Below are 107305 nucleotides of genomic sequence, written 5' to 3' on the forward strand. Positions count from 1 at the left end.
AGTTGATTGCGGGAGGCAATTTGCCACGATCTGGGTGGAAGAGAATGTGGACAGGATCATGCTCGCCCGAAAATGATCGTAGAATTGCGCGGGCCATGCCGGGCGCCTGAGCAAAGCCTCCCGTGTTACTCGACGGAAATACGCATGCTGGAATAGTGTGCTAGATAAATATACATTTATATGAAGAAAGAGAGAAAAGACAAAAATGCCTTCATTGGAAGCACTGAGGCTTAGACTCATGGTACCTACGTATGGGAAGCTGGTTTTGAAGCTGCATCTTTCTCGTAGCTTTTGGGCCCTGCGACCTCAAGCTCAAAGCTCCAGCCGGTATTTAGGTTAGTTAGGTGCATTGAAAACATCCTTGATCATTACATCACGGCAGGCGTTTCCGATTTTTCGTCACGAATGCCGATTTGCATCATTCAATTGAGAACGCACCACCACGGTAAAGGTTCTCTTTAATTTGAACAAGCGATACTGAGTCCAGTGTCCGTGGATAGAAGTGACTGAAAGGTAAGGTACCGTGCGTGCCTTCCATGCCCGATGAGGAGGGTCCACAGCTCCCAGGCTCTAGGGCAGCCGATGCGCTAACCCAAAACAGCCAGGAGCCGTCGACACGCCCCGTCATAATCCGCGTCGCTTGTCACGCAGGTCCCTCAACGTCGGCAGGTGCTTGCTGCCTCTTCTTGCACCCGCAGGAAATACATCAGACTTTTGGAGCAAGGCAAACAGAGGAATCGCATCGACGGGTAGCCGATACGAATCGCCGGGAAATTTCCTCATCGCACATCTGGCTTTCGCCATCCATTCCGACGAATTACACGACTCTTGACGATTGCGACTGTGTGTTTATCGGCGCGTTGGAGAATGGTGATCTGGAAAAGCTTGAGCTCTCCATATTTCGACAAGTCGCGACAGCTGCTGCCCTCGTGATACCCAAGTTGTCTTCCAACTTGCCCGAGATTCGATATCCAACAACACTTTTACGTTTCATCGACTTTCACATTATTTCTCCATCTGCCTAAAATCATTCAGACTTCAAGCGTCTTCGCCATCGCTTGCTGCAATCATGGCGGCTCCCTCCCCGCAGGTGTCTGTGAGCGACCAGATTCGCCAACTAAACGACGCCAGGAAGCTCGTTCTCGGTGACGTTAAGTACTACCCGACGGTCGTCAAAAGCATCCTACCAATCGTCGGCCCCACAGCGGGCGTCGAACTGCGCAGATGGGGCGCCGATTTCCTCGCTGAAGCCTTCGCGACGCCAGCCCTCCCCGGAAGCGAGAAGGAGACGATGCAGCTGTTTGTGCTGGACACTCTACAGACGATGGTCGAGACCCCCAACGAGGACGCCCACGTCCTGCGAAGCGCTATTCAGACGGCAGCCAGCATCTATCCCTTTGCGCTGCGATGGATGTGAGTGCGCATCTACTTCTTCGGCATGCTCTGGCTGCGTTGCGTGCATCGGAGGCTAATTGAATCGGTAGCATCAATAACTCGTACGACACATTTACATGGGAACGGATGGTCGCGATAAAGCAGAGGATCCTTCGAATTTGGGACGATGCCGAATCCACGGTGCGGATATGCTGTATCAAGTTTGCCCAGCGAGTTGTTCTAGCACAGTCGGCGGCGAACCCCAACGAACCGAGAGTACGATGAACCCAAGAGTATGCATTAGTGTTGTTACTGACTTAGGGTCTAGCGTGGTGATTCCCTTGACATATCACTCGACAAGATCCCGCCAAACCACCAGACGTTGGATGCTAGGACGCTCGACGCCGAAGGGGCTGGTTTACTGGACAGGATACTGAGCATACTGCAGGAGAACAGCAGGTAAGGATTGCAAGCGAGAGCGGGAAAGGTCCGACGATAGCTAACCGCAGCACCATGATGATAGTGATGTGTTGCTCGTGGATGCCACTTTGAACTGCCTGTCCATTTTGATCCGCAGTCGCCCGGGCACTGCCAATAGGATCCTCAATGCCGTTCTCAACTTCAACCCGTTGAAGCTTGCAAACTCGCCAATGACCCCTAGAACTCGTGTAATGGTTAAGTCCATGGAGAAGACTACTCGAATGCTCTTGATACATCTAGCCAAACGGTATATCCTTAGTCCCATGTGCACCATTCTGCTGGTTTCATCGCTAACCATTGTAACGAAGCGATCCTCATAATCCCATGGCGCAACGGATTCAACAGCACGTGGAGAGAATGATGCGCATGAGACACGAGATCTTTGATGAATCTGGCCGGAAACGTGCCCTCGAGGCACAGCAGCAACAAGAGGGTATAGAAGCCAAGCGCCAGCGGATGGCACCTCAAATTGCGACAACGCCGCAGATACAAATCACGCCACTACCGCCAGGCCCTCACAGTCTAGGCGACGTCTTTACTCTTACTGGAAGCGAGGGACTGAAAGCGTTTGACGTGGGCACTTTGCCTACAGCTTTGGCTGCCAAGATCAGCATCACCACGCTCCTTCGGACAGACGCCCAACTGCTCGCGAAAGCTGTCGAGGTAGGTCTGAGTCGATATATGCAGGGCGTGACCTTTACTAACTCTTTGCAGGGTATCCGAGGACGACTCAATGTGCTCGCTGCCCAACCCCCACCACAAATCGATCCCGAAACCGCTCCTCTTGGCGTAGAAGAGGACGACGATGAATACGAGCCAGATTTCTACGCCGCCGAGGACAACGAACAGATCCTCAACAAGCTTGACAGCGACCCTGTAACCAAACCAGATGACGGTGATCTCGGTCTGAGGACGTTTAGACTACCACCTCCACCAGCACTTACGCCTGAGTTGGCACTCAGTGCGGGTCAAGGCTCTGTGATGTCGCTTTTCCAGTTCGTCAAGACGTTAGAGGACCCTGCGAAAAAGTCAAAGTCTGGCATCAACCGATTGGCTGCCAGCACCAACGACCGAGAATCTTGGATCGCCATTATTACGCGCTTAGCCAGCCGTTCGTCGGCCGGCTTGGAGGGCGGTGTAAAAGACGAGGCCACTGGCCGTCTAGCTCTCGGTGACAGTATCCGGGAGTCCCTGTATACCTACGTCCTCGAGGACTTCCGCCGCCGTATCGATGTTGCCATCACATGGCTACATGAAGAATGGTACAACGATCAGCTGCAGAAGAAGCAGGATGGAGGCCATCCCCTGCACTACGAGAAATGGGCCCTGAAGTTGATCGACGGCTTCTCTCAGTACCTCAATGCGCAAGACAAGGTCATTACTCGGTTTTTGGGCGAGATTCCCGAGCTCAGCCCTGCCATCTTATCACGCGTCAAGTTGATGTGTCGGGATCCGTTGGTTGTGCCCCTGGCGTTGACAAGTCTGTTGTACCTGGTCATGATGCGGCCGCCGGCCAAAGACTTGGCTCTGGATACAGTGCAAGATATATGGACAGAGTGTATGTGCTATCCTTCGCTACGCGTGTCATTAACGATGCTAATTTTGTGTACAGACGAGGACGCACGGCCTCTGGCGGCAAAATACTTGGTTAAGTTCCGGCCGACCTGGTTAGAATCGGCGAAGGCAGCTGCAGAGGCTGGAACAGCACCAGCGACGAACAACACGACGGCTATCACAACATAGGATGACCATGACCAAGGCCGATCTCAAGCGACTGCATAGACCGTTCAAAGACGGCATTGAAAGCGGAATGGTTTTGCGGAGGATGGATGATTTGATAGCCGCGGAAACCCAAACGAATACCCAAGGAAAAACTGGAGCGAATCGGGCAGCAATTGGTCTCCGGGGCCCACTGACTTGAAGAGATGGAGAGAAAGCAGAGAAGGCATAAAAAGACAACAGGAGAATGCCACGGAAGCAAATCGGCGTGAGCATAGCATGGCATGGCATGGGTCTGGCGTTCGATCGGGGACTCGAAACCATGGTAAGTGTACGGATAAACTGTATACATGTAAAATCAAGGGCCATCAGAGGCCCGGAAAGCAAAGTCTGTTAAACCAGTTGATGTGTTCTTGAGGTGGTGACAGCCGGATACCTTCCTCTTGACCTTGTCATTCATACACGAGAAATTAGTGCAGGCTGCCTGGCCTAGCCTTCCCGTCCCCCTCCTGGCAAATAACCACGAGTATACCTAGCACCACACAAGCAAGAAAACGTATACGAGAGAGAAAAAAACATACAACACCAGGTATTCGCTGATCGTCACCGACTCAACTACTAATCTGGCCCTCATCAGCTTGTCTATGGGAGAGCGGACGGGATCCCGAATTCTCTGATGGGTGTGGTCGTATGTGTCTATGTTGGAGAGGTGAATCCATTATATACCTTGGGTTGAGGCGTGTCCCGAAGCCATACGCATACGACACCCCCGCGGGTCGCATGTATGACGGGCGGGGGAATGCGGCAGGCGACGGGCTGGAGCTGACGAAGCTCTCGGACACAGAGTGACGGATTCTTCTCCGGGGAAGGATGGAAGGAAGGAGGGGGCATGGACGGCCTCGGTCCCTCAGGTCTGACGTTAGCGTCGGTCGGTCTAGGGGTTTCCGGGGGAAGTTTTGGTATGGCAGTACGGGGGTTGGAGATGTTTTGCCCGGTGGTTGTCCGGTTTGGGCGGGCTTGGCGCAGTGTGTCATTTTATGGGATGTTGAAGGGTACGTAGACCGAAGAAACAGATACTGTTGAGCTATTCTGGGAGGAGGGAAGAGAGACGGGAGGGGAGTGGAATTTCGTTAGTATCACGAGCTTCGAGGTACGGTTAGCGACTTCGATGGGTCCAACCTAGGTAGGATCTTGGTAGGTCCTCGAGCAATGTCTACTGTTTCGGATAACGATGTCAATGTTGAGGTGCATAGATTGTAGATGTATGTGTGTGTATGTGTGTGCGTGTGTGTGTGTGGTCGTTCTCGCATGCAAGCTGCCGCGAGAAAGCCAATTGCCCCGAGGTGTGTACTAATTATAAAGACGGCGGGTTGCGGATGGAGGCCGAACACCTGACGAAGCCCTCTTGCTGAGTTGAGACGGTATCTGTCGTCTTCCTTGTGTTCTTCCCGCTGCAGGCTCAAGTAGTCTTTCGGGATGAGTATGGCGGGGGGCGCAGTTTCAAGATGGGATGAGGGTTATGGGAGGAGGATAAAGTTGATAAGCCTTGCGTTCAAGTAATGGGTTCCTTGAACGGTGCCCGGGAAAAGGGGGCCCGGAAACGATCGGTCCAGGGGGTAGGGGAGAAATCGTGTATTTGGGCTCAGCCGCTGGTTACTGGGATAGGGGTGTCTTTTTTTTTTTCCTTTGACGAGGTGAAAGTGACAGTGAGATGCGGCTCAGATCTGCGCTGGGATTAAAGAGCTTTCAAGCTGGGGACGGGATGAGACGGATGCTGGTGGCGAAGGGGGTTTAAGGATGGGGTTACTGGCAGCTGGGTGTGTATCTTTACGATCTCAAATGTTGGTCTTTGAGATTGTTCTTGGTATTAGGGGACCGAAGGAAGAGAGAGAGTGTCTGCTAGGTAGAGTTTATTCAAGGAGGCTGGCGCATTACATACACAATGCGATTATCCAGGCTCATATTCTAAGTGTGTGGTGTTTCGTGTGGCCATGCAAGGCGGCTTCTAGAGAAAGGGGGGCTATTCCTAGAATGAGATTTGAAGGGAAATTCAATGTTATGCGCATTTGTATCATGGAGATGTCGTTTTTCGCTTTAAGATGCGCCGTTGCCCCTTACCTGATGACTTCAGGGGGCTACCAGTCTACGTACATAAGTAGGTAGACACATGATCCGTAATGGAAGCTGTAGGCACATAAAAAGAGAGCAATACATAATAGGAGGGCCGTGCATGAGCCATCCCCATGCAACCTTTTCCTGCAGAGGCTGAGTGACGCAGCAGCCGGGTTGCTGGGGAACAGGGTGCTCTCCTGCTTTTTAGTGGGGGTTTCAACTGGTTAGTCAGGGCAGATGAGTGGTCACGTCAAGGTTGTCATATCGGTCTGCCGGTGGCCCCCGTTTGCTGTGATTTGTTCGGTGCCCGCTGTGTTGTGCGTTGTGCCTCGATGCGGTGTGTTCTACTGTTGGTGGTGTGCTTTGCCTTATGGTTGCAAGTTCCGTTGTCAGTGTTGATGTTTTGTTCACGTGCCTGGCTAAGTAAGGCAAGGAAGTTATTTGGTATTGTCTTGTATCAAAGACGGACGAAGAAAAGCAATGCAGAGCAGTGAACAAGACACAGCGGGTCCCCTTGGCCGAATTGATCATTACTGCGTACTCCGTCCACAATTGCATGCCCGTACTGAAGGCACCCGACCCTAGGAATTACCAAATGCCCGCTCTGATCTGCCTTATGCTTGTCTCGGCCGCCGTTCCTGCTTAGTTTTCATCTGGGCTTTTCCCTTCTCGCCCGACCCTCCTTTCCCACCTCCTGTCAGAGGAAGATTGTCCACACTATCTGACTGACGTAGGACTAGGTAATACAATACCTGACCTACCTACCTGACCTTACGGATAACTCTGAATCCAATCCAGCCTTTTGTCATTCAAGGCCGAGATTCCCGTCCCATCTTTCTTCCCGTATTTTCTGCCTGTCTCTCTCTCTCTCTCTCTCTTCCTTGCATTGCCCTCGCCGCATGGGCTTCGCGTGCTTCTTCCCAGCTGTAATTGACCACCACCACACCCACCACGCTTGACCCGGACATCCGCCCATTCCAGGCAGTGCGTGTGTCTGTCTCTCGTTTACGGATATCGAGTTCAGTCTCTTCTTCCCCCAAGAAACCCACCGAACCCGCGCATCCAATCCCACGTCAGCCGCCGGTCCGACATCAGACGGGCCGCCGTTTTCGACCGCAGCTAAAATCAACCAACGCCCAATCCAAAAAAGACGAACGCGCGCGCCCCCAACTTTCTGCTGCAACCACCCACCACGCCAACACTAAACAATCTGCAAACTACCAGACCGTCGACCAGCCTACCTGGGCCACCACCGTCAACAACCCCAAGACGACGACGACGACGACTGAAATAACATGAGCCAGAGACATGCCTAGTCGACTGCAAAAACTCAATAAACACGACAAGCAACGGCTCCCATCCAACCTTCCTCAGGTACCCGTACCCGACTTTGATATTCCTCCACAAGACTTTGTTCTCGGTAAGGGTCCCCGTCCTTGTGCACTCTTTGCTTGAAACCTCGCCCCCATCCACAGCCCGCCCACTCCACGCCATCTTCTGTCTCTAGCCTCTCCCGACAACCTAAACCTTTCAGGAGTCTGGCACTGGCGCTATACCACTCCGCTGCCGTTCCTGGAACTTACGGAAGGAAAGGTGACCGTCGTGCTGACCTCGAACCTCCTCAAGACCTCCACACCTCTACCTCAACAACTTCCGCCAAAACGTCTTCTTCCCCGACGACAACGACGACGGCCCCATCGCTAAATGGTCTCTCGAGCAGTCGACGCACACTCGCTCCCCCTATCACCACCTCCTACTTCTCTCGTAACGTACGCAACAGTAGCTTGAACACGCGCATCGACGGAACCCACCAGTCGACGCCGAGCCCTTTCCCTTCTCCCCGAGGCGCCCCTAAGATGGTCCAGACCATCCGAACAGTACCCAGCTTCGAAGCCGCGAGCGACACGAGCTCCGACGCACCCTCACACACTTCCGCATTCTCCAGTTCCGTAAACAGCAACGCCAGCGCAGTCAGCATGGCATCGAATCACCAAGAAAGGACGCCAGGCGTCAAGTTAAAGCACGACTGGCCTCACGCCAGCAACGACAACACCATCAAAATAGACTCAGCGAGGAGGGAAGAGACGCCGCCTGCCGACGATGAAAACGCCGCTCCCGTACCCGAAGGACAAGGCCCAGGCTGGGACTCGACCATTGGCAAGGCGGGTCTGGGAAAGACGGGACGGGTCATCAACAAGCTCGTCAGCGACAACGAAGCCCTAAAGCGTGACATCCAGATTGAACGGCTACGAGCCGAGGAGGCCAAGCAGGCCGCCAAGCTGGTAGAGGACAAGATGGAGCGCATCATCAGCGACTACGAGAGCCGCCTTCTCGAAGCGAGCGTCACCAAGACGCTCCTCAGCCGCAAGGAGCGCCAGGTCGAAACCCTCCACGCCAATGTGGAACTAGAAAAGAAGCGCACGGCGGACGCCAAAGAAAAAGAGCTCCTGTGGCGCGACGAGATGGAAAAGATGCGCGCCAGCACGACGAAGCAGGTCGAGGACGCAAACACCCATGCCGCGCTCATGGAGGGACGGTATAACGCCATCAGCTCGCACTGGAAGGACCAGGGCGACGAGGTGCAGCGCGCGCACCTAAAGCTGCGGTCCGAGATTGCGGGCGTCGTCGAGGAGCGGCGGCGCGACGACGAAAAGATTGCGGCGCTGCGGGACCTGTGCGACCAGCAGGACGGCAACATCAAGGAGCTGAGGCGGCAAAAGGAGGAGATCCAGAAAAAGTTTGACGAGTACAAGGCGCAGCAGGAATTCTTGCTCAAGGATATCAAGGCTGGCGTCGCCGGGCGGGATGCCGAGCAGGAGAGGTTGCTCGAGGAGACGAGGTCGACGTTGGCGAAGCTAAAGTGGGCGCTCAATGTGAAAGAAAACGTCAAGGATCTGCTGCAATGATTTGCGACCGTTGCGTTCAGTTCGAATGGAAGAGGGGGTCTCCTGAAGCCATTCCCTCTTGCCAACGGCTTCTCATCACTACGATCCGACCTCGCCGACCCAATCATGCAGGAAAAGCCTATTACACCCGGCAACCCACTACTATAGCCATACCCTTTACTGTCAAATCCGCGACAGGCCTTGTCGCCGGCCCGTTTCGTTGCACTCGGAGATCTCGTCCACACACCACGCGTCAACGCGAGACGACGCAAAATAACAATTTGCCACGACAAACCACACGGTCAAGAAGAAAGCCGTGCATGGTAAAACATACAAGGACATATCAAGAAAGGGTGACGCTCTGAGCCTCGAGCCTCGAATTTGGATTTTCTTCTGGCCTTCTCCTCTCTTCCGACTATTCACTTCTCCAAGACCGATCTCGGTCGAAATTTTACGTACCCAAATCGGGGTTCAATGGTAGAGCCATGGTCCAAAAGTACCTGGCAGAATCAAGAAAGGGGGTTTTCTGGATACAGAAGTTGGTTTTCTCACTTCGTTTTTTTCTCAAGCATAACCTATGGAAAAGGGGACATGATCCAATACTCAGGTGAGGGGCATTTGAAAGTTAAAACCGGGCAATCAGTCCTCACGCCTCGACTTTTTTTTTTTTTCGTTCCAGAGAGCAATGGCAAATCAAAAAGACCAAGATGCGAAAGTAGGGAATCTGGGAGTTTTCGGCGTTGAAGCTACGGCATAGGGGTATTTGGGTCGCATTCGTGGGGGTTATTGGGGAAGATGCTGAAGATGCTTCACACTCCCCACCTCCCTCCGGTTGACGTCTATAAAACGCTCTTTCCCCCTTTTTGGGGCGAGCCAGCCATGGGTCTTGATCAGATCTCGGGTCAGAAAGAGAAAAAGAGAATAGACTTTTTTTTTGTTTAATTTCCCGATTTTCCCAGTGATGTCCGACGAACCTGCTTTATGTCAGAGAAGGAGGAGCCTACCTCTTTTCAAGTGTCACGGCTAAAAGCCATGTTACTTGTACCTACCACCCCCCGACCGATTGCACGTTTTACGGGGAGAATGGGTCGATGATGACGGATCATGATGATTATAGTGTCTGCACCTCCCTTCATCAGCGTGCCGACACGCTTCATAAAGTCTTGCAAACGTTATGTAGGTCTAAGATAGTCCTCACTGGTTTTCCTCTGTACGTGGGAACAACATTGTTTGAGAGGTCGGCTTGCAAAGTTCTTGGCCATGTCTTCAAATGGAAGTGACTGCATCGGCTTCAAAAGCAGTTTGTTGGATGGTAGTATGACGTGGAAGTATTACGTACGGCTGTTTTGACTGTATGGTTTGGCTATTTTAACTATATACCACAAACACCAGCTATTAGTCGCTCACGTAGTTAAGCACTTCCAGGGTCGTATTACACCCAATTATGTTTGCCTGGCTAATTAATTAAAACTATGAAGATCTTTACTCGTGGTCGACGACCACAATAATCATCAATTATACACATTATGGCGGCGCAAGTCAAAAACAGCATAATATCATTGTACGAGCGCCTGCCGGCCGTTTGCAGTAGCACATAGCTAAGATATACGATTCAAAGTCTTTCCTAGAGATGATTGGAATTTGTTGGCTGGGGAATAGCCCGTTCTGCGGTGCTCAACATGATTGATCAAGGAGAGTTCATAGCCTCGGAAGTCAGACCCGATGCTGAAGCCCTGCCATAACCTCTTGCATATGGTGTTCAACTGCTCGCTAATTCTCCTAAGTGGACGAGTCGTCTCATTGGAAGTCAAGTTCTCTCGACCTCGGAGACATGGTCAAGTTGCCGAGTGCATTTCGGCGTCGTTGTAAGTCCTGCCGAGAGTCCCACTTCCAACCAAGACGTAAACACCGCGAGAACGACGTTGACGCCGGGTTCCTTACCCGAAGCAGCTCGATGACTTCAAACAGAATCATAGTATAATAGTAATTGATATCTTGCTATCTTGCAGTTCTGAAAGCCACGACCACTTTGATGAGCATGTCAATTGAATAGCACCGCGGCTCAAACCTCGCGCATCTTGATATCATTTACAAGCCAGACTCAAGCCCACACTAGAACCAAAATCAATACCCATTACCATCCTATTACAAAGAACTGCCTTCATCTCAGCCGCTGTCATAGTCATGGCCAGCCTCTCAACCTGTCCTCCCCTGACCAGGGACTCGGTCATTCAGGCCCGCCATCTAATCAGGTCACACGTCCATCTGACTCCCGTTTTGACGAACAAGACACTGAGCCGAATGGCGTCGACACCAAGAGACCCTGCCGCGATCGGCAGCGGCCGTACACCAGCGAGACCCATCCTCAGGCTCTGGTTCAAATGCGAAAACATGCAACGCACCGGCGCCTTCAAAGCCCGCGGGGCCTTCCACGCCATAAAGAGACTCCAACAGGAGCCCGGATGGCTCGAGAGCGGCGGCAAGGAGAAGGGCGTCGTAGGGTACAGCGCAGGTAAAAGTCGCAACGCCTTGATTCCCTCCTCTAATCTCCCGCTTTACTGATCGAATTGGTCCGTCTTTCAGGTAACCACGCCCAAGCCCTCGCCTTGGCGGCCGCAGAAGACGGCATCGCGTCTCGCATCGTGATGCCCACCACGACGCGCCCGAACAAGATCGCAGCGACGAAAGGCTACGGCGCCATCGTCGTCTTCTCGGGGCCGGGATTCGCTGGCCGCGAGGCCGTCGCGGCCGAGATCGTCGCCGAGACGGGCGCCAGGCTCGTGCCGCCTCACGACCACCCGGACGTCATCCTCGGTCAGGCGACGGCGGGACTCGAGTTCCAGGAGCAAGTTTTGGAGCAGCAGCAGCAGCAGCAACAGAACTCCATCGGAGAGGGAGGAGGAGGAGGACGACGACGACGAAAAGGTCTCGACGCCATCATCGCGCCCTGCAGCGGCGGCGGCCTCCTCTCCGGCACAGCCCTCAGCTGCGAGGGCACCGGCACAAAAGTCTTTGGCGCGGAGCCCGAGTTCGAGGGCGCCGACGACGGGCGGAGGGGGTTCCGCTCGGGCGCGAGGATCGTCGCCCACGCCAAGACCCCCGACACGGTGGCGGACGGCCTCGCGGGCGCCGTCAGCGCCGCGCCGTGGGGCCTGATCTACGATCGGGGCTTGGTGGGCGGCATGTACGCCGTCACCGAGGAGGAGATCCTCGCGGCGACGCGGCTGCTCCTGGAGAGGCTCAAGGTGTGGGTCGAGCCGAGCGCGGCGGTGCCGTTGGCTGTCGCGTTGTATAATGAGGAGTTTCGGGGCATGGCGGAGCGGGAGGGGGGTGAGGAGGGGTGGGACCTGGGGCTTGTTGTTAGTGGTGGGAATGTTGATGTTGATGGGATGGTGAGGCTCTTCTCGTAGGCGCGAGACACTTGGAAGAGGGGAGGTGAAAAGATGATGAAGGTAGTTAGCAGCTTGTGAAAAGTCACATGTGACGTTCATTGATATACAAATATGGATAGTACTTGAAGTGCCATCTTCATCTTGTCTGTCCTCTTACCCAGGCAAGAGCATCAGCGGACTTGTCAGGGCCACCGACGAGAGCTTGGCCACATCTGAACTATAGAGATAGACCGCCGCGGGTACACTGTGGAGAAGACGGGAATCATGGGAAAAGATGGCCATCATGACGCTGGTCTGTTGGCAGTAAGTTACCAGGGCCAGCTTGCTCTTGCTTCAGTATTGTAAATATATTCCAAGTCAAGAACTCTCTTCATCATATGTAGTAGCGTGTGTTCAAGGGGGCGAGTAGTTCAGATGACGAAGCTTTCTTTGGGGTGATAGTTGTGACTAGAAACCACATAATGAAATTTTTGATAATCTAGAACCCCGGCTACCAGATGATGTTTTCATTGCTCTCTTATTTCCACGGCCCGGAGTAAAGATTGTGCCGCGGAACTCACCGTCAATGGCTAGCGATATTCGGGAATCTAAAACCTCCAAAATCCAAGAGGCATGAGCTATTCAATTCCAATGATTATCATGATCAGGGCTGTCAAGTATACATATGCATCCCCAGCATTTGCGTTGGTGAAGACAAGCTTCATCCAACATCACGATCTCAAAGTTTCGGCTTTACCCTTCATAATCCAGCTTTCGGCTACGGTGACCAAGCAAGCAAGCTCGAATCCTTAACGGGATAATCGGCCGGTTGGCCCAATGGCAAGGCGTCTGACTACGATTCAATCAGTTATCAGGAGATTCTGGGTTCGACCCCCAGGCTGGTCAATATTCTTTTTGCGCTTGCTTGCAGATTTTTTTTCCTTGACTCGATTTTTTTGGGCGCCGGTGCGTTGGTGGGAAAACGCATGTCGGGAGTGGGCTGGCCGGGCCTCTGACCAACCAGAATCATCTATTCCGACGAATTTGGAAGAAAATCTAAAACGGTGTGTTGGATTTTTTTGGAGAAAGGTATCCGGTATCCATCCGTACGGATGGATAGCTTGGACCGGGGGAGGGGGGGGGAGCCTCGGGACAGGCGGGTCTTCCACCGTTTTCCCACCGACGTCGAAAGGGTATCAACCCATGTGTCTACATGGGACGGCCTGGGCGCGAGAGAGCTTCGCGCGTTTATAGCGTGTCGCGATCAAAGTTTCTCTATAATACGTGTATTCGCGACGGGTACAGAGTACCTCGTAGATGTTCGCTACTTTTCAACGGCGATGCCGTGATGTTGCCTGATCACGCCCCCCTTTTCCTATTTGAGGAACCTTTCTAGAAGGGGGGCGGACGGACCTTCTATGCTATCAAGGAGAAACATTGCGGGGGATAATGTGGTAACTTGTATGAACCCAGGGCGCAGGGGAAGGGGGTGGGAAAAGGGGAGTGAACGTGCGAAAAAAGGCTGAAAGTCAGGAACGGGTACGGATATCAATCAGTAGGATCGTGACTTTGTGAGTCCCGTTGTGACAGGGAAGGTGGGCGCGGGTATTCCGTTGTCATCTATCCATTCTTCTCTTGAATTCTCGCGAGAAAAGAAACTGACTCGGGTTGGGGGGTGGGGGACCAGAACAGGAACCGGGGGCCGGGGGCCGGCGGGTGGGTGTGTTTGCTCTCCTTGCGGGGCCTTGCGGCCGGAGGAAGCAGCGAGATCATCATCCTTCACAGACCTGACCTCCAGGAACGGGAGACCGGGGCAAGGGGGAGGGCGGAGGGGGGAAGTTCAGTCCGCGGGGCGGACCATGTGTTGCGAGAATGGCTAAATAGATTGCTCACGTTCGCCTTGACCGATGGCGATCCAGGAACCACAGAGTACTCCGTACACTATAGAAGAATCAAGGAGACAAGAAGAAGCTTTGGCCAGCTCCCTTGTCCGTCGTTGCCCATCAGAGAAAGTTTTCTCCATGGGACCCCCCGTGTAAAGTCATGCCGATTAAAAGCAGGGCCCATGGGGGTGATGGACTTGACGGATCATCGTGGACAGAGGTCATCCACAAGAAGCATGTCGGGAGACGAACAAGGTCATGGCTACGAGATACAGCCTCTACATAAGAACGGGGAAAGAAAAAAAAAAAGAACGGGGACTTTTCTTTCTCTCTCTTTCTCTTTTGGCCGGGTGCCGGGATCCAACATATATCTCAGGAGTCACAGCTGCCCGTCTGATCCATAGCCGGCCGGTCTTCACGGACACGAAAATGCTCCGGGCCCCGAAAGAAGGTCGGTGCTTCCCCCCCCCCCCCCCCCCCCGGGGGGGCCTCGTTCTGTTCTTTTTTCTTTCTTCCCCCGGCCCCCCCCTCCCCCTGCTCCCCGTCCCGCGCGCCTTTCCAGCGACAGAAAAACTCCCGGCGCCCCAAAAAAGGGGGGGGCTCCCCCCCCCCCCCCCCCCCCGGGGGGGCTTCCTGTTCTGTTCTTGTTCTGTTCTGCCCGGGCTCCCACGCCGAACGTTTCCGTCGGTCCTTCGTCCCGATATCCCGTGCTGCCCGTACGGAGTAAGGTGAGTAAGGTAAGGTGATAAGACAGCCTTGCCAAGGTCAAATGGACATCGGCGATTAGATAGCGAGCTCACACACGGCTACGAGCACTTTCGACCACGCTTGAGATGACACAAGGTGATAGACGTCAGTTGAAAGCAAAGCAAGTCAAAAGGTCTAGAGCAGATCATAACTGAAGTAGAGATATTACATTTTTTTTATACATGAAGATATGCCATGTATGCCCAAGATAAGCCCATGCTCAGCAAGAAAGGGCCTTCTTTTCTAGAGTTCGTATGATACAAATGCCCTTGTTCGGCTTTCAAGTTATTCATCGTTGCGTAAGGAGATGTGTCCCATCTTTTCTCCAAACACTTTTCTTTCCCCTTTTCCGCCCCGACATCTTTTTTCCCCCTCCAGGCAGCTTAGGACGCTCTCTCTTCAGTCATCCCTGACGCTTTTTCCCGCTAGGAAAAAAGCCACAAAAAAGTAGAAAAAATACAACACATCAGAAGATCTCGTACATAGGCCATTGGAAGGCCTTCAGCCACCGGAACATGAAATCATCGACGCCTTCTTGAGCTCACGAGAAGGGTCCTCGTCGATATCTTTTGTTCATCTTGCCAGCCGATACACCCAACACCCTAAAAAGGTAATTTAGGCATTCCAGTTGTTCTGCTGCACGCCAGCCTCGGGCTTCGTCTCCTTCTGCGCCTCCTCAGCCTGGGCGTGCTCGCTCTCGACGCGCTCCTCAACCTCCTTCGACGAGTCCCTGTCGCTGCGGCGACGAGGGGTGGAACCGGGGGCGTACCCGGTAGCCAGCTTGCGACCGTGAATCTCAGTCTGGCTGAGGACCTCCAAGGCCGCCGTCGCCGCCTCGACGGAGTGGAAGTCGGCGTGGGCGAAACCGCGCGGCCAGCCCGTCGCGCGGTCCACGGCGACGCGGACGTCCTTGACGCCCTCGAGGTTGGCAAAGAGGTCGTTCATGTCTTTATCTGAGGCCTCGAAGGAGATGTTGCCGACGTAGACGGTCGCTGTGGGAGGGCCGTCGTAGACGCTCTTTCTGGTCGCTCTGTTGTCGTTGTTTCTCCCGCGACTTTCCCTGGCGGGTCTGCTTGCGTTTGCGTCGCGGGCCTTGGCAACGATGCGGCGGCCGTGCCAAAAGGTTCCGTCGACGTTCTCGGCAGCCTCCTTCACGGACTCGGGGGTCTTGAAGTAGACAAAGCAGTAGCTAAAAGGGAAAAGATCCATAGGTTAGCCCCTGATCGACTTGAAATGGACAGTATACACATGTGCGTCTCCTCATCCTTGTAGAACGGAAGCTAGACCCATGAAGGGGGAAGGAAGATATGAAGCCGGAAGCTGCGTCAGAGGATCCAAGGTATTTTGAGACATACCTCTTCTTAGGAGGCATCGAAACGCCGACAACCTCGCCGTACTTGGAGAAAGCCTCGCTCAGCTCCTCGGGCTTAACATCGAAAGAGTAGTTTTGGACAAAGAGGACGTTGTCGCTGGGTTCCTGTCTCCGGCCCCTCTGCTCGGTACGGCGGATGGCTCCCTCGGCTTGGTCATCTTCACGGAACGCAATGGAACGGGAGAATGCTCTCGGCGCCGCGGCGGAGAAGGATCTGGCAGCGGCAGCGGCGTTCAGGGCACGCAGAGCAAAGGAGACGGTCTGGGACTTGGGCGCAGCGGCGACGGTGACCGAGCTGGTGAAGGCGGCGCGAGTGGCCGTGCGACGGATGGACTGCCTGACGTAAGGGAAAAGATTGCAATTAGCCTTCTTTAATCATGGAATCGCTGCCAAGTGCAACATGGCCGGAACAATCTGTAGCAGAGTACTTACATATTGGAGTAATGTGATGGGAGAATGGTAGACGGATTGATAGATTAAGAGAGAGAGACGGAAAGGGTGAAGGGCGAGATGATGTGGTGTGCAGATTGAGATTTCCATGGGCGAACGAGAAATTTTGGGATTACCGTGTCGAGGGTCGCGGTGATAAGATACGCTAGCCTCATTTAGACCTAGCGTATTTCGGCCGAGTACCCACTTGGAGTCCAGCCATGGAACCTTGGCCAAGCGGCGCATCATGCCTCCTTCTTAACGCATGTCAACCTTAACTTTTCGTCTTCGCCATTCATTCATATAATGAGTCGGTCCAAGATTATGATATTGCAACAGAACTGATATTCGCAGTTATCCCCCACCCCGCCTGGGAAGAGATTGTGATTGGTAGCTTCCATGGCCACTCGCTTCCAGGGAGAGAGACCTAAGCTCGTCTCTGGGAAAACAAATTCAAACGCTGGTTTCCCTTCGGTATCCCCCACCTGACCAAATAGGAGAGGGATGATCCATAATCTCCATCAGTCATTGAACCTGCCACCGAGTTTCCCTATATAATTTTTTTTTCTTGCCGGAGTACAGCAATGGACCACACAGCATGCACCCTAGATGCCCGCATCGCCGTCCCATTGACCAACGCGTAGGTATATACACCTGGCCCTCCGTACCGTTCCCGCCTCGGCCTTCTTGAGCCTTGCCCACCCACCCCCCAAAACAGATGAAACATAGGACGCCGTCTTGCTTTTTTTATCTACTGACCAAGGACGAGGGTATATTGTCGTCCCCCGGTATCAGTGCTGAACTGGAGGAGCTGATCTCAACGGAACCTGTGAGCCAGTGGCACACTCAGGTATCGATACATTCGACACAAAAAGAAACAAACAAACAGCCCGCCAAATGGCATTGTGGAGCATAACGCATTCCAACAGAGGCACAGAACTGTAATAGAACACGCAGACCTCCATGTGAGGCCGCGAACATGTGTTTGGGTATAGGTAGGTTGATCCTGCAGGCTCTTTGCCTACGGGGTTGCTGCATGAGCGGCTTATTGGCCCACGAGTGTGTGCCGCGGCGAGTGCCTGGGGCACGCTGCGTCGCATGATATGGTCATGTACATGATGACGGTTGATTCTTCCTTGCCTCTTCAGACTTTAATACGGGCTCAGTACCTCTCGGGACGATAGCCGTTAACTCTGGGAGCCTCGTACTGGACGCCCGTCATGGAGTCGGGGTTGGGCATGTTGCCGTTTAGCCCTCGGATTGGCGGCAACTCACGGCGAGCCGCGTAAGGATCCGCCTGATACCCTACCGCTGGGGGGGGAGGGACTTGAGATTGAGGCGGCGCCTGGCCTGTGGGGGATTGCTGTAGCCTCGTGTTGTGCAACTCATTCTGGAGACGCTGAATGTCTACACGCAAGTTGTGGTTGTCTTGTCGGAGACCGTCGTTTTCCTGAGCCAACGTTGTGTTTTGCGACTGCACCATGCGCATGACGTCTGCCATTCGTTGATGCTCGGAAATGGCTATTTCAGATCAGTCTCTGCTCCAAAAACGATACGGTTGCATGTGACGAACCTTTGGTAAGAATTTCCCACTTGGAGGCTTTTGAACCTCGTTCCTGTGGCATCAAGTCACGCAGTTGATCGAACAATTCCTTCATCTCAGTCCTTCTCTTGCGTTCCGCCAACTTGTGACTCTTACGCAGCTCGGGCGTGCGGCTGTAGGGTTGTGAGCCCGTCCGCGAGGCTGCGTCGTCGTCGCGCAAATCCCCAATTTGCTTGTGCTGCAACGAGTGGTGGTGAACCGGAGGGAAGTCGGAAGAGGTGCTTGATAGACGGTTGTTGAAGTCGGCAGGCTCGTCCAAACGTCTTTGGCCAGGCGGTAGTCTCGATTCCGTGGTGAACTGGCTGCTAGCTATGGACTCGGCGATACTGCTACGTCTCGAGTCCAAGTATTGCTCGTGGTGGCTGATTCGTTGTATCTCTTCCTCTGGGAAAGCCCACGCCTGACCCTTGGTGGGCTCCGCAGCTCGGGCGATGTTGCTCGTCGCGGGGCCTGTGATGGCCGGTGCGGTCCGGATGATCTTTGGGTGCTCGGGATTCCTGTCGCTGCTGGGCTGGTATCCATTGGAGATACGGTGTACGGAGAGATTGTCCAAACCGGGGCGAGGGTTGCGCTGCTGGTTGAGAGTATTCTGAATTGAAGTAGTCGACTGGTTGTGACTAGCGTAGGGCGAGTTCCCGCCCAATCTCATGTCGTGAAAACCCTGATTTATCCGGCTGTCCACACTCTCTCTTCGAGATCCAGGCCCCATGATGTCGTGAACCACTCCAGAATCCAGGGATGTCGGGCGCTCGAATCGACGCGGGTCAGCACTGCCGGGGGTTGTTGGCGATACCATGGCGGCGACGCTCATGTTGCTCTGCCCAGGCGACACCAGCTGAGGGATCATGTTAGCCGTGACAGGCGAAGGTGTCTTGTCTGCCAGCGAAGATTGGTAGCCCGACCCCGTGGGGCTGAGGGCGTGGTGCACAACGCCTGATGCCGCAGAGTTATCTATGGGAGGAAAAAGCGTTAGTTGCGCCCCCTCCAACGCGAGCGTTTCTATCTTTTTATGTCCAACGTACGCTTGCTTGAGGCATCTGTACTCGAATAATAAGCCGAGTCGCGGTTTTCGTCTGGGTTCAGTACCCCTGCTAATCCCGCAGGAAGCTTCTGTGAAGCTGGTCGCTGTCCGTCCATGTTGTATTTCGATGACTATCTCTGGTATGATGGCAAATGAAGCGAGACCAATAGTCGTCGTGATATACTTGGATCGAGTTCGGTGGTCGAAATGGAGGTCAAGTTAAAGAGTGGCCAGAGCGAGGCGAAGCGAAGCGAGGCACAGGAAGGGTGATAAAGTAGGCAGAGCCCAGTGTATAGCGAAAACGTGGCGAACAATTAGATTGTCCGGGGTCGAGTTGCGCTGGACATGCGAAAGCAGCAGCCTCTCTGTAGGCGTCTGAGAGCGCAGGCTGCTCGATTGGTGGGATTGTTTGGATAACGAACGGAAGGTGTTGATGAGAGGGGGAAGAAAGGCGCGGTGAGGGTGGGATGGAGAGGATTGAATAAAGACGAGGCCGAGGAGCAAGGAGGAGAGGTCTAGTAAACTCGAAGGTCGGCCGGCGTACAGTAGGTAGAGAGAGAGAGAGAGAGGTAGAGGCGAGTGGAGGAGAAAGACGTATCGAAGCAGGCAGTTTCAAGATTGGGAAGACGGTAGCTGGGGGTGGAGGGGATAAGATGGAATTGAGCAGGCGGGAGCGCTAGGTAGGCAGGGTGGGTGGGTGACTTGTTGGCCTGAGCAGACGAGCAGAAGGAGACTCAACCCGGAAGAAAGAAAGCTGGGATCCAGACTGCGAGAGGAAAAAAAAAAGAGAGAAGCAGCGACAGGCGGCGGCCTTGGAACCGGGGTAGGAGGGGAGGAGAAGAACAGAGGATGCACAGGATAGGACAGGACAGGATAGGACAGGATAGGACAAGCCCGGGACAGGGCAAGACAAGACAGGGTTTCTGGGTACAGGGGAGGGGGAGTGAAGCTAAATCAAAGTCTCTCGCTCCTCTTTCTGTCTTGTCTGTCTGCCTCTGTTTCTGTGTGTGCAGACACTGTCTCCCGTTTCCTTCTCTCTTCTCTCCCCTCAAGCTCTCTCCCTCGCTCTCTCTTCACCCCAGTGTTTTTTCTTCTTAGTCTTTCGCATCCATAGCGACTTGGATGAAGTGTCGCTGCTGCTGCTGCTGCTGGAAAGAGAGCGAACGGCACTGCTTGAATTTCGTTACTACCATCTACCCAGTACCTAGATAAGTACGCACAAAGCGAGGTATATTGTACAGTACAGAGTACCGCTCAGGTAGCTGGCTACCTCTCTGTCTCTGTGTCTATATCCGTAAGTATTTCTGCCCAGCAGCGGCAAAAACCACACATGAGCACCCCTCTTCTCTCCGCCAAGGAGGAAAAAATAGACAGCGGAATAAATGACAGAGAAAAAGGTGGGTAGGTACTGAATCATTTGCGGCTTGCCCTGGCGCCCATACGGCTCTGACATTGTTATCATGAAAGCCGCCGTCTCCAACCTCTCGTTGAGTCTCAAAAGTAGAATCGTTGCTGCTACATACCTTATGGTAGGTACGGATAGGTACTTATTCCTGCATCTTTGCCTTCGCTTTCCGCAGCTGTGGCCTGCCCGCTCGAAAATAAGGTATGCCAACGTATTGTAGCGCTACTCTGGGCGGGCAGAGCCACCTGGAATAAGGTGCAAGTAACCCGATCGAGTGCAGGTATCCATGCCTTCTGCGGCGTGCCAGTCGATTTCGCTGGCTGCTACCCAGATAGCTCACGCCTCCGAGGTAGACCCAGAGCATCGCATAGGGGGGGGGGGGGGGTCTGGCGTTCGCGATGAGGCAGACGAGAAAAGTACTTTGCCCTCAGGTATTCAAGACTCACTTTTCTCTGGACGTGCCTTGGGGTGTCACCCCGTCCACCTCTTTGCCATAACCATGCCGCACGGCGCCACGGTGGACGACGTGGCGGCACAGCCGAACCCTGCTCGGGGGTTTTTGGGCACGCATGGGCGCTGTTCACGTTTCTTATTTCCCGGACTCGGCGGTAGCGAGTACTTGGGATGTTTGTCCAGCCCCAAGGCAGCCATCCCTGTCCTGATACCAGCATGGCAAGCCATATGGCCTTGCTAATGTACCCATACACACGCCGTCCGCCGCACGCCCTCGTGGATGTGCCATACCACGCTGGGAAGCTCGAGGGAGAGGACGTCTCCGATGGAAGTGGGGTCGCGGCCCTCACATGCATCGAGCATCTGTTTGTCGTGTGGCATCCTGGGGAAGGTTTTTGCTAATAGCTCTATGTGGTGTGCGTGTGCGTATGCATCCGCGTACATTTGTCGTCCAAGTGTAAGTAGCTGGACAAAAGCCTCCCGTCTGTTCAACTGCTCGACGGTTTAGTGGACTCTGGGGCATCATACAGGGCTCCGGGTCCGTACCTTACTCTGCCCCTTCCAATTTGTGCCCTGCAATTTCACAGTCTTGTGTTGCTGTTCGCCGTTATGAAGATCTTTGGCAGTGGCATTCTTCTCCCTTCTAGCACGCTCAAAGCGGACCATAGAGCTGCGCATCATGAGGATTAATGCTGCATTGAGTACAGCAGGATGACAGCGCCAGCCGCAATGGCCATATCGCAATGTGCGTATGCGTACTTGAGCGTGTGACGCTATCGGTAAACGGTTGAAATGACGACTGTGCTCTGAAGAAACAACAGTGCCAGGGTCGCACCATGCCATGCCGTCGATGCCATGGCTAGCCAGATCACGCCGGTATGTTGGTCAGATCAGGCCGCCCCAAAGACGGGTCTCGGGCAGCGCAAAATAGGTATTTGCAGAAAAGGAGAGCCCAACAGCAAAAGGGATCGAAAATGACGGCGGATCTGATGACGGGCCCGCTGTTTTCATGTTTCGTCTCACAATGATCGAGACCAAATGCCACCCAGTTCGGGGCTTGCGAACTGGCGGGGGCCAGAAGAAACTTGAGAGGCTTGGCGGGCCTGGTCTGCGTGACTGCAAGAAAAGGCCCATCAAGATGAAAAAAAAAAAAAAAAAGTGAACAAGGCCGGACCGATCGTATTGGCATTCCAACAGTGCGCAACAAACGCCATCACCGTCATCTAGGCCTCGCTCTTGCGCTTCGGACTCGGAATCCGGTCCGGTCCCTGTACCAGACTTCAATGTCGGGGTTGTTCGCAGCCATGCCATGATCGCCAGTACCAGGACAGGTATCTGTAGGCCGTCGTACTTTTGTCGAAGAACCTTGGCAACCCGGTTGAGGAACTTGGGATGCCATTCTAGGCACAGCGGTCAAGGGGCCGGCCGAGAATTCCAGCGGTATCAACAATGACCGAGGCCTGATGCTGCCCTATATGTGACGACTTTAACTCAACATGGTGTCAATTTTCGGTCGAGTGGTTCTTTGCAGCAATGTGCAATAATTGACGAGCTGCTGCGGTCCATGTATTTGCTTGTCCTTGGTGCCTGAGCCCGCTTGTGAAATGCAGGTATGTTGTATACATGGGCATAATAGGCTGCTAATGACAGTAGTGCGTTGCGCTGCGTCATGGTATTGGTGCGATGGTCATTCCGTGCAGGCATGCGTGTGTAGCAATTGATATCCTGAATGCCGACTTCATCGTGAATTGCGGATACACGCAGCACCGACGCCGATGGGGTTTTAAAATCTTAGGCCCAGGGTCCCCTCATCAACAAACCCGTATCCTGACTGAAGGGATTTGGGTTAAGTAGTCGTAGGAGAACAGGGCCACCAGCCAACAGGGCTTGCCCCCGGTCCCGGGGACGAGACGGAAGAGGACGGCGTTTCTTGTCATCCCGGTTGGACGGCGGCCAGAGTGACAGAGCCAGCATCGAATCTAAAGATGGTCCAGTGGTCAGACCAGGGTGTCAGTCCTCGAAACTCAAGCCTCAAGTTGGTAGCCGTACTCCGTTGTGTACTGTAAATGAAGAGAGAACAGCAGTGGACGGACTGCCCTTTGGTGGGAGGCACTGTAGGGCAGGTGGTGGTGAAGGTGGGCACCATTAGCAGGGCCTGACATAGCATGGCTACCGCGTGCGGAGCTGGTAGCGGCCATAGCATATCAAGATGGGCCTCGAGGTGGTTGCTTGCCATGCTTGCCTCGTGCGTACCGGGCTGGGAACAAGCTGGGAGCGGCACCGTTTGCGACGGGCGATGCGGGATGTGCACGTCCATTCGTGGATGACGGATCCATCCCGCCATGTCAATATTCCAGGCGACTGGGTTTGAGCCGATCGGTCCCATGTGCATTCCATGCGGTACAGCGCCTGTGAGGATGCCGTACCACCACCGACAAAGGTTCCCGACCTAGGACTAGTCGGCCAAGCGCGGTGGATAGACGTAAGCAGAGCGCACCTCCGTCGGCCGTCCAAGCATGAAAACGATGGGCCGGGGGAGAAATCGTTCTTGGTCAGATCCAGCCGAGATCAGGTCCGTGAAGAAGCGGCACGAGAGGGAGGCAAGGAGGGACCCGGATCTTTGGAGCCAGAACCCTGAAATCCGTGTCTCGGGGTTGTCTGCTTCGTTTTTTTGGTTTTGCCGAACCATGGTAAAGCAACATGTGGTGATGCAAGGTAGACGGTGATGGTGTCGGATACTGGGCACCAACGTGGCAATCACCATCCGTAGCCAGCTTGGCAGGTCATATGGGATTGCATCGTCTATCCTTTGCTCGGGGACTGTAGTGTAGGAAGTCAGGAACAGAGGCTGCTCCACCAAAGACCGTCGCGAGCAATGTTGATATGGTCTGTACGGGTACACATTTTGTGCTTGGATGCTAGTTATTTCGGATTCTAACACGACGGGTGAGCAACCTTGGTGTTGTTTTTCTTTTCCCCAATCTCCTTTGGTGATGTGTGTGTGGTGTGTGTGTGTGTGTGTGAGCGTGTGAGAAAATAGGGTATTGGCTCTAACGTAGGGGGATGCAGCACCGTTTGTCCAAGATCAGGCAAGAATGCTCCCGTCGTTAGTCCATGGAGCCTTCCCGGGCAATTTCGCATACCTTCCACTTCCTTCCAGGTCTGCTTCGCACTTTCCGTCAGGACTCCAACATTCGTGTCTAAACCTCTGAGGGCACAGTGTCTGCAGATCAAGAGCAAGGTAGGTAAACACTAGGTATCTGAGGGAAAAGTGACCAGCAGTAGCCAAGGAGTGAAGTTGAGCGAGAGCTCTATAGCAAGTGGAGGTATCACGGTATGTCGAAGTCCACCCAAAGGGTCTTTAGTGTTGGCGTCTTCGTCTGTCGTGGCATGCAAGACAATAAGATACCCCACGTTTGATTCGGTGGTTCCAAAACGCTCGACAGGTCTTGCGAATATTGGCCAAGTGTCTCTGTCTTTTTTCGAGGGCTCTCGCATGTACAGTGTATATGGATACACACAATAGGTCTGGGTACCGTTTTCTTAGTCCTTTTCCCTTCCCGCAGCCAGTGACAGATGAGGGCTAGACCGTCGAGTAGACTTGGAAGTTGAGACACTAGGCTACTACCGTCGCTGAGTATTCTTTCTGTGAGCTGTACAGGTCAACAGGCCGTGTCCCGGAACTGGTCATGTCCGCGCCTCGGTGGCTGGGTCTAGAGGCGGCTGCGTTGGGATAGTGCAAGAGGCGTGGTCCTGTGTGTGTTGAGAGATGGCGCCTGGCTCCAGGTACCGACCGTACTGACTAGGGAGCCTCGTGCCGAGTGGGGGAAACTGGTTTAGTTTTTCTTTCCGTCTCTTTCTTGTTGCTTGCTTTCTTTTCTCTCCTTCGCCAAGGCACAATATGGTCCGCTTGATAAAACTGGCCGACTAAGGTACGTACGTTAGCCCAACTGGAGAAACGGCGGTCGTCTTCACGTCAGTGTAGACTCGAGCTTGGCGACTTATTTCACAGCGCCAAGTGCGACGCAGTCCGTCTTGTTTGCGCCTGATGATTAATATCCGAGATACCTCAAGTAAGGGAAGCTTTTGAGGCTTGGAAACACCGCATGCAGCAATGTACGCCGTACTGTGCAGTAAACAGTGTGTGAAAGCCTGGCTGATTGGAGCAGCTTGTCGAGAACGCCCATCACAAGGGCAAAAAGTACGTACCGACGATACGAAGCGCAAGGCGAACGACGGTGGGGAGAATGGTGGGTTCGGCAGGCACGGAGGGAGAGTGTGTGGGTGTGGGGAGGAAGGGCGGGCACAGAGGCTTCAGCTTGCTGCTTCAAGCTTGTGAGCTTCCACGACACTGAGCAGTTTCTGGACAAAGCGTCTCGGACATCTCCCTTAGTCAGCCTCGCAACTCCAGAGCACGCACCTCCTCTGGCTCCTGCAAGGTGCGTGGGCTTAGGGATAGCCGTCACGCATTGTCCCGTCTCGGGTGTCAAGGTAAAAGTGACAAGTGGCTGATCTGATCTGCTGCACAGCCTCCTCCCCTCCCCAAATCTTATGTAATGAGCTATGCTAGCCAACCGGCAGCAAACTTGTCTATTCCGTTCTCCATCGTGCCACCGCTCCTCTGGATCCCATGTGCGATATCCCGATGACCACGTGCATTTTGTGCTGAATAGGTACGAGTACGTTTCTGGCACGGTACCCGTACAGAACAGATACTCTGCACATGCAACGCTAATCATGCCTTGGTCATATTCGTCCGCGAGCCAGAGTGCCTACCGCAGTGATCATCGGGCCGTATTTGTCTACTTGAGGTCTACGGATATTGTAAGTGTTTTGACCACTCACTTCTGAGCTATCCGTACTTGACGTCGAATTTCCTGCCGTCATCTCCCCACACAAAGGTCGTTGACAGCATGAGGAAGTACCCGTACCTGCCCTCGCAGGCTCGCTCCTTCCAGCAAATGTCAAGGTTCATCCATCCTCACGAAGCCGCCCAACCTTACCGTGCGGACACATCCAACCTCATGCTCCGCTACAACACCATCTTTGCACTTTATCTGACGGCCAGGCACCCTTTTCGCCATCCCCAGTCCCTGTCAGTTTCCGTCGTGGCATCGGCGCCACTTTTCACAGCTCATTATCCTGGCCTCTGCGAATACACACCGAGAACCTATCTGTACCAAGTACTCCGTGTTCTGCATACCACCGTGTATACGGGCACTCGAGCTTGAAGCAACGCAGCCCGGATGAGAGTTCCCCCTCTTCATTGTCGCAATCCCTCCCGCCCGGAGGCTTGTCGTCGATCGTTACTTCTTCGCCTTCTTTGCAGCCGCACCACACACACACGACACGATAATCAACACTCTTCCATTTGACACTATTTGACGTCTTGTTCTTAAATCGGACGTGGCCCTGTCGCGCCCTCACCCCAAGGGCCCAAAGCCACCAATCCGACAGCAATCGGTCAACACCTATTCATCACCGCACGGCATTTGTTTGCCTACCCGCTTGGCCTACAAGGGTCTACCAATAGGATCAGCCATGTTGTTGAGCCTTCAGTCAGCCAAATCGTCGGGCCCGCTAAGAACCCTCCTCTTTTCTGCGCTGCCCTTCGAGGCTCCGATACCTTGACTCAGACAATCGCCGCGAGGAAAGAAATGAAATGATCGACAGTATTCGCCAAAATAAAGAAAGAGCTCGGGGCTTGCCTGCTTGTTGACGAACCCCTATCTCGGTATTCCCGTTTGGATTACATGGTCCAAGATCTTGGAGTTCCACCAAGAGCACTTACCTGGACAAGTCTCGTTGGCAGCACATTTGTCTACCAAAGATGCTCGGTCTGGAAGGGAACTGCCCTGTGCTGGCTAGAGGGAACCTTGTCCACAGCTCCTTGCTCAACCAGCCTTGCCAGAATTTTGGGATCAATCACGAACCACGATCGAGTGCAGCACTGTAGCGGCCTGCCATGCTCAGGTGGCCCGAGTTTTACGATACTTTGCGTCGGAACCCCCACATTGGAACTAGCAAGAGCCTTGTGGGATACTTTCGGCAAAAGAATCGTTCAATACCCATGGCACCACGGCTAATGGACAGCGCTTGTCACAGCTGCGCCGATCTCACATTGCCCTTCATTGTGAAACTCACGCCGGATCAACCTTTAAAGAATTGCAGACTGACGGCGGCTCTCCTGCCTGTGTGGCAAGCCACGAGCATAACTGACAGCATGGTAATACAGTCAAGTAAACGATGCTAACAGTTCAATCCCGCTCAGCGACGCGCGATGGGAAGAACAACTCAACCGAGCGAGACACCTCCCAATCGAAAGGCCATGGTAATTACGGTGCGATACAGTATCCGCAATGGCCTTGCAACGGGACATCTTTCCGGACATAGGGATAATCACCATTCAACTACCCTTTCCCAGACGGCGGCCGTCCCTTACGAAATCCCATGTCTTGACTGACTCAAATGCATCACCCATTTGCGGCCCCAAATATGCTTGAGATTACATTTACATTGACTTCTAGGCAATACCGATCACTGGGTTTACTTCAGGGGCAAGCAAATAACGCATGGAACATATGAGGAATTGCGACACTCCGCTCAAGTTGATTCTTTGATCATCTCTGCAGCCGTTCGACCTTTTACTACAGGGATCGCGTCTGCTCAGCATTATCAAAGTTGAAGGCTCAGCCACACAGCAAGACTCGAGACCGAATTCTTAGATGCCTAGCTCCCTTGCGGTGCACCCTATCCATTTTTCATTCCCACACAGAACAGAACGCATCGACATTCGAGTCAAGTCCCTAGAAGAACATCCACTAACCTAGGAGGAGCACTCCATAAGAAAGAGATGCGAAAGACCACCACACAGTCTTCGTAGACCAGCAAGCGTCAAGACTTTACATCGCACAGCTCATGTTCAGAGCGTCAGGCTCTCAGCAATGTTAGATAATCTCCGCCAAGAACCTCGCAGCTTCGGTCTGTTGTTGTACGGGTACTGGAATTGCCCGCTCTGTTTATTCCGAATACCTACGGAGTACTACTCAAACGCCTCACAGAACCTTGCTCGCGCTTCAAAAGACCCCAATCTGCATTGCAGGCCGGCCCTTGCAACCCGCTCTCTCCGGGATGCGGCAGCTTGCACATCATCATTAAACGCAAAAGAGTGGGTTTCTGTTAGTCGTCCCACGTGGAGGTTCGATGAAGGGAATCCGGCGGCGCCATGTCTACTTGTAGGCGTGCATATCTCTCAACCTAGAAGGGAAAAGAATGAGACAAGCAAGACAAGTTAGCCGCTGGAGACATGACAGTTGAAGCTGGCCCAATGGAGTTCGTCTGCCAATGCAGTCATGGGTGTGTACGTACCTACATTGCTCCGTACGAGGCGCTTCGCGTTCGCTCATCTATCGACACACCATCAGTTCATACGGCACAGCGGCCTTGCGAGCTCTGGTATCTGGACTCCTTACTCAGACACTGTGTGAACCACACGTTCCCTTGAGGACGAGGGTGCGGGGCTGGGCCTCAGGGTTGGTGGGCAAAGGCTCTATGCGTTGCCTTTCCGCCCGTGTGACGGCCCATCGGTTCCTCAGATTTGTGTGCCACGTTTCTCCCACCTGCCAGTGTAGGATCTCCGCTGGCGTTCGCTTTGAGTGAGCCCATTGGGTGGTTTATCAACTCCCGGGGTACAGCCCACCGGCAAGACCATCATACGTCCACACGAATGCAACCCACCGGACCAAGCTCGCAAGCATCCAGTCTCGGTACAATATCGATTGTCAGCATGCTTGCCTCTTCAACAGCAAAGCAAGAATCTACTCTTAGGTGGCAGACGAGGCCACATCTATAATCCCAGAGTCAGAGAGTGCTGTTGTTGCGAAGGGCTCCAAGAAGTCTCCACGGGGGCAGTTCCCAAATGTTTCTGATGCTCCAGAGACTTTGACCGACTCTTGTCAGATAGCTATCCAAAAGCCACTTACTCCGTGCAAAGCGAGCCTCGTCTAGGGACCCGACGGTTTCTAATTGACTCGCAAACAATAGAGACGAACCAGTATATACGCATCGGTCTGCCCGTGGCGTGTTTGCTGCAATAGCGAGATGCATCGTACTGTTATAACAAAGGGTCGTCACTGGTACGATTACATCTCTTGCTGATACCACTGATTTTCGCCGCTTCCCCAGAGAAACGAGGACGACAATCCCCCGCACCCCGAAAGCAATCCATTCGCCGCCTCCACACACCGTTTGAGTATGGGTATATTGGTATGCAACTACACAGTGGCTTCTTGCACTCAACTTTGAGACGGTAGAGGGCTCTGCGCCTTCTGCTAGACCGCAAAACAGTTTACAGTCCAGTACACCGCGTAGCGACTCAGTGAATGCTCACAGTAAATGCCGACTGGCGTCAGGGTCGCCCCTGGGAGGGATCGGACGGGCAATGCGAGGCCTTGTTCAAGCAATCTATCTGCACTGTATTTCGCCGACACAGAGCCGTCCATGGACCCCTGTGCCTCGCAAGACAGGATCACTGTGTCGGTCAAGGTCCGTTTTCGTCCAGATGGGATCGTTGCAGCGGAGACATCTACCGATTGAGAAGATCGTCATACCTTACCAAAAGCACCATGCTTCGACTTTCGCTACAATCCAGAGAGATTTTGGTTCGGAATAGGAAACTTTGCTCTTGAGGTTTCATGAGTCCAGTCAGGCAGTCTGAGGGTTCTCGAGTCCTCTTACATGTCGTCCAGTATTCGCACTGCTGATTGAGCATTGGGAAACCAAAAGACACCACGTCTTCTTCTGTGCCATATTGAGACAGCCACTCTTGGGCATGTAGCTTGTCTCGCGCTGCCATTTGCAGAACGAAAAATCCGAGCAAGAAAGAGACAATAACAATAATAAACAACAATGACGCAGCTGGCATTCAAGGAGATTCAGTCGAATAATGATACCATCTCCGTCAGAAGCAGCATACCAGTGAGCTCAAATACTCTCGGATACTAATGAAAGCCTCTGTGAGCAAGCAAATAAGATAGGCGACTTCACTTCCTAGCCGAGGCCTGATACGATTATTGAAATCGAGTGCATCTCAGTCACGTTTTGACAGGGTATTAGCGACCCAATACGGCATCAATCGCATGACGAGATCGGCATCTGTGCTACCACAAATAGAGGACATTCACACGCCTGAGATCTGACGCCGCCGCGCACTGGCGCTGCTTGTGTCATCCTCGTCACAATCAATTCAGCTGTGACTACTCATTCCTGCGAATGTCGAGGGTTCAGCTGCCCTGATGGTTTCCTGGATTCAGTCGAGTCGTCCTTCCCTTGAATGTATGATTCGAGCTCGCCGATCAACGGCGAGTCATTGCATAGACACTCTGAGCTACCTATGCCATCAACTCGCAACCTCGCACGAGACCCACGGTGAGGGGCTTCAGATTCGATAGTAACGATCTTCAGTTGTCTCGAATAGGCCAGCTGCAATACATTGCTCGAGGAGCACCTCGCTAGTGCCGGCGACCCTCGTCCGGTACGTATACAGAGAGCATCGAAAGTCCAACGTATGCCATGCACCTAGCCACTTTGAGGGCAATGATGGCTCTGCGTTGCACTGCAGCCTCACAACGCCAACAGTCCTCAAGCTCCTCTTGGGTGTTGATCGAGTTCCGGCTATTGGACGTCATGATATCTCCGGTATCCCTTGCTTCTTCCCCCTCGCATCGTCGTCAATTATTGCTACAATAACCTTTCATCGCACAGCAGCTTGACGAATACGTCTTTGTTGGCTCATCAACTTCGACTCCTTTCAGCAGGCTACTCTAACATCACTGACATTCTCAGCTCACGTTCGCTGGCTTGGGTTCTGCACAGACTTGACTAAACGGGTCGCCATTGAATGTCTGGCAAACCTGATACCGGCCTACATCGTCTTGGGGGAACAACTATCCTAACCAACAACAGTTGACACTTGGTGAATCAGACGCAGTGCTCACCTGTTCGTCTGCAGAGCCATCAGGTTGACTAGACTCAAATTCCAAAGGCTGAACCTGGCGTTTCCAGTCGTCGACCAGAGTCTGAGCGACTCCCAACGCCTTTTCGGTCACGGCCTATGCAGCGTCACCTCGGCTAGCCTTTGCCCCAGAACAGGGGCCCGAGTGCAAAGACGGAGGAGGTCTCGTTGTGGGTGAGGACCGGCCAGTGATCTGGTAAGGCCGAAGCCGACACAGGAATTCTGTTCTTGCGAGTTGCCTGCAAATTGTACTCGGCCTCTGGGTCAGATCGGTATATCTACGCCTATGTCGCATCCAAATTTAACGGTTGGCCACCAGGCTCGTGGCTACGACAGGAGAACCATTCCACATATGATTCGATTTCCGGTCACTTACATTCCTCGAGGTCACTTCATCTGACCCACGGCCGTAGCTACACATGGTACCATATCGCCAACAAGGACGTTTCCTAGCCGAACGCTGCAAGGCTAAGCCAACAAACGTGTGTGAAACTGCGAAATTCGGGCTTTTGTCCGCCACATGCACGGAATAGCTGTTGTGACCAGGCACCGTCGTACTGAGAAAGTTCAGATGACGAGTTCTTGTACCGATACGTGATACATTTCTCTCCATCTAAGCTTCAAGCTTTCACCCCATACAACGTACTGTCCCTAAGCGATTCTCGGACGGCACCCGCACGGTGGCTCGGTCTGCTCAGAGTTGGTTTGAGTGATGGCCAGGACTCTATTCTTCCCTCGAATATCCTCGGAGGCCCCATCCTACAGGCAAATCGAGCCCCAGTCCCGCAGCAAACCATCGATTGAGAGGGCGAGAAAAGCACCAGTTGATTGCTCGTGAAGGCGCCGTACACGCCGTCAACGGCTTTTAGCTCTTGCGGCTATCGGACGATGTCTCACGCACAGTCACAAACAGCAACGATGGACAAACGGTCAAAACATGGCGTGATGCTTAACTTTTACTTCCACGCGAACCAGGCATGCGGACCTCTTTGGATTTCATTTGGGAACATAATCCTATCCTATTATTGGGGTCGATCCCGAGAAGTATTCGTTGAAGATAGCAACCACCAGAGGGGGACCGTTGAACTGCTCAGCTTGAGGGAGGTGGTCGCAACTTTGTGGTTGTCTAGGCCTGATGATCTACACCAGGAAGGTTTACCCTTGCTGGCACAGAGCAGCGAATGATCCTGGCGCTCATTTGATGGGGGGATCTTTGACGGTCGCCGCCACTACGGATACGCAAGTACTGTGTAGGTGCTGCGTCGGCGGCTGGATGACGAAACAGGGGCAGCCAGGACAGCGAAACAAGTCTATTCTGGCCTTCGATTCATGCTATCTGAAGGAGCTTCTTCTTGCCGATTCGTCGTGGGTTCGGCGACCAGGAATACAGCTGTCTCGAAGAGCTGCATGCCGCCCTCGTAAGCAACGAATCATATTCTGGGCAGAAAGAAGCAGGTGATGGGGGCCAAGAGCTTCATCCCCGCAAAGCATCTTCCGAGGCAAGCAGTCTACGAGATGTAGATCCCTACGAGCTGGGAAGAAGTACGGGCAGATACGAGTTCGACTTTAGTTCATCGATCGTCGACCCATGTATCGGTATCCGTGTCTTTCACACTGATAATTTCGCCAAGGCCTTTTCCCAGGCACCCAAGCCTTCGTTGAGCCTTGTCTCTTACAATCAGGTGCGGCACGGTGCGGGTACGAGATCTACTAGTCGTAGGTCGAGGAAGTTATCACTTAGACTCGAGGGGTACACCCAAGCGAGGTCTTTTCTTTTTGCTTTACAGCTTGCTTGACACGAGACGGTCTCTACGCTTTGACCGAGAGATCTTGTTTTTTTCCGACCTGTCAACGACACCGTCTGGGTCAGCTTGGCCCTAGTAGGCAAGGATGGGACAAGGCAGAATGATCTATCATTCACTCTACGGAGTACGTGTCTGCCCGAGGAGACGATGGACGATGCAACAGGGTTGTCTCTCGACTGTTTGGTTTTTGGGGAAGGCGTGTGAGTGCATCTCAATGTGCACTGGACCGCCACAGCTCACATATTGGCAGAGGTGTCTGAGACATTGCAAGCTGTGCGACGAAAACCTGTTTGCGGCGGTTTGCTCTCTTCCTCGTGGCGTGGTGTGCGTCCGCCGGCCACCCGCATCAAAGCAGTCTAGATTTCGCGTCCCAGTTGGCGCCCTTCCCCGGCCCTCCTCTGGCCGGTAACGAGGGAGGGTTTCTCGTGGAGGGGTCGTTCCCACCCACACCATCGGTATCCAGACAAATGTTTCCCGAGAGGTTCACTTGATGGGTGATCATGCGTACCGGCATGGGTTTCGGGGCGTGGATCGGCTACTGGGGCCAATCTCGAGGGGCCAGCCGCGGCCCTGGGAGAGAGAGAGAGAGAGAGAGATTTCGCCTGCCGCGGTGCCACGACAATGGGGGTTCACCTGAGTCCCAGATGGCACAAGGACCTCCCGACGGATCCTTTCATTTGCTCTGTAGCGGCGTTTGTGCGACCATGCACGATCCAGAGGCACGCGAGGGCGGGAGATTGGCGATCAGTAAACCAGCAGTCCCCAAGATAAAAAAAAATTAAATAAAAAAAAAGGAAGAAGAAAGCGGTTTGCCATGCTCCCCCCTTGAAGCAAACAGCCTGTGCAACCAGCGCGATGGGGGGGGGGGGGGGGGGAAGCCACCCCCCGGGCAAGGAGGGGCCCCCCCCCCCCCCCCCCCCCCCCCCCCCCCCCCCCCCCCCCCCCCCCCCCCCCCCCCCCCCCCCCCGCCCCCCGCCCCGCACCCCGGCGGGGGCCACGGGGGGGGGGGGGGGGGGGGGGGGGGAAGCTAGCCACCGAGGATCAGAGAGTAGCCTTCCCGCCCCCCCCCCCCCTCCGAGGGTCCGTTCTCGACTTTTCCCCGCCTTGCCGCCCATGTCCGGGCACTCGGTCCGGGTCCGCGAGGGCAAGCCTCAGCCGATAATCATCATTTTAAACTACCTGGTCCTGCTGTCACGGACTACTCTCACGATGGGGTGGCATGTTGTGGGAAACCCATTTGAAGATTTCTCTCCCTCAGGATCCACGGTTGGAACTATTTTTAAGCGGCACGGGAAAACAGAGAGGGCTGAGAAGGATGGCGTCCCCGAGCGATGAGTGCTTGCGATAAACCCGCTTTGTTTTTGGAAACAACTCATGCGGGATCAAGTTGGACGTCGTGGCTTAGGGTGGGCTTGCCCGACTCAGAGGCAAGGGAGCTCGCAGACGATCTGTTGACTCTTCCCCTTTTCCCATCTATCGTCATCATCACTCTCACTTCTCGGCCTGTGTGTGTTGCACAACGCTACGCAGCTCCCTTTCGGGTCGTTTTGTGTCCCAGCCACCCGGGGAGAAGAAAAGTGTAGGTATATCGAGCACTCTCTCTGTCTCTATCTCTCGCTTTTGCACACCGTTTTGTTGGCTTACCCACCCCATCAAACACAGCGCCACGGGTGTCCGTCACCCCTTTCCAATCTTCAATGTACGGCTACCTACCTGCTCAAGCTAAGGTAGGAGTAAGTATGGGCGGGGTTGCACCTATGGGCGGCAGCTAGAGTAGTGTAGCAACTATGCATCTTTTTCTTGCCATCTTGATCAATCCTTCGAGCCTGGGCCCCCCTCCGCATCCTCCGTTGTTTGATGGATTACCTAGGTACTTACCTACTCTGGGCGTACGAAACCTCCTCAATCGTACGTACGGTAGGCCCCGTTGCGCCGCATGCGGGAACCGGACTCCTCCTCCTTCGCGCTGTCTGTTTGAGGAAACCATTTACGGATACTTTGATCCTAGAGCGGTCGGTGGCGGGAGCGGTCGGCCAAGCGCGGAGGGAAAGGTTTAGGAAAGGCACGGATAAGCGTGGGATTTAAAAGCGAGATGGTGGCTTGAGGCTTATTTTCTTTCTTAGATCTGACAGGATCTGGTTGCGCTCGCGCGGAGCAGCTCTCTCTCTCTCTCTCGCACGCGCGCGCGCGGACTAACTCGATCTTGGGGTTTTAGTCTTCTCCTTGAAATGTAAGGTCGTCAGAGGGGGAAGGAGGGGTGGTGTATAGGGTGATGGGGTAGTCTAGGGCGCGGGTGACGGAGAATAGAGGTGGACCGGCGCACAACGCCTCAAACGACGGGGGTGGAGGAAACAGGTTCCTTGGTGAAGATTGCCTCTGGTGATTACAACGAAGTCGAAAAGAGAGAGCGGTGCTAATAACGGATTGTTTTCCGAACGGGTTGGAGAGAGTTACGCCTCCTAAGTTTGATTCTCGCGATCGGCATCGGCGCTGGCGAGGTGTGTAACAATCGAGGACTGGCTGAAGCTCGAGGCTGAAGCTGAGGTTGTCCGGTGGTGATGGAGGGGAGGTCGGGACCCGGCGGTTTGGCTCACGGGTGAGGGGGAGGAATCAACTTTGACGGCGAGCCCGTGGCGAGGGGGTGTTGTTCTCTTTCCCCTTCAACGGTGCGGTCAATTGAGTGAGTGAGTGGGAGCTAAACGTGGTCTAGAGGTCTCGATGCAGTGAGCTGCTCCTGGTTCTAGGGTGTTGATCATGGTGATCTTTTGGAGAAAGGCCTCCGCGAAGTGTGTTAATGCGAGGAGAGGAGGCGGCGGTCGGTCAGTCGGTCTGGAGCTCCATTGTGTAGCGGTGTCCGGGAAGGAAGGGGGCTGGATCTCGTGTACGACCTGAAAACAGCTTTTGGTGGTTCGGATCGTGAGAGGAGGCGAGGACTCTCGGGCCGCGAGGCGTCATCTGGGTTCCTATTGTTGGGACCATGATCTGCATATCACTTCTACTTTTTGTTGTAGTATGTGTGCGTGTTTCCCGCGCGGGCAAAGATCTCGTGGCTAAAGGAGTGAAAAGGTGGGAGAGGGACGGATGGCGGCCAGGCGTGGCCCGCGTGGGATAATGTCTCTGTTGCAAGCAGACGGGATGACGAGGATCTTTCTTGGACGATAACGGAATACCATCGCAGCTTGACCGCGGCTGAAAAGGCTCTAGTATTGCCTGGAACGGGTAATCCCCCTCTTCGACAAGAACGAGGAGCAGGGATGTGCACTCCGGAAGGAGTTATGCGAATCGCTTGATGCCGGTGACTCACTGAAAGGGCGAAGGTCTCGCCCTGTTCTATTTTTTAATCCACGTTCGATGGTTGTGATGGCTTTTTCTCGCTCCCTCATGTGACTTTATCAGACCACGCACTTTCGAGCGGACGCCATGAGGTTATCTAGAAAGGCATCTACTTCCGCAAACGGATGGCTTTTTAGAGGAAGAGAGAGAAGGGTGGGCCAGGAAGGCTGGTGTGAGAGAAGTCGAGACCAAGCTGCTGGGACAGAAGGTGGCGCCTCTGAATCATTGTCGGCATGGCAGGCGAGAAAAGTCATGCATTCCATTTGCTCATGATTGTGATGCCATGTGGCATCATTAAGATTGAAGTGAGGGCCGAGGAAAGGTGTACATAATAGAGTGGGTGGTAATGGGACGCCGTAAACGCGGAGCCGGTAATGGGCTGCGGAGTTTCGGAAAGCTTCATTGCGGAGTTTCGGATTGGCTGGGCGCGAAACCGACCGTCAGACGGCCGTAGTGTGGGGCCGCAGCTAGCGGACTTTTGTGCTTACGCGGAGCGGAGTTTGACGCCTGCTCCGCAACTTCATCCCACATTCCCACCGGTCTCGAACGGGGGTCGAACAACCATTCGCTTCTCTCCGAGAAACCTGGACGTCTTGCAGAGAGTACCTTACACTGTCACTAGATCAGCGGACGCAACGCAGCCCCCGACGAGGATCAAACCGCGTAAGCTGACTGCCTTGAATCCCTTTCTGAAAGGCACGAGATACAGACAGAGAGAGGGATACGAGAGAGGATTTCGAATCGTGATATCGCATAATTCCACTCTCACCACTTTTTCCATCTTTCCTCTGTTCCCCTTTCCCCATGGTCAATCGGATCCAGCTGGCCGTGCCGACCCATCTATTATCCGCCGCCGCCACTGCTCCTGTCTCTTCCCCTTCTCTCCACAACCCAAGACCCGACGCTGCCGCAGAAGCAGCAGCAGCAGAACAAGAAACAGCAGCTGGTCATCAGACCCAGCAATCGCAACCGTATCCGCAGCAGCAGCAGCAGAACACAAAGAGGAAAGAAATGTCCGCCGAAGGCCTGAAAACGATGAGTGATCTGGCGGACGCGGCGGACAAGTCCCGCCAGAAGAGCTGCAACGCCTGCGTCCGGAGCAAGCGCCGCTGTGACAAGCGGACCCCGCGCTGCACCCGCTGTAGCGAGAAGAACTTTTCGTGCGTGTACCAGAACCTGCCGCCCGCCTCTGCCAATGGAAATGGTAATGGTGGTAGTGGTGGTGTTGGAGTTGGAAGCCTCGGCGGCCGGGGCGACTCCTCTTCCTCCGCCGGGGGTATGATCAGTAACCCAGACGACACCCTCCAGGCCATGGACATTGAGGAGGACTGCGGTAACATCAACGATGACCTTCCTCCCTTTGACTTTAACACACTCACCGATCATCATCTCCAACACCAACAACATCAACAACATCATCATCACCAACCTCAGCTCCAGCAGCAGCCCACGCCCGCCTCGTCGTCATCCTACCTCGACGGCGGTCTTCCCACAATAGTGATGACGGAGGATATCCACAGCGGCATCGGCAGCGGCAACAACAGCGGGAGCAACATCGACAACGCCACGTCGGTGCCGTCGACGTCCTCGCTGAACCTCGACTTGAATGCCGCCAACGCGCCCTTTGACTTCAACTCGGTCATGGATTTCCTGAACGCGGACCCGACGGCCGGCGGCGAGCTCCAGCTTTGGGAGACGCCGTTGACGCCCATCGTTCAGAAGACTATGCTGCCTGAGATTAACCAGCTGAGTCCGTGTGACTGGGAAAACGAGATGGGGGAGGCATGTGTAAGTTTATGAAGCTCTTCTCATTTGTTATGGTTCTTATATCTCACGTTACCTCACTGCTCTTCGTGTACACCTCCCTTAATACGTTCTTCCGTGCTCGTTTTCCGTCAGAGCAACATTTCTCTTTCCTTTTCTCTCTTCCTCACCAGCCCTACCTCACACATGTCCGCGGGATGAAATACTCACGCCAGCTTCACAGGGCGGCTTCCAACCATGGCAAATCCACGAACCAAACTCCCGCATCGGCCACCTCGTCAACGTTGTCAAGAACATGCACGTCGTATTCGCCCAGACCAAGCAGACCCCCTTCCTCCACCGGCACCTCTACCGCGGCGTCCGCGAGACGCCCAGGCCCCTGATGGCGGCCTACACCGCCATCTCGGCGTACGTGGGTATGACGGAGTCCAATAAGGACTGGGTGATCCGCGCCCTCTGCGAGGGCGCCAATGAGATCCTCAAGAGCGGTGGTAGTAGCACTGTCAACGCCAAGGACTCCTCAACGACGACGACAGCAGCAGCGGGGAGCAACATCACGGGGCACGAGAAGCTCGCGAGGGCGCAGGCCCTGTTCCTGATTCAAACGGTGCGGTGCTTTGATGGCGACATAGCGCTACGGGCGCAGGCGGAGCGGGACATGGGCGTCTTCGAGAAGTGGTTAAAGGACCTCGAGGGGTTGAGGGACAACTTTGACGAGGTTCATCTGCTAGACGACGGCGCGTTGCGCGGGAGGCCGCCGCGGTCCTGGGAGGTGTGGATTTTTAACGAGTGTGTGCGGCGGACGGTATTGATGGGGTATGTGTTTACGAGCATGTATCAGATGCTCAAGAGTGCTGGCGATTTTGGTAAGGCTCCCATTTTCTTTCTTCATGCCCGCCGCCCCTTTTTCTCCCTTTGCAATCAATACTGACTGTGTTAAGATCCTGACCTCGGTCCGTGGCTGATCCCGCACCGCTGGACCTTCTCGAGGCACCTCTGGGACGCTCAGTCTTCGCCGGCTTTCTTCACTGCGTGGCGCGAAAAGCCCATGTTTTTGGTCAACAGTTTCTTCGTGCAGGGCGTCGCCAAGATAATGCGGCCGGCAGATGTAGACGATTTCGCGAGAATGTTTCTCACCATGTGAGTATTGTCCCTATTGCATCCCGGTGTCTTTCTGGTGGAGAAGGTGATGAGATTACGACGGGAGGCTAATCTGCTCGGTGACGATAGGAATGTTGGTGTTGAGGAGATGAAGCATTTTATGCTCGAAGTGTAAGACACGTTGGGTCACTTTTAGAGTGGTGTTTGATTAGGTTTGGAAGCGTACGGTACTGTCTCTAGGCTCTACGTCCTTATTTATATGACGAAGGAGACACTCGGCGGGCTTTACTGCGCAGGTTATATTGATGATACAGGAGTTTGGGAGAATTGGTATAGCGATTGATTTACCGCTATTTGGCGCTTTCTTGTTGGTCATTCTCGTCAGTCTTTAGAAGACCCAGACGCTCACTATCTTCATACCTTAACGGGCCTGAACAGTAGCCCACATATTTATATTTCGTTCAATGAACCAATGATCATTACTACGGCTGATCAGGGTCATTCTAACTTTAACTTATCTTCTCAATGCAATACGTAGCCCCGGGACTGGGCGAGTAATGTATATTGAGCTGAACCATCAGCAGCGCTCAGCGGCTACGTCAGAGAGGTATTCCGTAGCTATCAGTCTTCTGACCATACGGTAGAGAGGCACGGGCAGTTGTTCAGTCGGATACGTTGCCAGGCTTCTCAAAGGGTTGCCAGGATCTAAGTCTGTTCGGGAGGAACTTGAATGCACTATATTTTCCCTCATAATCTTCAGGCATGTTTCTCTCTTCCGATGCTGAACATATGCCAGTAATTCAAAGACACCGACTGTCCGAGGCATACATACACAATGAGCTCCATGGTACGCCATGAAAACTTTGAAAGCGAAAAGACAAACAGAAAGGTTCATGGCCTATAAAAAAAGGCTGAAACCAGCAAGACAAAGTAAGATTCATTGAATACAAGAAGAAGGCAACATTGCAAGTGTGAATGGTCTCCATTATATAGTATAGACGAGTGTCGGTGTCAAGTGTCGACTTTCATCTGGTCTCTCGCAGGTGTATTCACCATCCACGTTCAACCCAGTCACCAATACCGACATGAATAGCGCCAAGCACGTATTAAACGAGCCAAATCTGCGAGATAGGTTGTTCGAAAAGTATCATTACCAACATAGTCCATCACTCAGCATCCAGCTCCAATCCAAAACATAATCACCCAGCATAACCAAATCTCCAAGATCTCCTCCGCCGAATTTCTCACATCCATAAAATCCATACCAAAGCATTTCGATTTCTCAAAGTTCAAAGCAAACATGTCAGGCAAGAAGACAACCCCCATCTACTACCACGATCCCACCAACCCCCCTTGGCAGGATCCGGCCAAGTGCAAAGGCACCCTGAGCCACGGAGGTACCAAGGCTAACAACTGGGGAGGCGCCTCTGGGGGCAGTAGCGGCGGAGGCAGCAGCAGCAACAGCGGTGGTGGCAGCGGTGGTGGCAACAACAGCGGTGGAGGGACCAAGAAGTGATGGATAGGAGCGCAGTGACCAGTCAGTTTGAGGTTGAGGTCACAGTTGTCAAGAAGAGGTTCCAAAGCCCTGAATAGTAGTCGCATTGACAGTAGTCTCAAGATACCCCCTTGGTTAGAATCGATCTTTTTACGAGTACTATGCGCTGAAGTATTACTGGCGACATGATTTGGCCAATTTCACAGTGTGATGGGAAACCCCACAATCCATGCAAAAAATAATGTTACAGCCAGATGGATGTTCTCGTCAAAGGCGTCGTCTCATTCATTCTTTTCCACCCGCTATAATGCTACATCCCAGTCCTCGAGGCAGCCCTTTTTTGTCTGTTTGATGAGAATATTATGCAACCGAATCCAGAAACCCTCTAAAAGTCGAACTCGCCCCTAAAGATCTCGGGATCTACACCCGCAACCGTCTTCTCGGCCAGATCCCGGCGACCCATCTGGGTAAACACTCTCCTCAGGGTATCGTACAGGGTCGTGCTTCGGTTCTGCGCCGTCATGCGGTCAATCTGCTCGTCGAGCTGCGCCGTGTTGGCGCCGCCCCTGGAGCCCTCGCCGCCGCCCAAAATCTCGTACGCCATGTTGCGGCCGCTCTTCTCGATGGCCTTGTGCATGTTGAGCGCCGCGAGGAAGTGCGAGGCCGCCTCGGCGTGGCACCCGATGTTGATGCAGCTGACGCCCAGGTTGTAACGCGCGCGGACAAAGTTGGGGTGGATGCTCAGCGCCTTCTCGTACGCCGCGATGGCCTCCTCGGAGCGGCCCGAGTTGGCGAGGGTGGCGCCCAGACGGTTCCAGAGCAGGTGCAGCTGTTCCTGCTGGTTCGAAGCCCCGAGTTCCGAGGAGTGGAGGGCGGCCGTGAAGCAGTCGACGGCCTTGTCGTACTCCTCGGCGCCGTAGAAGAGGACGCCCAGACCAACCTGAACGTCGGGGTCCATGTGTTCGCCGTCTGGGCTGAGCTGCGCCGCCTTGATGAACAGTCCGGTAACCTTGTCATGCAATTGCTGCCGGTCAGTGAAGCCCATCTCCGCCATGGGATGCAAGTCAGTCGGTGCGATGATCTGCGGGTATTTGACGGAAAGCCACCGCTCGAGTGTGCGGTAGGCAGTGCTGTCGTAGCCCTCGTTGGTATACGAGACAGCCAGGCCCATGAGGGCGGCGAGGTTGTTGGGATCTTGCTTGAGTGCTTGCTCAAGCGCGCGAATAGCCGCCGTCTCCTTCTCGTTCTGTGCCTGCGCCGAGCCAAGGTACACCCACGCCTCGGTATGCTGCGGGTTTTGCTGGACTGCAGCTTCGAACGCGAGAGCCGCTAGTGAGAGGTTTCCCCCCTCGCGCATGATGCGGACACCCTCCTCGAATGCGTTCTTCTCCTCGCTGAAGAAATTGTCCTCTTCAAAGAGATAGTTCTCGATGACGGGATCGCCGAGTCTGCCCCAGTCGCCGTTCATGCCGGTGAAATCTGGACCCCAGTCCTCGCTGTCGAATTTGTCGAAAGTCGAATCGTCGACCATGCCTCTTGCTGCAGCAGTTTCAGCCTGGATTCCTTTCCATATTGATTCGAAGTCGCCAAAACCTGTCTCACTCTGCATTGCCCTGTCCATTTCGTCCAGTTCAGGCTCCGCAGCCTTAGCCTCTTGCTCCTCCTTCTCCTGCAACTCCATCTGGGCGAACTGTTCCTCCCACTTGTTGTCGTCAAGCTCTACTAGCTTTCCCTTTCCCTTGGCGTCCTCTTGTTGTTGTTGCATCGGTTGCTGGTACATGGGTTGAAACGTGGGCTGGCCCATCATGCTGTTGTATCCCATTCCCATGCCCATTCCCATACCCATACCCATACCCATGCCCACTCTTGGCTGTTGAGCCATTTGGCCCGGCATGGGACTTGCCCTCGCCGATGAAGGCTGCTGGTTCATCTGTCTGAAGCGCGCAAAATCTTCGGGGCTGAACTGGGTTCCGGAGGGCTGTTGGAATGCCGACTCCATGGCGGCTTGGTTCTGGAAGTCACCAGCCCACGTCGGTGATGTTGAGTTCGCGCGGAGGTGGACTCCCTGGTTTGGATCGATTCGGACAGCGCCGTTTTGCATGGGGAGCTCTTGCTGGAGACCTGGGGCTTTGTTAAGGAAACCGTTCATCATCTGTTAGGACCGGTTAGTTCAAAGGCGTCCGTGACTTTAGCAGTCCGTTGTATGCGTACCTCGTCCTGCGGGGTGCTTGCGCCGGCGCTTCGGAAGCCACCGGCAAGCGCATTAGGGCCCCTTTGCACCAGTCTGTCTCTCTGAAGAGTCTTGTCATCTTGGACATGCTTTTGGAATTGGCTGAGGGGGTTGCCGGAGGTCGAGCATTCTGCGCCACCCATAAACGACATTGTGAAGGGTAGGAAGCCGGGCTTCTCGATTCGATATTGTAGCAACCGTAATGGAAATATATATAGAGAGGGTTCCCCTAGAAGCGTGGGAAAGGTCAATTTCTAGAGAGCTCGGGTAAAATTTGGTTGGGCTTGAGTTGGTAGACAGGTGGGATGTGACTGGTTTGTAATTCAGCCAACCTCGAGCGGCTGCGTCTCCGAGAAGATACCGAGGCAGGCCGGCGGGGGCTTAGGCGCGGCACACGGTTGATATCTTTCTCCGCAGCCGGAGGCGGGGTAGCCAATAAGGTCATCAAAGGTGAGAGAAAACGACAGTGGGGTGAGCGCTGACCCCAGTTCGTTTGGAGCTCTGGACTCCGAACCGCGCATGTGAGTGGCGCATGGGTGTACAAGAAACATGTCACTGCTGGGCTTCAACATCTTTATGCTCCTCTTTAGGCAATTTAATCCGACAACCGCGATGTAGATAGCCGGCCTTCAACGATAATATCATCAGCTATCTTGACTGGACCCTGATGGATGTCTTTTCTGTCAGTTCACTGTCTCCTTACCTTCGCACCCTTCATTGAATTACAAGGCAACATTTTCTCTCAGCTGCCCGTAGTTTTCCATGTCATAACCTAAGCTATGGGTATTATGTACGAATGCTCGTTCGTGAGTCCTCCGTCTGCGGGCCATGTTCAATCCTCCAGATAGATCTATAGAATGCCATGTAGCGTTCTTGTTTTGCAAGAGGTGCAGTGGCTCTGTGGTCATGAGCCCTCCTGGTGACTATTTCACCCCAATGAAGCCGATACTCTGACGAGCCTTAATAACAGCGCGTCGGAGAGTCTGCTCCTCCTCATCCGTCCATTTGACGGACAGTTGATCCCACTTCTTTCCGGGGGTGTTATACTCTCTCTTCCACTGCGTGTGTATGGCCTGAAGCCTGCTCATCTCGCGAGGATCCCCAGAGCCAGTGTACACAATGAAAGCCGTGCAGGGCGGAAGGCTCTCGTGGATAGCTTGAAGAGAGACTGACAGACGGGCCAAGCACTGTTCAAGAGGTGATCCGCCGAGCTTTCCTTGGAACTGAGTCTTGTCCAAAGGAGGAGGGCCGCCGTCGCTGCTGGCACTTTCGACCCGATTCTTGTTCCACCACCCTTGCAACGCCTCGAGCTCTCGCATCCGACCCCAAACGAAGTCGACACCACCACCGGGGATCTCCAGTCCATCAGGATCTCCCTTCACAGCACGGATGACGCCGTTGACAACGTCCGCATCGGACTTGCAGCCTATTTGATAGGTTGCTCCAGCGCCAGGGCCCTTGGACGGTTCGCCCCAATCTACAGCAGCGCTTGTCTTTCCGGTAACCAAGCCGCCTGCATCTCCGCCCTGTGCCTTGTAAGCGGTCCCGGCTCTTGCTAGCCGCCGGAATAAGTTCTCGCCTTGAGAATCGGACGCGCCCCACAACTTGCCCTTTTCGCACTTTTGTCTGACGAGATCAAGGCAGGCGCGGGAGTCTTCGATGGGATTGTGTCCATTGGCACCACCTTTTTGGATTTCGCGGTTGACATACTTCTGAGTAAGCCACTTCAATGACGCCTTCAGAGGGGGCCCTCTAGGATGGGGGTAGATTAATGAGGTATCGACAATGAAAGGGTGTGAGAATCGCAGGGCCTTCAAGTCAGACTCGAGCGAGTGTCCAATCAGGATCGTCCGCGGAGTGACGAGCTCAACCAACTTCTGTTGGATATCCTTCAAGGTGGTCGTGACTGGCTTCAGCATCTCCTCGGTGATGCCGGAAAATCGGGTGACGTAGTCGATAATGGGCTTTTCTGGCTTCACCAGTTCGTCCATGATGAGCTCGCCCGACCAAGATATGACGCTGATGCGGGTAAGTGAGTATTCGTTCTCTCCTGTCATGCACATCTCGCAATCCAAGGCGAGACATTCTCGACCAGCGGTCACGCTACCGCTTTCGATCTCCACCTCAGGCACCTCGCCGTCTTCGAGCTTGTCAACTTTAGAGATTGCCCATCCTTCGGGAACCTTGAAGGCCGCCTTCCTCTCCTCGTTCTCGATGAGTGCTGGGTGGATGAGATGGCCAGCGGTCTCGAGCTCTTCGAGTGATGCGAGGAACTCGGTAATACGGGTTCGCTCATTCTTCCATCCCGAAGGCTCTCTTGCCGGTTTAGGGCCCTTCCTGTCGTCCTTGTTCTTAGGCATCGGTGCCGTCAAAAACGTTCCCATGGGTGAGTGAAGCTTCATGTACTTGTCGTCACCAGGTGCCTTGACAGGCCATAAGTGGGGGAACATTTTGGCAAATCCCTGCAGCGCAACCGGCAGCTGGTCTGCAGTAAGAGCTCGTGGGTAGTAATCGTCGGGCGTCGTTTCCGTCCGGTCCTGGTTCCTAGCTGGGCCAGATGTGTAATTGTCAAAATTCACCCCCTCCTTGAACATGGCCTCCTCCAATCCAGGCACCATCAACACAACAATCTTTCTGAAGTTTGGTCGGTGAGAGACAGAAACCCAGTTCGGGCCCGTTCCATCAGCGAATATGTACAAGACAAGGTCGCGAAGCATAGCAAGGTTGATCTTGGAAAACAGCTTTGCGCTCGTGGAGAAGGTAATTGCGGGATAGTTGTTGGAGCCCTCGCGGGGGACCTTCTTGCGTTTCTTGCTGGATCGCTCGACTTTGGTCCATCCTTCGTCATCATCGCCAGGAGCACTTCTCTTCAAGCTGCCACTACTTTGAGTATTCGAGGAACTCTCCCGAGAACTGTTTTCGCCATTTCCTGTCTCGGCTTCGGCAGTCGCTTCGTCCATCTGAGAGGTTATTACGGGGACATCATCGGAGGCGACAATGGCACCCTCTCCGCCTTCGTCGCGATTTCTACGGCGCTTCCCCATGATGTCTCTCGTCCAATTACTGCCGATGGTAATTGGCAGAGGTTCAGGAGGTCCAGTATCGGTGGCGGTAGATCGAATTGCGCTGCGGTGAATAGTCGAGGCGTGCTTGTAGGTGTGTTGGGGTGAATTTTCAAACGGTAGCTCAGAAAAAAAGTTCCCTGACATGGAAAGCACAAATGCGACCGTTGATTCCCATTGTTAGGTGGTTTTGCGGGGCGAGCCAATCGGCTGGGTGTATGATAAGATAAGCGTCAACTGTCAGGGACCCCCGGCCTCGAGCTCCTTCCCAGTCGACAGGGACTGAAATGAGGTAGGCACGAGCAGGCAAATAGCAAGATTGCCTGTCGCATTCTGTCGCAGTGTCACTCTACCTTGCCATGAGGTACCCTTCGTCCTTCGCCGTGATGCAATGGGAAGCAACCTTTCCTATATGTCGTCCATCATACAATCTCGGAGTCAACAGCTACCAAACATATACTCTTGTCGTCGCGAAAGCCTCGAGTTCACAGATCCGTGCCGTCGCAAATCAGTTGAGCCTTCCCCAAAATGGAAGTCATCCAGTGCAAGTGCGCAAGCTGTCAAGCAATACTGGCAACTTTCTTCAATTTGTGGACTCAGATTGGGAAATCTTATTTCATTCCAACGATTGAGGCCCAAGGCAATACTCAGATGATCGCCAAGGAACCCACGAGAATTGGTGAAGCAGGATACCTCGTTGCCGAGTGGTAAGGGACCGTTCACCTTTTTTCCTTTGTGAATCGGCAGACTGATCTCTCGCAGCGAGCTTCAAGATGTCGCTTGCGCCAAATGTGATAACGTCATCGGCCTCATGTGTCTAAGTAGCCCAGTCAATCATGTGCTTCACGAGTAAGTCGACCTCGCGACTCGACTATACCCCTACTCACCCAAGGTAGCTCGCAAATACTTCTCAGAAAGACAACTATCGTGTTTCTCAAGAAGAATGGCAAGCCGGTCGAGCTCAATGTGCGCCACACATTGAAGCTCCGGAATGACTCTCGCCCCGGATCGTACCCGGCAAACGATCATTTCAATCCCGATTCTGGTAAGGTTTTGGGCCTGGGCATGAGTCGCCAAACTCCAAGAACACCGCTTTCTCTTTGCTTGCGAGTAGATCTCGATGCGCAGCGGGAGAGCATTGACAGAAATAGATACTGCCGGTTTCCAAGTCGTGTCCCAATTCGACAGCGCTGTTTCGCGCATCGAAAAGGAGATGGCAAAGCTCAACTCGACTCTAGGTCAACTTCAGAGTGACTTCGATCTTCACAAAGCTGACTTGAAGTCTGTTAAGATCGAAGTATCCAGTGGGGAGTTCTCGACACAAAACAGTTTCAAGCTGTCTCGATTGGAGAGCCAGGTTCGGACCGCAAACGCTGCCATATTTGAGATGAAGAAGCTCTCCGAAGAAGTTAATAGGGAGGATGTTGAGCTCCGAAACGATCTCCTAATCTCGCGAGAAGATTACAAGCAGCTCGAAAACGTAACCTGGGCCTACAAGCGGATGTGACAAAATCGAATGCAACCGTGAAAAACATCCTCGACATGAACATTGGCAGTGCCAAGGAAACAGCCCTTTTACAAATTGAGTTGAGGCAGCTGAGACAGATGATGGACCAGGACCGCAAAGAGAAAGTCGACCTGTCAAAGCAGCAAATACCGTTACGGGAATTGGATATCTTGACCAGCAACATGACCAAGATTGAAGCTCGGGCAAGTCAAGTGGAGACATTGCAGATGGAGTTTGATCTCTTCAAGAGCAGGATACAGCGTCTGGAGGCGAGTGCAGAGCATCTCTCTCAACCTCGCGAAAATTACAACTCGCTCCAATTCAGCAATCCAAGAGCACGGCCACATCTGGCCCATCGAACAATACCTATCCAATAACGAATGACTTGCATCAAGAAGCACCTGCCAAGGTTTCCAGCGAAGCCACTTCAGCCTCACTCAAAGTTCTGCAACCTACGAGTCGCAAACGAAGGGCACCAGCAGAGAAAGTGGCTGGAGCTGGTGAAGGTAACAAAAGCCCAAGACTCACCAGGTCGGGTGCCAGTGACAAGAGGAGTATCAAGAAGCCGAGGGCTTCTTTACCCACGGACTGCAAGTTTTGACACTCCTATAGGCAGCTCAGTGATCAAGAAAGAACTTTTGTATTCAACTTTGATCTCGTTCAGGGGTATCAATTAGCGGACAAATCGCGGTCCTCGCCTAGGTCCACCTCCAACACAGCTTTTCCGAGCTCAGACAACGCCTTGAGCGGCTCTACCAGAGCGTACCGGAAGAACTGGTCCATTCCCTTTGGATCCATGATCCAGGCGTTGATCAGGCTGTTCTCCCTGTCTCGGCCCGGAAGGCTCTCGATCTCAGCAATCATCCATCTGATCATACTAACATCGTCCCAGTGGACCTTTGGCGTCCGATCCTTGTACGCATTGATCAAGGACAAAACCATCTGGCACATTGACACTTGGTCGAGATCCACCAATACTCTGACGCCGGCGGCCGAGAACTTCTTCTTCGCAGCCATGTCCCTCGCCAGCTTTACCAGCTTTTCCGGTTCAGGCGCTGTGTGAGATAGCTCGTTGGCAATGGCGGAGAGACCTCTTATTCTCTCGTTGTGAAAGGGGATGGGATGCTTGTACGGTTCGATCTCGTACGCCACTAAGCAGGCAATGGCCAAGGCGCATTCGTGATTGCCCCGGGTTTTCCCATAATAGACTGCCGCCTTGTCCAAGAGCTGAGCAAAGGGCTCAATGGCCCATCGACCATTCTCGGTAAACCACGAGGCCGATTTGTACGCCTTCCTCAGCCACTTGTGCTTTGCTGTCGGTTCTGTGTGACGGACTTGCGCTGTATATATCTCTAAAAGCTTTTGGACTTCAATGGCTTGCCGCAATCTGTCTTTGTCGGCCACCTGAGGGTGTTGGAATCTCTCGATATCAGGTGTTGCACTCAGCTCATTCAGCTTAGCAACTCTCGGATCCTTCTGGGCGACCTGATACTCGTCCAGGTCTTCGATACACTTGAAGCACTTGCAATCAAAGTAATACGATCTCAGGCTTTCATGTCTTTTGCTCTTTGGATGCGTTTCATCTGTAATCGCTTAGCTGATGTCCTTTCATGAGACGGTCCTGAAGGCGGCTTAATACGACAACTTACCGATGTAAGATATTTCGACCTCATCCCCGGGCTCGATGAAAGCCATTGCGCGGAGTGAGGCTGACCTGCCATCGAATTGGACCACGGCATTAGGGCTGCATGAGTGATTCATCATGGCCAGTGTTGTGTCCAAGTAAATGCCATCAGTCTCATCCTCTGAAACACTAAAAGCATTCGTTTGAATCTGAAAGCACTATCAGCATACACAGGATCTACTCGGCTTGGAGGAAAGATATTATAGGGCACCACACACCTTGCACAGAACCTGATAAGCACTCTCCAGCAAGTCAGCTGAAGCTTCATCGCCACCCAGACACATCACAACCCCACGCGCCTGAAGCTGCAACTTGACCATCTCTCTGCCCTGCCACGACTCCACATTGCCCTCCAGCTCCTCAAACTTCTCCATCACCTTGGGCCGTAGCATGACCTGCGCCGCCGACCGGACCGGCGTCGGCACCCAGTTCGGCTGGTCCGCAGGCTTGGTCTTGTGAAGCCTCTGAATCGCCTTGCACTCGAACTTGTGTACTACAGACCAGTTGGCGCGCTGGCAAGCCGGTCCGCAGTAGGCCACCGTCTTACATGCCGTGCATGCGCGGAGCTTCTCTGTGACCGGAGTGTCTTCCTGCTGCTGTTTGAGGCAGTGGCTGCAGTACTCCAACGCGCGCGGGCCTGGGGGGAGCACGACGGCCGGGTTGTTGAACCGGGCCATGATGTCTCCCGGCTCGAAGCGGCGTGCCGCGTGGACGGAGCGACCCTTGGCGCCACCTTTCTCGCCGCGTACCTCTATGCCACTGCTTAATTCTGTCATAGTGAAGGCTGCTCTCCGTTGGTCCAGAAGATTTCAGAAATGTCATACAAAACTACCGAGAAACCTCTTCGATATGTTGCCCAATCCCTTGGCTAGGGATACAGGGCAAGAGAGATATCTGTATGCGCCACACTTGCATGTGGCTAATGCAAGGTACAACAGGGGAATAATCAAGGATCGACAGCTATGAAAAAAAGCTGGAGAAGCTCACCGACTTTCTCTGCTTTGGGGGTCTTGTGTGTGTGGAAGCGCGGCAGTCGTGGCAGTGCAGCTTTTTGTGCTTGTTCAACTGGGCTACCGCAACTGTTCAGATGGAACTTCACCGAAAGCTCCTGGGGCCCCACCATCACCGCTCGAGCACGGACCTGCTTTCCTCCCACCTTTCAACCCCGCCTCGTCCCTACTCCATCCCACCAACTCCCGCCTTTCTGTTCACGGCCTTTTTCCTCAGCCTCACACGAGCACATACACATCTCGACCTCACAACAGCCCCAACTCATCTTCCTATCCCAGGTTTCTTCTCAAGTCCCAAACGAAACGCGTCATATCGCCTTAACAAACCCTCCCTCACGCATCGACGTTTCGCGCGCGCGCAAAAAGCTCTTTCTCATGACTACCATCGAAAACCTCAAGACCATCGACCCCTTCGCGGACGCGGACGAGGGCGACGCGGACAAGCAGAAGAAGGGCCAGGACTATATCCACATCCGTATCCAGCAGCGCAATGGCCGCAAGACCCTCACCACCATCCAGGGCCTGCCCAAGCGCTTCGACCAGAAGAAGATTCTCAAGGTCATAAAGAAGAAATTTGCCTGCAACGGCACCATTGTGGAGGACCAGGATCTCGGCGAGGTTCTGCAGCTTCAGGGTACGTCACACACTTCAGCGAACGATGGCTTCGTTTTCATGCTGTCTTGCGCACCCTCGGCAGAAGCACCCGATTCGACCGAGGGCCGCTGAGACGAGCTCCGAGCATGGAGATACACCGCCACCTACATATACAATAAGCGAAACTGACAATCGTGGCGCACAGGTGACCAGCGCAAGGCTATTCACGACTTCCTCATCGACAAGCAGGAGGGTCTCGAGATGGACTCCAAGGTACGTCAGATCACTGCTCCCCCAATATCCATGTTGAGACGCCCACGTTCCAACTCCCCCGCATAAACCTAAGCAAGACATGGCTAACCCCAATTTCCCCGATAGCTCGTCAAAGTCCACGGCTTCTAAGGGAGCCGTTACTGCCAGGAGGCGCAATCTCCCCCTCGCAACCGAGCGGATCCCGGCGGCATGATCCCCGGAAGGGAAGGGAGATTCGAGTACCGTCTGGTCCACCACCAAACTCTTAGATCCATCTTACGAATGCTTCCAAAAGGGGGAAGCAAAAGCTTCGCGGAGATGCTTTAGGCCCCCGCTGAGCTTCTGAAGCTTTGGATGGAGTGGGACAATTCCGAAAAGGCCGATTCCCCAAACTCAGACGGGGAGAAGGGAAAGCTACCGAGAGGATCTTAAAGGTGCCTGCGGGAGATAAACTGCGACACGGTTCAGCTGCGTATATCCACAGCCAGAACATGTCGTGCCGCGCTGAGAAACTGGCAAGGGGATTTTTTGGGCACAACGGTTTTGGTGGGTCTGAGAGCTTTTTTACAGCATCCGCTTTCTTGTTGTGGCTCGTCCGCCGTCCTGTGATGACGGCACTGATGAGAAACAAGGCTTGCGAAAGGTTATGAGCATCATGCCCAGTAATGAACACGTCAACTAAACCATTGCTATTCTCGGGTGACCAACTACATGTGCTTCAGAGTTACATCAGTTAACACCGCTTGACTGATTTTCAATACCCACGGATATGGTCAACCTTCCCACTTCCACCGTGGTTCTGGCGTGTAAGTTCAACTGTTCATTCGGTATTTTGACACCAGTATCGTTGAATCACGCAAAGAATGCACCCCAGAGCCCTTGTAAACATATTTATTGAAGCTACACCCGCCGACCTCCGTATTCTAATTTTTGTCTGCCATACGTGCCCGCCCATTAACACTATCCCCGGCCGGGAACAGGAATCTAATCTGCCAACTCCTGATGTTCGCTGGTTGCCGGCTCGCCGTCACCAGGATGTTTGACACCGGATTGGTTGTCCTCTATTTGTTCGCCTTCAGCTTGGTTATCCTTGTTATTCCTGGCCTCGCGCTTGTCTTTGATTCCAAATTTCTTCCTCAAGACCAGTTTGAATCTAGCTGTGCGGCCTAGCTTCTTGTTTTGTGCCATATCGTTCGCTCCGTCCTTGTTGGCAACATCCTCAACATGTTCTGCATCACCACCGCTGTCGGACTTGGCGACCTTCTTTTGCTGCTGATTACCAGTAGACGGGGTGGCCGGATTCATTGTAAGAGGGTCACGAGGTCTTGACCCTGCAGAACCCGGAGCCGGTAGCGCCAAGGCTGCTCGAAAGGAAAGGGGACTATTTCCGGTACCAGAGTAGAGATTTGGGGCTTCTTCCTGGCCCTCTTCCCTGACCTGCCACTCTTCTCTGGGCCTGCTGGGGCCTTCACCGTTGTCGAGTTCCATATCAACGGCTTTTCCCTTGCCTTTATTTCGCTTTGGAATCTCGAGCGTCTCTTGTCCTTCCTCGTCTTGGTCACTTTCATTGCTTGCTTCGTTATCGCCGTTCTCGCCATCCTCGTCATCCTCGCACCCGTCGGCTTGCACGTGTCTTTCTTTGTCGACCGCTCCGCTACTGGTGGCACTGCCAGCGATGGAAAAGAACGGGAAGGCTGCGGGGTTAAGCCGCAAGGCTGTGGCTGGTGGCGGAACAGAGCATAGCGTGCAGAGACACATGAAAGATGGACGACACATCCGAATTTCCTCGCCCATGGCGATGTCCCTTGTGGCTCTGAAAACGGAGATGGTGTCATTGTAGTATCCGGTGAACCGGGCATTTCCGTTCGGGTCTCCAAAAGGCAGAAGCTCGTTGGGGTCGAGAGGTATGAGATGGTTTCCGAATACCATGAATCCAATGGTGTTCATGAACTCGCAAAGTATAGAATGGTGCATAGCGTTCATTATGTGTCGCGACATGGGAACTTCCTCCAGCCGTGGGCAGAATTCCCGGTAGAGCCCCTTGATTGCGTTGGCAGCGGGCATCGTCAATCCCTCCTAGAAATTGGAGAGCCGGTCATCTTCTGGTTGGAAATTGGTCACCCTGAACATGGCCGGGCCCTGGAAAATGGCAGCCCCGATTGGGTAATTTCTCATTGCTATCCTCGGGCCTTCTATGAAGGTGAGCATGTGAGGCATGGGTAGTAGCGACATTGTGATGCCGACGACGTAAAGCTTGTGCCGTGTGTAGCGGGTTGTGTATGAAATGTCTAAGTACTCGACGAGCACTACGATGGGACGATTAACAAGAAGAATGGATGAATAACGAAGAAAGTCTTGGGGATAATGCGGATTGTGATGAATGACGAAATCTGTCGAAGGAGAAGATATGGGAGAAAGGCGACAGAAGAGGATGAGTTCGAGAAGAGAAGCAGAGTAGATTATGGTGGAAGGAAGATACCAGGAAGCTAAGAGAGAGAAGGGAGGTGCACGAACGTCTACCTTGCCTTGTAAGCCATCTGGGTGCCAGGTGCAAGATGCGATCACTTTCTTTGGTATACCTTATCAAGTACCCAAAAACGACTCGCGGTGGGAAGCTGCTAGCGAGAGTTGGGTACGATTCAACAGCAGGGAGTTGGAAGGTGGGTTGAGATGGCACCATACGGTGGTCACGAGTCGCACGACATTGCTGGTCTTATCTACACTCCTAGGTAAGGAAGTCAGAACCTGTGATTGCCATATCTCCGCGAAATACCTTAGATAGCTTACCTGCTCTTTGTGACGATGATAAGTAGTGAGATTCACCAGGAATGGGAAGGAAGTCGGTGGAGCACGGGACATACTTAATAATAGAGTAATGATTACTAGAGAAGCGTAAGAATCAGAGCTTCCTAAGCAGACCAGGCAGGTCCGTGGCTCAAACACGCCCAGTGCGGTCTCCCAATGGCAGGCGGTAGACGGGATAGCTAAGCTTGATGTGCAAAAGGCATGAGCATACCAGAAGTTCAGTAAACCAATAGCCGCCCCCAGGACGCCAAGCAAGATCAAGCAAGTGAAGCTAAGGCACTCGTCTTGATCTTCGTCTGTTGCTACCACAGCATACTGGAGGATGGTCAACTGATAACAAAAGAACTGAAATTTTTGATTCAACCTCGAGTTGATCTATGTAACGGTATCATACACCACACCCTACTCTCATTCCTGCTTCTGCGCGGCAAGCTTCTTTGCTTTCCGCTCCTCCTCGTCGAGGTGCTGCTTCTTGTAGTGGGCAATCACGTGGTCCAGGTTGGTCTGGGAACCGGCAATAACGTTGCGGGCGGCGAAGTTGGACACGGCCCTGCGCATCAGTTGTCAGCTTCTATTCTTTTCTCTTTTCCATTATGAAGGCCTAGACGCCTTCCATTTCGCAAGGGGATGCTCGGTTGGGGGGAGGCGTACTCGGGGAATCTGAGGTCGACATCGCGGTTGGCAGGGGTGGAGAAGAAGAGCAGTCTGTCGAAACCGGCCTGCTCAACGGCCTTGGTGTGCAGCGCGTTTCTCTCCTTCCATGTCTCCTGCCAGTGCCACGCCTCGTGGATCTTCTGGGTGAGGTAGGGAGGCTCGCCGTCCTTGCCGGGGGCGGTGATCTTGTAGACGGCGTATGCGGACGGGATAATGGCGACGACAGCCCAGAAGAAGTTCTATCGAGTCTCAAGTAAGCCAATTGGATTCATATAACTGCCAATAGCACATCGACCGCCAATTGACAACAAATGAGGGGTTGTTCGCAGACGTACGCCAATGGGCTCCTCGACGGTGTGGGCATGGTGGTGGCCGTGGTCACCTCCGGAGGCGTAGGTTCTCGATTGGCGCAGGCCAGTCAGCCGTGACTGGCGCGCGATGCAGACAGCCCGCGTTCGAATGGCCTGCATCGTGTATGACGTTTCGGAAACGGTGTGTCAATTGACGATGGGATATCGGTTGCTGGGAGTACGTCTCTCGAGGAGGGAGCTTCGGCTTGGTGGAGGTTGATCCAAGGTGCCGGAGGAGCGTCACTTTTCGTGGATTAGCGCTAGCGCGCACAAGCGCGACCGCCCGCGTCTATTGAGCCAATCATCGGTTGCCGAATTCAAATAAGTGAAATCGCCTCTTAATGGGGCTTTTGGATACAACTTGGCCAGACGGACGACTTCGACGGATTTCTATTTCGCGATGGTAACCTGTCCTTTTCCACTGTTGACTCATTCATAATCTTGCGGTTGTGTATAAAGGCGTGCATCTCTTCAACCGATTATCGTTGCATCAAATTGCATCCTTAGACTGAGTCAAGTTTTAAGTTCCTTGAGGTCCACCTTGCGTACAATCTCTTACAGCAATAGAGCGTTTTTAGCTGGTCCTACACATCAGATAAGATTGTATCTGTTCACCCGGCCAGATTCATCAATATCATCCATCTCAACACCTCTGCAACCAACAACATACAAAGGTCAAACCCTTTATTTAAATTGGTCGAAATGGCGTCGAGGAGATCAACCCGCACGTCTCTTCTTCCATTCACAATTTTCATGGTCGTTCTCGGCCTCGTCTTTTTCGCATCATCAGCCTCCGCCTCATCACCGTCAGCGCCCTCACCATCAGCGGAAGTAGAGCTCATCTGCCACACCGACAACCCATCAGAATGTTATCCCAAAATCTTCCAACCCACGGAAGAGTTCCAATTAGTTCACGATGATCAAGAATTACCCCCCGGACTCCACGTACGCCTAAACATCAACACGGGCAAAAAGGAGGCCAAGATCAACGACCCAACCGAGAAGAACCCGGAACTTGAGGGCCTGCCCGTTGACCGCTCCATCGTGGTCGTGGACTCGGACGAAGCAGCACCTGCGGAAGCGCAGATTCCCAAGGACGCGCCAAAATACGAACCAGTCGGCGTGGTGAAGCAACCCAAGCAGGAGTCGGGCGAGTTCTACACGAGTCTCGAGTACGTCAAAAAGGGGCCCCACGGAAGCGACCTCCCCATGGACGAGGCCCTAGAGTTTCTCGAGGACATTTCTCACGACATTTACTACGGCCTCAAAATCACAGAGACCTTTGACACCGTCAAGTCCCTCTTCTGCCTCATGATTGACCCCAAGACACCCGCGCCGTCCGAGGGCGCAGTGCCCCGCGACCAGCAGGCGGCAGCCATCATCTCCGGCGCTCTCCAGAACAACCCCACTGCCCTCGAGGAGGTGACCAAAGTCTGGCCCCAGCTGATGGACTCATCCTGCCGCTCCCTCCACAAGGCGCCGCAGCTCAAGATCCGGGACGGCTTCTACGCCTCCTTCGTACGCTCTTCACCTGAGAACGGTGCCGGCGACGCAGCGAACCACGACGTCCTCCGCGCCGCGAACAAGGCCAAGGCGCAAGTCGCCGCCATCAAAGGCCTCATCAAGAGCCCCACCATCCGGGACGACTTCATCGCCAACAAGGGCATGGACCGCCTCCTCGAGGTCCTGGCACCCGAGGACGCGCAATGGGAGACTGCGCAGCGTAAGACCGGCCAGCTCGTGCTGGACAGCTTCCTCGACGAGAACATGGGCGCCGACGTTGGCGTTTGGCCCCTGTTCAAGGCCTCCGAGGCGGACAGGTCCAAGAGGGTTGCCGACCGCGTGAGCGACGAGAACTGGAAGGTTGCGGTCAAGGCGATTATGGAGAAGAATAAGGGCGACTCGAGCCCCTGGAGCCGGGATCTGTATGAGAGGCTTGATGCGCATGAGAAGGCGCAGTTGAAGATGATTGGAAAGGATGAGCTGTGATGTGAGTGATGAGAAAGGATGCATAGATCATGACATAGATATACCCAGGTGCTTTCGGTGCCGTTGTTACAGATGATCACTGTCCATGCTGGTGCCCTCAGCGGTATCGTACAAGTGATAAGCCTCGAAGTACCTGAACCTCCAGGTTGGTCAGCGAGATTCTGGTGGGTCCAAACGATGACATTCTGATATTGAAGAACAAGGGCTTAATTAAGTTGCAAGAAAGTGGCCACTTTTATCAAGGTTCCCTACGCGTCCAAAAAGAAAATTGACAGTCGTAAAACGTCACGGCAAAGTATGAGTGGAAGAGTGAAATGTACTTTTGGTATCTCTTCGTTGAATTCATTCCCATTTTGAGGCTCAAACTTTTTAGCGGACAACGATGTTGTATTGAACTATCATCGCCCAAACAACATGATAGCGGCCTTGCCTTGCTACCAAAACCATTTCCCGTTTCGCCTTGATGCCCGTTTGAATGCAAGAACCTCCCATAGACAGCCCACAACCATACTCTCCCTTACTTCAGGGGGATGAAACGAGAAGAGTGCGTGGCACCGATACCGGGTCTTCCGTGCTTGACGGGGCGGCTGGTAGGCTGTTAGTATTTGTTTCGAGGCGTATCGCTACGTCTAGGCAGCATAATCGGGGTGGAAGGGGGGGCACATACTAAGAGATGGAGAATTCAGCAAGGTAGTGACCAACCATCTCGGGCTTGATCTCGACGGTGTTGAACTCCTTGCCGGAGTAGATGCCAATGACGGAGCCGATCATCTCGGGGACGACAATCATGTCACGGAGGTGGGTCTTGACGAGGTCGGGCTTCTCGTTGGGCTTGGCCTCCTGCTTGGCCTTGCGGAGCTTCTTGATCAAGCCCATGGGGCGGCGCTTGAGACCGCGGTTGATGCGCCGGCGGGCACGGGCGTGGACGACATCGCGGAGCTGCTCAGAGTCGAGGTCAAGGAGACTATGGAGCGAGAAGACATGTTAGCTTAGACTGTTCCCCTCATGTGGTGCGATTGATTCTCGGTGTCTTCGGATCGTGAGGTAGGTGGAAAGAGGAAAGATGGTGATGAAACCATCGTGGTGTTCGTCGATCGTGGGGTGCCAGGTGTGATTGATGGTGGTGGGATGTGAGATATGGGCAAACGTACGCCTCGAGGTCGATTCCGCGGTACTGGAACTTGCGGAACGCTCTTCTCTTCTTGAGCTCGGCAGCCTCCTCGGCGTTCTGTATGCGTCCATCCAGTCAGCCAAAAACTGTTCTGTTCCAAGAGGTGAAGCCCACGCCACCACGCAACAAGTCCCTCCCCCATTTTTTTCCTTGTCGCGGGCGCGTCCATTCGAAATTGCTTTATTCTTTTTCCATCGCTCAGGGAAACAGGAGGAGATTCGCACGTACGTATTCGGGGTCGTCAGCCATCTTTGCGGGTTGTGAGTTGCCAGGGAATTCGCTTTCGATGCGGTCTATCGAAGGCGAATAAGCTGAATTGCCGGTGGTGTCGAAGTTTTGGAAAGGGTGCTGGGGCTGCAGTCGCTTGGAGGTTTCGCTTCTCTGCGAATCAATCGCCCCACTCGCACTTTTTGGTAGGGTTCGGTTGCCCTCCTACCGCGTCATGTGATCTTTTTGGTTGAAATTCGCTTGGGGAAGGCGGGTGGGCGCTCGGACCATAAGTCCTCCGTTTTTTCTCCGGCCGCCGACCGCACTTCCTGCTCCACACAGGCGCCGACTTGTTCCCTTTCAGCTCCTCTTTTGCCGTTGAAGCTGTTCCGTGCCTCTACCCATGGACGATGGCATCCGACACATGGGACATCTGCGATATATCCTTGATGTTTAATGGTCCGACAACTCACCCAGTTCTTTAGCGTTAACGACCAGGCCTATAATGTCACAATTGATATTAGATCCCGCAGCATCTTACTCACTTCACGCATCCGTACCTAATATTCAGTTTCGGCACTTTGCGGGTCCCTTCTAGATCGATGCATCGGGCGAGCTACAGCCTACAAATCACACAACACATATCAGCGACAACTTGGAGTAGCACGCAACAAGAAGGCATGGGTACCTCATCAGTTTTGAGGGTCGTCATGATGAGGCTATATGATCATTCACCCTTAGATGCTCTGGACTCAGCCTCGGCAACCGTGATTCTCCAGCATTCACTTGTTATAAGACGACCCTGTTTATGCTTATCTCGTAGTGAAAGTGGGCAAATACCAAACCCAATCTAGACAGAACCAGGGCATGCTCAAGTGGGTAGGCCAGGCCGGCAAAAATGACGAGATTCTCTGCTACCAAGCAACGCCGTCAGTGCCAGGCAACATTACGCAGGAACAAAGATGTAAGTCAAACAAACCAGCACCGAACCCAAGAAGTGTTTAGGAAAGACTGTTACCCTCGAGCATCATTCTCCGTCACATAGCCAACATACACAAAAGTAGACAAAAAGAAAGTTGTATTCATGTGTATCTATATCGACCCTCATGGATCTTTTATCATGCCAAACCCAAAAACTCCAATGCTATGCATGTAAATGCCCATATCCTCTATACCATTCCCAGCCTCGGCCCGTTCCAGTGTCTCTTGGTAAAAAGAACTTAGGCGGAGCCGTTAACACCGTTGACCTTCTTGTACTCCTCGCTAAACTCGTACGTGTTGTAGCCATCGTTGCTCTTCTTCTTGTAGAAAGTAGTGCGGTCGTAGGGGGTGAAGGCGACGTTGTTCTTGACGCGGAAGACGAGGTCCGGGTTGGAGATGAAGTAGCGGCCGAAAGCAACGGCGACATCCCACTTGGCGTAGCGCTCGTCGACGGCCCAGCGGGCGCTGTCGCCGAGGTAGCCACCCGCGACGACGACGGGGGAGATGTTGTCCCACTCCTCGAGGATGAAGTCAAGCGTCTGGGGCTTGGCCTCGTCAAAGGGCTGCACGTCGTCCGTGACCTGGCGGGGCACGATGCCCAGGTTGACGGGGTTGCCGACGGCCTCGACGAGGGAGAGGTAGGCGAGCTTGTGGCCGGCCTTCTTGATCTCGCGGACAATGTAGGCCGTCTGCTCCCAGGTGTCGGGGCTGGTGGAGTAGGACTCCTGGAAGGTGGCAAAGGGGCTCAGGCGCAGGGCGACGCGCTCGGCGCCAACCTCCTCAACGACGGCCTTGACGATCTCGAGGAGGAAGCGGGCGCGGTTCTCGACGGAGCCGCCCCACTTGTCGGTGCGCTTGTTGGCCGAGTCGCGGGTGAACTGGTCGACGAGGTAGCCGTGGGCGCCGTGGATCTCGACGCCGTCACCGCCGGCGGCGATGATGTTGCGGGCGGCGACGCGCCAGTTGTTGATCTTTTCCCAGATCTCCTCCTCGGTGAGGGCGTCGGGCTTGCAGGGGCGGCCGGTCATCTGAACGTCGGAGGAGGAGCAGTACTTGAAGCCGCGGCCCCGGACGAACTCGGGGTCAGCGGCGCGGCCGAGGGACCAGAGCTGCTGGAAGACGTAGCTGCCCTTGGCGTGGATGGCGTCAAAGACGTTCTTCCAGGCGGCGATCTGGGCCGGGGTGGAGAAGTCGGGGAGGTCGAGATCGCCGACGTCGGCCGGGGAGACGGCGGTGGCCTCGGTGATGATGAGGGTGCCCGGGGTCGAGGCGCGGTCGGCGTAGTACTGAGAGACGAGGTCGAGGGGAACGGAGTCGTCGTCGGCGCGGTAGCGGGTGAGGGGGGCCATGACGACGCGGTGGCCGAGTTCCATCTTGCCGGCCTTGAGAGGCTGGAAGAGCTTGGTGTTCTCGGCGGCCATTGTGATTGTTTTGGAAAGGTAGGTTTTGAAAGTCGAAAGGGGGTATCTAGAAATGCAGTTCAAATGGAAGTAGAGAGATGAAATTTAGTGTAGATCAGAGTGATGGATGAAGATATAGCTTGTGATGATGGTTCTCTTCACTTGAAAAGAGGGAGATCTTGAGGGTATTTGTATATTCCAGAGACTTGGTGTAAGTCAACCAAGAGCCCACCACGGACGGCATCGTCGTGGAATCATCTGGAGAGTCCCACCAGGAACATGAGCAGTCCTCGGCACTCGCCCCCACAACTAGATCTTCCCGCAATGAGTTTGTTGATCCATTGGGCGAAAAGACTTTTCCCGTGGCCCTGGAAGGCTTAGAAATGACCTCCCCTCCGTCGTACACGGCGACAACTCGGCGAGCGGGTCGGACGCCTTACCGTCCATTTCTCAGCGAGCCACCAGATCCGCTCACTCTCCGAGCGGTGAAACCGAAGCCGGGTCCTGGTGCTTGTGCCTTGCACTGCTCCATGATGTGAAGGGATTGGGGTGGTGTGGGTTGGGTAAATGCCACTCCAAAGGTAGTCTGAAGAATCCGAGGTACTCTGTAGGGCGCTACACGCGGTGTTCCTGGGCGAAAAGGAAAAGTTCTCGAACGTATCGAGTTCCCCTTGGACGAGGTCTCCCTACTAGTGTTAAAAGAACTGCGGCTCCGCAACGGAATGGGTCCGTGTGGGCAAAAAGACGATGACAGACGATAACCTAGAAGGCAACGAATCATGAAGGCGAATTGGGCCCGATATTGCCAAAAGCGGGTTGAGCGTCCGAGCTCTCTTCGAGACTTGGGTGGGCAGCCACGTCGACAGACGAAGTTTTCAAGGGCTCTGCTTAGAAATCGTATAGTACGATGAACAGCAGAGGTGCCAGAGACTGCGAGGCAACGAAGACGGGGCGCGTGGGTGTCGGTGGGGTTGCGTTTGACAGCTTCGAGCTTGTGACTTGATCAACTTGTTGTCTCGCAACAGGGGGCCCAAAACGGTAGGGAGAGCACAGAGAACGTGGTGACGTCCCGGTGGTGATCAGTACCTTGGCCAACATTCAATCTTGCTCAGTGTCCAATTATGAAGCCTGAATGCAGCCTTGTCAGTTCCCAGACCAAGTCTTTGAGGCGTCGACACAGGCCCAAGAACCAGGAACAGAACTATACAACCTTAAAGTCGTCGGGAAGTTCTGACGTGCTGAGAAATGCCACGAGGTTGCGGCGAACGGCCCGGCGATTCAGATGCCTGCCCCACACACCATCGTCCTGCCGCACTACCGGACCTCGGGATTTTGCCGGGAACAAATAACAACAAGGCCAAGCTTCATCAAGAGCCCGCGGCGACTTGGCTGAGAGTGGGATGAAGCCTGTTCATGGTGTACTTTGCTAGGCAAACCTCCAGGGTCTAGATCAGGTAATCTCAAAGCCGTGGCTGGATCGGAATGCCATGGTAATTGCTGCCCCAGTACGTTACAGAAACAAACGTCTACTATGGGCAGATGATTGATAATCCTTCATGAGAGAACTTTTTTCTCGCAGTTGCAGTCTGCCGGTCCGAGATCTGGGATGATGGACGGAATTTTGGTGGTCGGCGATAAGCTTCAGTGTGGCGTGTGTCACCTTATCTCCTAACATCAGCCACACGCCACACCGTTTGCGATGGGGCCCACTTAGAACTCCATCACTGAGGTGCACTTGACATTCTGCAGCAAACAGAGGCACAACGAGGGAATCTCACGATGGCTTCAATCCCGAGCTCACCGTCCCCCACTCTCATTGTTTTAGAGTATAGAGACAATACGCTACTTCAGCTGACCCCGAGCTCGAATCAGGCCTCAGAGCACGATGAATGAATACCTGGCACTTATGAAAAGACCAACATCATCTTAGCCCACGGACATCAGCTTTGAACTCAGATGCCATGATCCTCCCATTCCTCCTTCTGAGGCGCTCCCTCGCATCATACTATGCTTCCTCTTCACACTCTTCATAATTAACGCCTACATAAGAGCCCACAACAGCCCTATGCCAAATGACACTCCGCGCGGAATCCGGGCAACGATCCCTGTCTTCGCGGCAAGCATCTAACGCAACAGCGGGGTTTTTCGCCCTCTCGTCCTGGTCCGACGCCATTCTCTACTTTGACACAATGTAAATGATAATCTAGGCGGGTCCCAAGGCCGCGTCCACTTCTTCGCTATCCGGCATCTGAGCCGTAGGATCCCATCCAAATGGGGTGGAATACACACCGAACTCGCGTTGTTCTACTGGAGTAACGGCAATGATCACATAGCGCACTTCCGTGCTGTTAATTATGACTCTGATCGCGCGTTTATCCACGTGAATCAAGAAAAGGAGGTCTGCGGACGTGAGACATCTAGAAGCTATACCAAACATCTAAAAAAAGAGTTCACCACCGGTGTGGCTACATCTCTTGGTGCTCATGCTGGAAAATCTGGTGCTCATGCTGGGATTCGAACTCGGGGACTCTCGTATGCGCTAAGCCTGTCGTCGAGTAGGCTGGTTTGCGATGTTAATTGTTGACCATGAACCACTCCACCACCCAGCCCAGTTTGACCTGACCCCCCGACCCAGAGGGGCGCCTGCTGTTGCTGGTGACGGGAATGGGATTGAAGGGGGGTATATACCTTTAAGATGAGGTTCATGACAATGTGCGGAAGGTACCTCTGCCTGGCCGTATTCATACTCGAATACACGTAGTCCCGTGGCGCATGTTGGACCTATATACCCGTGTTGGGTGTGATATACCCATGTTCGAGCAAGTGGCAGCACATATGACCAGGTCAGCCCTTGGGAAATAGACAGGTGTGGGACATGTCCAAGGCCATTTTAGCGAGTTCGAGCGACGCAAGACAAACGTTGAGTGAGGCGCAGGCATCAGATGCGTCGTCTACTCTACGACAAGCAAGGACTTCGGGAGTGGTATGAGGACGTCACCGAATTCCTCCTGGAGGGACCACAAGCAATAGACCACCTATCCAGAGACAAGACGCGCTTGGTGAGATAAAAGCCTGAATCGTACTTGTATATGAGTGAGAGACCGGTCTATGATGCCATGTCACGAAGCTGTCAAGATCCCGCCAGAGTTCTTTCTCATATGTAACTCATCATCCGGTCACGATATCCAATATCAACGAAAGCCAAACCCGAAGCCAGCTCGCCACCAACGCCAAATCGTCTTAAAGTACACGCCATCCAACCCACCAGAAACTCCCAATGAGAAAGCGCCGGTCCGTCTATTTGTTATGCCAGATAAAGTTCCTCAGCGAATCCCACTCGCTGCTCTGCTGGTAAATGTACGTCATGCTGCTGCGCAAACTAGGCTGCAGCTCCTGCGGCTGCCAACGGAACAGGTACATGACCATGGCCCAACTCGTGCTCGCAAAGACGGGCCACGCGTAGTAGCTGATCTTGGCCGAGACGTCGTCGCGGCTGACGACGGGCAGGCCCGTGCCGGGGGCCACGGCGAGGCGGGCGAGCGCCAGGACGACGCGCGCAAAGACGTAGATGACAATCTGCTGGTTCACGCTCGAGATCTTGCCACTGCGCGGCGAGCGCCCGCCAAAGACGATGTAGCCGCCCAGCAGGCCGGCGAAGAAGGAGTCGTAGGGCCCTTCCTTGCCCGGGCTGGGGCCGTAGTTTTTGAGGAGGTACATTGTGAGCTTGTAGATTGTCGCAAACTTGGCGAGGTTGCGGGCGTGTGTTCGGGTCGCGCGGAAGACGAGGCCTGCTTTTTGGCGGAGTCTGTTGAGGTTTGCTATGTTAGCCGGGAGGTGGTTTCGCTGGGGGTGAGGAGGGTGGTCACGTACGTTCCAGAACGGAAGAGGAATATCATGCTGTAGAGGGCCTAAAGTTAGCATTTTGACTCGACCATGAGAACGGATTGGAGGATGCGCTACATACACAAGGGCATGAGGAAAGCGGACTTTTGCGCCGTAGACGGCGCCATTGCGGGCGCCTTTGACGACGGCGAGAATGTCGTGGTACTTGGGGTCGAGGATGATGCGCTCGATTGCGGCCTATGAATGCGCGTCAGTCCATGCACTCTGGTCCTCGTTCGTATAGCTAGCTCTACCTTGAGGCCATCGAGGGCGGCGAGCGACATATTTGGCAAAGGTCGTTGCTGGGTATTGCGTGTATGTGTGGGCGGTCGCAGTGGCTAGCCTCGGCAATTTGTACTCTCCCCTAGTGGACGACGGAATGCGACGATGGAGTCGCTATCGGTTCAACAAAGCTTCCACTCAGCGCATGGAGATCGCGATCGTTTTGGAAAGGCAGCAAATGAGCGACAAGTACAGAGTACGTCTATGAAGGAGAATTTTAGGAGGGTTCGGACCGGAGGTAATGGGGAACGGGGTTGTGTAAAGTTGAGACGGACAAGTTGTAGTCGGGAGTCGTTTGGTGGTGGTGGTTGATGGGCGGTGGATGACCTTTGCGGCAAGGAGTGGTGGACGGTACCCGTACCTCGGCCCCAGGACCTGTCTGGTCCCACGGTTAAAGGTGGTATCTGGCTGGGTTCGGCTCTGGGCGAGTCACGCTGGAGACGGCCTGTCCCCAACCCCCGGTTCCCCACATGCCCCTATGACGCAGGGCCGGCGCGCCGCTAAGCCTTCCAGGGATTCGCCCGTCTGGGGAAAACGTCGTGGTGTTTGGGGGTTTTGGCATGTGATGACGGATGGCAATTGAGATAGGACAACATTGCCATTCAACTCCTAGTAGTTATGAACATTCAAACAATTCATTCAGTTTTGCACTTCATTGTAATCCATCCGGACAATAAATCGGCCTTCATAATAAATCATATTCGAGCGAAATGGGTGTAGGATTGATGACAAGTAGGGACAATTGCAAGAGTCAATTAATGTCTTGGGCCTCCCACGTGTCAATGAATTCCATGTGAATCTCACTTGGCGCCAGTACCCTGTGGCGGCATGAGCATTCCTTGAACCCCCGATTCTTCACATGTGCTTAAGACTTGCAGCACCAATAGTGCTCATCTCATCTCATCTCAGTCCCAATTCACAGCGCAACGGTCATAACTTTACGACTTACACCAAGGAGTTTAGAGAGATGAGATTTTACAAGATGAAACTGCGGCGTCTCACTATGACAGGATACTAGTTTGCGTAGACATGAACTCCACAGTCAACATTCCTGCCAGAGACGGCATCGAATCTCAATCCACCCTCAGTTCTTGGGCTCGCAGACTGCAATAAACGGCGATGTTACACCTAAGCAAAGTTAGCCACACAATTCATACATCAAAACGCAGAAGGCAGAACCGGCACTCACCACCAAAAAACAACCTCCCCGTCTTGGCGTCGTGTACAACAGTAGTAGTCCCAGGCAACACCTCCCCAAGCCCGTCCTCGATAATCTTCTCCCACACGTAGACGCCGTCCCCCTCCTTGCGAATACGCACCGCGGCGCTCTTGGGCCTCGCGTTCAGCGGGTCCTTGGCCGCTTGCAGAATCTCGATGCCCCGCGGGAAGATGGCGGCGTAGACGTCGCCCTTGCCGTCCACCGAGAGGTTGTCGATGGCGTATGGCACGGGGATGTCGACCACTTTCTTCAGTCCGTTGCCGTCGTTGCCTGAGAGCACTTCAAACACCTGCACGCCACCCGCCATGGAGCTCGGGACGTAGATGAGGCCGTCGAGGCCGCGGACGAGGCCGTTGGGCATGCGGTGACGTTCGGAGACGCGCTTGCATCCCGTCGAGGCGGAGCAGAATGATACGTCGCCGTCGCCCATCAAGGGGCCGATGAAGAATTGCTACAAGTTACGGTGCATCAGCTGAACCTGTTCCTGTCTTGAACATTGCATGCTTTTTCGCTTACCAGCCCGACTTTGTGGGGCCCATTTGCATTCGTAAAGTAGAATTCCTCGCTAGACAACGCAGCGATGTTATTCGGCGTCGAAATGTTGGCGCTGGCAAACGTGCGGACGTGCTTCATCCCCATCGCCTTGGGCCCGGTCTCGAAAACTTCAATCGTCGAGTTGGCGCCCACATTCTTCTGGTCTAGGAGGGTGCCAGTGACGGGATCGACGGAAGGGCCATTGTTGACCACGAGGATCTCGACTCTATCGCCCTTCGGTGCGTCAATACCCGTGATCCCGACGAGCTGGAGCAGTCCGTCGCCGGCGGTGCCCGTAAACCCCGGCGTCTCGAGAACGCGGTACTCAAATGCATCACCCTTGGGTATGTCAATGTCCAGCGCGATGACGGCGTCCCGCGTTGAGCGGCCCGAGGCGTTCATGTGCTGTGCGCTAGAAGCCGGAGCGGGGTGAGATTAGCTTGCCTTTCCGGACCACACCGATCCGTCCTGGGAACGGGGAGCGGGGCGATAACACGGGACGGGACGGGTACGGAGATGGGAGGGGCTGCTCTTAGAATACGTACTTTGGTAGCCATTGCTGGCGAGAGAGGGGATCAGAACAGGCGAGGAAGAGTTGGCGCGTGGCTTCGGACAGCCACATATCCTCGCATGCCTGCAGTCTGGGGTCCTCGATGCGACGGCACGAGTAGGGGAAGTCGGAGAGGCGCTGGAATTCCTTGCCGATTCCCAGGCCCAGCCAAATGGGATCCTTGAGCACGAGCTGCAAGGCCACGCCGAGGATCACGGTGAAGATGATGCTCGTTTGGAGGATGAATCCCATGATGAATCGATGTAATCTAAGCCCCCCACGATGCTTGTCGAGATGCGAAAAGACAGACGATATCTTGGCGAAGGTTTGTTCCAGCTTTATAGTTACGGGAAATGTTGGGAACAAAACATGGCAGGTAGGGATCCCTCATTAAGCGAATTCAACGCATGAGGTCAGATCCTTCGGGCACTACCGCTTCGTGATCCACTGTGAAGTAAGCACGCAAGGGCTTGTCAGAAATAAGGTACTTCTGGATGCCGAGCTCCGTTCGTTTGCTTGGAAGGTCTAGTCGAACCTCAGAAAATCTCAATTATAAAGGATATATCTGGTTCGACATGGGACTTTGGTTATTGCTACGACTTGAAACTGCGTGAATGACGACAGGCTCCCCGACTACAGTGGGTCGACCGAGAGTCTCCTCCGTGTCCGTCGGGTCAGTGCATCGCCGAAGCTCACTAAGTCTCTGAGGAGTCTCCGTGGAGCCAGAACTACGGTCTGACCTTCCAGCCGGCCGAAGCCATATCGGAGGGTTGCGTTGAACCGTCCCTGCTTATCTGACCTTGCACTTGATTTGTTGCCAATTTTGTTACCAACTAAGACAGGAAAGAGCAGCTGATAGCCGCCCTGCTCCTCATCTGAGGCAGCTGTTGGTGCCTACTTTACTTGTTGCCTCCTTTGCCAAAGTAGCAGAAATAGCAGCTCTTCTTTCTTGCCCGCAATCTTCTCCTTTTTGAACTTGGTCTGTCTCGATATCGGATCTCCTTCCTCTCTTGTCAATCCATTTTCCGCCATTGGGTGTTCGTTCCGTTCTATCTGCAGTCTCCGATCGAGCTGCGTCGCACGCAGCCTGCCTAATGCCAGGCTGAACACCCAATAGGGTGGTCAGCACCGCGTCACACGACACCATCTTTATTGATCGAATAGCTCAAGTGAGGCTGAAATATTGACTCTTCGCGCCCAGCCTGACCCAGTTGCTGATGGTTGCATTTGCACCCCTGTGTAGGCTCGCAAGTCATGCTTATTATCATGCTTAACCCACCTTCTTCCTGGTCTCGATGTCGGCCGTTCTTTAGTTCCACTGCAATAGTCCGTGGACCGATACCACCCGGTCTGAGCGATGAACCGAGTTCTCGGGTCTCTGCTACTTCTTGCGACAGTAGCTCGATCAGCAGATAACATCCACAATGTGACGAATAGGTGGGACGTCTTCTGGCAGCTCGCCGACTTAGATGCGCAATTCCCCAACAAATCAGGCAGTGTCTATTTTGGGAGTCAAAACTACACATGGTGCTGCCTCAAAGCCGTCTACGTCGGTCTAGACATTTTGAACGGAACGTTGGTCATCGCCAATAACTCTATTACTAAAATAGGAACATCTACAACAGGTGACCTTCGAGACGCCGCTCTCCGAAGTCAGTTTCCCTGCGACGCCAAGTACAACGATGTAGGTTCTGAAACCCCCTTTCTTCGCCGCAAGAGAATGAGGGCTCACCAGAAGCACAGGCACATCTTGGGGGCGCCCCTGAGGTGCAAGTCCAATATGCATGGTTCATCGACAACTGCCCAGGCTGGTCTCTCAGTGACAAGTCTAACCTGAATGCTTGGCTTCACTCTCTGTCGGGTTTCTTGCTACCAGCCGTGGTATTCTGTCTGTCGGTGCCCAGACGAAGGAAACTTCATGTTTATCGGTACGACAACCCAGCGATAACATGCCAGGATTCGTGACTTGCTCTGACATCGCTGTAGCGCCTTGTTTGTAGCAGATATCGCCGGCATCAAAAGTATCATTCCAGCAATTATCGGTGCCATTTTGGCAGGCATAATTGTCACAGTCGATACGATCATATGGCTCTCCATCTGCTTCGCCTTCGCCGGCCCCATGATTCTGAGCGGCCTCTATGAAGCGTTGCTAGATAACCGGGTTCTGGAGTTTCTCAGAGACAAAATCCAAAATAAGCGACTGACGCTCGACATGCGGTGCCGTTGCCTCATGCTGGTATTGATTGGGAACCTTGATCTCGCTCTAGACCGCGAGACCCTGAAATGGGGGAGACAAGCATATATTCCCGCCGTATCAGCAATACCTCCGGAAAATGGGCACATATCACACCAGGATCACACTGCACAAGGGGAATTTATGACAGGATCAACGCCTCAGGAAGCTCGTACTGTCGAGAACAGAGATATACAACTTGGATCCTTAGCCCATCGAGAACAAGCAACTGTCAATGATGCCAACCAGGATTCCCACGGTAGAACCTCGCCCCAAACTGTCGCAAACTCAACATCAATGGATACAGAACCGCCGAATCAGAGCATCAGACGGCGTTCATCCGCTCCGCAGCCAAATGCGAACAACGCCGCCTCAACGCAGGCATTTCCACGTCATTCCACTGGTCACCTAACGGCATCTCCTTGGCGTCACATGGAGACTTTACTCTATGATCTACGGCTTTACGATGATGACAATGTCTCTAGGGGCCAGTCTCCGCGTCAGTGGGCCAGGCACAATTGTCCAGATCGCCCGTGCGACCGGCGTGAACACATCCAAGAGCCATGGCCCCGATCCCGGGAGACTGAGCGTTGCATAGTTAGAACCAAAACCCGACTCCGAACGATGTTGCACTGCCAGTATTCGTTCGGGTCGATTGTTGGTGCACCAGTAATGTAAGTACCGTCCTTAAGAAAAAGCGAGGCAGTCTGCGGGTTGCTGACTATTCCAGCTTCTTCCTCGGAGGATTTATCTTTTCGTTCCTAACTAGCCTTGACGAGTTGGGAGATGAAAACATCGCGTAGGTCTAGTTTCCATATCATCCAAAGCCGCAAACTTACTAAGAAAATTCTGTAGGGAATCCATCGCTTTTGGATCATGGTACATGGTGAGTCCTCACTTCCTGGCTACTATTCCTCGATTAACTCAAGCTAGATTATTCCTCATATCGCCATCATTTCCGGGTTACTACTTGCTGGAAACAATCCCAACATCCTGGAGGGGGTTCTGGCAACAGAGCGCGATCCGGAAGATCCCGAAGATCCAACCTACGTCTTTGGTTTCTTACGCTTCGATCTGGTCTATCCCAGTTGCTACAAGGTGGCCTGGCAATGGCTTCGCGGCCACACCAAGAAGCAATGGATCGAGCAGCTTCTGACAGTCTATAGCAGAAGAACTGATGTCGAGTATCGAGGCCACGAGGATATCGATGGCGATATGAAGGATCTACGCTTCAGAACTACCTTGTCGCTCCTCGACTGGTTCGTCTTGCTCTTCCTCACTCTGCTCCTCGTCGGTATCCCCTACCTGTTCGCATTCATGCTGGCCTTCTTCACGCCCCAGATCGGGCTGTCCTGCCGCTCCCTGACGTTCTTGGTCTACTTTGGTCTCCAGCTCGCGCAGATTGGTCTATGGCTATGGGCTTACATCGGCGCCCCGGGCGACGTCACCAACCCCAAACGCCGCATCAGAGCATTGGACATGTTTAGAAAGGGAGGCTGGCTCGATCATCGAAAATTCTACGATCCCTCAACGGCTCCGTGGCACGAAGACACGCACTCGCCCAGCTCCAAGCTGGCGGACTTCCTAGCCCACGCCAGCAAACCGGGATCCTGGACCTTGCACACTTTTTGGTCCTCGCTGTACTACTCGTTGCAAATCATCTTTGGGCTGAGCGCCGTTTTTGTCAGTCTCGGCGGTACTTTGATGCAAATCATGGGCGTGTACCGCACCAACATGTGCTTCGTCAACGTGCATTACTGGTTGGAGCCGAAGGAGAGACGTCCCCCAGTTGTGTTATCGGTGAACAGCCGGGAAATGATTAATTCCGCCACAAGTAAGTCACATACGCAGTTTCAATATCAAACGGACTTTCTGTCCTTTTTGGGGGGAGGGGGAGACCATGGGTCTGACAAGCAGCAGAATACTGGAAGCCAGTCGCCATTGCCGCGATAGCGTTCATGGCGGTTGTGAGCTTCGTAGGCTGGTGGTACCAGCGACGTATGCGCGACGTGTTTGGGCAATGTGAGTGTATCGAGATACGACAGTCTCTTTGGATGTGGGCGTTTACTGATGATCATTTAGTGGTGAAGAAGATTGACAAGGTTGAGTTCGAACGTGAGTGGCCATTCCGCCCCCGACCAGCTCTGGGAACCATGACGAACGGTGCCATCGACGGACAGCAAAACTAGTTGGTATTGGGAGGCCAGTAGCTAGTGTCGGTATTTGCTCTAGACTTCCTCGGCCAGGAAACGGCAGAATTGACGCTGTCTCGAGATCTCTTGTTCCTTCCGACCAGTATTGTGAATCGTTGTTGTTCTCCAAGGCTTCCGCGAGATTCCCTGTACGATTGACTGTCGCACGGGAACACTGAGACCACAACTTGGCAGGAGTGCGGTGCTGGTTGTCGATACAGTGTCCTGGCTCGACCGGGCTTCCTGCCGAAGTGAATTTCGACACGGAGTGCAAGTCCTTCATTCATTACAAGCTACATTCAGAGCTCGTTGCCAGTCTTTTACTCACAAACTAACGTGGCGTCACCAACATCCAAGCGCTGATTGCTATGAATGTTGCTTTCACTGACATGACGACAAGGCATACTTCACCTTGAAATGTGACCAAAGTTCAATAATTTACCTTGCCTTGATTGGCGGCGTAGAGGTGTCGCGTTGCTTGGACAGGTAGCAGCCACAGGAAGTAACCGTTTCTTGAATATTGATACTTATGCAACAGCGGCTTATGATGCCTTAGAAAGCAGTTGGTATGCCACACACCGAAAACACGGCTGTCGTTTTCTGTGCTTCGTCCAATATAGATGCAATCATAAGACGAGCGCGGGAGCAACCGCCCCTAGGTGACTAGAAGCCATAGCAAAGGTGAGAAACTCGAAGTGGTGAACGTTAGGCACCAGCAATTGAATTGTGGTACCCGGACCAGGATTCGAGCGCAACCAACCAGCATATCCAATGTCAGCTCGCAGCTTCTGGGGCCCCTGGCCTCTCACCTGTGCTGTGGAGTCTTGAGAGCCGCAAGAGGTAATCAATATTTCTGACAGGATGAACAGCATAGTTTATTGGAGGAGCTCTACGAATACACCGCTTCCTGCAGGGGAAGCCGGGATTTTGCGTGGGCAAAGCGGGAAGGATTCAAGAACAGGAACTCAGCCCGCGGAGCGTTCTCCACAGCGTAGATGCAATTGATCCTTCAATGGCATCCGTAGAGGCATTCAGCAAGCTTCTGCTTCCTTAGTAGGCAGCCAAATTGAGATGACCAGGGACAGAGGGAAAAAGCCATCCTTGGTCAAGTCAGCTCGTGGAGTTGACATGATGCCACAAAACTCTTGGTACTGGCTCCGACATGCCGCGCTTACAAGACGCGATGGAAATGGAAACACATAAAGAGTCCATCATGAGACGCCTCAACTAGTTTTGATGTATCGCCACCCATAGGTCGACAAGAAAACCCCCCAAGATTAGAATCATAATGTTCAACCTCGCGAAGACCCTCACCGCAGGCCTGGCCCTCGTAGGCCTAGCCGCCAGCACGCCGGTATCTCTCGACAAACGCCTGCCAGGCCGCGTCGTCCGCGCCGGCGACCCCGTCGTCATCGACCCGACCGGCAACTACATCCGTGTAAGCTTCATGAACGACGGCACGCTCATCGGCGGCTACGCGGCGAAAGAAGGCTCGACCAGCATCCTCCGCGTCGTCCGCTCCACCGACGGCGCGCAGTCCTGGCAGCGCATCGGCGAGGTCTTCCGCGGCGAGAGGGCGACGCACGACATTGACAACGCCATGCCGATCCAGCTGCCGGGCGGCCGCATCCTGTACGCCTACCGGAACCACGACCGCACGGGCGCCGAAGGGCACTACACCTACTTCCGCATCTCCGTGTCGTACTCGGACGACGGCGGCGCGACGTTTAAGTATCTGTCTACCGTCGAGGAGCACGTGCCCAACGGCGTCAACGGGCTGTGGGAGCCGTACCTGCGTCTGGCGAGGGATGGCACGCTGCAGTGTTACTATTCGGCCGAGAACTCGGCTGATGACCAGGACAACTTTATGAAATACTCCAAGGACGGCGGTCAGACTTGGTCGGCCTGGATTCCTGTCTCGGGCGGCGATCGTTTGTCCCGTGACGGTATGGTCGGTGTTGCGCCTATTGGCAACGAAGGAGACTTAATGTAAGTTGAATTGCAATTAAGCTTCCCTACCCATCCGGAAAGAGAAACTAACAGCGAGCCCTTCACAGTGCCGTGTTCGAACACACCAGAGAAGGCAGGTTCAACGTCGATTACGTCCTCTCCCACGACGACGGCTACACCTGGGGCGAGCGTGGCAGCCTCTACACGGCGCGCAACGGCCGCATGTCGGGCGCGCCGCAGGTGTACAACGTATGGGGCACGCTCGTCGCCAGCTTCATGACCAACGAGGACGTTGAGGGTGCCGACGGCTACAACTTTGGTGAGATGAAGGTCATCACCAGTGTCGACCACGGTAAGACATGGAGCGGCAGTGTCGTGACGGGACCCGCGCAGGCCCATTGGCCTGGACTTTTCAACAGGGACCCGACGCATTTCCTGGCGCTGTACTCAAGAGAGGGTGTCGGCGCTGTTAGTCAGTTGTATGAGTTGGTGAACTAGGCATAGGGGTCGTTTAAGAATCGGCCAAACTGTCGCGTATTGTTGTTTGGGGCTGTGTATGAATGGTTCACCGTTGGAGTAATATGATAATGACTTGGATGAAATTGTTTGACTGTTGCTCGTGTCGTCGAGCACGCTCTGTGCATGGTGTCAAATCATTTTCAGAAGATGTAGCTGAAGTTCAATAACGACCTTGGCCAGATTGTTCTCCATAGAAAGGATACGGATGTCCTCCATCCACTGTGGAAAATACGCTGGACGTAAAATAGTTGACATAGCTGCCAGAGGGAACGGACTGAGCTTGAGATGGGCCAGGCATTTGGTCAACTGCATTTGGCGCTGCCTGCGATAATTCGTTTGCTGGCAGAATGGAGCTCGTCTGTTTCTCCGAGGCTTGCGTTGAATCAGGAGCCTTCACTGCCCCTGTTTTCTTTTGTGGATTCTTCTTCTACTTGACGGGTTTCCTCTTCCTCTTCTTCAAGGGCTGTTCGACAAAAATGGGTGTAAGCGCGTGTTAGATATTACCATATAAACCGGCAGTGTATTTTGATGACGTTGCGATAGCTGAAGCCCTGCAGGTGGGACCAGCTGGCATTCTTAGATACAGGCACCTTTGATGCTGCGGGGTGATAAGATAAGAATTTACATCCTGACGATAACGATAAGCAATTTTTTTGACGGCGGCTTCAACTTTACCGCAGAATTGAGATCAGTTCGCATCCCAGCCACTTGCATCAAAGACCCGACGGACGACAAATTCGACCACCGGCACAATGCTTCGTCAAATGTGAGTCGCGGCAACCGCACAACGTAGCCATGCAGACAAGTAGCTAATAATTGCTCAACAGAAAACCCCGTAATGCTCGCTCCAAGCGTGCGCTCGAGAAGCGCGAGCCCAAGGCCCAGTACGTTCCCCCGATCTGGACGAACAAGTTTGACCATGATCGCAAGCTAATTCAGCCATCTTTCTCTCAAACAGAGAAAACCCCAAGACGGCATTGTTCCTCCGCGGAAGCTCATGCTCGCAAGTGACACAAGATGCCATCAACGAGCTCTACCAGATGCGCCAGCCGCTCGCCAAGCGCTTCGTAAAGAAGAACGACATCCACCCCTTTGACAACGCCGACTCGCTCGAGTTCTTCTCGGAAAAGAACGACGCCTCCATCCTCGTCTTTGGCCACACCTCCAAGAAGCGGCCCCACGCCCTCACCCTCGTCCGCACCTTCAGCTACAAGGTCTTTGACATGCTCGAGCTCTACCTCGACCCGGACACCTTCCGCACCCTCGCCCAGTTCAAGGGCAAAAAGGTCCCCATCGGCCTCAAGCCCATGCTCAACTTCGCCGGCACCGCCTGGGACAGCCCCATCGCCAACGAGTACACCCACGCCAAATCCTTCTTCGCCGACTTCTTCCGCGGCGAGCCCACGGACAAGATCGACGTCGAGGGCCTGCAGTGGATCGTCTCCATCACGGCCGACGAGCCCACCGACGACGCCGCCAAGCCCGCCATCCGCCTTCGCGCCTACACCATCGCCACCAAGCGCAGCGGCTCCAAGGTGCCCCGCGTCGAGGTCAGCGAGATTGGGCCCCGGATGGACTTCCGCGTCGGCCGCGTGCGTGAGCCCGAGGAGGGCATGCTCAAGGAGGCCATGAAGAAGCCCCGCGGCACCGAGGAGCGCACCAAGAAGAACATCACCACGGACGCCATGGGTGACAAGATGGGTCGCGTGCACGTCGGCCGCCAGGACTTGGGCGAGCTGCAGACGCGCAAGATGAAGGGTCTGAAGCGCAGCAGGGACGTGGCGAGCGAGGACGAGGGGGAGAAGGGTGACGCGGAGGAGAAGCCCAAGAAGGGTCGCAAGGAGTAAAGTGCTTGGAGTGACAAAAGAATACGGCGACGGTTATGAGAAAGAGAGAGAGAGAGAGTGTGTGTGTGTGTATGTGTGTATTGCGGAGGAAACTTGATATACATATCCGAGTGGGAAAAGAGACGACGCAGCGGAGGATCGACCACTCATTGGCGTTTTGTTTTTGGTCAGGAGGCATCCCACGGTTGGAGTTTTGAGCTTCTTTCAGCAGATGGTCGGCAGATTACAAAAGCAGGAACAAAGTCGCAAAAAGCATTTGAAGACCTCTATTCATTCCACTACAGCCATGCTTCTTTCGCTAATGTAGGCCAACTAGGTGATGTTCGCGCTTATGGGACATCAACTGACACGACCACCTCACTCACAGCTTCAGTTCGAGATCCGAAACCCTCCAGACCAGACGCTCACCGCTAGGATCCCTCTTTCTCAGCAGCTCAATCGCCTTTTGCGCTCTCTCCAGCATGGTGGCGCCCTCGACAATCTTCTGCTTGTTGGGCTTGATGATGCCCTGCTCCAAGAGCGTCGGCACAATCTCTCTCTGCATCTTCTCCTTGAAGAACTCATTCTGTGTTACCGAAATATCAGCCTTGCCCATCTCATGGCAACACACTCACTCGACGAAGAAACGAATGGAAATCCAAAAAAAACTCACCGCAAGGTAGAAATGCGTCCTCACCCCCCGGAGCTCGACACCATCAGCCCACTCCCCAACCAACACGGTCCCCACCTCCATCTCATACTCCGGCTCAACCTCCTCCGTCGCGTCCCTCACAATGACAGGCAACATGACCGCAACCTTTGTCCCCCGGCCCGCAATCTTCGTCAACGGTCTCAGCGTGCCCTCGACGGACCCGATACAATCCAGCACGAACGGCACGCCCCGCTCACCGACGGCCCCCAGGATCTTCTCCACGACGTCGGCGTCCCGGTAACTAAACGTCTCCCGCGCGCCCATCGCCCTCAGCCGCGCGTGGTGCTTCTCGCTCGCCACGGCCAGGACGTTCCGATATCCCCAGCGCCGCAGCACCTGCACCGCGTACACGCCGACGCTGCTCGCCGCGCCCCAGACGAGCACGGCGTCGTCCCTCGCGCGCGGGACCCATTCTCCCCCGGCGGGTCGAGGCCACGGCAGCTCTAACCCCAGATCCGCCGTCACGGCATGGAACACGGTGATCAGGTTCGTCGGCACCGTCGCCGCCTCCTGCGGGGTGACGTTCGCGGGCAGCCTGGAGACCAGGTACGCCGGCACCGTCGCGAGGTCCTGGTGCGCGCGCTCGCTGAAGCGGTGGAACGCAAACGTGAAGATCTTGTCCCCCGGGTTCAGTCTGTCGGCGTCCGCTGGGTCCTGGTCGGGGCCTACGGCGACCACGGTGCCCGCTGCGCCGCCGCCCATGACTTCCGGGTGGTTGCAGAGGAGGCCGCCGTCGGCGCGGTGGAGGTCGAGGGGGCTGGAGGCGGTCCATTCGTTGAGGATGAGGATTTCGCCTGGTCCCGGGGGAGTCGTCTCGCGGTCGAGGAGGATGAGGGGTGCGCGTTTGGCGGGTGTGGCGACGGCCTTGTGGGTTTTGGGGATGGTCACCATTTTGTGCGATTCTTTCTCTCTGACGTTGGGATTACGAGATGGTTGTGTGTATAGTAGGGAAGATTCAACCTGCTTCGCGTACAAACGAGTCTGATGATGGCGTAAGAAGATTGTCTTCACTACAGACGACACCGACACACTTGAAGTTGAGAGATTCTCGTGCCCATTTTGTACTCAGTCCTTACTTATCCCCACTAACAACTCCCAACGAAATTTGAAATGTCAAACCAACAGAAGCTCAGCATTGCATTTGGATCCCAAATCACCACGGACACGGGATGCTGAATAAGCTTGGCGCAAGGGAGTTTCGGCCCCGGTTTGTGGTTGATGTCGTGATTTCTAAGCTAGATGACTGGAGAAGGGATGAGCCGTGGCTCCCCGCTTCCATCCAATCTATTAGCATTCCCCTCTTGTCCTCTTCGTCCGATCTAGTCCCTATTGTCTGCCCTAAATGAGTGCTTCTGGAAGGGAAAGAGGACTATTTCAGAAACTTGGTTTTTGCTGGTGCTGTGTAACTTGGCAGTTACTTAACGAGGGTATGTTACGTCATGATGGCAATTCTTGATTGCGATGTTCGATTTGGAGCAAGTAAAAGTATTCCGTCGTACCCAAATGCGTTTTGCTATGAATCCTTAGATGTTGGGTACTGGGTATGCATTGAGACAAAATGTCAATTGATTCTCTGGAATTAGCCAGAGGGATGCTTGAATGATCATACTGAGCCGTGTAGGGACAAAACCGGCCTAAATCCTTGACTTGGGGCAACGGAACTGCCGCCAAACGGGTCCGAAACCCGGTCTTTGCCCCCCGACCAGTCCCACTTAACCCGGTACTCGCTCAGTCTGCCGGTCGGCAAAAATGGGGAACGGCCTACTCTTCCATTCATATCGTGTCGAATCGCCCGACTGGGCAGCTGATACGTTGAGCGCGCGCTCGCGCGTCTAGTCAGTCTGATGTTGAGACGCCGAGTCGAGTCGCGCCTCTGACTTAGGTACTAGGATATCCGGACTTGGTCTAGATACCTTGGCGGTCAATGAGGATGGTCACTGCGAAAATTGTTCATTTTTTCACGTGAAAGGATAGCAAACTGGAAATAGAGGGAATTCGTGGTGTTGTTCTATCAAGGTCCATGTCCCATCTGGGGAACCGGTAACACCTCTTCATATCCCTCCAATTCCCCCGAATTTTCCAATGTGAAAAAAGGAAAAAGGCTGAGCGTAGGTGTCGACCCAATCCTTGGAGTGTGGCAGCCCGTAAGACGATGGCTTGCTCCCCATATTCCCGCCAACCCACCATCGTTATCCTAACCCCAGCCAGGCGCGAGAGCCGTTGGCGCCCCCTTCCTCCCCCTCTTGAGCGGGAACAAAGGCAACCTCCTCAAGCTCCCCCTCTCTCCTCTCAGCTGGGTTCGCAAAAGCCATCTCTCCTCGCGGCACCTCCCATCTCACCCAAGGTCCGTCTCTGCCGACACCTATCGCCTAGCGACAGCTTGCAAAAAGGGAGCGGAAAACACATAGGAGACGAGACCTTTGTTTGTGTTTCTTGCCCTTATTGCGTGCCGTTATGAAAATTGTAAAGAAAATGTTGATAAAATCGTTCAGAACCCAAGGAAAAAGTCCATCAGGGTCCCCCCACACGAGGGGAACCCCATGAAGATTCCATCCAAACTCCGTTGCGCCATTTGGTATATCCGTTCATGGCATCCATAATGAAGAAATCGCTTCATCCGTAACAGTCAAATTCGTCTGTTCTTCGTCAAGATCAAACCGCACGTTCGCTTATCGCTGATCGCAAGCACACAAGAGTCCACTGATAGGTAGCAGCAAGTGTGTTTTACATGCGCGAGGGCTGGTTGAGAACGTTGTAGCCCATGGGGCCGACGGGCACCGTTCTCTTGGTCTCGATGCCGTGCTCGAGGTCGTAGCGGTAGGTGGGCGGGTTTCCGACCTCGCGGAGGGCCTTCTTGACTCTTGATCGGAGGGAGCGGCGTTCCTTGACGGCGGGTGCTGCTGCTGCTACTGTCACAGCGGGGTCCTTTTCGAAGGATTCCTTTTCAAAGGAGCAGATGGTCGAGGTCTCGGAGAAGGTGGAGGGTGCGTATGTTGCTTTGGCCATTGTTGCGGTTTGAGGGGTTTGGATGATGGTGGATGTGTGGTTAATGGTGATGATCGTAGGTAGGAGATGTGGTGAGGGTGGTGAATGTGGTGACGGGTAGCTTCTTGTAGTATTGCTGGTGGTGATAGCGTCTGATTGATGGACGATTGGTAGAAAAGGCTGATTGATTGCTGACGCAGGCCAAGATGGAGTATTGGTAGAGGCTGGGCGTGGCATGCTCTTTATAACTATGTTTTCCAAAACGAAGCGTTGCACCGCCTCAAATGCCATGGAACGCAATGTCACTGTATCCTGCATCCATCCTGTACCTACGCAGTAGTGTACACTACCTTGGAACCTAAGGAAGGTATCAAAGTATCAAAGTATCCTTTCGTAGGACTCATCTATTCCAAGCAAAAGCCGGCGGCGTGGTTCGGGGCCCCCAAAAACGGGCGCAGAAACCTGAACAAGCATCTTCCCCCCTTTCCTCGTCCCAACCCAAGCCATCCCATCCCATCGCACACACACACACACACACACACACACACACGCACTCGGACAGACGCAACTTGCACACGCATCCTCCAAAGATTCCGTCACTGGGAGAATTACCCCCCTCCCCTGGTCCTATCCCAAGGCATCCAACCAGGCCCCCGGAACAGATCAAGGTCGTGTATCCACACCATTGCGTCGCCCAAAACCAACAATTGGGCTTGCGTGGGCGTGTGACGGGAAGCTTATTGAGCTTAACCTCTTTCGCCCCCTCCCTCACGCCGTCATATTCACAATATCATACCGCAGTATTCACTAGGAGCTCTTAGCAGGACTAAACCACAACAGGTAAGTAAGACCACCCAAAGGGATTCCTGTACAGGCAAGACATTACGCCGGTTCGCGTCAGTTTGTCAGTGCGTCAAACTGCCCCCCTCTATCATGAATCCTCTAGTGGTAGCCTCGAAACTTACTCTCTCCCTGCGTGAGCACGACGCTGTAAGTAATAGCTTGCCAGTTGCCTAGCAAGCCTGGCACTGAGCAGTTTGGCAGTGTCGCTCTAATCCTCCTTGGTCCGATAAACTTCGGCCATGAGTCACTTGGCGCAAGGCTCAACCCTGACGATGCGTCCGCCTACATCCGAATCTTGCTGCTTCGCCATCCTGCATTCACTCTCGCATGGATCACAAGAGCATCACGGCGTGCCTGGCAAAGTCCCGTACGGACGGCAGGGCAGCAAGGCGGCAATCGAAAATCCAATCCAATGCGAGCAAAGAGCAAAGGAGAAAATCTCAATTCATCCCATCATCGCCAAAACTGACAAGCTGCGATAGAAAAGTTTCTTTCTTTTTTTTTCTAATTATTGCGAAACCAATGCCACTTTGGCATCTTGGCGAACCCTCCGTTCAACTCAGCCCCAAGCCATCGCCGACGCACTATCTTGACCCAATTGATTGAGGCTTTCCCGCGCGCATTTTGTCGTGGAAATCCACCAGTGCACGACAATTCGCTTTCGTGCTAGGCTTTACACTGCAGTTGCTGTGGATACCATACCGAATAGACTCATCAACTCATACCACGTTTAGACTCACAGTGACTACGCAACGCAATCACCTTACGACGTCAATGTCATACCTAATCAACTTGGAAATACGCATACATTCAGACATTGAGATCTTCTCCCCCGGTCCCGTGGTAGTGGGTTCCACGGACCACGTAATAAGGCAAGGTATTGGGGGCGGATACAGCAGATCAACGGCCAACGCGGCCGTTCGGTTCCCGGCACCGCTACCAACCAAAAAATAAGCGTCAGATTTACTTACCCCCGCTCCCCTGCCTCCAGGGCTACGCAAACCAACAGGCACCAACAACACCACAGCAACTCTAGCGTAGGAATTGATCCGCCATAGGACGAATAGGACTCGTAACATTGTAAGACGGCAAGATAGACCACCGGTCGGCTGTGCATACCTACCTCGTCGAATACCTCACAGTATACGTGGTAGACAGTCTCAGACCTCTCTCTCATCGCAGTGAGAAACCTGAGATCTCGCCGCCGGTGAGATTCTTTCCTGCGTCGTGAGTCACTCCCCCAACGCGCCCGCCATTGTTACAAAAAAAACACACACAAAACATCAACATCTGGCGTTTAATCTGCCCTGCCTGGGAATGATTTCTCCACTGCGCGGTACCAATTGTAAGACCCCGTTTCTACCTTGGCGATGGATACCCGCGATAGTTATCTCGACTTTTTCTCGGCGAGCCAGAAACGCCTGAACGAATAATTGATTGGATCAGCAGTACTACGGGGGAACGCCGTGACGTTTACCTGTACGAACACTTCCACTGCCGGCCGGTACACGCCGGACTGATTACCCCCCCCCGAGGGGCCAGATCAGCCCTAATGCGAAGCACCGCATTACTGCGAAAGGGACTTTGGGGCTCCGGTGACTCCTCGCCTGACAGGCTCACCAGTCACCACAACCCGAACGAGTTCGCCGGTTCTCGCTTCATGTCACAGCCTACCTAGCGGTACGTATACAGGCAGATACTCCACCAAAGTTAGATCGTGAGAAAAAAGTGCTGCATTACACGCGGAATCCATAGTAATCGTGCACCCTCCATCCTCGTAAACCCAGCAAGAAAAAAAAAATTTTAAAAAAAAGAAAAAAAAAACCCTCCAACGAAGAAAACATCTCGCTAGAGACGAATGAACAAACGTGTCCCTCGCCCCCGATGTGAACCTCCCACGCCGGGTGAGCCCCTCCGAACTCACTCCCAAGATGCCCACCCATGTCGGCAGTCATCCACTTGAAGCAATCGTCGTCACAAACGCGGCTCTGTCAAAGAATCCTCATCTAACACGCCCTGAGAAAAAAAAGCTTGTCTCCCCACACGATCTCTCCGAGTCCCTCGGCAGGCCAAGGCTCCCTCCTACCGGCTCGGCTTTCCCGAACGAGAGCCGTCCTGACCCTTCCATTGGGATCTGCCTATGAGAATGGAAACCCCGTAGCCTGCCTCCGTAACGACGTATCACACCGTAAGGCACCATCGAGTTAGGCTGCCATTACGCTTCGACGTCGGGCTATAGGCGGCTGGGGCAGGCCGTCCTCAGGCTTCCATGGCTTCTGCCCGAGTTACCTAGGTGGCGCCTATGTTCTAGATCTCTTCCCTGACTTTGCTAAAGTTGGCAGGTTTCCAAGCGGCGGGGCCCAACGAGATTCATAACACGAAGGGGTTCAAAGAACGAAACGTTCAAACCTCGTGAAGAGCGTGTGTGTGCATGTCAAGGATTCTGCAATCTAGGTAGGCTACCTCGCCCGCAGCCTACGGAAATCGACTAGAGGAGCGTTCGAGCTTTCACAGACTTTCTTGTACCCTGGAAAGTATCACCAGGACACGCGCCTTCTTCCAGAAATTCTTCGCCTCTCGAGCCCCGTGATAAAGCCAGACATCTCTCTGGTTGACTCTATGTGACTTTATACTAGCAAGAGCTCTCAAAGCTTGGATTTGAGCGGTTATCAAGTCCTGAACCACCCCTCATCTTTCGTGTCTACATATCTACCTTAGTATACACCCATGCCGTTAAAAGATGATTACCCAGAGTAAAAAGACGAAGGTACACCAGGTCGTAGTACAGGTCAAAACGTCCTGGTCGTTCCCTCGAGCTATCTGAGGGCGGTAGGTAAATTGTCAATCACTGGACGCAACACCCAAACATCACGCAACTTCGAAAATCTCAATGAAACACAATGAGAAAGATGAAGAACAAGGGCGCCGGCAGAGGGATTAAGTAGAATACTCGACCAATATGGGCCGTGACCGTGAGGTTCACTGTCTCTTTTCGTGATTCACTGTCGTCCGAGAGAGAGCTGTACTATAGAACTTCACGCCTTCGTCTCACTCTTCTTTCTATAAGCCTCTGTCCTGCAATATGTTTTACAAATAACGAGAAGAAGGGGGCATGGTGATAAATGAATCTGGTTCGGGAATCTTCGGAGCAAACTTTTATAGGGTCATCATGCATTCATAAGTATCCAATGTATCCTATCCCAGGTTAACCCTCACGAGACCTGCTCCCCACCCTCTCCCTCCGCCACATCAAGCTCCTGCTCAACCTCTTCCCCAGTAGGCTTCTCCCTCCCAGCCTCAGGCTCGACCTCCTCCCCCTCGACCTCCTCCGCCGCAGGACGCCACACATCCCCCCTCAACAACGTACACGCAGCATCCAGCATATCCCGGTGCTCGCACCCAATCTTCTCGCAAAACGTAGACGCGACGCTCATCGTCAGACCGGGAAGCACACTAGGATCTCCCGCCTCCCACCGCCGCATCTCATCAAAGGTATCATCCAGAAGCAGCCTCGCGTGGTGCCGCCCGTCCTCGTCGTCCTCGCCCGCTACCACCTTGCTATACAAGAAAAAGACGCCGTGGCGGATGGTGTTCTCCGCCATACACACGCCCATCTCGATAACCTCAGGCCGGCTCAGCCCGTTCGTCGTGGGAGCCCTGTACCTCCGATACCCTTGACTAGCGAGGTGCGCGAGGACTACTATGCCCGCGAGGTCTTGTGTAGAGAGGTCGTTGCGGACGTGGGCGATTTGACGGAACCGCACATCCTGACGGTTAGACTCGTGGACCTCCCTCAAAGCCAGGTGCCAGCCATCGGGTGGCGGCGCGTCGTGCAGTATAATCTCCTGGTGGATCAGCGACTTCACACAAGGGTCCCGGCGGGGGACGACGTCGTCCCTGTACCGTATCGAGTGCGTCTCCAAGTCGGCGACCGCCGAGCACTGCCAGAGCGCTCTCTTGAGGTTCGAGCGGATGGTGTCCGCCTTGTTCGCGTCCTGGAGCCCGTACTCCTCCCAGAAGGCGAGGTATGAGCCGTGGACAATATCCTCAATGTGCCGGTGCCGCGTCTCTAGCTCTCGGATGGTATCAAAGGTGTCTTTTGGGAGCACCTCGCGCTCGCGGGTGTCGGAGGCGAGGATGTGGTTGCGTGGTGCGCAGGGGTACCGGGCTGTGTTGACTCTTGTTACGGTGTGCTGGTAGCTATCCAGCAGGGCGCGGTTGGTCTTGCAGGTTGCTCGGAGGGCTTGGATCTGGGCAAAGTCTGCGTGCTCTGCTACGAGGAGGAGGAGGTGGCCGGGTAAGAGTGAAGACATTGTTATCCAAGGTTTAGATAGTAGTAAGGTATTGTAGGCGAATGTTGGAGTAGAGGTTGTACAAAACGCAGTTGGATGAACAAGGGGGGTTCGAAACAACCTCGATCGGCCTGCGATTGCCCTCTGACCCTCTGAGATGTGTGGTTGTGAGGAGAGGTAGCAGGAGGTGAGCCAGTATCGCTCTTGAAACTTCTGACCCCTTCGTTGCTCCTGCTGCCCTAGGCCTTGCTGTCAACCGTGGCCGTTCTGGTGTTCAGGCTTGCACCAGAGTATGTGAATAGTAGATATGTGAGAGTAAAAGCGAGAAATTGAACTTGAAGTGATTTGAAATGGAATGTTCTGTGAGAATCGAGTTCGTGATGCGGTAATGTGTGTAAGAGGTAGGCCACTCGCGTATAAGTAGTCAGGGCCCAGAGTGTTCTGAATCACTCCGCTCTTTAAAGTTGAGATTCAGATGAGATAGTTGACGAGAGCAGTGGTTCACAGTTCACAGCAAATCATCCAAAAGCTTTCAATCTGAGAGTTGAATAGTTGAGATGAGATACGGAAAAGAGACCAAGCAACAGAGATATAGCATCGCAAGTGCAAGTCAAGTGCGCACCCGGCTGTCCTTGAACGACGTCGCGATCGGCCATCCAGGTTCTCACTTGACGACACAGGCCGCACTCCGCCCCAGATTTCGTCCCTGTCCCAAAAATGGTGTCAGCGATCATCAAAGAGGGCAATTCTAGTATTATTGCGGCATTTTGATTTCACGGAATGGACCCAGTTTAGAGAAAGGTGCTGTGTAACCCGGTTGGTCTGGCCAAGCTATATGAGGCGCATCGTGACAGTTGCGCAAGGAGGGGCATAGCTAAGCCCCTCCACTCTCTTCCGACCACAATCCAACCCTGCCCCTCAGTGATGGCTCTTGATAAGAATAGTAGGTCCGAACTCAAAGAAGACAATTGGGCTGGAGCAGTACCGAGGAACGAAGATAACAGCACCGTCATCCTTATACCTTGAACGGCGTTTGTCGATAGAGGGAATCCTAATCAAACTCGAAGCGGGAAAAGAATCAACTAGGAAGTCGGCTCCAACCCGCGACCTTACAGAAGAGAAGCTGGCCGATATGGCTTCCATGTAGGCTCGTGATCTTATGATAATTATGTCTACAAGAGGAGCAACATCTTGGCGGCCTGTTGCCAAAAGAACCATGGTTTGGGAGCACACAAGAACAGGACACAAGCTGACAGCGAGCCATTTGCGTGTATACAACCGCACGAGGCGATGCCAGGTTACCAGTGCCGCCCTAGCATCTTCAATCACACTACTCATACACGTCCCTCATCATTACAAAACTTGCGCAGGCGTCTGCGGCACGCTTCGTCCAGCCTTCAGGCTCTGGCGAGAGCCCATGCCGTCCCCTTGAGTGCTTGCCGCCGAGAGCGCGCGAGCTCAACCGATCACCAACGCCAAAAATATGCAATGTCCAGTACTGGGGTACCCACCACCAGTTCGAACTCCCGTGATTCCCTAATGCCCGCTTCGCCTCGCCCACGATGATGCCATATGGTGGAAGTCGAGCAAATGTAGAAATAAAAGTTGAATGACTCAAGAGAGCTAGTTGTTTTTCTGGCTGTTGGCAGACCGTTCCTTCATCTCCACCTTCTTCTGCCCAAGGTCAATGATCCTGGGTACCAACTTCTTTTGGCTGTCAAGCTCGATGACATCGTCGCCTCCACCTATGCTCACACTATTTACCAAGATGTTGGGAACTGTCTTCCGGCCAGTCTTCTCGCCGAGGAAGGCCTGCAGCTGAGGGCCAAGAGGATGCTTATCCAGTTCGACAACGTATGGTGTGGGCTCGATCGAGTACTTTTCGAGCAATAATGCCTTGGCCTTCTTCGAGTACGGGCAGTAAGACTTGGAAAAGATGATGACTTGGTCTGGTTAGCTGGCATTCGTTTCACGAGTCTTGACGTTAACATACCTGGTGACTTCTTCAAGATGGAGTTCAACTCAACCTCGACAGCATGTTCCTCATCGCTCTCGTCCTTCTTCTTCTCCTCCTCTTCAGTCTCGGAGACTTCTTTACCATTGGCCGTCTTTTCCTTCTTCTTTTGTCCGGCAGCAGAGTTGCCCTTTCCGACGACGTCGCTAGGCGCATCAGGCTTCAGTGGTGATTTCTTGTTGGCAAGTTCCTTGGCCTTGTCTTCGGCGGCCTTCAGGCGTCCTTGCATATCCTTGGCGAGCTTCTCGTCGTCGGCGTCAACGTCGCCATCGGCATCTTTGTCAACAGGCACGTGGCCAGCTGCCTTGGGCTTATTCCCTTCCAGCACCGCTTGGCCCGGCGGTTGTTTGTGTTTCAGTCCATTGACCGTCTTGTGGTAGAAATCTTGAATGGTCCGCTCGTCTTTGACCTCGTTCGCTCGCAAGGAAGATGTGTAAAACAACACGAAGACGACACCAATCAGCACACCCACCAGGAGGGTGCGCAACTGCCTTTGCGAAGGCATCTGGAAGATTCTGTGTCGCGAAATGGCCGACGCTTGCAAGGGTATTTAAATGCGACGTGAGAAGCAGATTCGAGAAGTCGGTACTGAGAGTCGCAAACACGTCAATGGCGAGCGGCAGGATGGTACAACAGGCGGTGCGTCCCTCGTAAGGCTTTGTCGGTGAATGCCACGGTGGCTGGGAGTCGACAGCGGTGGGATCAAAATCGAGGAATGGCTGCCGCTGTGAGGCTCCCTTTTGTGTAACGATGCAGAAGCCCAAGCGTATCGGAGCTTCCCCAGCAATTGGGCGCTTTGAACAGGACGTTTCGAAGCCGGCGAGCGATGGGAGGATGGACCAGAGGAAGTTCCCCAATAACGGCACAAAGGGTACAAAGGCTCGTTGGTGATCGCAAGCAAAGGTGTAGTGCTAGTCAATTGTCGGATGTCGAGAAAGAAGTGCGTGGTTGTAGGCGTCGCGCGCGCTATCGTGAAGTCGAGAAGTGTCAAAAGGGGATGAAGGAGATGGTAGGTGAGCTATGGTAGGTAGGAGTGGGATCGACAATTTGGCTCCCGTGACTAACCACTCCAAGTGCGCTGGCAGGATGGCAGGTTGGAACAGACGGGGTACCTAAGTAAAAGGTACACGATGCGCAGTAGGATGAAGCCAGCAAGAGCCAGGTCGTCAATACCTCGGAAATGCTGCTTTGCTGGCGACTTCTCATCCCGGGGGAAGAGCTGAGGTGCGCCAATCCCCGAAGCCAAACCGCGACGGAAAATACCCGGGCCACTTGAGCGCGCCAAGATTAAGTACCTCGAACCCCGTATATGCACATCACCATCGGAGGCCAGCTTCGGTGGAGGTCCGGCTTTATGCACCAATCAGTGGGTCCGAGCAATACCGTCTTTAACAATCACCCATACTGTACATAATGCCTCTACACCCAGCTTCAAAACAGTATATTTCTATGCATCTATACGGCTCGGGTGATCGTCATCCTGATGGATCGTGGGGCCGTTCTCCGTGCGCAAAGGAAACATGACGGGACGGCTTGACTCGATTCGAAACAAAAACACATCTCATCTTTTCCTCGCCGGAGCCTCAGTGTACAAATCACAGTGACAGGTTGTCAATCGTCAATCTACTCAATTATTCCGCGGCTGCGTCAAGACGATAAACCTACCAGGTGCCAAGTACTCCAAGGTCATCAGCATGCCGTCATAACGAAAGGGAGACATCTCGAACCGCCAACGTTTCTTTAGCCGCTTCAGACTGAGAACCTGCTGGCGAGACGATTCTTGTCTCCGAGAGACTTGAGCAGCCCGCCGTTACAGTGTTACTCGATGCTAACAGGGATATGGAAGCGGTGCTGACACGATTTCGCCAACAGATCGCCCACGCTTACCAGCTTTCCCTGTAACAGATGGAGAACTTCATCCCCATACCTGACGCAATTACCGACAATCGCATTTCAGTATCCAATTCTTCTCAGACAAGTCCAGCAGGTTTTTCGCCTCAGCCAACGATCAACATCAAGCAAGGCACCTCGAAAAATCAAGAGAAGCGTCCATTATAGGCGAAAAGTGGTATTATTCTGCATTCTAAAAATATCGCCAGCCCTATCATCAACATCAAGTGCTATCGTCGCGCGTCCCGCCGATCCCGCGGCGGGCTCGGTTTCTTCATCTCATCATTCCGCACACACACAACTACCAGGTGGCTTAGTCAACAGCCGCCAGGACCATAGCTGCTCAAAGCCCAACTCATGCCAAATCTAAATACAAGCATTCGAAAACACGCCTTTCCATCACGGTCTCTCTCAAATCTCACGCTGAAATTTGTTATGCCTGACAACAGCGTGAGCTCGCAGCAACCGCATCGCAGAGTCAGCATGCCGGCTGTCGACGATATCCGCGACCGACCTCACGCGGCTCTGCCCTCGACCCATCGCCGCCAGCTTAGCTCGGTCAGGTAACGTCTGTTGGTCGCGGACTGGGTTCGTCCTCACTCCTCGTAGTTGCTGTGAGTCGTCGGAGTCTGAGTCGACATGGTCTGATGCTGCATCATTGTGCTTTGGAGACGGAGGAGGCGTCAACGTCGACTCAACATAGGGTGACGGTGATGATGGCTTTTCCGTGGCGATGAGATTTTGAAATAGTGGTACGATGTCTCTGAAGGTCTTCATCGCTTCGGGTTCGGGCTCGGCTGGCTCGACTTTCTTGTTTAACTTTGCGTGCTGGTGGCTCAAGTGAGCGTGTGTTGCGGCGCGTTCTCTGTGGCGCTGGAGGTGAGAGTGAAGCGACGATGGTGCGGCCTGTGCTTGCGAAGAAAGAAGCAGCAGAATTCCAAAGAGGGCAGTGGGCTGCATTATCGTAGGCGGGTTCGCGTGGCGTTTTTAAATTTCTGGACTCGATCTCGAGGTGGCTGGCTAGCTGGCTGGCTGAGCTTGATGAATTCCAGAGCTGAGGTTGGTAAACTCTCGTTCCCTTTGCAGTGTTTTGTATATGTTGGCTGTCTCGAGAGGTCTAGAACGGAACTGGAGGGCGCCGACGGTTTATATCCCAGACTCAACGGTTTTTTCTGCTACCAGACAAATGACGCAGGAAAAAACACCACAAACGTCATCAAACGGTGTCCAAAGTTGGAACAATCACGCCGGCGTCAAACGATGAAAAACCCGCCTTCGATCGGAATGTAGCCCTCCTCCGTCTCGGTGTGTGCCTCCCACCTAGGTCAGAACGATTCAGACCCTGTGATGCTTCAAGCCCGGTGTAACGTGTAAGCCGTGGGGCGCGAGAGCCCCCTTCCAGGGTCTGTCTGAGTCAACCACCCAACCCCTTCCTTCACAACACCACACATAACACCACAGCTGTCATTAATGACCTCTTCAAAATGCCTGTACCCCCCGAGGCCAAGAGAATCGTACAACGCCAGTGCTTCATTCAGTCTTAGGGATTGCCATACCGACTTTTCCATAGGATGCGGAGACTTCGATCGTCAGGCTATGCCCAAATTTTGTGTACGAGTCTGGTTCAAGGGTTATCCGCAGTAGACGATTGTCGTGTCCATCAAACGACACATCATACCTAGATGAATCATGGGCAAATATCAAAACTTGTTCAAGTTGATCTTGAAGAAACAAATTATCTGCCGCTTGTCAGCTTACTTCGCTTCTCTTGGGTTGGTTTTGTCTGCCTAAGGGTGATGCAAAAAGGGCACTGAAGAAGAGGGGAAAAGTGTCATCTGCAGCGATTAGATAAGAAACTTGCCTATTCAGGCCATCACCTGAACGCTGACTGGGCACGCTCGAATTCCCTCACCTCCTCGCCTGTCAACAAAGCCTTGCCCTCCTTCTCCTACTCCTCGTGCCCTTTCGTTTCACCTCTCCCCTCCATCTTCTTCCTCCTCTTACCCATCCATCCTTTCTTCTTTTTAGGAAGTTTTCACTTTTTTCTGACTCTGTTTGCCCAGGGTCAGGGTCCTTCCGAGACACCTCCTCTCTTTCAGGCCGATGTAAGTCACTCTCCCCTGCCTCCCAGCCCCCCGCAGACATCCCACTTACACACTTTTGCCAACCCAGACGGCAGACCTGCCACCCCCTTCCCACCCCCTTCTGCACGAAGAGAATACAAACCCTCGCCACCCTCTGGAATTCTTGAACAAAGGCACACCGCCGAGACCTGTCAACCGTCAGCAATCTTTCCAGGTCTGGACCCTTTGTCGTTGATCACCCGGGACGCAAACTACCCGGTCTCTCCACCTACGCACGACCGAAACGGGCCACAACCGTCGAGAAAAGGGAAAAGCCGAACCACACAATCGAGTCAACAAGAAACTTTCATACAAACACCACAATGTCTCGCTCCACCGCCGAAAAAGACCCTTCCATCTTCCCCCTCACCGGCGGCTGCGCCTGCGGCAACATCCGATACTCCCTCAATGCCCCGCCCATGGTCGTCCACTGCTGCCACTGCACCTCCTGCCAGCGTGAGACCGGCACCGCCTTCGCCCTCAACGCCGTCGTCGAGGGAGACGAGGTGACCCTCCTCCCGAGCAAGCCCGCCTCGCTGCTGCAGCCGCTGGCGTCGTTCCCGGAGTCTGCCTTTGATGATTGGACTCCCAGGCAGCATCAGCAGTCCAGGCCCGCCGACAATGTTCACGGGACGAGCGAGAACAAGGGCAAGGGCGATGATGATACTGATGATGCCGGCAAACGCCGCGTCCAGGCCGGTATCCCTTCACCCGTGATCCTCCCCGTCCCCGCCGACTCGGGCGCCCCTCAGCACATTGCTCGCTGTCCCGCCTGTCTCACGCCCGTCTGGAGCAACTACGACGGTACAGGCCCCCTGATGAAATTCCTCCGCGTCGGCACCCTCGACGCCCCTGCGCTGCTGGGCGGTCCGGATGTCTACATCTTTATGCGCAGTAAGCTTCCGTTCGTCGAGGTTGCGGACGATGGTAAGCCCCGCTTCGATGAATTCTATCCTACCAAGGAAGGCGTTTGGGGTCCCCAAGGTCTTGCGCGCCGGGAGAAGCTGCTCGTTCGGATTAGAGAGTGGAGGAAGGAGAATGGGCTGGATGGGTAGTGAATGGCGGTCAAAAGTGAGCGATAATTCAGAAATGGCATGTTTTGCTTGAATATTGCTGGAATTTACTCTTGTCTCTTGGTTGCATCCCTGTCTTTTCTTTCATGCCGTATGTTTCCTTCTGTCTATATTCCAGTCCTTTTTGCCAGAGAGGGGTGACCGGCCGTATGGGTCCCAAGGTCAACACTAGACCAGCTCGAGGTGCCGGTTCAAGTTTCTTGCTTCCTATCCAGACTAGACCCTCAGTATTGTGTACTATCTGGAGGAAGGGATCGGCGATTTAACCTTGACACAAAGGCAGTTGGATCTAAGGGAGTAATGTGAAACGTTCTCATATACCTAGCTTTAGGACTGACCGGTTCCCTGGGTCGTCTAGACAGCTTTTTCGCGGTCCAGGCCTGGGAATGTCTTAGGTTGCTGCCAAGGCCGAAGCAAAGATCCAGGCTCGGGCCCAGGCTCCCTTCAAGGGTTCAAATTCTACAGCGTTGGGTATCAGATGACCGTTACGCTCCCTTGAAGATGTGCTGCTTTGCGATTTTTGCCCGAGTTATGTGATGAAAGATTTCGGAGGTAACCTGAACTTACGCAAGTCTTTTGGCGAGGAGGATAAGGTCCGCAGGATCGGTCATCGAGCTTAAGTTCTCGGAAGTAGCCGTTAATGGGATATTCCGGACAGTGAAGGGGAGAATTTGGAGTTTGTTGGGGTTATCGACATGGAAATAGGAAGACTCGTGGCCTAGAGCTTCTAAGGAAAGGTAATTCGGAAACTGGTACGAGGCAAGAGTCCACCACGAGTCCCAAACGTGTCATCGAATTCATGACATGGTCCGGCCTCTACTATGTACCCGGGCCCACACTGCTTTTTCGACAGTGTTCTTGACTGAGTTGATTCCCGTTTCCTGATCGTCAGCAGTAGTGTGTTACCATCTACTAGAGTCGACAGAAGCCTGATCATCACATATTTTGTTTTCGGATATGAGGATCGCTGGCTTGGTGTATTGTTATGTATCCATGAATCAATAAAAAACTAGAACCTTTTCCCTTCGTCTGGAGCAATAGGGCCGTGAAGGTGACGCCGATGCAAGGTAGATGGCGCTAACCGAGCCTCCCCATGACAGCATGCCTACCCGAGGTTGTCAATCTGCCACCCAGGTCCCAAACTTTCATCCGATCAATTCTATCCCCACCCAGCCTGGATATACACCAGAGAAGAAAACCATATAGGTCTCGTCAATTCCATTTCCGTCACCAGCACAGCAGGCGCCCTCTAGGTCGGGGGTCAGGTCAAACTGCGGCGTGGGTGGTGGAGTGGTTTAACGGTCAACGAATTATTCGCGCCAACCAGCCTTACCCGACGACAGGCTCAGCGAGTTCGACTCCCAGCATGAGCGCCAAGAGATGTAGCCCCTAAATCGGCACCGGGGGAGGGTGAACTCTTTTTACTTGCTGTTGTGAATTGAGATTAGAATTGAAGGACGATTGTAATTGTTGTCAGAGGATCTTATCTTTCGATTTTATACATGCATCTCTCCTGGGAGTTCGATGCCATGACGGAACTCGTTAATCGACCGAGTCCTTTCAAGCCGCCTACCTTATCAAGATGTGCAAAGTGGTAGACTACGTCTTGCAAGACGTACATAGGATCGATCACCCGGAGCAGATAGATCCACCTGCCAATGTCGCAGCTCCAAATAATGTTTTTGAGATAGTAATAGATTTATGAGACAGTGCCTTGGAATGATCATCTTTGGTACCCAGATACCCCTAGCCATTTGGAAGTGACTCAATAAACGGTATGAGATAAGTCCATGTAGTCTTGGCTCATAACATAGCAGACCTTGATAAACCGTTCAAAGAGATTTGCGCATCGATGCAGAATGAGTGAGATGCAGTCGGCCATCGTGATTGAACTGATAAAGATTGCTTATATACCGCCAGGGCTCATGCTTCATCTGGCTCAACTATGTACGAATAACGCTAAATATATGTACGTGCTGAAAGTAAACGATATTTACGCAGTCTCCATCTCGAAGAAAAGGCTCTCCAGCGACTGTGAGACGAGCCGATGTCAACATAAACAATCCTCCTTCCACACACTACTCCTGGGTATCCCGTCATCAATTGTGGAAAGACGCCCTCTTAGATACTCTTGAAGGTATCCAAGCTAGACAGGGCGGTACCCGGGTACGCGAACAGGGTGTTGGAGGGGCAGCTAGAGCCGAGGGCCTGGTTGTTCATCCTGTGATTTGTTAGTAGATGTTATGACAAGTAAACATGAATTAAGAGAATCTCACCATGCGGGCTCCCAGTAGTAGAGACCCTTTCCGTTGCTAACACCGGCAACAACCTCGGCAACCTTCTTCAGGAAGGTCGTCTGGCCGGCAGCGGAGAAGGGGATGCTCTTGAGATCGCTCGGGAAAGCGTACGCAGGGCTGGGGCAGCTCGTGGGCCAGTTGGTCTCGGCGACGACGATCTCCTTGCCCCATTTGGAGGCCAAGTTGGACAAGCTCGACTTGAGCGCGGCAAGGGTGGCGCCGGATCCGTAAAAGGGGTAGTAGGAGACGCCCATTATGTCAAAGTCGGTGGTCTTGAGCACGTTCTGGGCAAAAAGGCTGGTGTACCAGTTGGCCTGGAGGTTCGAGTCCCAGCCGTTGTCGAGGTGGATCATGATCTTGGGCTTGGGGCTCAGGGTCGAGTCCTTGATGCCGTAGGCGGCCGAGTTGAGGAGCTTGGCGACGTTGTACCAGTTGGACGTCTTGCCCGTGTTGAAGAGCAGACCCGCACGGATCTCGTTTCCGATGGAGATGATGGCGGGCGGGACGCCGGCCTTTTGGAAGGCGTTGCTGACGTCCATGGTGTAGTTGTAGAGCCTCCAGCTGAGGTTCTCGATATCAGAGGGCCATCCGGACGGGATGGCCTGCTTGGTCGGGTCGGCCCAGGTGTCGCTGAAGTGCAGGGTGAGGTAGACGGAGAGGCCGGCCGCTTTTGCGCGCTTGGCGAGGGCGAGGTTGTAGTCGAGGTTGTAGTCGCCGTTGGACGGGTTCACCCAGACGCGCTGGCGGACCGAGTTGACGCCGGCGTTCTTGAAGATGGTCTCGAGAGCTTGGGAGGTGCCGGCACTGCTCTTGTATTTGATGCCGGCCTTCTCCTCGATGGTCGTCGAGGACCAGTCGACACCCTTGTAGGTCAGGGCGGCGTTGGCCGTGGAGAGGGCGAGGAGGAAGACGGAGGCGAGGGAGGCGAGCATCTTGGGCAACGACGATCGACCGACGATGACGATGGTGCTAGTATCGGAACTCTCTGATCAAAGTGAATGGAGAGAAAGGGAGACAGCAAAGGCCGCTCTCAGCGTAAAGAAGAAGACTGGCAAAGCATGAGTAAAGCTTCCCTCTCTTTCTCTCCTTCTTCATGAAATTCCTGCTCCCAAGCGTGGTATATACTCCTTCCTCCACCTCTCTCTTGTTGGTGCCCCCTTTCCGGAGCATCAGCTAGACAGACCCGTCCCGTCCCTTCGTCTAATTGACGGGATCCTACGAACCCATCTCTTGGAAATCCCCGCTTCAATAGTCACCGGAAGCAAATACTCACCAGCAATCAGCAGGCGACACCAGACGAAATGTAACCCTGGTATAGCCTCCCCCGGTCACAACACCCGTCAGACTAACAAGACAAAGAGGAGCCGACAGGCATGCGTCTGCTTCATCCATATTGCCCAGTCCATCCTCTGTACTACACTACAGTACTCGGCTACGGCAGAGAAGGGACGAGCCGCTTCTGTTTGCTTACCAAACACTGCCAAAGCCAACTGCCAGCCCGGCCAGCCACAGCCACAGCCAACAAGAAGCAACCCAACCCAGCTTTTGACTAGACTATACTCGATTTCCTCGTCCTTGCCAGTTGGCGGTGGAGAGCTTGACGTTTCATCGCGCAACTCCTTGGTCAGGGAAGAACTGGCGACTCCTCCAATCATGGCCTATTTTCCCCACCCTTTCTTGCCCATTCTGTCAACTTGGCCCAACTTGGCGAACCTAGGCCACCCCCTTCGTTTGCTGCTGGGAGCCTGGGACTCTGGGAGGGCAGCAAGCGAGCTGCGCCCCTCAACTCTCTGGCGTAGCGGGCACTCAGGTGATCCAGCCGCCCTCTTCGGCGTCAATAAACCCGCTCTTTTCAATATAAGTGCCGTCTGCCGCTCCGGAAAGTCGTCAGCCAAAAGTGCGGGTCATAAGAGAAGGCCCGAGCTGGTCGGAGGAGTGGCTTGCGTACCCGAGATGACAGGTCGAACAGCTTCATCCCTGGTCTGTTTCAGTTTCCGAGATCGCCCTTTGAAAGAGGAAGAGGAAAAGGAAGAGAACGAAACATTGTGTTCGGAAGCCGTTGGCGCGAGCTTTGCCTCACACGTGGTACCCTTTTCCCCAAGGTTTACACTAGAATCGATGGCGGCTATCGCTGCTTTCCGGTTAGAACGGAAGAGCCTTCTTTATTTTGGTTTTTTGTGCTGACATTTCGACAGGGGGGATGTTGAAATAAGCTTGGTCCGGAGCCATGATCCGAACACCTGCAACTTATCCCCGAGCGCAGCTTTAGCGAATGCCCATCCTCATGTCCGACTTATCAAATTCTCCGGGCTTATCGAGAACGCGGAGAAGGGCAATTATCTGCCTCATAATTCATTCATTGTCGAAACACAATCAATCGGAAAATGATCAAATATTCATCCTTATCATTACTTCAGCCCAACATTCGACGCACCCTATGAATATTCAGATATCCAATACTGAAAGTTAGAGTGTGACGTGTTGATCGGAATACCATCCGAGTTGAGATGACAGCCGTCGGCGCTAACTTCTTCTTTGACCAAGCTGGGGTGGTGCAACATCGTCACGAGGGCAGCAATTTCTCGCCCAATACGGAGCACACTACATTACCCCGGGAAACGGGACTCGGCTCGCTTCGTCGCTGCAGCCCATCCCGCACCATGTGTCTCTGTGTGTGTGACTGTGACCTCGCTGCTTCTTTTCGAACGTTTGCCGTGGATCGTGATGTCGGCAGGTCAGCTACGTGCAGCAATAGCGGGCAGCCGCAAAAAAAAACAGATTAGCAGTGGCCCGTGGGGCTCCAACGATGGGATGCGCGCCAATGACGCATCGTCAAGTTGCCCCAGAACAAAACCACTAGCCCCGGATTCCGGCTCTTTTCGAGAATGGATTCGTGGAAACTTCATGATCCTGGGGCGGCTGGCTGGCTGTCACTTTGTTAAAGTTTTTCTTCGTCTTTACCCCACGATTGTTACCCCACTAGATGATGTCTTTCTCTTTCTCAACCTGCAGTTCATCGAGGATGCGGGATGATGTTGGCAGTGAAACCGGTTGGCTTGTGACAACCGGTTCCATGGAAGCTTCTCGATGCCGTGGTAGTTGTTGTCGAGGGCACTAGATCAATAGATGAACCTAGCCTAGTGAGTTGACAACTGTCAAGGCGGTCTTCTACGGGCATTGGATGTCTCCCGAGTAGCATCTCGTCCGTATGGTAGCTATGGGGCAAAGGGGCCGGGTAAACAAATAGGCGACCTTCCCAATACGACCAGCCTCCGGATCCCGTTCTCTCAGTCCGAGAAAGGAGAGTCGGGATGCTGAGGCGTGAGATGAGCGAGGGACAACTCTGCCTAGGCATACTCGATTGAGACACTCACTGCCGGCGGGATCTTGGGTTACTGGGAGTGGGTAATGCTAAGATTTAGAAAGCCCTTCAAGAGAAACCGATGACCCAACCTTGGCTTGGTCTCAGCAAGCTCGCCGCCGACAGAACTGACGTTGACTGCAAGCTTTTACAGCGGCAGCTAATAATTTCGCAAGCTGTCAGGAATGCTGCTGAACTATCAAAGCCTCTTGACCAAGGTTTCCGCGCACGCGGTCTCCCAAGACGAAGAACAGGACACTCGAACACAAAACGCTTACATCTAGCTGACTGATTTTCAACTCTCGCGATAATACATCCTTACCCGAACACAGAATACGAGTCGTCCACTGATAATCCCAGAACCTGCTCTCTTATTGTTCCAGCTCAATTCACGTGGTCGCACTCGAGGTTTACGAACAGAACACTCAAATCGGACGTTGCTCAGCCCCATGGCGAATCCGGTCATCAAATCCTTACACCACGGTCATCCCTCCTGCCGGGCCCAAAAGCCCGAGCCGCCCTCTTCACTGACGTCTCAAGGATGAACGTCTCTTGATCACGGTTTTCTAAATACACGTGGTCATGCAGGTTCACGAACAGGACACTCAAAACGGAACTACTTTACCAAAGTAACTATGACTGAACTGGTTTGGCCGCTCATCCATTCTCTTACATGAGGCTATCCCTAACCGCCGGAAAAATCCAAAGTACGAGTCGTCCACTGACGTCCCAAGCTTGGGCAAACTCTAAAAACCAAGACAACAAACGTTGGAACCACTGCCGAGCGAACATCGCTATTTGATACAAACCCAACCCCGAGGTTCTGGGGTTCTACCCACAGCCCACCGTCAAAGTCAACCTTCCTATGCCCGTCGTGACAAGACCGAAAATATCACCCGGCACTTGAAATCTACACACCTTGACGGGAGTATCAAGTCGCAGGGACGGGGTTCAACATTTCTTGAATACGTAAACTACTCTCCAACAGAACGAGCTCGGCATAGAAACCTCCTTCATTCCCGAAACATACCCCCACGACCACCGCTATGCGCCGCAAGTCAAGCCCAGTCACGCACGGCAGATCTTTGTTGCTTCCTCGCAGGTTCACCCGCGGGTCAAATGATTCATCCCACTCTATGCCGAAGGACCACGGAGCCCAACCTAATCACCGACTCCGATGGTCACCCCCGATGCCCGCTTAAACCGCTTGGCCGCTCGCTACCTACCCACAGCCGCAACCAACTATCCAAACCGCCTTCGGGGGTGACCCCATATAATCCTCCATTCGCCACACCGAAACCCCCGTCCTCCGGTCCCCCCGAGTCAAGCAATACCGGAGGCGTCGTCACCTCCACTTCCCTGAGGTAGGTAGCTTCACGCGGAGAGGAACCTCCTGTGTCTCGACTCTTGCCTCCATTCCCCTACTATCCCCGTTCTCCGCCTCTCCTGCGGCGCTCCGCGGCCCCGACAACAAGTCAACGTCCTTGAGCCCCATTTTCCCGCTTTCCCTTCACGGTCGGGCGTATCGAAGCGGGGAGGCTTCCCCGATGATTCTCTTCTTGTCCATAAACGGACAGTATACTATTTATATCCACATGCCCAGAGTTCAGGTTAGAAGACTACTCTCAACCCGTGCCTGTCATATGTCAAGCACCCATCAGCCAACTCCAGCTTTCTCTCCCAACTTTCCCTTCATTCGGGCACCCACATGCTTGAGGACCTCCTCTCATCAACAGTGGGTGTACACACAAAGGCCCCCTCGTCTCAAGTGAAAGGAATCCAGACCTCGCTTCTCTGAAGAAGGCCAGGGCCTGGGGAACCTCGGCAACAGACAACCGACAGACAGGGCACAACGGTCGAGAGAAGCCTAGAGGGGGCAAGAAACACAGATCGGCCAGATCTACCGTAACCAAAAAGCTAAGATGGAACAGCCCCTACGAAAAAGAAAAGACGGATCATGGTTCAGTAAGCCTCGATACCAGCGGTAAGACCTGCCTTGGAAACACTCTACTGGAAGAGCTTGCGGCAAAAGAGAGATAGAGACACACACGCACACACACACACACAGAGAGAGAGAGAGAGAGAGAGAGAGAGAGAACCTTGGAAAGGTGCGGCACAGGACCGGCCGGCCGGCAGACGTCAATCACATGGCGCGCATGAACATTGACTTGGCCGCCCCTCGGCATCGCCAAAAAGAGAGTGTGTCGGGAAAACTCGTCCGAACTGAGCAAACAACATCATCTAACTACCGGTAAGCAGCTGTCAAATCTTGTATGCAAGCAGATGGCATATTTGGCTAGGCAAGCACATGGCCGGGACAATCCAACGTCTGTTCGTCTCTTTTCAGGGGTGGTCCCTCGTCACAGGGAAAACTTGTCCGGCCTTGTTTTCATTTCTCAAAAAAGTCCAATCCGTGATGTCATCAAATTCATATGCTAGAAATGTGTCAAAGATATGCTCTGCCTGAGCTGTCCTGGCTGTAGAACCCCGCTATCAGCCGTTGTATGATATCCGAGAAAAAAAACACCGTACCCATCCATTCCCGCGAAAATGCTTGACCACAGTCCCTCATAAAATCCTGACCCATATGTGTTGTGATGATGATAGATCCTCGTCTCGTCCTTTCCTCTGAACGGCCTGTGGTCCGCAAGGAGACAAGTAAAGTCGAAACAAAAGTGGCCTGTCTATGCGTAATGCCTTCCGTCCAGAGGTTACCCACCCGCAGCCTTGCCACATGAAACTCCTACTATCCGTGACTCCTACCATTTCATTCTTATGTACACTTCTCGCGCCGTCAAGATCGGCCAATCTAAGCATTCGCCAATCTGGAGGTTGCGTGATCCCATACGTCGAGTGTGTCTGCGTAATAGCCAGCTGTTGCGCTTACACTGCGTTCGCCGGGACTGTGATGCCCGTCACCGGGATTTGCTGTGCTTTCTGAAAAACACCAGTCAGAATTTCGATGTGGTTCACAAAGGACTCGGCAGTCATGTTGTGGCCCTTTTCTGCCTTGCTTTCCTCGGTAACCCAGTCGGAACCCCAGACTTCTGGTGGAATGATGGTGTTCTTGTAGAGTGCAATCCGCACGGGCCACTCAAGATGCTCCCACCAAGGGCTTGTGGCTTCAAACTGGGAGACAATGCCCATGACTTCTCTGCGAGCAACACCATCTAGCCACCACACTGCTGACTCGAATCCTTTCAGCAGCGCGAAGAAGCAAGCAAGTATCGTCAGGGCGCGAGGTCGACGCTCTTCTAGCAATTCAATGAAGCGCTTTGACACGGTGGCGGGGAAAGCGAGGGCGGCGCCGCGATGAGGCAATTTGTGTGCCCAGTTGAGAACGGCGATAGCATGCTGGTACGATTGCCTAGTTGACATAGCCATAAGAGTGTCTTCGGTTTGAAGCTCCTCGTCCAAGTTGTCGAGCAACTTTCCAAAGAAAGAGGTGGGCGAGGTCGCATCGAGATCCAGCTGGAGGACGGGTTGCGAGTCGATGATGGGAATGACAACGCCGCTATTGCGAATCCAAGGCCAAGATGTTGCCACGACCGTTTTGACACCCTGGAAAGCGTGGAACCAAGAAAGTGGTAGAGAGTAGGCGCTTGAAGGGTCGCTCGGGTCGGCTTCGTCGCGGATAAAGATTCGTGTAGCTGTTGACTGGAAAGCAATCAGAGCTGCTGTGAGGAAGAGAGACTCTGCGTTGGCCTCAGTAATGCCGTTTTGCAAAGTTGTGCAATATGCCGCTAGCGAAGATGCCATGTACGAATGAGATGCTCTGATGAGGGCCCTGTCGTCTGGATTAAAAGAGCGCAGGTGTAATGCAGCAACGGCAAGCATAGCATCCGCCAGGTAGGTGGCACCGCCGAAGGCCAGCCTCGGAACCGTGTTTGTCCAAATATCCTGCGTGGCGGGTGTGTTCACCACTAGCGTACGGGAGGTCATGGAAGTGAATTGGTGCATCAACCGTAACTCGAGAAGTCGATTATTAGGTGTCGTCGTGGCAGATACGGCAGCAGTAGAAGGAGTGGTGTAGAGCGGTGAGCAGTTCATGGCAGGTGGTGAGCCAGAAAAAGAGGGAGTCTTTGCCCGGTGTGCTGATGGGGATGGTGCTGTGGACGAGGCTCTGTCAATGGGAGACTGTGACGATTGGGTATTCGAGGGTGTGAGGGCGGTGAGGAGTTCGTCGAACATGTCGGGGTTCTCGAAGTCGCACGGCACGCCGTGCTTGAGGCAGTTGCCGCACCTTGGGTGGACCTCATCGCACTATCAGGTTGCCAATGTCAGCCAACATAGGCATACTTTGTAAAGGCGACCGGAAGCGAAGTCTGTAGAGGGGCGACAGTACCTTGATCTTGCGCGACTTGCAACGCTTGCAGCCGGCTCTCGACTTTTTGTGTGATCTTCTCGGAGGCATGTTGGCGACAGTTGAGGATGTTGACGATCGGGTGCCAAAGCAGTGATCAGGTTGGCGGGGTCCCACTCTATAAGGTGAGCGTGGGTTGGTCTTCACGTGTCGTCAACTGGGGGGTCAATGTTGACGTCGACGTCTGTGTCTCGTGGGGGCTCAAATATAAGGGGCCGAGGAGCATGACAGGAAGGCAATCTTATTGACGTGGTGCAGGTGTGGAAGAAAGCTGGGGGCGGGGTTGTCTTTAAGGTGTTGACAGGCGCCAAGGGCAGTTGAATGAGGCAGATGGGAATGGAAGGAAGAAAAGAAATGAAGTGAATGATGGTGTCGAAGTTTCGGGGTAGACTGGCTAAGTTGTAGTTGTGGAGATTGACGATTCGGGGTTCGAGGGACCGGGGGCCCGGGGATATGCGTGTTGCGTTTGCGCTGTTGTGGGCCCAAGTGCTGGTCCTTTCTCTTTATGGGACCGTCAACTCCGTACGGATACCCAAAAATCAACAAAACAATAAGACCAGAAAGGGAATCCGTATCGCAAGAGCAAGAGAGCAACTTGTTATGAGGAGACAGAGGACGGACCAGGCCCAAAGCTTGGACCAAAGTACTGGCAGTGCTGGGTGCAAGTGCCTTTTGTGAGGTGTAAGCAGTGGAGGCAAATAAAAGAAGGTAGGGTTTGAGTTGAAGCAAGGAAGAGCAATCAAGGTAAGGTTGGGAGAAGTCGAGTTGAACGCCGGGCTGGTTGTAACATCCAGGTTGTTGCAGTCAAGGTGACGAGGTGTGTCAATATCGGCGTCGGGGGAGGCTGGGGGTCGGGGAACGGTGTCAAAGTCACAAGTTTTGATTCTTTCTTTCTTGTCTGAAGAATGGAAAGACGTTTCCCCCCCTTCCCGTCTAGCGTTGAACGGTTATGTTGTGGTTGCCCGCTGATTGCTGTGCTGTCGTGGGGCAGAATGGAAGGAGAAGGAGGTGCAGTGGGGAATGGCCCGGATGGGGAGCAGAGTCACTGACATTTGCGGCCGTGGGCCGTGAGCTGCGGGCTGCGGGCTGTGCAGCCTGCCCTCCACACTGACCGAATCGAGTTGCGGCGAATTGTCAACTCAGACCCCACAGTAATACCAGAGGTACCTCTTAACCTTGTTGCCGGACGGATAGGCAGGTACAAGTCCGTCTCTCCTTAACGCCGTACAATTGGCAAGTACCTTACTTCCTACCGGGTAAAACTCCAGCTACGCATGGGACTTTACGTCTGTCACCGTCATGCTCCGCCACGCCATAGTCCACACTGACAAGATCCACACCTTGCTCTCACACAACACTACCACAATCCGTAAGGATACACAGTCCGACAATCAGACCAAAATCCGCGGAGCCGACGACATCAACAAGGAAAACGGATTAACAGGATCGACGGGCGAATACCTAACCAACACGCATAGCTGCAGTCTACGGAGAGCATACGTATATGCTACGAACCTTCGGAGTATAGAATGTAGCCACTAGGGCTAATGCACAACTTTCCTGACCCCTGCAGCCCCCCAAGTACTTTCACAGGCGGCTCAACATGGGGAATTCTTGCTGCGGATAAAAGTCCCTATGAATTCTACGCCGAGAATATCCCAAAGTACACACATTGGGGTATCAATCGTCCATCGTGTCACCTACCTCGAACTGCCTGACATGTGCGCTCGCTCACGTTCAGCATTCACAACCAGTCCCGTGCCTACGCCTACTGAGGACTACACTTTGAATAAGGTACGAGGTACGGAGTACGAACCCGACAAGTCATCTTCATCGGACCCGGTCCCCGTCCGCTGTGGCCAACACACCGACCAGCTGGGCAGCAGCAGCAAGAGCAAGGCAGTAAGACCGAATAGGGCAGGGTTCAAAGTCCAAACGTCACAGTCAAATACCCCATGGCTTTTGCAACGTCTACCTACCACCCTGCGTGCCCACCGCAACGACCACAACGGGTACCGTTTCCCACTGACAGAGCAAGAACTGCGCCGTGCGTTCTTTTCCCTACAAGAAAGTCCCTTACCATGCAGTGGACAGTGGAGGACTAACAGTCCGCGGTGTCCCCGCTTGGGCGTTTCGCTTCTTGATGGACGAGTAGAGACGACAAGGCCGAGAAGCTGCGAGATTGGTCGGCATGACCCCACGACGAGACAACCTCCCACACGGAGCGGGCGGGTGAGCGGACGGATCGGAGGAGAGCGCCTGCGAGCTTACGCCAGTTGTCTCTGTCAAACAGAAACCCTCACTTCTTGTCGTTCTCGTTGTCGCCTCTGGTTGCCGGAAGACTAATGGTAGGGTAGGGTAAGATGTCAAATCATCCCTCAGCCCTGCTCTCAGTGCCAGCACCAACATCGCCTGGTATCCTTTTCAAAACACTTTCTACCTCCGACTCCTCTTTTCCTCCGGCATCTTTGCCGGCGAGAGAGGAAAAATTCAAAATCTGAAGTTTCCTCCAACATGAGTCGGGGGCAAGGGATGACGAGCGTGCATGGTCCGGGCAGATTGTAGAACACACAGAGATTGCCCGACGGTGAAGCCGGGCAGATAGGCCAAACGTCAGACGAACGAAATTCATGAACCCGACTCCGCGTTGTCCATCCTCGTGGAAAACCCGCCGAACCCCGTCCGTTGGACCTTTGCAGCCTCATTTGCTTCTCTTTAACAGCTTAAGCATTACGCACGGCTCACGAGACATGCAACCGCAGCGACGCGTCAACTGGCTATCAAGTGCTGCAAAGGATATGTCGGCAGATGAACATTGTCGACGCGCTGGTTCCCATATACAGTTGTTGCATCGCCACGAGCTCTTGTTTCCAAGGTGTGGCGCCCGTTGAACTTATCAAATCCATGTTTAATTGGGCAAAACGTTCCGTCGATAATCGCCAACCAATATGATCTGCGATCTACAAGTGTGTGGAAACCTAGCATAGGACGGGATGGGATGTCCTCCAAGGTTGAATGGCGGCGACCATGGTCGAATCAAAGAGCTCCAAGAGCTCGCGGGCGTGGTGTGCGCGCAGGAACCCTATACCTGCCATTGGGTCGGAGTCCAGGCCATCCGAGGGGTGTGACGGGAAGGAAAGGGGGCTGACGTAGATCTGAAGGAGGCTTGGACACCTCTTTTCCTTGCCGTCGATTAAGCCGCACATGCAAGGCATGTCGATTGAAACAATCCTGGGGTCTTGCATGGAGCTGGCGTGAGGAGGGAACCAAGAGCAGTTTGGGTGATGCGGCCGGCATCTAGCACATGAGGCAAGGCTAGATACGCAAACATACGGAGCGTACAGCAACAATAACCGCCGGCCGCCGGAGAGGAGGTAAGGAGGGTTTCTAGAAGAACCCTCCTATCAAAGATGAAAAAGAGCCAAGCCTTTCATGGTTGATGTCGCACATGGGCTTGCCCACAGACATTGCTTGGGACAACCCCGGACTGGCGGGGACGCTACCGACTTCCCCCCCGCGGCTTGTCCGCTGTTCCGACCACCGGATGGAACGTTGACAAGACGCTTGACAAGAATGATGCAATTCTAGGTTGGAGGGGTCGATAGCGTCCGGGGCCGCGGATGGCATTGATTCATCGGAGTCGGATTACAGGCCGAAGAGCCAACAACGATGATCCGGCCAGCTCAATCCGTCGTTGACTGTCACGAGCATGGACAATTGGTTCGCAATCAGCAATGCAACGGCTATCCTGCAGGGTTGGAAGGGTTTGGGAGTTGGTGCTCTTTTCGGGCCTAGTGCCATTGCCGCTTCAAGTCTGTCTCACCCGAGAGAACACTCGATTGAAGTGAGCAAAACATCGGTTGAAATGCACTTTGCTCCAAGGTAACTAACCTCAAAGTTGACTCTCACGAGACTTACAGGTTCCAGGTTTGACCGCTTGCTAAGTGCATTACCTAGTCGAATGCGCCGGAAAAGAAGCGAGGGCCTCGGCCAGTGTAGCCACGCATTGAGCCGAAAGCAACCCTTTGTGACATCCAACCGAGTCAACTGGCGCTGAGATCAGCAAACTCATAAGTCGCATCTGCAGGTTCGCCCGCTAGTTCACAAATTGGAAACGTGGTTATCCACCAATTCGAAGGAAGGGCTGCTGAGTGTAGCTGATTGACGGCTCCTGACAGAAGCCTTTGAGCAACTACCAACTTTATACGCTCTTGGCATTCTTCGACATGTGAACTGTAGCGTACAGATCTGTAACTGTAAGCTCAGTCGATTATCGATCTCGATTAGTCGGTAGAGCAACGAGTTGTGGATGTTTACGGACTATACCTTAGCCACTTCACCCACCAGTTCACTCGCGACACCAGCCTCTTCGGGTCCATCCAAAGGGGGCCATGTAACAAGGTAGGCAACTATACGGCTTTTCACATCGGACTTCATCTGAAGCTTACTCTCTGATAGCTTGCGGCTGACGAAATATACTCCACAGTCGATGCTAGCCAAGCTGAATAGTCAGTCCCGGAGAAATGAAGCACGATATTTGGACGACGCGCCATTTGGTCGACAGTATCGTAACCTCTTGGGGCGATCCTCCCAAATAATTTCCAGGTCACTCGTGAGAGGGGTACCTCTGCGGGGGAATATCACTCATTACTCCATTACGAGTATCGAATTGTATTCAACGGGATATTTTGCAGCTATCTCTGCCAGCGGCTCTCGAGGTGTCACTGCCAATTGTTTCGTTGAAGCAAGACGTGAAGGCTAGCAGAGAGGTAAAGGCAACGCAAAGCTGAGCCTTGGAATTTTGTCTCAGAGTTGAAAAGCCTTTGTGGACGCGCCGTGCATGCCTTTTCATACCTAGAATCAGTATTCAAGATGACACTGGCATCGCCGACAGTGCATACAAGGTATGTAAAAGGGCGTCGTTATGAGTATTGTTTGGATGACTGCGCATAGCAAGGCCGCGGACCTTTCGTTTGAAAGGGGCAATCGGTTATTCGGACTTAGCGTTTCGTCTAACAAGTTGTTTCCAATTGCTTTCAAACTCTGGTCCTTCACTTATGGCGTCTGCGCCTTTGACATATAGAGAACAGATAGACGCGGTACCGTCGTCTAAGAATATGGTCCATCGAGAGAGCTGAGTCCGCCAAGACGGCACGGCATTTCTGCAATGATCGGCGATAGACGGAAGGGCGCGAACGGCCGGTTCTGTATGATTGTACTCCGTACTATGCTGTCACGCAGGCATGTTCGTTCTGCGGCCTGCCAGTTTTGAGAAGGGTTGACTTTTAACCTTGACATACAAGGACGCCCAAGCCGGAGAGCAGGGTGGACCCAGTACCAAAAAAAGCAACACTTCCCAAAGGAGAAAAGGGCCGTGATCGCCGCCAGCGCCTGTACTGTGGGTGCAGAGCTTCGAACAAGGTTTCGAGACAACGTTTTAGTGACAGACTAATTTTCTTCGTGGGCGTAGGGCTGGCCGGCTATCCTTGCGCAGTCCGAGCGAGCATGGAGGGCGGCACAGACGATAGGATGAAGGGGAGTCTTTTCTCTAACGCGAGTCGCTCGTAAAGAGGCCAAGTGTCGTAACGTACCCGTGTGTGGCTAGGTAAGTTGATAATGGAAGGTATCCGTAAGGTAAGGTAGGTTAGTGGTGGTGTTTGAGTGAGCCTAGACGGGCAAAAGGCACCAACCAGCTCTACAAAAGTAAGGTAGGCTGTGTATGAACCCAGGCAGATCAATTTGTAAGAAAGAATGGGACCTAGAGGGCGAACACACACCTTAACGTGACCTCTACGGGCCCTACGTACTCACCTTTACCTACCAATTCGCAATTACTCCCGCAGAATTGGCTATGCTGGATGGACGACCAGGGAACATGGTCGCAATAGTCCGACAGTCTGGCAGA

General features: G+C 53.7%; 35 protein-coding genes across 35 annotated transcripts; 13 read left to right on the forward strand and 22 right to left on the reverse strand.

Moving 5' to 3' along the window:
* Positions 1–1069: 1069 nt before the first annotated feature.
* On the forward strand, positions 1070–3597 carry CABS01_12456 (mRNA cleavage and polyadenylation specificity factor complex subunit; the record flags this gene model as incomplete). The annotated part of the gene is made up of 7 exons (XM_060545809.1): positions 1070–1413; positions 1485–1650; positions 1703–1833; positions 1898–2101; positions 2163–2517; positions 2569–3412; positions 3467–3597. The coding sequence occupies 7 exons, from the start codon at positions 1070–1072 to the stop codon at positions 3595–3597; spliced, it is 2175 nt and encodes a 724-aa protein (XP_060396344.1).
* A 3396-nt stretch (positions 3598–6993) lies between these two features.
* Positions 6994–8591, forward strand: CABS01_12457 (uncharacterized protein; the record flags this gene model as incomplete). Its single annotated transcript, XM_060545810.1, has 2 exons — positions 6994–7105; positions 7312–8591. 2 exons carry the CDS (start codon positions 6994–6996, stop codon positions 8589–8591), a joined length of 1392 nt encoding a protein of 463 aa, XP_060396345.1.
* A 2163-nt stretch (positions 8592–10754) lies between these two features.
* Positions 10755–11980, forward strand: CABS01_12458 (pyridoxal-phosphate dependent enzyme; the record flags this gene model as incomplete). The annotated part of the gene is made up of 2 exons (XM_060545811.1): positions 10755–11082; positions 11154–11980. The coding sequence occupies 2 exons, from the start codon at positions 10755–10757 to the stop codon at positions 11978–11980; spliced, it is 1155 nt and encodes a 384-aa protein (XP_060396346.1).
* Positions 11981–15186: 3206 nt separating this feature from the next.
* Positions 15187–16309, reverse strand: CABS01_12459 (RNA recognition domain-containing protein; the record flags this gene model as incomplete). Its single annotated transcript, XM_060545812.1, has 2 exons — positions 15187–15760; positions 15927–16309. Coding segments are annotated over 2 exons (957 nt in total), but the record flags the coding sequence as incomplete, so codon positions are not given.
* A 1225-nt stretch (positions 16310–17534) lies between these two features.
* On the reverse strand, positions 17535–19112 carry CABS01_12460 (helix-loop-helix DNA-binding domain-containing protein; the record flags this gene model as incomplete). The annotated part of the gene is made up of 3 exons (XM_060545813.1): positions 17535–17893; positions 17946–18926; positions 18998–19112. The coding sequence occupies 3 exons, from the start codon at positions 19110–19112 to the stop codon at positions 17535–17537; spliced, it is 1455 nt and encodes a 484-aa protein (XP_060396348.1).
* Positions 19113–20200: 1088 nt separating this feature from the next.
* CABS01_12461 (uncharacterized protein) lies at positions 20201–20458 on the reverse strand (the record flags this gene model as incomplete). Its single annotated transcript, XM_060545814.1, has 1 exon — positions 20201–20458. One exon carries the CDS (start codon positions 20456–20458, stop codon positions 20201–20203), a length of 258 nt encoding a protein of 85 aa, XP_060396349.1.
* Positions 20459–21091: 633 nt separating this feature from the next.
* Positions 21092–21532, reverse strand: CABS01_12462 (uncharacterized protein; the record flags this gene model as incomplete). The annotated part of the gene is made up of 2 exons (XM_060545815.1): positions 21092–21346; positions 21401–21532. 2 exons carry the CDS (start codon positions 21530–21532, stop codon positions 21092–21094), a joined length of 387 nt encoding a protein of 128 aa, XP_060396350.1.
* A 1255-nt stretch (positions 21533–22787) lies between these two features.
* On the reverse strand, positions 22788–23543 carry CABS01_12463 (uncharacterized protein; the record flags this gene model as incomplete). Its single annotated transcript, XM_060545816.1, has 2 exons — positions 22788–23303; positions 23352–23543. 2 exons carry the CDS (start codon positions 23541–23543, stop codon positions 22788–22790), a joined length of 708 nt encoding a protein of 235 aa, XP_060396351.1.
* A 13265-nt stretch (positions 23544–36808) lies between these two features.
* On the forward strand, positions 36809–39044 carry CABS01_12464 (uncharacterized protein; the record flags this gene model as incomplete). Its single annotated transcript, XM_060545817.1, has 4 exons — positions 36809–37792; positions 37992–38634; positions 38710–38908; positions 38999–39044. The coding sequence occupies 4 exons, from the start codon at positions 36809–36811 to the stop codon at positions 39042–39044; spliced, it is 1872 nt and encodes a 623-aa protein (XP_060396352.1).
* Positions 39045–40749: 1705 nt separating this feature from the next.
* Positions 40750–42746, reverse strand: CABS01_12465 (tetratricopeptide; the record flags this gene model as incomplete). The annotated part of the gene is made up of 2 exons (XM_060545818.1): positions 40750–42516; positions 42576–42746. 2 exons carry the CDS (start codon positions 42744–42746, stop codon positions 40750–40752), a joined length of 1938 nt encoding a protein of 645 aa, XP_060396353.1.
* Positions 42747–43517: 771 nt separating this feature from the next.
* Positions 43518–45638, reverse strand: CABS01_12466 (exonuclease; the record flags this gene model as incomplete). Its single annotated transcript, XM_060545819.1, has 1 exon — positions 43518–45638. One exon carries the CDS (start codon positions 45636–45638, stop codon positions 43518–43520), a length of 2121 nt encoding a protein of 706 aa, XP_060396354.1.
* A 546-nt stretch (positions 45639–46184) lies between these two features.
* Positions 46185–47163, forward strand: CABS01_12467 (uncharacterized protein; the record flags this gene model as incomplete). The annotated part of the gene is made up of 4 exons (XM_060545820.1): positions 46185–46363; positions 46419–46505; positions 46553–46701; positions 46808–47163. The coding sequence occupies 4 exons, from the start codon at positions 46185–46187 to the stop codon at positions 47161–47163; spliced, it is 771 nt and encodes a 256-aa protein (XP_060396355.1).
* A 669-nt stretch (positions 47164–47832) lies between these two features.
* Positions 47833–49623, reverse strand: CABS01_12468 (MYND finger; the record flags this gene model as incomplete). The annotated part of the gene is made up of 3 exons (XM_060545821.1): positions 47833–48746; positions 48813–48996; positions 49066–49623. The coding sequence occupies 3 exons, from the start codon at positions 49621–49623 to the stop codon at positions 47833–47835; spliced, it is 1656 nt and encodes a 551-aa protein (XP_060396356.1).
* Positions 49624–50232: 609 nt separating this feature from the next.
* CABS01_12469 (translation initiation factor SUI1) lies at positions 50233–50853 on the forward strand (the record flags this gene model as incomplete). Its single annotated transcript, XM_060545822.1, has 3 exons — positions 50233–50491; positions 50657–50724; positions 50830–50853. 3 exons carry the CDS (start codon positions 50233–50235, stop codon positions 50851–50853), a joined length of 351 nt encoding a protein of 116 aa, XP_060396357.1.
* An 834-nt stretch (positions 50854–51687) lies between these two features.
* Positions 51688–52767, reverse strand: CABS01_12470 (uncharacterized protein; the record flags this gene model as incomplete). Its single annotated transcript, XM_060545823.1, has 1 exon — positions 51688–52767. One exon carries the CDS (start codon positions 52765–52767, stop codon positions 51688–51690), a length of 1080 nt encoding a protein of 359 aa, XP_060396358.1.
* A 1149-nt stretch (positions 52768–53916) lies between these two features.
* CABS01_12471 (NADH-ubiquinone oxidoreductase 17.8 kDa subunit) lies at positions 53917–54632 on the reverse strand (the record flags this gene model as incomplete). The annotated part of the gene is made up of 3 exons (XM_060545824.1): positions 53917–54058; positions 54160–54401; positions 54498–54632. 3 exons carry the CDS (start codon positions 54630–54632, stop codon positions 53917–53919), a joined length of 519 nt encoding a protein of 172 aa, XP_060396359.1.
* Positions 54633–55214: 582 nt separating this feature from the next.
* On the forward strand, positions 55215–56501 carry CABS01_12472 (nucleotide exchange factor SIL1; the record flags this gene model as incomplete). Its single annotated transcript, XM_060545825.1, has 1 exon — positions 55215–56501. The coding sequence occupies one exon, from the start codon at positions 55215–55217 to the stop codon at positions 56499–56501; it is 1287 nt and encodes a 428-aa protein (XP_060396360.1).
* Positions 56502–57018: 517 nt separating this feature from the next.
* On the reverse strand, positions 57019–57921 carry CABS01_12473 (40S ribosomal protein S15; the record flags this gene model as incomplete). Its single annotated transcript, XM_060545826.1, has 4 exons — positions 57019–57088; positions 57169–57465; positions 57653–57729; positions 57901–57921. The coding sequence occupies 4 exons, from the start codon at positions 57919–57921 to the stop codon at positions 57019–57021; spliced, it is 465 nt and encodes a 154-aa protein (XP_060396361.1).
* Positions 57922–59099: 1178 nt separating this feature from the next.
* On the reverse strand, positions 59100–60281 carry CABS01_12474 (NADPH dehydrogenase; the record flags this gene model as incomplete). The annotated part of the gene is made up of 1 exon (XM_060545827.1): positions 59100–60281. One exon carries the CDS (start codon positions 60279–60281, stop codon positions 59100–59102), a length of 1182 nt encoding a protein of 393 aa, XP_060396362.1.
* A 215-nt stretch (positions 60282–60496) lies between these two features.
* On the forward strand, positions 60497–60799 carry CABS01_12475 (uncharacterized protein; the record flags this gene model as incomplete). The annotated part of the gene is made up of 1 exon (XM_060545828.1): positions 60497–60799. A coding segment is annotated over one exon (303 nt), but the record flags the coding sequence as incomplete, so codon positions are not given.
* A 2758-nt stretch (positions 60800–63557) lies between these two features.
* CABS01_12476 (peroxisomal membrane protein 24) lies at positions 63558–64426 on the reverse strand (the record flags this gene model as incomplete). The annotated part of the gene is made up of 4 exons (XM_060545829.1): positions 63558–64065; positions 64131–64157; positions 64225–64340; positions 64397–64426. 4 exons carry the CDS (start codon positions 64424–64426, stop codon positions 63558–63560), a joined length of 681 nt encoding a protein of 226 aa, XP_060396364.1.
* Positions 64427–65508: 1082 nt separating this feature from the next.
* On the reverse strand, positions 65509–66979 carry CABS01_12477 (uncharacterized protein; the record flags this gene model as incomplete). Its single annotated transcript, XM_060545830.1, has 4 exons — positions 65509–65552; positions 65614–66094; positions 66160–66589; positions 66723–66979. 4 exons carry the CDS (start codon positions 66977–66979, stop codon positions 65509–65511), a joined length of 1212 nt encoding a protein of 403 aa, XP_060396365.1.
* A 1105-nt stretch (positions 66980–68084) lies between these two features.
* Positions 68085–71149, forward strand: CABS01_12478 (uncharacterized protein; the record flags this gene model as incomplete). The annotated part of the gene is made up of 9 exons (XM_060545831.1): positions 68085–68411; positions 68471–68655; positions 68714–69459; positions 69559–69634; positions 69691–69759; positions 69816–69846; positions 69894–70794; positions 70881–70982; positions 71043–71149. The coding sequence occupies 9 exons, from the start codon at positions 68085–68087 to the stop codon at positions 71147–71149; spliced, it is 2544 nt and encodes an 847-aa protein (XP_060396366.1).
* A 1291-nt stretch (positions 71150–72440) lies between these two features.
* On the forward strand, positions 72441–73600 carry CABS01_12479 (uncharacterized protein; the record flags this gene model as incomplete). Its single annotated transcript, XM_060545832.1, has 2 exons — positions 72441–73141; positions 73210–73600. 2 exons carry the CDS (start codon positions 72441–72443, stop codon positions 73598–73600), a joined length of 1092 nt encoding a protein of 363 aa, XP_060396367.1.
* Positions 73601–73750: 150 nt separating this feature from the next.
* Positions 73751–73933, reverse strand: CABS01_12480 (uncharacterized protein; the record flags this gene model as incomplete). The annotated part of the gene is made up of 1 exon (XM_060545833.1): positions 73751–73933. The coding sequence occupies one exon, from the start codon at positions 73931–73933 to the stop codon at positions 73751–73753; it is 183 nt and encodes a 60-aa protein (XP_060396368.1).
* A 440-nt stretch (positions 73934–74373) lies between these two features.
* CABS01_12481 (brix domain-containing protein) lies at positions 74374–75468 on the forward strand (the record flags this gene model as incomplete). Its single annotated transcript, XM_060545834.1, has 3 exons — positions 74374–74387; positions 74449–74505; positions 74580–75468. The coding sequence occupies 3 exons, from the start codon at positions 74374–74376 to the stop codon at positions 75466–75468; spliced, it is 960 nt and encodes a 319-aa protein (XP_060396369.1).
* A 361-nt stretch (positions 75469–75829) lies between these two features.
* On the reverse strand, positions 75830–77050 carry CABS01_12482 (zinc-binding dehydrogenase; the record flags this gene model as incomplete). Its single annotated transcript, XM_060545835.1, has 2 exons — positions 75830–76033; positions 76121–77050. 2 exons carry the CDS (start codon positions 77048–77050, stop codon positions 75830–75832), a joined length of 1134 nt encoding a protein of 377 aa, XP_060396370.1.
* A 1833-nt stretch (positions 77051–78883) lies between these two features.
* CABS01_12483 (uncharacterized protein) lies at positions 78884–79165 on the reverse strand (the record flags this gene model as incomplete). The annotated part of the gene is made up of 1 exon (XM_060545836.1): positions 78884–79165. The coding sequence occupies one exon, from the start codon at positions 79163–79165 to the stop codon at positions 78884–78886; it is 282 nt and encodes a 93-aa protein (XP_060396371.1).
* A 4034-nt stretch (positions 79166–83199) lies between these two features.
* On the reverse strand, positions 83200–84300 carry CABS01_12484 (uncharacterized protein; the record flags this gene model as incomplete). The annotated part of the gene is made up of 1 exon (XM_060545837.1): positions 83200–84300. One exon carries the CDS (start codon positions 84298–84300, stop codon positions 83200–83202), a length of 1101 nt encoding a protein of 366 aa, XP_060396372.1.
* Positions 84301–85902: 1602 nt separating this feature from the next.
* On the reverse strand, positions 85903–86798 carry CABS01_12485 (glutaredoxin; the record flags this gene model as incomplete). The annotated part of the gene is made up of 2 exons (XM_060545838.1): positions 85903–86222; positions 86273–86798. The coding sequence occupies 2 exons, from the start codon at positions 86796–86798 to the stop codon at positions 85903–85905; spliced, it is 846 nt and encodes a 281-aa protein (XP_060396373.1).
* Positions 86799–88594: 1796 nt separating this feature from the next.
* CABS01_12486 (uncharacterized protein) lies at positions 88595–89143 on the reverse strand (the record flags this gene model as incomplete). The annotated part of the gene is made up of 1 exon (XM_060545839.1): positions 88595–89143. One exon carries the CDS (start codon positions 89141–89143, stop codon positions 88595–88597), a length of 549 nt encoding a protein of 182 aa, XP_060396374.1.
* Positions 89144–90177: 1034 nt separating this feature from the next.
* CABS01_12487 (glutathione-dependent formaldehyde-activating) lies at positions 90178–91361 on the forward strand (the record flags this gene model as incomplete). Its single annotated transcript, XM_060545840.1, has 2 exons — positions 90178–90288; positions 90441–91361. Coding segments are annotated over 2 exons (1032 nt in total), but the record flags the coding sequence as incomplete, so codon positions are not given.
* A 2139-nt stretch (positions 91362–93500) lies between these two features.
* CABS01_12488 (arabinogalactan endo-1,4-beta-galactosidase) lies at positions 93501–94608 on the reverse strand (the record flags this gene model as incomplete). Its single annotated transcript, XM_060545841.1, has 2 exons — positions 93501–93600; positions 93656–94608. 2 exons carry the CDS (start codon positions 94606–94608, stop codon positions 93501–93503), a joined length of 1053 nt encoding a protein of 350 aa, XP_060396376.1.
* A 5312-nt stretch (positions 94609–99920) lies between these two features.
* On the reverse strand, positions 99921–101451 carry CABS01_12489 (uncharacterized protein; the record flags this gene model as incomplete). The annotated part of the gene is made up of 2 exons (XM_060545842.1): positions 99921–101300; positions 101383–101451. The coding sequence occupies 2 exons, from the start codon at positions 101449–101451 to the stop codon at positions 99921–99923; spliced, it is 1449 nt and encodes a 482-aa protein (XP_060396377.1).
* A 1248-nt stretch (positions 101452–102699) lies between these two features.
* CABS01_12490 (uncharacterized protein) lies at positions 102700–103555 on the forward strand (the record flags this gene model as incomplete). Its single annotated transcript, XM_060545843.1, has 3 exons — positions 102700–102769; positions 103142–103302; positions 103433–103555. 3 exons carry the CDS (start codon positions 102700–102702, stop codon positions 103553–103555), a joined length of 354 nt encoding a protein of 117 aa, XP_060396378.1.
* Positions 103556–107305: the final 3750 nt, after the last annotated feature.

This window comes from Colletotrichum abscissum (assembly GCF_030869225.1).
Source record: "Colletotrichum abscissum strain IMI 504890 chromosome Unknown Scaffold_38.1, whole genome shotgun sequence".
Taxonomy (NCBI): domain Eukaryota; kingdom Fungi; phylum Ascomycota; class Sordariomycetes; order Glomerellales; family Glomerellaceae; genus Colletotrichum; species Colletotrichum abscissum.